The sequence below is a fragment of the Lithobates pipiens genome, unplaced genomic scaffold (genome assembly GCF_037356315.1).
Source record: "Lithobates pipiens isolate NorthernLeopardFrog02 unplaced genomic scaffold, aLitPip1_a1.2 Scaffold_16, whole genome shotgun sequence".
Taxonomy (NCBI): Eukaryota; Metazoa; Chordata; class Amphibia; order Anura; family Ranidae; genus Lithobates; species Lithobates pipiens.
The window spans coordinates 218,585,275-218,707,170 of NW_027507748.1; the positions used below are offsets into that span (position 1 = coordinate 218,585,275).

Below are 121,896 nucleotides of genomic sequence, written 5' to 3' on the forward strand. Positions count from 1 at the left end.
GCTGACCGCTGCTCTATACTGCAGCAGTCCTTCATCAGTATAGGGACTGACGTACAGTCTGCTAATCAGTCACACACAACCTACTTGTTCCACAAAGGTCCTTATAAGGACTAGTAACCTGGTGTAGGGTGCTACAGTACATAGGGTTGAGTGAGGTACAGTCTGCTATTCTATAAGGACTGGTATAGGTCCACAATACATAGGGTTGAGGTGCACTACTGCTGACCGCTGCCCTATACTGCAGCAGTCCTTCATCAGTATAGGGACTGACGTACAGTCTGCTAATCAGTCACACACAACCTACTTGTTCCACAAAGGTCCTTATAAGGACTGGTAAGCTGGTGTAGGGTGCTACAGTACATAGGGTTGAGTGAGGTACAGTCTGCTATTCCGTAAGGACTGGTATAGGTCCACAATACATAGGGTTGAGGTGCACTACTGCTGACCGCTGCCCTATACTGCAGCAGTCCTTCATCAGTATAGGGACTGACGTACAGTCTGCTAATCAGTCACACACAACCTACTTGTTCCACAAAGGTCCTTATAAGGACTGGTAACCTGGTGTAGGGTGCTACAGTACATAGGGTTGAGTGAGGTACAGTCTGCTATTCTATAAGGACTGGTATAGGTCCACAATACATAGGGTTGAGGTGCACTACTGCTGACCACTGCCCTATACTGCAGCAGTCCTTCATCAGTATAGGGACTGATGTACAGTCTGCTAATCAGTCACACACAACCTACTTGTTCCACAAAGGTCCTTATAAGGACTGATAACCTGGTGTAGGGTGATACAGTACATAGGGTTGAGTGAGGTACAGTCTGCTATTCTATAAGGACTGGTATAGGTCCACAATACATAGGGTTGAGGTGCACTACTGCTGACCGCTGCCCTATACTGCAGCAGTCCTTCATCAGTATAGGGACTGACGTACAGTCTGCTAATCAGTCACACACAACCTACTTGGTCCACAAAGGTCCTTATAAGGACTGGTAACCTGGTGTAGGGTGCTACAGTACATAGGGTTGAGTGAGGTACAGTCTGCTATTCCGTAAGGACTGGTATAGGTCCACAATACATAGGGTTGAGGTGCACAACTGCTGACCGCTGCCCTATACTGCAGCAGTCCTTCATCAGTATAGGGACTGACGTACAGTCTGCTAATCAGTCACACACAACCTACTTGTTCCACAAAGGTCCTTATAAGGACTGGTAACCTGGTGTAGGGTGCTACAGTACATAGGGTTGAGTGAGGTACAGTCTGCTAGTCCGTAAGGACTGGTATAGGTCCACAATACATAGGGTTGAGGTGCACTACTGCTGACCGTTGCCCTATACTGCAGCAGTCCTTCATCAGTATAGGGACTGACGTACAGTCTGCTAATCAGTCACACACAACCTACTTGTTCCACAAAGGTCCTTATAAGGACTGGTAACCTGGTGTAGGGTGCTACAGTACATAGGGTTGAGTGAGGTACAGTCTGCTATTCTATAAGGACTGGTATAGGTCCACAATGCATAGGGTTGAGCTGCACTACTGCTGACCGCTGCCCTATACTGCAGCAGTCCTTCATCAGTATAGGGGCTGACGTTCAGTCTGCTAATCAGTCACACACAACCTACTTGTTCCACAAAGGTCCTTATAAGGACTGGTAACCTGGTGTAGGGTGCTACAGTACATAGGGTTGAGTGAGGTACAGTCTCTTATTCCGTAAGGACTGGTATAGGTCCACAATACATAGGGTTGAGGTGCATTACTGCTAACCGCTGCCCTATACTGCAGCAGTCCTTCATCAGTATAGGGACTGACGTACAGTCTGCTAATCAGTCACACACAACCTACTTGTTCCACAAAGGTCCTTATAAGGACTGGTAAGCTGGTGTAGGGTGCTATAGTACATAGGGTTGAGTGAGGTACAGTCTGCTATTCTATAAGGACTGGTATAGGTCCACAATACATAGGGTTGAGGTGCACTACTGCTGACCACTGCCCTATACTGCAGCAGCCCTTCATCAGTATAGGGACTGATGTACAGTCTGCTAATCAGTCACACACAACCTACTTGTTCCACAAAGGTCCTTATAAGGACTGGTAACCTGGTGTAGGGTGCTACAGTACATAGGGTTGAGTGAGGTACAGTCTGCTATTTTATAAGGACTGGTATAGGTCCACAATACATAGGGTTGAGGTGCACTACTGCTGACCACTGCCCTATACTGCAGCAGTCCTTCATCAGTATAGGGACTGACGTACAGTCTGCTAATCAGTCACACACAACCTACTTGTTCCACAAAGGTCCTTATAAGGACTGGTAACCTGGTGTAGGGTGCTACAGTACATAGGGTTGAGTGAGGTACAGTCTGCTATTCTATAAGAACTGGTATAGGTCCACAATACATAGGGTTGAGGTGCACTACTGCTGACCGCTGCCCTTATACTGCAGCAGTCCTTCATCAGTATAGGGACTGACGTACAGTCTGCTAATCAGTCACACACAACCTACTTGTTCCACAAAGGTCCTTATAAGGACTGGTAACCTGGTGTAGGGTGCTACAATACATAGGGTTGAGTGAGGTACAGTCTGCTATTCTATAAGGACTGGTATAGGTCCACAATACATAGGGTTGAGGTGCACTACTGCTGACCGCTGCCCTATACTGCAGCAGTCCTTCATCAGTATAGGGACTGACGTACAGTCTGCTAATCAGTCACACACAACCTACTTGTTCCACAAAGGTCCTTATAAGGACTGGTAACCTGGTGTAGGGTGCTACAGTACATAGGGTTGAGTGAGGTACAGTCTGCTATTCCAAAAGGACTGGTATAGGTCCAGAAAACATAGGGTTGAGGTGCACTACTGCTGACCGCTGCCCTATACTGCAGCAGTCCTTCATCAGTATAGGGACTGACGTAAAGTCTGCTAATCAGTCACACACAACCTACTTGTTCCACAAAGGTCCTTATAAGGACTGGTAACCTGGTGTAGGGTGCTACAGTACATAGGGTTGAGTGAGGTACAGTCTACTATTCCGTAAGGACTGGTATAGGTCCACAATACTTAGGGTTGAGGTGCACTACTGCTGACCGCTGCTCTATACTGCAGCAGTCCTTCATCAGTATAGGGACTGACGTACAGTCTGCTAATCAGTCACACACAACCTACTTGTTCCACAAAGGTCCTTATAAGGACTGGTAACCTGGTGTAGGGTGCTACAGTACATAGGGTTGAGTGAGGTACAGTCTGCTATTCTATAAGGACTGGTATAGGTCCACAATACATAGGGTTGAGGTGCACTACTGCTGACCGTTGCCCTATACTGCAGCAGTCCGTCATCAGTATAGGGACTGACGTACAGTCTGCTAATCAGTCACACACAACCTACTTGTTCCACAAAGGTCCTTATAAGGACTGGTAACCTGGTGTAGGGTGCTACAGTACATAGGGTTGAGTGAGGTACAGTCTGCTGTTCTATAAGGACTGGTATAGGTCCACAATACATAGGGTTGAGGTGCACTACTGCTGACCACTGCCCTATACTGCAGCAGTCCTTCATCAGTATAGGGACTGACGTACAGTCTGCTAATCAGTCACACGCAACCTACTTGTTCCACAAAGGTCCTTATAAGGACTGGTAACCTGGTGTAGGGTGCTACAGTACATAGGGTTGAGTGAGGTACAGTCTGCTATTCCGTAAGGACTGGTATAGGTCCACAATACATAGGGTTGAGGTGCACTACTGCTGACCGCTGCTCTATACTGCAGCAGTCCTTCATCAGTATAGGGACTGACGTACAGTCTGCTAATCAGTCACACACAACCTACTTGTTCCACAAAGGTCCTTATAAGGACTAGTAACCTGGTGTAGGGTGCTACAGTACATAGGGTTGAGTGAGGTACAGTCTGCTATTCTATAAGGACTGGTATAGGTCCACAATACATAGGGTTGAGGTGCACTACTGCTGACCGCTGCCCTATACTGCAGCAGTCCTTCATCAGTATAGGGACTGACGTACAGTCTGCTAATCAGTCACACACAACCTACTTGTTCCACAAAGGTCCTTATAAGGACTGATAACCTGGTGTAGGGTGATACAGTACATAGGGTTGAGTGAGGTACAGTCTGCTATTCTATAAGGACTGGTATATGTCCACAATACATAGGGTTGAGGTGCACTACTGCTGACCGCTGCCCTATACTGCAGCAGTCCTTCATCAGTATAGGGACTGACGTACAGTCTGCTAATCAGTCACACACAACCTACTTGGTCCACAAAGGTCCTTATAAGGACTGGTAACCTGGTGTAGGGTGCTACAGTACATAGGGTTGAGTGAGGTACAGTCTGCTATTCCGTAAGGACTGGTATAGGTCCACAATACATAGGGTTGAGGTGCATTACTGCTAACCGCTGCCCTATACTGCAGCAGTCCTTCATCAGTATAGGGACTGACGTACAGTCTGCTAATCAGTCACACACAACCTACTTGTTCCACAAAGGTCCTTATAAGGACTGGTAAGCTGGTGTAGGGTGCTATAGTACATAGGGTTGAGTGAGGTACAGTCTGCTATTCTATAAGGACTGGTATAGGTCCACAATACATAGGGTTGAGGTGCACTACTGCTGACCACTGCCCTATACTGCAGCAGCCCTTCATCAGTATAGGGACTGATGTACAGTCTGCTAATCAGTCACACACAACCTACTTGTTCCACAAAGGTCCTTATAAGGACTGGTAACCTGGTGTAGGGTGCTACAGTACATAGGGTTGAGTGAGGTACAGTCTGCTATTTTATAAGGACTGGTATAGGTCCACAATACATAGGGTTGAGGTGCACTACTGCTGACCACTGCCCTATACTGCAGCAGTCCTTCATCAGTATAGGGACTGACGTACAGTCTGCTAATCAGTCACACACAACCTACTTGGTCCACAAAGGTCCTTATAAGGACTGGTAACCTGGTGTAGGGTGCTACAGTACATAGGGTTGAGTGAGGTACAGTCTGCTATTCTATAAGGACTGGTATAGGTCCACAATACATAGGGTTGAGGTGCACTACTGCTGACCGCTGCCCTATACTGCAGCAGTCCTTCATCAGTATAGGGACTGACGTACAGTCTGCTAATCAGTCACACACAACCTACTTGTTCCACAAAGGTCCTTATAAGGACTGGTAACCTGGTGTAGGGTGCTACAGTACATAGGGTTGAGTGAGGTACAGTCTGCTATTCCGTAAGGACTGGTATAGGTCCACAATACATAGGGTTGAGGTGCACTACTGCTGACCGCTGCCCTATACTGCAGCAGTCCTTCATCAGTATAGGGACTGACGTACAGTCTGCTAATCAGTCACACACAACCTACTTCTTCCACAAAAGTCCTTATAAGGACTGGTAACCTGGTGTAGGGTGCTACAGTACATAGGGTTGAGTGAGGTACAGTCTGCAATTCTATAAGGACTGGTATAGGTCCACAATACATAGGGTTGAGGTGCACTACTGCTGACCGCTGCCCTATACTGCAGCAGTCCTTCATCCAGGGGCGGGCTGGACCGGGGGGCAGGGTGGAAATTTCCCCCCAGGCCGCCTACCTTGACATTAAAAAACGGCCGCGGCGGTGTTCTGTCATAAATTCCAAGTTATCAAATTATGAACCTTATGACAGAACAGCGGCCGCCGATTGGCTGTATGGCATCTTCTGCACTGCACTCTGGGAGTTGTAGTCTGGCCGCGCTCGAGTTCCTGGTGGTGGGAGGAACTCGGCAATGCAGCAAACTACAACTCCCACCTCCCAGGAGTCTCAGAGGCAGTCGTCAGGGCATATGACATGCCAGGGGAGAAGGTGCGTCACGTCACACGTGACCTGATCGGTTATGGACTGGGGCCGAGCTCTGGATTGAGGAGTAGCAGAGAACAGGTGACATATTCTTCACCCCACCTCGAAGAGACTGTGCAAGGCAAGGACCTGGCTGTGAGATAGACCCAGACACACCCCCAACTGACCCCCCCCCCCCACATTCCATGGGCACTGATGATGGGCACTGCACTGTTGAGGCTGAATTGATGGGCACTTATCAGACTGCACTGATGATGGGCATTTAAATTGCACTGATGATGGGCACTTATCAAACTGCACTGATGATGGGCATTTAAACTGCACTGTTGATGGGCATTTAAACTGCACTGATGATGGGCACTTATCAAACTGCACTGATGATGGGCATTTAAATTGCACTGATGATGGGCACTTATCAAACTGCACTGATGATGGGCATTTAAACTGCACTGATGATGGGCACTGCACTGGTGATCCTGCTTTGATGGGCACTGATTCTGCCGCACTGATGCCTGGGCGCTGTCTGCACTGGTGAGGCTGCATTGATCAAGCTGCACTGATGATGGGCACTTCACTGGTGAGGCTGCATTGATCAGCACTGATCAGCCTGCACTGGTGCCTGGGCACTGTCTGCACTGATGAGGCGGCAATGATCAGGCTGCACTAATATGTACAGTCTGCAGCGGTGAGGCTACACTGATCAGGATGCACTGATGCCTGGTCACTGTCTGCACTGGTGAGGCTGCATTGATGGGCACTGATCAGGTTGCACTGATGCCTGGGCACTGTAAGCACTGGTGAGATAGCACTGATCAGGCTGTACTGACAGGCACAGTCCAGGCTGCACTGATGGGTACTAATCAAGCTGCACTGATGATGGGCACTGCACTGGTTAGGCTGCATTGATGGACACTGATCAAGCTGCACTAATGCCTGGGCACTGTCTGCACTGGTGAGTTAGCACTGATCAGGCTGCACTGATGCCTGGTCACTGTCTGCACTGGTGAGGTAGCACTGATGGGCACTGATCAGGCTGCACTGATGGGCACTGTCTTCACTGGTGAGGCTGCTTTGATTGGCACTGATTAGGCTGCACTGATGCCTGGGCACTGTCTGCACTGGTGAGACGGCACTGATCAGGCTTCACTGATGGGCACTGTCTGCACTGGTGAGATAGCACTGATCAGGCTGCACTGATGCCTGGTCACTGTCTGCACTGGTGAGGTAGCACTGATGGGCACTGATTAGGCTGCACTGATGGGCACTGTCTTCACTGGTGAGGCTGCATTGATTGGCACTGATCAGGCTGCACTGATGCCTGGGCACTGTCTGCACTGGTGAGACGGCACTGATCAGGCTTCACTGATGGGCACTGTCTGCACTGGTGAGATAGCACTGATCAGGCTGCACTGGTGAAAATGAATTGATGGGCACTGGTGATGGTGAGCTGATTCTGTGGTTTAACCACTTCAGCCCCTGAAGGATTTAGTAACTTCCCGACCAGGCCATTTTTTGCAATACAGCACTGCATCGCTTTAACTAACAATTGTGCGGTGGTGTGACACTGTACCCAAATAAAATGTATGCCTTTTTCCCCCACAAATAGAGCTTTCTTTTGTTGGTATTTGATCACCTCTGCGGTCTTTATTTTTTGTGCTATAAACAAAAAAAGAGCGACAATTTTGAAAAATAAATGTTTTTTTTATTACTTTTTGCTATAATAAATATCCCCAAAAAATAAATTTCTTCATCAGTTTTCTACTCACACTGACCGCCGTCCGGCCCCCCCTAATCCTGAAGGACAGTAAACTGGCCCTTTGTGTGAAAAGTTTTGAGACTCCTGTTTAGGCCAATATGTATTCTACACGTTTTTGGTAAAAAAATAAATTGCAATACGCATATATTGATTTATTTTCGAAAAAACTTATAGCATCTACAAAATAGGGGATATATTTATGGCATTTTTTTTTTTTCTAGTAATGGCTGTGATCAGCGGTATTTAGTGGGCAGATCGGACACTTTTGACACTTTTTTTTGGGACCATTGACATTTATACAGTGATCAGTGCTAAAAATAGCCACTGACTACTGTATAAATATAACTAGACGGGAAAGGGTTAACACTAGGGGGCGATCAAGGGGTCAATTGTGTTCCCTGGGAGGTGTTTCTAACTGTGGGGGGTGTACTGATTGGGAGTAGAGAGAGATCGCTGTTCCTGATCACTAGGAACAGCAGATCTCTCTCTAACTCCCCTGTCAGAACGGGGATCTGTCTGTTTACATTGACTGGCTCTCTCAGGAGCAATCACGAGTTGCCGGCGGATATCGCAGCCACATGCATCAGCTCCGGCATTGCCACGTAGCAGGGGAGCCAATCTGCCGCCGTATAAACGACAGCGGCTGGTTGGCAAGGTGTCAATGGGCCACTTGACTGGACTTGCCCCCCAAGCCTAGGGCTGCCAGCCCTCCCCTGCCTTCATCAGTATAGGGACTGACGTACAGTCTGCTAATCAGTCACACACAACCTACTTGTTCCACAAAGGTCCTTATAAGGACTGGTAACCTGGTGTAGGGTGCTACAGTACATAGGGTTGAGTGAGGTACAGTCTGCTATTCCATAAGGACTGGTATAGGTCCACAATACATAGGGTTGAGGTGCACTACTGCTGACCGCTGCCCTATACTGCAGCAGTCCTTCATCAGTATAGGGACTGACGTACAGTCTGCTAATCAGTCACACACAACCTACTTGGTCCACAAAGGTCCTTATAAGGACTGGTAACCTGGTGTAGGGTGCTACACTACATAGGGTTGAGTGAGGTACAGTCTGCTATTCCGTAAGGACTGGTATAGGTCCACAATACATAGGGTTGAGGTGCACAACTGCTGACCGCTGCCCTATACTGCAGCAGTCCTTCATCAGTATAGGGACTGACGTACAGTCTGCTAATCAGTCACACACAACCTTCTTGTTCCACAAAGGTCCTTATAAGGACTGGTAACCTGGTGTAGGGTGCTACAGTACATAGGGTTGAGTGAGGTACAGTCTGCTATTCCGTAAGGACTGGTATAGGTCCACAATACATAGGGTTGAGGTGCACTACTGCTGACCGCTGCCCTATACTGCAGCAGTCCTTCATCAGTATAGGGACTGACCTACAGTCTGCTAATCAGTCACACACAACCTACTTGTTCCACAAAGGTCCTTATAAGGACTGGTAACCTGGTGTAGGGTGCTACAGTACATAGGGTTGAGTGAGGTACAGTCTGCTATTCTATAAGGACTGGTATAGGTCCACAATGCATAGGGTTGAGGTGCACTACTGCTGACCGCTGCCCTATACTGCAGCAGTCCTTCATCAGTATAGGGGCTGACGTTCAGTCTGCTAATCAGTCACACACAACCTACTTGTTCCACAAAGGTCCTTATAAGGACTGGTAACCTGATGTAGGGTGCTACAGTACATAGGGTTGAGTGAGGTACAGTCTCTTATTCCGTAAGGACTGGTATAGGTCCACAATACATAGGGTTGAGGTGCATTACTGGTAACCGCTGCCCTATACTGCAGCAGTCCTTCATCAGTATAGGGACTGACGTACAGTCTGCTAATCAGTCACACACAACCTACTTGTTCCACAAAGGTCCTTATAAGGACTGGTAACCTGGTGTAGGGTGCTACAGTACATAGGGTTGAGTGAGGTACAGTCTGCTATTCTATAAGGACTGGTATAGGTCCACAATACATAGGGTTGAGGTGCACTACTGCTGACCACTGCCCTATACTGCAGCAGTCCTTCATCAGTATAGGGACTGATGTAAAGTCTGCTAATCAGTCACACACAACCTACTTGTTCCACAAAGGTCCTTATAAGGACTGGTAACCTGGTGTAGGGTGCTACAGTACATAGGGTTGAGTGAGGTACAGTCTGCTATTTTATAAGGACTGGTATAGGTCCACAATACATAGGGTTGAGGTGCACTACTGCTGACCACTGCCCTATACTGCAGCAGTCCTTCATCAGTATAGGGACTAACGTACAGTCTGCTAATCAGTCACACACAACCTACTTGTTCCACAAAGGTCCTTATAAGGACTGGTAACCTGGTGTAGGGTGCTACAGTACATAGGGTTGAGTGAGGTACAGTCTGCTATTCTATAAGGACTGGTATAGGTCCACAATACATAGGGTTGAGGTGCACTACTGCTGACCGCTGCCCTATACTGCAGCAGTCCTTCATCAGTATAGGGACTGACGTACAGTCTGCTAATCAGTCACACACAACCTACTTGTTCCACAAAGGTCCTTATAAGGACTGGTAACCTGGTGTAGGGTGCTACAGTACATAGGGTTGAGTGAGGTACAGTCTGCTATTCCGTAAGGACTGGTATAGGTCCACAATACATAGGGTTGAGGTGCACTACTGCTGACCGCTGCCCTATACTGCAGCAGTCCTTCATCAGTATAGGGACTGACGTACAGTCTGCTAATCAGTCACACACAACCTACTTGTTCCACAAAAGTCCTTATAAGGACTGGTAACCTGGTGTAGGGTGCTACAGTACATAGGGTTGAGTGAGGTACAGTCTGCAATTCTATAGGGACTGGTATAGGTCCACAATACATAGGGTTGAGGTGCACTACTGCTGACCGCTGACCTATACTGCAGCAGTCCTTCATCAGTATAGGGACTGACGTACAGTCTGCTAATCAGTCACACACAACCTACTTGTTCCACAAAGGTCCTTATAAGGACTGGTAACCTGGTGTAGGGTGCTACAGTACATAGGGTTGAGTGAGGTACAGTCTGCTATTCCATAAGGACTGGTATAGGTCCACAATACATAGGGTTGAGGTGCACTACTGCTGACCGCTGCCCTATACTGCTGCAGTCCTTCATCAGTATAGGGACTGATGTACAGTCTGCTAATCAGTCACACACAACCTACTTGTTCCACAAAGGTCCTTATAAGGACTGGTAACCTGGTGTAGGGTGCTACAGTACATAGGGTTGAGTGAGGTACAGTCTGCTATTCTATAAGGACTGGTATAGGTCCACAATACATAGGTTGAGGTGCACTACTGCTGACCGCTGCCCTGCACAGCAGCAGTCCTTCATCAGTATAGGGACTGACGTACAGTCTGCTAATCAGTCACACACAACCTACTTGTTCCACAAAGGTCCTTATAAGGACTGGTAACCTGGTGTAGGGTGATACAGTACATAGGGTTGAGTGAGGTACAGTCTGCTATTCTATAAGGACTGGTATAGGTCCACAATACATAGGGTTGAGGTGCACTACTGCTGACCGCTGCCCTATACTGCAGCAGTCCTTCATCAGTATAGGGACTGACGTACAGTCTGCTAATCAGTCACACACAACCTACTTGTTCCACAAAGGTCCTTATAAGGACTGGTAACCTGGTGTAGGGTGCTACAGTACATAGGGTTGAGTGAGGTACAGTCTGCTATTCCGTAAGGACTGGTATAGGTCCACAATACATAGGGTTGAGGTGCACTACTGCTGACCGCTGCCCTATACTGCAGCAGTCCTTCATCAGTATAGGGACTGACGTACAGTCTGCTAATCAGTCACACACAACCTACTTGTTCCACAAAGGTCCTTATAAGGACTGGTAAGCTGGTGTAGGGTGCTACAGTACATAGGGTTGAGTGAGGTACAGTCTGCTATTCTATAAGGACTGGTATAGGTCCACAATGCATAGGGTTGAGGTGCACTACTGCTGACCGCTGCCCTATACTGCAGCAGTCCTTCATCAGTATAGGGGCTGACGTTCAGTCTGCTAATCAGTCACACACAACCTACTTGTTCCACAAAGGTCCTTATAAGGACTGGTAACCTGGTGTAGGGTGCTACAGTACATAGGGTTGAGTGAGGTACAGTCTGTTATTTCGTAAGGACTGGTATAGGTCCACAATACATAGGGTTGAGGTGCATTACTGCTGACCGCTGCCCTATACTGCAGCAGTCCTTCATCAGTATAGGGACTGACGTACAGTCTGGTAATCAGTCACACACAACCTACTTGTTCCACAAAGGTCCTTATGAGGACTGGTAAGCTGGTGTAGGGTGCTACAGTACATAGGGTTGAGTAAGGTACAGTCTGCTATTCTATAAGGACTGGTATAGGTCCACAATACATAGGGTTGAGGTGCACTACTGCTGACCGCTGCCCTATACAGCAGCAGTCCTTCATCAGTATAGGGACTGACGTACAGTCTGCTAATCAGTCACACACAACCTACTTGTTCCACAAAGGTCCTTATAAGGACTAGTAACCTGGTGTAGGGTGCTACAGTACATAGGGTTGAGTGAGGTACAGTCTGCTATTCTATACGGACTGGTATAGGTCCACAATGCATAGGGTTGAGGTGCACTACTGCTGACCACTGCCCTATACTGCAGCAGTCCTTCATCAGTATAGGGACTGACGTACAGTCTGCTAATCAGTCACACACAACCTACTTGTTCCACAAAGGTCCTTATAAGGACTAGTAACCTGGTGTAGGGTGCTACAGTTCATAGGGTTGAGTGAGATACAGTCTGCTATTCTATAAGGACTGGTATAGGTCCACAATGCATAGGGTTGAGGTGCACTACTGCTGACCGCTGCCCTATACTGCAGCAATCCTTCATCAGTATAGGGGCTGACGTTCAGTCTGCTAATCAGTCACACACAACCTACTTGTTCCACAAAGGTCCTTATAAGGACTGGTAACCTGGTGTAGGGTGCTACAGTACATAGGGTTGAGTGAGGTACAGTCTGCTATTCTATAAGGACTGGTATAGGTCCACAATACATAGGGTTGAGGTGCACTACTGCTGACCGCTGCCCTATACTGCAGCAGTCCTTCATCAGTATAGGGACTGACGTACAGTCTGCTAATCAGTCACACACAACCTACTTGTTCCACAAAGGTCCTTATAAGGACTGGTAACCTGGTGTAGGGTGCTACAGTACATAGGGTTGAGTGAGGTACAGTCTGCTATTCCGTAAGGACTGGTATAGGTCCACAATACATAGGGTTGAGGTGCACTACTGCTGACCGCTGCCCTATACTGCAGCAGTCCTTCATCAGTATAGGGACTGACGTACAGTCTGCTAATCAGTCACACACAACCTACTTGTTCCACAAAAGTCCTTATAAGGACTGGTAACCTGGTGTAGGGTGCTACAGTACATAGGGTTGAGTGAGGTACAGTCTGCAATTCTATAGGGACTGGTATAGGTCCACAATACATAGGGTTGAGGTGCACTACTGCTGACCGCTGACCTATACTGCAGCAGTCCTTCATCAGTATAGGGACTGACGTACAGTCTGCTAATCAGTCACACACAACCTACTTGTTCCACAAAGGTCCTTATAAGGACTGGTAACCTGGTGTAGGGTGCTACAGTACATAGGGTTGAGTGAGGTACAGTCTGCTATTCTATAAGGACTGGTATAGGTCCACAATACATAGGGTTGAGGTGCACTACTGCTGACCACTGCCCTATACTGCAGCAGTCCTTCATCAGTATAGGGACTGATGTAAAGTCTGCTAATCAGTCACACACAACCTACTTGTTCCACAAAGGTCCTTATAAGGACTGGTAACCTGGTGTAGGGTGCTACAGTACATAGGGTTGAGTGAGGTACAGTCTGCTATTTTATAAGGACTGGTATAGGTCCACAATACATAGGGTTGAGGTGCACTACTGCTGACCACTGCCCTATACTGCAGCAGTCCTTCATCAGTATAGGGACTGACGTACAGTCTGCTAATCAGTCACACACAACCTACTTGTTCCACAAAGGTCCTTATAAGGACTGGTAACCTGGTGTAGGGTGCTACAGTACATAGGGTTGAGTGAGGTACAGTCTGCTATTCTATAAGGACTGGTATAGGTCCACAATACATAGGGTTGAGGTGCACTACTGCTGACCGCTGCCCTATACTGCAGCAGTCCTTCATCAGTATAGGGACTGACGTACAGTCTGCTAATCAGTCACACACAACCTACTTGTTCCACAAAGGTCCTTATAAGGACTGGTAACCTGGTGTAGGGTGCTACAGTACATAGGGTTGAGTGAGGTACAGTCTGCTATTCTGTAAGGACTGGTATAGGTCCACAATACATAGGGTTGAGGTGCACTACTGCTGACCGCTGCCCTATACTGCAGCAGTCCTTCATCAGTATAGGGACTGACGTACAGTCTGCTAATCAGTCACACACAACCTACTTGTTCCACAAAAGTCCTTATAAGGACTGGTAACCTGGTGTAGGGTGCTACAGTACATAGGGTTGAGTGAGGTACAGTCTGCAATTCTATAGGGACTGGTATAGGTCCACAATACATAGGGTTGAGGTGCACTACTGCTGACCGCTGACCTATACTGCAGCAGTCCTTCATCAGTATAGGGACTGACGTACAGTCTGCTAATCAGTCACACACAACCTACTTGTTCCACAAAGGTCCTTATAAGGACTGGTAACCTGGTGTAGGGTGCTACAGTACATAGGGTTGAGTGAGGTACAGTCTGCTATTCCATAAGGACTGGTATAGGTCCACAATACATAGGGTTGAGGAGCACTACTGCTGACCGCTGCCCTATACTGCTGCAGTCCTTCATCAGTATAGGGACTGATGTACAGTCTGCTAATCAGTCACACACAACCTACTTGTTCCACAAAGGTCCTTATAAGGACTGGTAACCTGGTGTAGGGTGCTACAGTACATAGGGTTGAGTGAGGTACAGTCTGCTATTCTATAAGGACTGGTATAGGTCCACAATACATAGGTTGAGGTGCACTACTGCTGACCGCTGCCCTGCACAGCAGCAGTCCTTCATCAGTATAGGGACTGACGTACAGTCTGCTAATCAGTCACACACAACCTACTTGTTCCACAAAGGTCCTTATAAGGACTGGTAACCTGGTGTAGGGTGATACAGTACATAGGGTTGAGTGAGGTACAGTCTGCTATTCTATAAGGACTGGTATAGGTCCACAATACATAGGGTTGAGGTGCACTACTGCTGACCGCTGCCCTATACTGCAGCAGTCCTTCATCAGTATAGGGACTGACGTACAGTCTGCTAATCAGTCACACACAACCTACTTGTTCCACAAAGGTCCTTATAAGGACTGGTAACCTGGTGTAGGGTGCTACAGTACATAGGGTTGAGTGAGGTACAGTCTGCTATTCCGTAAGGACTGGTATAGGTCCACAATACATAGGGTTGAGGTGCACTACTGCTGACCGCTGCCCTATACTGCAGCAGTCCTTCATCAGTATAGGGACTGACGTACAGTCTGCTAATCAGTCACACACAACCTACTTGTTCCACAAAGGTCCTTATAAGGACTGGTAACCTGGTGTAGGGTGCTACAGTACATAGGGTTGAGTGAGGTACAGTCTGCTATTCTATAAGGACTGGTATAGGTCCACAATGCATAGGGTTGAGGTGCACTACTGCTGACCGCTGCCCTATACTGCAGCAGTCCTTCATCAGTATAGGGGCTGACGTTCAGTCTGCTAATCAGTCACACACAACCTACTTGTTCCACAAAGGTCCTTATAAGGACTGGTAACCTGGTGTAGGGTGCTACAGTACATAGGGTTGAGTGAGGTACAGTCTGTTATTCCGTAAGGACTGGTATAGGTCCACAATACATAGGGTTGAGGTGCATTACTGCTGACCGCTGCCCTATACTGCAGCAGTCCTTCATCAGTATAGGGACTGACGTACAGTCTGGTAATCAGTCACACACAACCTACTTGTTCCACAAAGGTCCTTATGAGGACTGGTAAGCTGGTGTAGGGTGCTACAGTACATAGGGTTGAGTAAGGTACAGTCTGCTATTCTATAAGGACTGGTATAGGTCCACAATACATAGGGTTGAGGTGCACTACTGCTGACCGCTGCCCTATACAGCAGCAGTCCTTCATCAGTATAGGGACTGACGTACAGTCTGCTAATCAGTCACACACAACCTACTTGTTCCACAAAGGTCCTTATAAGGACTAGTAACCTGGTGTAGGGTGCTACAGTACATAGGGTTGAGTGAGGTACAGTCTGCTATTCTATACGGACTGGTATAGGTCCACAATGCATAGGGTTGAGGTGCACTACTGCTGACCACTGCCCTATACTGCAGCAGTCCTTCATCAGTATAGGGACTGACGTACAGTCTGCTAATCAGTCACACACAACCTACTTGTTCCACAAAGGTCCTTATAAGGACTAGTAACCTGGTGTAGGGTGCTACAGTTCATAGGGTTGAGTGAGGTACAGTCTGCTATTCTATAAGGACTGGTATAGGTCCACAATGCATAGGGTTGAGGTGCACTACTGCTGACCGCTGCCCTATACTGCAGCAATCCTTCATCAGTATAGGGGCTGACGTTCAGTCTGCTAATCAGTCACACACAACCTACTTGTTCCACAAAGGTCCTTATAAGGACTGGTAACCTGGTGTAGGGTGCTACAGTACATAGGGTTGAGTGAGGTACAGTCTGCTATTCTATAGGGACTGGTATAGGTCCACAATACATAGGGTTGAGGTGCACTACTGCTGACCGCTGCCCTATACTGCAGCAGTCCTTCATCAGTATAGGGACTGACGTACAGTCTGCTAATCAGTCACACACAACCTACTTGTTCCACAAAGGTCCTTATAAGGACTGGTAACCTGGTGTAGGGTGCTACAGTACATAGGGTTGAGTGAGGTACAGTCTGCTATTCCGTAAGGACTGGTATAGGTCCACAATACATAGGGTTGAGGTGCACTACTGCTGACCGCTGCCCTATACTGCTGCAGTCCTTCATCAGTATAGGGACTGACGTACAGTCTGCTAATCAGTCACACACAACCTACTTGTTCCACAAAGGTCCTTATAAGGACTGGTAACCTGGTGTAGGGTGCTACAGTACATAGGGTTGAGTGAGGTACAGTCTGCTATTCTATAAGGACTGGTACAGGTCCACAATACATAGGTTGAGGTGCACTACTGCTGACCGCTGCCCTATACTGCAGCAGTCCTTCATCAGTATAGGGACTGACGTACAGTCTGCTAATCAGTCACACACAACCTACTTGTTTCACAAAGGTCCTTATAAGGACTGGTAACCTGGTGTAGGGTGATACAGTACATAGGGTTGAGTGAGGTACAGTCTGCTATTCTATAAGGACTGGTATAGGTCCACAATACATAGGGTTGAGGTGCACTACTGCTGACCGCTGCCCTATACTGCAGCAGTCCTTCATCAGTATAGGGACTGACGTACAGTCTGCTAATCAGTCACACACAACCTACTTGGTCCACAAAGGTCCTTATAAGGACTGGTAACCTGGTGTAGGGTGCTACAGTACATAGGGTTGAGTGAGGTACAGTCTGCTATTCCGTAAGGACTGGTATAGGTCCACAATACATAGGGTTGAGGTGCACAACTGCTGACCGCTGCCCTATACTGCAGCAGTCCTTCATCAGTATAGGGACTGACGTACAGTCTGCTAATCAGTCACACACAACCTACTTGTTCCACAAAGGTCCTTATAAGGACTGGTAACCTGGTGTAGGGTGCTACAGTACATAGGGTTGAGTGAGGTACAGTCTGCTATTCTATAAGGACTGGTATAGGTCCACAATACATAGGGTTGAGGTGCACTACTGCTGACCGCTGCCCTATACTGCTGCAGTCCTTCATCAGTATAGGGACTGATGTACAGTCTGCTAATCAGTCACACACAACCTACTTGTTCCACAAAGGTCCTTATAAGGACTGGTAACCTGGTGTAGGGTGCTACAGTACATAGGGTTGAGTGAGGTACAGTCTGCTATTTTATAAGGACTGGTATAGGTCCACAATACATAGGGTTGAGGTGCACTACTGCTGACCACTGCCCTATACTGCAGCAGTCCTTCATCAGTATAGGGACTGACGTACAGTCTGCTAATCAGTCACACACAACCTACTTGTTCCACAAAGGTCCTTATAAGGACTGGTAACCTGGTGTAGGGTGCTACAGTACATAGGGTTGAGTGAGGTACAGTCTGCTATTCTATAAGGACTGGTATAGGTCCACAATACATAGGGTTGAGGTGCACTACTGCTGACCGCTGCCCTATACTGCAGCAGTCCTTCATCAGTATAGGGACTGACGTACAGTCTGCTAATCAGTCACACACAACCTACTTGTTCCACAAAGGTCCTTATAAGGACTGGTAACCTGGTGTAGGGTGCTACAGTACATAGGGTTGAGTGAGGTACAGTCTGCTATTCCGTAAGGACTGGTATAGGTCCACAATACATAGGGTTGAGGTGCACTACTGCTGACCGCTGCCCTATACTGCAGCAGTCCTTCATCAGTATAGGGACTGACGTACAGTCTGCTAATCAGTCACACACAACCTACTTGTTCCACAAAAGTCCTTATAAGGACTGGTAACCTGGTGTAGGGTGCTACAGTACATAGGGTTGAGTGAGGTACAGTCTGCAATTCTATAGGGACTGGTATAGGTCCACAATACATAGGGTTGAGGTGCACTACTGCTGACCGCTGACCTATACTGCAGCAGTCCTTCATCAGTATAGGGACTGACGTACAGTCTGCTAATCAGTCACACACAACCTACTTGTTCCACAAAGGTCCTTATAAGGACTGGTAACCTGGTGTAGGGTGCTACAGTACATAGGGTTGAGTGAGGTACAGTCTGCTATTCCATAAGGACTGGTATAGGTCCACAATACATAGGGTTGAGGTGCACTACTGCTGACCGCTGCCCTATACTGCTGCAGTCCTTCATCAGTATAGGGACTGATGTACAGTCTGCTAATCAGTCACACACAACCTACTTGTTCCACAAAGGTCCTTATAAGGACTGGTAACCTGGTGTAGGGTGCTACAGTACATAGGGTTGAGTGAGGTACAGTCTGCTATTCTATAAGGACTGGTATAGGTCCACAATACATAGGTTGAGGTGCACTACTGCTGACCGCTGCCCTGCACAGCAGCAGTCCTTCATCAGTATAGGGACTGACGTACAGTCTGCTAATCAGTCACACACAACCTACTTGTTCCACAAAGGTCCTTATAAGGACTGGTAACCTGGTGTAGGGTGATACAGTACATAGGGTTGAGTGAGGTACAGTCTGCTATTCTATAAGGACTGGTATAGGTCCACAATACATAGGGTTGAGGTGCACTACTGCTGACCGCTGCCCTATACTGCAGCAGTCCTTCATCAGTATAGGGACTGACGTACAGTCTGCTAATCAGTCACACACAACCTACTTGTTCCACAAAGGTCCTTATAAGGACTGGTAACCTGGTGTAGGGTGCTACAGTACATAGGGTTGAGTGAGGTACAGTCTGCTATTCCGTAAGGACTGGTATAGGTCCACAATACATAGGGTTGAGGTGCACTACTGCTGACCGCTGCCCTATACTGCAGCAGTCCTTCATCAGTATAGGGACTGACGTACAGTCTGCTAATCAGTCACACACAACCTACTTGTTCCACAAAGGTCCTTATAAGGACTGGTAACCTGGTGTAGGGTGCTACAGTACATAGGGTTGAGTGAGGTACAGTCTGCTATTCTATAAGGACTGGTATAGGTCCACAATGCATAGGGTTGAGGTGCACTACTGCTGACCGCTGCCCTATACTGCAGCAGTCCTTCATCAGTATAGGGGCTGACGTTCAGTCTGCTAATCAGTCACACACAACCTACTTGTTCCACAAAGGTCCTTATAAGGACTGGTAACCTGGTGTAGGGTGCTACAGTACATAGGGTTGAGTGAGGTACAGTCTGTTATTCCGTAAGGACTGGTATAGGTCCACAATACATAGGGTTGAGGTGCATTACTGCTGACCGCTGCCCTATACTGCAGCAGTCCTTCATCAGTATAGGGACTGACGTACAGTCTGGTAATCAGTCACACACAACCTACTTGTTCCACAAAGGTCCTTATGAGGACTGGTAAGCTGGTGTAGGGTGCTACAGTACATAGGGTTGAGTAAGGTACAGTCTGCTATTCTATAAGGACTGGTATAGGTCCACAATACATAGGGTTGAGGTGCACTACTGCTGACCGCTGCCCTATACAGCAGCAGTCCTTCATCAGTATAGGGACTGACGTACAGTCTGCTAATCAGTCACACACAACCTACTTGTTCCACAAAGGTCCTTATAAGGACTAGTAACCTGGTGTAGGGTGCTACAGTACATAGGGTTGAGTGAGGTACAGTCTGCTATTCTATACGGACTGGTATAGGTCCACAATGCATAGGGTTGAGGTGCACTACTGCTGACCACTGCCCTATACTGCAGCAGTCCTTCATCAGTATAGGGACTGACGTACAGTCTGCTAATCAGTCACACACAACCTACTTGTTCCACAAAGGTCCTTATAAGGACTAGTAACCTGGTGTAGGGTGCTACAGTTCATAGGGTTGAGTGAGGTACAGTCTGCTATTCTATAAGGACTGGTATAGGTCCACAATGCATAGGGTTGAGGTGCACTACTGCTGACCGCTGCCCTATACTGCAGCAATCCTTCATCAGTATAGGGGCTGACGTTCAGTCTGCTAATCAGTCACACACAACCTACTTGTTCCACAAAGGTCCTTATAAGGACTGGTAACCTGGTGTAGGGTGCTACAGTACATAGGGTTGTGTGAGGTACAGTCTGCTATTCTATAGGGACTGGTATAGGTCCACAATACATAGGGTTGAGGTGCACTACTGCTGACCGCTGCCCTATACTGCAGCAGTCCTTCATCAGTATAGGGACTGACGTACAGTCTGCTAATCAGTCACACACAACCTACTTGTTCCACAAAGGTCCTTATAAGGACTGGTAACCTGGTGTAGGGTGCTACAGTACATAGGGTTGAGTGAGGTACAGTCTGCTATTCCGTAAGGACTGGTATAGGTCCACAATACATAGGGTTGAGGTGCACTACTGCTGACCGCTGCCCTATACTGCTGCAGTCCTTCATCAGTATAGGGACTGACGTACAGTCTGCTAATCAGTCACACACAACCTACTTGTTCCACAAAGGTCCTTATAAGGACTGGTAACCTGGTGTAGGGTGCTACAGTACATAGGGTTGAGTGAGGTACAGTCTGCTATTCTATAAGGACTGGTACAGGTCCACAATACATAGGTTGAGGTGCACTACTGCTGACCGCTGCCCTATACTGCAGCAGTCCTTCATCAGTATAGGGACTGACGTACAGTCTGCTAATCAGTCACACACAACCTACTTGTTTCACAAAGGTCCTTATAAGGACTGGTAACCTGGTGTAGGGTGATACAGTACATAGGGTTGAGTGAGGTACAGTCTGCTATTCTATAAGGACTGGTATAGGTCCACAATACATAGGGTTGAGGTGCACTACTGCTGACCGCTGCCCTATACTGCAGCAGTCCTTCATCAGTATAGGGACTGACGTACAGTCTGCTAATCAGTCACACACAACCTACTTGGTCCACAAAGGTCCTTATAAGGACTGGTAACCTGGTGTAGGGTGCTACAGTACATAGGGTTGAGTGAGGTACAGTCTGCTATTCCGTAAGGACTGGTATAGGTCCACAATACATAGGGTTGAGGTGCACAACTGCTGACCGCTGCCCTATACTGCAGCAGTCCTTCATCAGTATAGGGACTGACGTACAGTCTGCTAATCAGTCACACACAACCTACTTGTTCCACAAAGGTCCTTATAAGGACTGGTAACCTGGTGTAGGGTGCTACAGTACATAGGGTTGAGTGAGGTACAGTCTGCTATTCTATAAGGACTGGTATAGGTCCACAATACATAGGGTTGAGGTGCACTACTGCTGACCGCTGCCCTATACTGCTGCAGTCCTTCATCAGTATAGGGACTGATGTACAGTCTGCTAATCAGTCACACACAACCTACTTGTTCCACAAAGGTCCTTATAAGGACTGGTAACCTGGTGTAGGGTGCTACAGTACATAGGGTTGAGTGAGGTACAGTCTGCTATTCTATAAGGACTGGTATAGGTCCACAATACATAGGTTGAGGTGCACTACTGCTGACCGCTGCCCTATACAGCAGCAGTCCTTCATCAGTATAGGGACTGACGTACAGTCTGCTAATCAGTCACACACAACCTACTTGTTCCACAAAGGTCCTTATAAGGACTGGTAACCTGGTGTAGGGTGCTACAGTACATAGGGTTGAGTGAGGTACAGTCTGCTATTCCGTAAGGACTGGTATAGGTCCACAATACATAGGGTTGAGGTGCACTACTGCTGACCACTGCCCTATACTGCAGCAGTCCTTCATCAGTATAGGGACTGACGTACAGTCTGCTAATCAGTCACACACAACCTACTTGTTCCACAAAGGTCCTTATAAGGACTAGTAACCTGGTGTAGGGTGCTACAGTACATAGGGTTGAGTGAGGTACAGTCTGCTATTCTATAAGGACTGGTATAGGTCCACAATGCATAGGGTTGAGGTGCACTACTGCTGACCGCTGCCCTATACTGCAGCAGTCCTTCATCAGTATAGGGGCTGACGTTCAGTCTGCTAATCAGTCACACACAACCTACTTGTTCCACAAAGGTCCTTATAAGGACTGGTAACCTGGTGTAGGGTGCTACAGTACATAGGGTTGAGTGAGGTACAGTCTGTTATTCCGTAAGGACTGGTATAGGTCCACAATACATAGGGTTGAGGTGCATTACTGCTGACCGCTGCCCTATACTGCAGCAGTCCTTCATCAGTATAGGGACTGACGTACAGTCTGCTAATCAGTCACACACAACCTACTTGTTCCACAAAGGTCCTTATAAGGACTGGTAAGCTGGTGTAGGGTGCTACAGTACATAGGGTTGAGTGAGGTACAGTCTGCTATTCTATAAGGACTGGTATAGGTCCACAATGCATAGGGTTGAGGTGCACTACTGCTGACCGCTGCCCTATACTGCAGCAGTCCTTCATCAGTATAGGGGCTGACGTTCAGTCTGCTAATCAGTCACACACAACCTACTTGTTCCACAAAGGTCCTTATAAGGACTGGTAACCTGGTGTAGGGTGCTACAGTACATAGGGTTGAGTGAGGTACAGTCTGCTATTCTATAAGGACTGGTATAGGTCCACAATACATAGGGTTGAGGTGCACTACTGCTGACCGCTGCCCTATACTGCAGCAGTCCTTCATCAGTATAGGGACTGACGTACAGTCTGCTAATCAGTCACACACAACCTACTTGTTCCACAAAGGTCCTTATAAGGACTGGTAACCTGGTGTAGGGTGCTACAGTACATAGGGTTGAGTGAGGTACAGTCTGCTATTCTATAAGGACTGGTATAGGTCCACAATACATAGGGTTGAGGTGCACTACTGCTGACCACTGCCCTATACTGCAGCAGTCCTTCATCAGTATAGGGACTGACGTACAGTCTGCTAATCAGTCACACACAACCTACTTGTTCCACAAAGGTCCTTATAAGGACTGGTAACCTGGTGTAGGGTGCTACAGTACATAGGGTTGAGTTAGGTACAGTCTGCTATTCTATAAGGACTGGTATAGGTCCACAATACATAGGGTTGAGGTGCACTACTGCTGACCGCTGCCCTATACTGCAGCAGTCCTTCATCTGTATAGGGACTGACGTACAGTCTGCTAATCAGTCACACACAACCTACTTGTTCCACAAAGGTCCTTAAAAGGACTGGTAACCTGGTGTAGGGTGCTACAGTACATAGGGTTGAGTGAGGTACAGTCTGCTATTCCGTAAGGACTGGTATAGGTCCACAATACATAGGGTTGAGGTGCACTACTGCTGACCGCTGCCCTATACTGCAGCAGTCCTTCATCAGTATAGGGACTGACGTACAGTCTGCTAATCAGTCACACACAACCTACTTGTTCCACAAAGGTCCTTATAAGGACTGGTAACCTGGTGTAGGGTGCTAAAGTACATAGGGTTGAGTGAGGTACAGTCTGCTATTCTATAAGGACTGGTATAGGTCCACAATACATAGGGTTGAGGTGCACTACTGCTGACCGCTGCCCTATACTGCAGCAGTCCTTCATCAGTATTGGGACTGACGTACAGTCTGCTAATCAGTCACACACAACCTACTTGTTCCACAAAGGTCCTTATAAGGACTGGTAACCTGGTGTAGGGTGCCTCAGTACATAGGATTGAGTGAGATACAGTCTGCTATTCCGTAAGGACTGGTATAGGTCCACAATACATAGGGTTTAGGTGCACTACTGCTGACCGCTGCCCTATACTGCAGCAGTCCTTCATCAGTATAGGGACTGACGTACAGTCTGCTAATCAGTCACACACAACCTACTTGTTCCACAAAGGTCCTTATAAGGACTGGTAACCTGGTGTAGGGTGCTACAGTACATAGGGTTGAGTGAGGTACAGTCTGCTATTCTATAAGGACTGGTATAGGTCCACAATACATAGGGTTGAGGTGCACTACTGCTGACCACTGCCCTATACTGCAGCAGTCCTTCATCAGTATAGGGACTGACGTACAGTCTGCTAATCAGTCACACACAACCTACTTGTTCCACAAAGGTCCTTATAAGGACTGGTAACCTGGTGTAAGGTGCTACAGTACATAGGGTTGAGTTAGGTACAGTCTGCTATTCTATAAGGACTGGTATAGGTCCACAATACATAGGGTTGAGGTGCACTACTGCTGACCGCTGCCCTATACTGCAGCAGTCCTTCATCAGTATAGGGACTGACGTACAGTCTGCTAATCAGTCACACACAACCTACTTGTTCCACAAAGGTCCTTAAAAGGACTGGTAACCTGGTGTAGGGTGCTACAGTACATAGGGTTGAGTGAGGTACAGTCTGCTATTCCGTAAGGACTGGTATAGGTCCACAATACATAGGGTTGAGGTGCACTACTGCTGACCGCTGCCCTATACTGCAGCAGTCCTTCATCAGTATAGGGACTGACGTACAGTCTGCTAATCAGTCACACACAACCTACTTGTTCCACAAAGGTCCTTATAAGGACTGGTAACCTGGTGTAGGGTGCTAAAGTACATAGGGTTGAGTGAGGTACAGTCTGCTATTCTATAAGGACTGGTATAGGTCCACAATACATAGGGTTGAGGTGCACTACTGCTGACCGCTGCCCTATACTGCAGCAGTCCTTCATCAGTATTGGGACTGACGTACAGTCTGCTAATCAGTCACACACAACCTACTTGTTCCACAAAGGTCCTTATAAGGACTGGTAACCTGGTGTAGGGTGCCTCAGTACATAGGATTGAGTGAGATACAGTCTGCTATTCCGTAAGGACTGGTATAGGTCCACAATACATAGGGTTTAGGTGCACTACTGCTGACCGCTGCCCTATACTGCAGCAGTCCTTCATCAGTATAGGGACTGACGTACAGTCTGCTAATCAGTCACACACAACCTACTTGTTCCACAAAGGTCCTTATAAGGAATGTTAACCTGGTGTAGGGTGCTACAGTACATAGGGTTGAGTGAGGTACAGTCTGCTATTCTATAAGGACTGGTATAGGTCCACAATGCATAGGGTTGAGGTGCACTACTGCTGACCGCTGCCCTATACTGCAGCAGTCCTTCATCAGTATAGGGACTGACGTACAGTCTGCTAATCAGTCACACACAACCTACTTGTTCCACAAAGGTCCTTATAAGGACTGGTAAGGTATAGGGTACTACAGTACATAGGGTTGAGTGAGGTACAGTCTGCTATTCCTTAAGGACTGGTATACGTCCACAATACATAGGGTTGAGGTGCACTACTGATGACCGCTGCCCTATACTGCAGCAGTCCTTTATCAGTATAGGGACTGACGTACAGTCTGCTAATCAGTCACACACAACCTACTTGTTCCACAAAGGTCCTTATAAGGACTGGTAACTTGGTCTAGGGTGCTACAGTACATAGGGTTGAGTGAGGTACAGTCTGCTATTCCTTAAGGACTGGTATAGGTCCACAATACATAGGGTTGAGGTGCACTACTGCTGACCGCTGCCCTATACTGCAGCAGTCCTTTATCAGTATAGGGACTGACGTACAGTCTGCTAATCAGTCACACACAACCTACTTGTTCCACAAAGGTCCTTATAAGGACTGGTAACTTGGTCTAGGGTGCTATAGTACATAGGGTTGAGGGAGGTACAGTCTGCTATTCCATAAGGACTGGTATAGGTCCACATTACATAGGGTTGAGGTGCACTACTGCTAACCGCTGCCCTATACTGCAGCAGTCCTTCATCAGTATAGGGACTGAGAGTTTTGTCACAGGGTCATTTAAAAAATGACAGGCAGAGGAAGAGGCAGGCCCTTCCACAGGGGTGGTAGGGGTAGGGCAGGAGCAACAGGCTTGAGCCAAAGTGGGAAGTTGCAGATGGTGCGTTCAATTACTTTAACCACTTGCTTACTGGGCACTTAAACCCCCCTCAGTCCCAGACCAATTTTCAGCTTTCAGCGCTGATGCACTTTGAATGACAATTGCGCGGGCATACAACACTGTACCCAAATGAAATTTTTATCATTTTTTTCCCACAAATAGAGCTTTCTTTTGGTGGTATTTAGTTACAGCTCGGAGTTTTATTTTTTGCTAAACAAACAAAAAAAGATGCAAAAAAAAAATTAAAAAAAATCATGTTTTAATAATTTGTTATAAAATTTTGCAAACGGGTCATTTTTCTCCTTCATTGAAGTGCGCTGATTAGGCGGCACTGATAGGCTGCACTGGTGGGCACTGATGGGCTGCATTGGTGGGCACTGATGGGCTGCACTGGTGGGCACTGATGGGCTGCACTGGTGGGCACTGATAGGCATAGTTAAGGCGGCACTAATAGGCACAGATAAGGCGGCACCGATGGGCACAGATAAGGCGGCACTGATGGGCAAAGATGGGCACAGATAAGATGGCACGGATGGGTGGCACGGATGGGTGGCACGGATGGGTGGCACGGATGGGTACGGATGGGCACCACTGATAGATAGAACTGATGGGCACTGATAGGTGGCACTGATAGGTGGCTCTGATAGGTGGCACTGCTGGGCACTGATGGGCGGCACTGCTGGGCACTGATGGGCGGCACTGCTGGGCACTGATGGGCGGCACTGGGGTGCAGCACCTTTGAGGCAGATTGTGGGCACTGCTGGGTGGCACTGTGGGTGGCACTGTGGGTGGCACTGTGGGTGGCACTGCTGGGTGGCACTGTGGGCACTGCTGGGTGGCACTATGGGCACTGCTGGGTGGCACTGACGGGGGGCACTTACTTTTATTAAGTGGGGCACTGCAGGGGGCAGGTGGTCGCTAGCAGGGCTGGCCGTGATCGAGACTGATGTCGGGATCGACCCCTTGCACTGATCGGTGATCAGGCGAGTCTCATGGACTCACCGATCACAGAGTGCGCCGCTCACTCAGCCTTACTCTTCTGCACCCTCCTCATCCTCTCGATGTGCACCCTCTTCTTCACTCTCTGCTATGTGCACCCCCAAAGACACTACCACCAACAACACCACCACCACTACATACCTTCCACTTGAGTCACAGGAATTATTTTCCGATCCATATCAAGACATTTCTGATGCGCAGCCACTCTTGGTATTGGATCAGGAAGAGGAGGTAGCAACAACTGCTACTCAGCAGTCTGACGACAGTACTCAGATCAGCCCAAGGAGGAGGTTGGTCCCCGGTGTTGCTGCCTACTCCGAGATCTCTACTTATAGCGGTGGGGAAGGTGACGCCGATGATGACGTGTCTAATGATGTCACGTGGGTGCCCACAAGAGAGGAAGAGGAGGGGAGTTCAGAGGGAGATATGGACCAGCAGATAGGGAGGAGAAGCAGGAATAACTTACATTGCACAGGAGGGACAAAGCAGACTGCAAATGTATCAGGAGCGAGTCATCGACCATGTACGGTCACATCTGGCGCTCCCAGGACGCCAGCACATGGCTCCGCAGTGTGGGCTTTTTTTAACGTGTCCGCTGCTGACAATAGCGTTGCCATCTGCAATCTTTGCAGTCAACGCATTAGTCACGGTAAGCCCAACACTCACCTAGGGACGACCGCCTTAAGAAGATACATGAACTGCCATCACCGAGCCCAGTGGGAGCAACGGAACACACAAAGCCACACTCCAGGCTCTCACCGTCCAGCCTCGTCTTCTACTTCTCCTTCTCCTCTCTCCTCACAATTGTCCTCCACTCCACCTTCCATCACGCCAAGCTCATGTTTTTCTGCAAAAAGGCAGGCTTCCGTGGGCCTAATGTTCGAGCGTAAAAAAATGATGACGCCGGATAACCCTCTTACTCAACGGTTGACGGCTGGCTTGTCAGAACTGATAGCCCGCCAACTACTGCCATATAAACTGGTGGACTCGGAGGCCTTTCGAAAATTTGTGGCCATTGGAACACCACAATGGAAGGTCCCAGGAAGGAAGTATTTCTCACAGAAGGGCATCCCAGAGCTATATGGCCATGTTCAGTGGCAAGTGAATGTATCTCTGGCACACAGTGTCGGTGCCAAGATACATCTGACCACAGACACGTGGTCTAGCAAACACGGGCAGGGAAGGTATATCACTTTTACTGCCCACTGGGTGAACCTTCTGACGGCCGTCAAGCATGTAACCCGTGGCACCCGTGTAGATTTGGTTTTACCGCCACGGATTGCATGCAGGCCTGGCTCTTCTTCTCCTCCTCCTCCTACTCCATCCTCCTCCCTCTCCTCCTCGGCTGACTCCTCCTTTTCCGCTGCTAGCGTCTCTTCCGCTGCGCCGTCCAAGCTCCCAGAACCTATTCGACATACCAGGTGAGACGTTGCCATGCCGTGCTGCGTCTGTTGTGCCTGGAAGCCAAGAGCCACACTGGCCCGGCACTCCTTTCAGCTTTGCGTTCACAGGCAGATCAGTGGCTTGAAGTGTTTGAAGTGTACTATCTTCCTTTATTTTGTAAAACGGTATGCAAACTGTTGTTGCCATATAAATACCCTATAATAAAAATAATAATTCAAATTAGAAACAGAAATAAAGTTCTTTATTTATTTCATAGGAAGGATTTATCCACAGGGTCATACCAAATTAGTTTTGTCAGTGGCGGAATTATCAGGGTCGCACCAGTCGCATTTGCCCATCTTCTCCGGCTCCGCCTGCAGTGCACTCACGGGCACAGTCCCCGCCCATCTTCTCCGTCTTCGCCTGCAGTGCACTCACGGGCACAGTCCCCGCCCATCTTCTCCGGCTCCGCCTGCAGTGCACTCACAGGCACAGTCCCCACCCATCTTCTCTGTCTTCGCCTGCAGTGCACTCACGGGCACAGTCCCCGCCCATCTTCTCAGACTCCACCTGCACTCTAGCGTACTCACAGGAAGGAGGGGGAACTCAGTGATCTGGAAGTGAGCAGCACCATCTCTCAATATCAACACTGCCACTGATTCCCCACACACACCACCACCACTGCACTGATGCCCCCACACCACCACCACTGATACCCCCACACCACCACTACTGCCACTGATACCCCCCACACCACCACTACTGCCACTGATACCCCCCTCACCACCTCTACTGCCACTGATACCCCCCACACCACCACTACTGCCACTGATACCCCCCACACCACCACTACTGCCACTGATACCCCCTCACCACCACCACTATTGCCACTGATACCCCCCACACCACCACTACTGCCACTGATACACCACCACCCCCACTACTGCCACTGATACCCCCCACACCACCACTACTGTCACTGATACCCCCACACTGCCACTGATAACCCCCTCACCACCACCACTGCCATTGATACTCCCCACACCACCGCCACTGATACTCCTCCACACCACCACTATTTCCACTGATACTCTTCCACACCATTACTACTGCCACTGATACCCCCCTTTGCCACCGCCACTGCCACTGATACCCCCCTTCGCCACTGCCACTGATACCCCCCTTCGCCACTGCCACTTATACTCCCCACACCACTGCCACTGAAACTCCTCCACACCACCACTATTGCCACTGATACTCTTCCACACCACCACTACTGCCACTGATACACCCCCACACCACCACTACTGCCACTGATACACCCCCCACACCACCACTACTGCCACTGATACTCCCCCACACCACCACTACTGCCACTGATACCCCCCTCACCACCACCACCGCTACTGCCACTGATACCCCCCACACCACCACCACTGCCACTGATACCCCCACACCACCACCACTGAAACCCCCACACCACTGCTGCCACTGATCCACCCCACCATGACCACTACTGCCACTGATACCATTCCCCTCCCCACCACTCATCTCATCCCACCCCCCAACTACCAGCCTTGCCATGGATACCATCCTCCAATCACTGCTGCCACTCATTTCATCCAATGCCCCCCACCGCTGCCACTTATCCCATCCCCCTCCAACCATCACCCTTGCCACTAATCTCATTCCCCCCACCACCTCTGCCACTCATCCCATTCAATCCCCCCTACCACTGATCCCACCCCCAACCACAACCCTTGCCACTGATCCAATCCCCCCTCACATCTGGCAATCATCTCACCCCCCACCACCACCACTGCCACTGATCCCATCCCCACCCAACCACCACTGCTGCCACTGATCCCACTGCCACTGATCCAATCTCTTCCTCACTGCTGCCACTCATACCATCCCACACCACCACCAATGCCACTGATCCCATCCCTCCCTGACCACCACTGATCCCATCCCCCACCGCTGCCACTCATCCCAGAGGCACAATTGCAATAGCGCACATGTTGCCCCTGAACCCCTGGATAGGGGGGCATTTAGAGGAAGAAATCCCCTTCATTTTTCTCTTGCAGCCACTAAAAGTCTGCTTCTCCTTCTCTCCCTCTGAGAATTCAGTGGCTGCAGGCATTCAGTGGCTGCAGGTGGAAAAATGGAGGGGATTTGTTCCCCCTCCTATCCAGGTCCTGCTGCCCCCGGGATCAGTGGAAAGGACCCTGGCCGGAGGTCAGAGGGGCCCTCCATGATTTCTTGCACCGGGGCCCTGAAGGTTCTAGTTACGCCTCTGAGTTTTGTATACAATCTTAATATTTTTGACAAAGGGAAATTAATCCAACCTTGAAGTATAGCAAGCGTGTTACGACTAGCTGTCTGGTGTTTTGCTTTATAACAGTACATGTTTTCCCGAGGTACGCATAACTCATCAGGCACAGAATCAGCCAAAAGGTATTTTGACTGTCAAATTTGAATTTTTCTCCCAACGCACAAGAATAAACATGTTTAAAAAAGTGCTGTTTCACAAAGTTTCATGTTTCCTAATGAATAAATATGCAGTGTAAACATTAACCACATACTCACAATATTTAGTTGTTATAATTTATTATAAATTGTATCCCCTTATGGGATCGATCTTCAGCAATGACTATGGCTTGCTTATCTAGCCATCTGAATACACAAAGCCATCTAAAGTGAACTTATATCATTTTAACTTGGCATTTGTTGTGGGCATATACGGTAGTTGTGATTTCAGTGTAAATCTGCACTTTATCGATGCTTGGAGTAGTAAAGCCCAACTTTAGACAATTGTTTTGGTAGACTTCCAATCACTTTTTGTTCCAGTGACACCCTGTCACAGCGTGACACAAGGGGTGTCAGCAGAATAGTAAGTGCAAGGAAATCTTCTTGGTGAGGACACATACAGCCATAAAAACCTGACCACTTCTAACCATTCCTAGAAATATCCCAAATTTAAACTTAGCTGGCTATGAGCCTAGATTTAGTCATGTTTCTGACTGAAGCTATGCACTACCGCAAAGTGAAATTGCCTTGTCATCAACCCAGGGCCAGATTAACGTAGGGGCTATTGGAGCTGTAGCTCCAGGCCCCTACCTTAACTACTTGCTTATTTAATACAAAGACATTATCGCTTTACATTATCAGATACAGCAATAACAGGGTAAATTAATTGCCTATTTTTAACCACTTGCTTACTGGGCACTTAAACCCCCCTCATGCCCAGACCAATTTTCAGCTTTCAGCGCTGATGCACTTTGAATGACATTTGCGCGGGCATACAACACTGTACCCAAATGAAATTTTTATCATTTTTTTCCTACAAATAGAGCTTTCTTTTGGTGGTATTTAATTACAGCTGGGAGTTTTATTTTTTGCTAAACAAACAAAAAAAGATGCAAAAAAATAAAATAAAAAATCATGTTTAATAGTTTGTTATAACATTTTGCAAACAGGTCATTTTTCTCCTTCATTGAAGTGCACTGATGAGGCGGCACTGATAGGCTGCACTGGTGGGCACTGATAGGCTGCACTGGTGGGCACTGATAGGCATAGTTAAGGTGGCACCAATAGGCACAGATAAGGTGGCACCAATAGGCACAGATAAGGTAGTACTGATGGGCACAGATGGGCACAGATAAGATGGCACAGATGGGTGGCACGAATGGGTGGCACGGATGGGTGGCACTAAGGGGCACTGATAGGTACCACTGATAGATGGGACTGATGGGCACTGATAGGTGGCACTGATAGGTGGCTCTGATAGGTGGCACTGCTGGGCACTGATGGGCGGCACTGATGGGCACTGATAGATGACACTGATGGGCACGGATATGTGGCACTGGGGTGCAGCACCGTTGTTGAGGCAGATTGCGGGCACTGATGGGTGGCACTGTGGGCACTGATGGGTGGCACTGTGGGCACTGCTGGGTGGCACTGTGGGCACTGCTGGGTGGCACTGGCGGGGGCACTTATATATTGATGAGGTGGCACTGGCAGGGGGCAGGTGGGCACTGGCAGGGCTGGCCGTGATCGGGACTGATGTCCAGAACCAAACACATAAGTTTTATTTTTTTTTACTTTTCTTTTTTTTCGTTTGACACCTTTAAAAAAAAAAATTTCATCACTTTTATTCCTGTTACAAGGAGTGTAAACAACCCTTGAAATAGCAATATGGCATGATCTGTCCTCTTTACAGAGAGATATGGGGTCAATAAGACCCCACATCTCACCTCTAGGCTGGGAAGCCTGAAATTAAAAAAAAAAGGTATCTCGGCTTCCCAGCCAAGGCAGCACCATTTGTTTGAATGCAGAGGTCAGGCGTGACATGATAACATCGCGCCCGGCCTCTGAACGATTATAGAGACTCTGGCGACCATCTGGTCCACCAGAAATCTCTATGGTCACCATCCGGGGCCAGCGGATCCTGTCTCCGGCTCACCGATGGAAGCAGTGAGTCAGTAGAAGCACTGGAGGGCAGCAGGAGGGGGGGCGCACCCTCTCGCTGCCCGTAAAAATGATCAATGGTGTAGGAAATCTCCGGCTGAAAAAGCTGATATCTGAATGATGCCTGTAGCTGCAGGCATCATTGAGATATCCCCGCACAAAGTCAAGGACGTCATATGATATAACTTGGGAAGGAAGAGGTGTAGTTATTACTGGAATTGGTACCCTTCAAGTTACAGGACCACCCTATGCCTCCAAAGGGGAGCGGGCAGAGGGACTGGGATGGTTCCATGGTTTTTTGATTTCGCTTTAAAGTTATTTATTATTATTATATAGGATTTATATAGCACCGACAGTTTACTCAGAGCTTTAAAACATTAGGGCAGACAGTACAATTACAATATAATTTCATGAGACACTTGAGTACATGAAAGGGGAAGAAGATCTTTATATACTGCAAAAAAAAAAAAATGGTACATGCAGAAGAATGCAAGTTATAGCCATACAAAATCCAATAGCAACAACTAATGCCCCATACATACGGTCGGACATTCTGACCACAATATCCATTGGATTTTTTCCGACGCATTTTGGACAAAACTTGTGTTGCATACACACGTTCGCACGAAGTTGTCAGAAAATACGATCGTTCAGATCGAGGTGGCTTACAAAACGTACGACGGGACTACGTAGAGGCCAGTAGCCAATAGCTTTCGTCTCCAAATTTTTTCTGAGCATGCGTGGCACTGTGTGCTTTGGAATTCTCTATACACGATCGGAAAAAGTCTGATCGGATTTTGTTCTCGGAAAATTTTAGATCCATCTCTCAAACTTTTCCATCGGAAATTCCGACGGAAAAAGTCCGATAGAGCCAACACACGATCAGATTTTCCGACAACATAATCCGATCAGACTTTTCCGTCGGAATTTCCAACCGTGTGTATGGAGCATAAGTCAATTTCTACACACTATACGTTTCTCATCAGTGAGTTTTGAGGTCTCAGCTACATCATCAATGTCATTTTGAGGAGGGCATGGTTTCTTTAGAACTGCATAATTTTCTTTAAAACTAAGGCTGGCCATACTTATACTATTCTCTTGTACAATTTTCCTTTAGATTTACCAGATCATATAATATGAGATTAACCCTAAACATTTGCAATTTGTATGCAATCAGGCGGACCCTTACATTATACTGTATAGTTGAAGGTAAATCTAAAAGAAATTGAATAAGAAAATTGTATAATGTATGGCCAGAAGTTAAACTTTAAGAAGTTTAACTTTAAGCTAAGCAATATCAGCCTTAGACAACTATTTCAGTTAGTGGTTTCCAAAGATTTTTTTGGCATGTCACTTTCTTTCATGTGATTAAACCATCTGGGGTCTAAATAGGACATATCATGGATCAATGTTTCATTTTTTTAAATATTTTTTCTTCCAGGCTGGTTGCAGCCTTATCCATTACTACATAGCAAACCTAATATTTAAAAGCTCCAGGAGGGGTTAGAATGGCATTTATTTTTTTCCTGGGGAGTCTTTTCCAAAATAAGTGCATTAAAAGAATAATCCAGACGGGCACTGATGATAGCCTTTGAGATAAATGATTCCACCACTGTAGTTGGGTTTGAAAATGTATCCTTGAGGATCATAATTTGATGTTTGGCAATTTTTACCATTTACCACGCCAGTAAAAATATCTAATGGACGTGTTTGCAGAAACTGAAGCTGGTCTAGCAATATCAAAGATTTGTATAAACAAGAATGAGATGAGCAAGGTTTCATATCAAGCCTAAGGATGAAGCAGATTTTTGCCTCAGAACAAGGAGATAAAAATCTCTGCCACCGCACGACATACAAGCCCAGCATGGTCTTGTATGGTGGCCCCTGACACGTCGATGCCCTTGATGCCCCCTGACTTGTTTCACCCTACCCATGGTCTCCAGAGCCTGGCCACAGACGTTGTTGTAGAACATGCAGGAAACTAAAACTTGTGGGACACTCGTGTGATACCTGGATCTTTCCGCCAGTTTGGCGATACCCACAAGACTGGATTCACTTAGGTACTTTAGCCCCACCAGGCTCTTGCTAAGAAGCCAACCCGTATGTGGCCTTCTTCTGAAGAGTCCTCCCCTGGATAGCTACAAAGTTACTGGGCTTCTCCAACTACCGGAGATGGCACCGGACCACCTCGGAATCCTTCTTTAGTTTCCTTGCCTCGGGCTAGCCAGCCCTGAGACAATAAGTCGGTGAATACACACCCCAGGCCATAGCCTTCCTGGGGGCTGGTCAGGAGGACCAGGACCATGGAGTCAGAACATCCTTCTGGACCGGAATCCTGAACCATGTGACATCCACATCTTAAGTACCCTCTCCCAGAAAGCACAACAAGAGTGGCACTCCCACTGGCGGGCTCTGAGAGAAGGTAACTTAAAAAGCACCCAACCAGACTGTGGTTCCATGCCTGCCAAAAGAGACAGTGCCCCCCTATGGCCAGGATGAACATCCTATCGTCCAGTCAGACTGATGCTGAGGTCCAAATTTAGAACAATTGTACCCAAACCAAACTGCAGTTCTGGTATAATCTTAAATTTCAAAAACATAGTGCGTGCTCTTCAGGAGCCGGTATATAAGTATATAGGATGGTGAGGGAGGGTGATACAATTACTTAGACATTTTTACTTTAATGTAGGGAATGCATTAAGTTAAAGTGATACTAAAGGATCCTTTCTTATTTTTTTTAAAAGAACAAATATGTCATACTTACCTTCACTGTGCAGCTCGTTTTGCACAGAGTGGCCCCGAACATCCATTTATGGGGTCCCTCAGCAGCTCTTTCGGCTCCTCCCTGCATTAGATAACCCCCTTGGAGAAGCGCTCTCCCGAGGGGGTTACCTTGCGGGTTCTCTCCTGAGTCCAGCATTCGGCGTCCATAGAAGCCAAATTTTTTTCTTTTGAAAAAGCCTATGGCGTGCAAAACACACCCAAAAAACGTCCACCCGGTGCACACACATAAAGAGTGACACACTAAAAAACGTGCAGCGGGTGTCTGATATCCTCCACTAGGAAGGACCTTACCCTGATCCCCTGGGGCGTTAGGTTCCAGACAGGGACTGAGGTACCAGACTCATGGTCATCCAGCCGAAGCCAGACGACTGCCTTTCTCCGGAAGGTCTGCCGAAACAGACCCACCCAGGTACTAGGGAATAGGGGCTCCCCTGAAGGGAGACCCCCCCAATGGAGGGCGAACCAAGCCAGAAGGCCTATGTCCACCCTCCCACAAGAATTTCGGGATAGGTCCGAGGACCGACACCCTACTCATCAAAACGTGAAGTGACAAACGTGACACACAACACAAATAAAAAAAATAAAAAGTGAGGAAAGGGATAGTGAAGAGGAATCAAAAATTCCTCTGGTCCTAGCCAAAAGGCCGGGCCCTAGAGGCAGGTATAAAAAAGCGTGTTATATAGTGACGTGACCAAGGTGCCAGACATCAAAGTGCGTAGCACAGTGAGTATAAGGCACCCCTGAACTGCCACTTCAGGGGCATATCACCATAGGCTTTTCAACAGAAGCATCCCCGACCCCCCCAGCCCAGACCACAGCAGCCCCCACCCCAGCCAGAAAGGCATGAAGATCCAGGAGCTTAGTGAGACCCTTTACCATCAAGTCTCACCCTCGCTCCCATCACTCCTACCTAATTACATTCGGGAAGTACAGGCCGTTCCCCCGGTGGGAGAAAGGGGAACAAACGTTCCCTCCTGAAAAACTAACCGGAGCTAAAGCTGCCATAATCCAAGCCAGAAGGCCAGGGTCCCCTCCCCTGGCGCCGACCAGTGGTTCTCCATCCCCATCAGAAGGCTTCCCTTTCGGCTACGAACCGCTCCGGGTCACCTTTACACCAGCAGGTTTTGCATAGAAACCACCACCCCTGCTCTACCTCGCCGTAGAACAGGGACGGAAGCAAGCGCCACCTCCTGGTAACTGATAAGAACAGATACTACACTTGATCTTAGCCAAAAGGCCGAGAAGTGATAGAAGCCGAATGCAGGACTCGGCCCCGCCCGCATCATTGGATTTGATTGTCAGCAGCGGGAGCCAATAACTGCACTGTTATCAATCAATCCAATCATGAACCCGTGGAGAGAGGGACGGCGGGGAAGCGCCGATGGAAATTCGGGGCTTAGGTAAGTAAAATGAGGGGGCAAGGGGACCGGTGACTGCATGGTGTTTTTTCACAAAACGTGAGCCTTTACAACCCCTTTAATAAATGTACTTCCTTTAGAACCACTTTAAGAATCACAAAGAAGAGCAACCACAGGATTAAAAAGAAAATTAAACATGCATATATGGTGCTGTGATCTGCAACCACTGCTTTTTTTTAGAGTTTAATAACACTTAAATTCTAGAGAATTTTTCATACCGTGACCCTAAGAGCACACCAAGTGTTCACAGGATTTCCGGGTGTTTTTTTAGAATACCAAAAATGGCTTTCCCCATTTTTGCTACTAACATTGATTAAAGAGAAAAGCATCTCCTGCTTCATTTCCTCTTTGACAAATAACAGAATTTTGCCTCATTGTTTTTTCACGAAAACATCCGTTTATCATTAATTTCCACACTGAATTTAATAGCTTTTCTGATAGCCTGACTTATTTGTTTCACCATTCTGGTGATCTATGATGGCAATCAAGCGATTGACTTATGTTTTGCTTAACAATGTCCCCAGACTACTTCTTCTATTAGGTTGATTTGACCTCTTTTAGTACTGATTTTCATCTTCTACATCCCTCAGCAGATTGTTATCATATTTGCAAAGAAGCAAGATAAGCTCTAGCAAATTACAATGCTTTATATCAGGACATGTACAAAGTATGAGAAGTTTCAATCTTTCTTCTGTAAGTAAGGTCTAGTTTGGCAGTGTACATAATAATATCAATACTTATATAAAATGATATATACACTTTTTACAGCATTTTTGGCCACTTATTCTAGGTCCACAGCAGGGGCGTCGGTAGGGGGTGGCTAGCAGTGGCTGAAGCCCCGAATGTGTTCCTGAAAAGCCCCGAGTCTGGTATATTTATTTTATAATTACTAGTCCCGAGTCCCCACGGCGCCGCACTGCGCATGAGCGAGGAGCGTCGGCGGCGCCGCACTGCGCATGACTGAGAAGAAGCGTCGGCGGCGCCGCACTGCGCATGAGCGAGAAGGAGCGAGCGTCGGCCGGCAGGACGTGTGACATCGATACCGCATGTGACTGTATCAACGTCACACGTCCCGCCGGTGTCCCATTATATAAGGTCCCCCATCTGATAGTGTCCGCTGTGTACTGCGCATGTGCAGTACACAGCAACACAGATTCCGAAAATAGCCGAGGATGAACGGCGCCTGTGCCGTGAGTCCAGGTTCTAGCCGCACGATCCAAGTGGAAATAGAGTAGGAATAAAAAAGAGCCGAGCGCAGCGAGGCCGAGCCCGAAGCGTGGCGAGCGAAGCTCGCCCGCGAGGGGCCCTCTAATTTTCACAACCCTATGTCCGCTTGGATGGTGGGGCTACCACCTCCACTCACGGCGCAGGCGCCGTTAAGCTTCGGAGATTTTCTGAAGCTTCTTCTGCCCCTATATGACGGACGCTATATGATGGCAGGACACTATCTGCCAGAACACCGGCCGCCGACGCTCCTTCTCGCTCATACGCAGTGCGGCACCACCGACGCTCATCGCTCATGCGCAGTGCGGCGCCACCGACGTTCCTTCTCGCTCATGCGCCATGGGGACTGGTGGGAGTTAAAATTTTAATTGTGAGAGAAGGAGCGCGAACGGCGGCAGGAGGGCTTGGTAAGCATGGAGGATTAGCTCTGATCCAACGTTAATCAAGGATCAGTAAAAGCCCAAAAATAGTGCAAATCAGTATTATATCTCTTGTGCCCATAAAGTGCAGAGTGCAAAAAAAAAATCCCAAAAATATGTAAAAATTGTGCAAAAAAAAATAAAATAAAAATTCTATATGCAAAAAACTGTGAAAAAAACTGAGCAAAGCAAAGCTGTTTTATATATGCCACATAAGGCTATATAAGTAATGCGCTCAGTCAATATGTATTAGTTCACAGGAACCATGAGGTAGATCAAAAACAGATTATAGGTGACTTACAGTTTTTTGCATATACCATTTTTTTTTTTGCACTATTTGCACATATTTTTTGGAATGTTTTTTTTTGCACTCTGCACTTTATGGACACAAGAGATATACAACTGCAGAAAGGACTAGATGGGCGCTTAAGGATTTTAAAGGCACCAGTAGTAAATATGAAAGAAATTTATTTCTAATCAATCCGTATTAGTTTTATATAAATTTATTCCAAAAATAGAAAGACATACAAATAGAAAAAGGGTTAAAAAAGACTCTTAGACATAAGAAATAGATCTACACGCATAGGGAGGCTGCATCAGTGTATATATCAAGGTTCAAACAATACATAGATTCCATATCTATACAGGGGAACTAGTCACCCAACGTGGAATAAAGATGGATCAGTAGGTAATATGATGGAAAACTGATGCAGGATCCTTAGGAAATGCCCGACATGTTTCGCGTTCTTTCGGACAACGCTTCTTCTGGGGCGTGATTAAAATTACTTAAATACTTCGAGAGACAAAAGGAAAAAAAAAAACAGGCATATCATATATAAATATATAAATACATGTGGCATACATTGTTATAAACAAAACCAATTATATACAGCATCTTCAATATTGTATAGAGAAAGCATATTATCTGTAGAATTGTATAAAAACACATTTGTCAAAAAAGGGGAGCCACGCAGAGGATTAGGGTGCTATAAACGCCGGGACGTATGAAGGACGCTGTGGGGGCATACACTTATAGATATATATATATGTACATAAAGTAGAGATAAGGTGCAAGGAGGAACGTTTTTTAATGTCTCATTTTATTGTTATATTATTATTTTATTTTGTTTTATTTTATTTTACAAGAGATATACAGTTTTGCACTATTTTTGGATTTTTTTGATCCTTGATTAACGGTGGATGTTATATACAATATAAGATATTTAAGACACTTTTATTCTAGTCCACATTAACCACTTACCACCCGCCCATTGTCAAATGACGGCGGCAAAGTGGTTTCAAAATCCTGACTGGACGTCGAAGACCGTCCTCAGGATTTTGAGCCGTTGCGCGCCCCCTGGGGTGCGCATCACGGCGATCATTGTTGCGGGGTGTCTGTCAGACGCGAGTAGAGGAGAGCCGATCGGCTGCTCCTCTGAGAGGGGGGGTCTGTGCTGTGCACTGGACCACCAGGGACTCCACCAGACCACCAGGGATGCCCAGCAGCAGGTATGCCACCCTAGATCACCAGGGATGCCAGTCAGTGCCCACGATGTATGGCAATCAGTGCCCACAATGGGCATCACTGATTGGCATGCATTATTGTTTGGCACTGATTGGCATCCATCAGTACAATACAATGCCGCCTATCAGTGCCCATCCATGCCACCTATCAGTGCCCATCCATGCCCATCCGTGCCGCCTATTCATGCCCATCCGTACCGCCTATCCGTGCCAATCCGTGCCAGCTATCCATGCCAATCCGTGCCAATTTGTGCCACCTATCAGTGTCCATCCGTGTCACCTATCAGTGACACATATCAGTGCCCATCAATGCCACCTCATCAGTGCCACTTCATTGGTGCCACCTCATCAGTGCCGCCTTATCAGTGCCCATCAGTGCCGCCCCACCAGTGCCCATCAGTGAAGGAGAAAACGTACTTATTTACAAAGTTTTGAAACTGAAACAAAAAAAATGTTTTTTCAAAATTTTCTGTCTTATTTTATTTGTTTAGCAAAAAATAAAAACCGCAGAGGTGATCAAATACCACCAAAAAGCTCTATTTGTGGGGAAAAAAATTTCATTTGGGTACAGTGTAGCATGACCACGCAATTGTCATTGAAATTGCGACAGCGCAGAAAGCTCAAAATTGGTCTGGGCGGGAAGGTGTTTAAGTGCCTGGTATTGATGTGGTTAATTTCTTATATTTTATGTATTATTATTTATATTATTATTTGTTGTTGTCCTTTACTTACCTTTGTGGATTTTGTAATTGCCTGATATAGTACGATCTAGCAGTGTGAGCACACAAGAGGGGATTCACTCTCAGACTTTTTAGAGTATATGGTGGGCATCAATACGGGGTAAACTTTCATGCACAGTGTTGGATATTATAATTTAATATACCTAATTCTGTGGGAGGGGATACTCTACTGTGTGTTTCTAGTTGTGTTTTTTAATATTAGAGGAGACATAGCGTGACTCTGTCTCTCTCCCACCCATATATTGGATGTTGATGACTTTGTGTTAAGTATAATAAAAATACAACTTATTAAGAAATTTTGTATGCATATTTTTTTGAGTCTAAGTTTACTCTTCTGCCAATGTGTTTTGGCGTGTGCATTGCACAAAAGGAATATGTGTGCGCAATGCCCATGCAAATATTCTATTTTTGCTCCCTGCATATGATTAATACTGACTTAAACATAGGTATATATAATACTCGTCATAGGTGAGCTCAGTGTATGTCAGTTAGCCAGGTCAGTGTAGTGTATGTATGTCAGGTAGCCGGTAAGGTGAGGTCAGTGTATGTATGTCTGTACTGTCCGTCAGTGTATGTATTTCAGGTAGGTGAGTCATACATTGATGCATCATTGAAGGGCAGCACTAGTAAGCCAGGCAGCAACCAGCAAGTTAGCTTACCCCCCGCCACACAACCCCATCTCTCTGCCAAACACACCCGCGACACGACCACCCCGGGTCCCCCCGCGGTGCCACTATCGGCCTTTGAGCTGAAGCACCTGGTCTTTTTGACACCTAGCAACGCCCCTGGTCCACAGGGTGACCCATTGCCTCCTGACTGGCCATTTAGTCCCTGTTGCTAGGGAAAGGACATTTTATTTTTGAGATACTGGGTGATGTAACATCTTGGATTAACAATGAAAAACATTTGTGATGGTTATTTACTGGACCAATTGTAAGTTTGGTGTTGCTAAGGTTACTTTGATACTGGGTTTGAGTTATTGTTATTTTCTGTTTTTAATATTTTTATGGAAGGTTTTCACAAAGAGTAGGAAAAAATAACAGTGAAGATATTTAAGTAATACACAGTTTACACAATCTGAAGTGCTTGCATATAAACCAAAGAAAGGGTTTGCATCATCAGTTAAAGGAAAAAATGGAGGCAACTGGGAAGGCCCCAGGTCCTGATGGTCTACCCGTCAAATTTTACCAGCTCCATGCTGATCTCCTAGCCCCCCTATTGCTGTATACCCAATACCTGGAGGAGAACATTATTCTAATCCTTAAGGCGGGAGTCCGCCGTTTTTTTTTTATTTTTTTTTTAAAGCCAGCAGCTACAAATACTACAGCTGCTGACTTTTAAAATAGTGACACTTACCCGCCCAGCGCGCCCGCGATGTCGGCACCCGAAGCCGATCTCTCGATCGTCTCTCGGGTGCTGCCGCCGCCATCTTGGGTATGGGAATCAGGAAGTGGAGCCTTTCGGCTTCATTTCCCGGTTCCCTACTGCGCATGCGCGAGTCGCGCTGCGCAATAAGGATGGTCCCCGCTGTCTCTGGGATCCGTGTGTTTCCCAGCAGGCAGCGGGGGACTTTCGGAAAGGGGCGTAGATTCTGCGGAAAGGGGCGTACCTTCTGCAGAATCTACGCCGGAAGTGGGTGCAGATACCTGTACTGTACAGGTACCTGCACCCCCCTCCCCCCTGAAAGGTGGCAATTGTGGCGCCGGAGGGGGGGAGGATTCCAATGAGCGGAAGGTCCACTTTAGGGTGGACCTCCGCTTTAAGCCCAACAAAGATCCCATTGCACTCCTTAACGTTGATTTCAAAATTATATCTTAACTAATCACCACTAGACTCAACCCACTTTTGCCCTCCATTTTAGACACGGACCAGACAGGGTTCATGGCCCATAAATCAACGGATAAACGGATATTAACCTACCCAGACTATTCACCAATATACATGCCAAACATGATAATGTGGGCAGTAGAACGGTTGCCTCCTTCAAAATCGAAAGGGCATTCGATTCAATCGAATGGCCATTTCTTTGGGAAAATCTAGAGAGGATGGGATTTCCATTGGCTTTTATTAAATGGCTGCAAACCCTGTACAAGTCAGCCATAAGACTGGGGAGTAATGTTTTCGTGATAGCCATGGAACCAGTGGCAGAGGCACTTCAAGTCTCACCTCATATAAAAGGACTTACACTGACATGGCTGGAGGAGAGGATAGCTCTGTATGCGGACGACCTCTTGATCTTTCTGAATGGTTGGACTCCTCTTTTAGGGAAGCGCTGCAAGTATTGACTGAATACTCAAGAGTAACAGGTCTACGAGTGAACTGGTTGAAGTCTCATTTGCTTGCTATTGACCCCTGGGCTAAAAGACTAGCCCTGTCTGATATTCAACTGCAATGGGTGGACAGATTGGTGTACTTGGGGGTCCGGGTCTCACGAGACGCATCCAACTTTATCCCCTTAAATATAGAACCGGAGGTTCACGGAGTCAAGGCCAAACTAAAAGCTTGGGAGAACCATCCTCTATCTCTATTAGGCCACATTAAAGGGGTTGTAAAGGAATTTTTTTTTTTTAAATAACAAACATGTTATACTTACCTCCACTGTGCAGCTCGTTTTGCACAGAGTGACCGTGAACCTGGTCTTCTGGGGTTCCTCGGCGGCTGTCTCGGCTCCCTCACGCAAGGACTCCACAACTTCACGTGAGCTCCCTCCCATGGTGTGGCGTGCTTGCGGGCGTGCTCCCGTGATACAGCTGGCAGCTATAGCCGCTCGCTGTATCACTCAGCCCGCCCCCCGGCGTGCCACGTCATTGGATGTGATTGACAGCAGCGCAGGCCAATGGCTGCGCTGCTTTCAATCCATCCACTGTAACCAATCAGCGGCCAGGCTGATCAGCGAAGAGGATGTCGGGGACGAGCGTGGGACTTTCGAGGGGTCAGGTAAGTATAACGGGGGGGCCAGTATTGTCTTGTCTGATGTTTTTTCACCTTAATGCATAGAATGCATTAAGGTGAAAAAACTTTTATCTTTACAACCCCTTTAACCTAATTAAAATGAAAATCATACCCAAATTTACATACCTATTTTGAAATTCTCCACAATGGATACCAAGTAAATTTTTCACGAAACTGAACCGAATATTCTCCTCCTTCCTCTGGGGCCCAAACCTCCCTAGATTTAAATTGTCCACACTGATGCATCCGCTGTCGCAAGGGGGGTTGGCGTTTCCGGACTTTCATAATTATTTTCTGGCAGCCCAGCTGGCCACAGCAGTTTGGTGGCTAGTACCGGATGCGTTCAACCCCGTTGCAGTTCTGGAGGCTGCAGTGGTCCGCTCTGTGGAGACCCTAACACATTTACCCCTTTGAGGACCCAAAGCTCCATACGCCTTAACCCCCTCCATGCTCATGACTCTAAAGGCCTGGAGCAGGACTGGGACATGAGAAGTTCCCACGGAATGCAGTCTCCCCAAATGCCCCCCTGTGAAACAATCCCAACTTACCCCATTTCTACACACTTCCCGACCCCAAAATATGGGCCAAATGCGGTATTAAACTAATATCTGATCTCACCACCGACACCGCCATACACCCCTTCAATCATCTGGTATCCCACAATAATGTACCTCCCTCATACCTATTCCACTATATGCAATTGTCCCATGTTTTTAAAGCCCAAATAAGACCCAATGACACACAAATAGTGCAACCTGATCTGGAAAGGTTCACACGATATGAATGCACTAGGAAACTGACCTCAGCCCTTTATGTGCATCTCCTCAGAGTTTCCTCCCCGGATCTGTCATTGCTCTGTCAACGATGGATGCAGGATATTTGGGACTAGACTCCGAGGACTGGGAGGACATTTGGGATTTCCCTTTCTAAATCCTGGTCTCACTTCGAGACCATCTCATACAATACAAAATTCTCCACCGGGCATATATTACCCCGTATAGATTGCATAAAATGAGAACCTCTCTGTCCTCGGAGTGTTAGAGATGTACTGGGGACCCGGGTGATTTTATAAATTTCTTCTGGTCCTGTCTAGCAATTAAAAACTACTGGTCACAAGTACTCTTGGTAATACAAGAAGTAGTGGGAATAGATATAGCCCCAACCCCTGCAGATTTGCCTACTAGGCTTAGTGGAGGAATTAGCCCCCAGGATGGTAGAGAGAACCCTGATAGGACTCCTGCTCTTCTATGCCAGAAATATGATCACCCTCTGCTGGAAAAAAACATGCTCCGCCATCTCTTTTGTTATGGAAAACCAGTCAATAACATTTTGTCACTCTACAAGGAAACCTACCAAAATAGGGGGTGCCCAAAAAAACATATGATAGAGTGTGGGCCAAATGGTTAGCTGAAGCCTCCACGGCAACCGCTGACTGACTGAACCCTTACAAATTACCACTCCACGGGTGAAAGTAATATGAATACTTTGGAAGTCATTATCACTGTAATTTCTGCTATGGGTTTGTTTGGTATCTTTTATTGTCCCTTGGGTCTCGACTGTTAGACTTGATCCTTAACTGCTCTAATTGAGCAAGAGCCAATGCAGCACTAAGATTTTTGACGTGCTACAGCTGTTTGACACTTATAATGGAAGTGGAACACTATGCCGGCTGGCACTGACCCCTGCGTAGGTCTAGTTTCAATGCTGTGGCAGGTTAACTGTTGTTTGTTTGTATGTCTTTATACTCAATAAAGAGATTTTCAACAAAAAATAAAAGGAAAAAATGGAAGAGAAGGTGCCCTCCTCCATGGGGAGCGGGACCCCTTATTTTCCATTACTAGAATTGTGTATTCAAAACCTTTCAAGCACACAATTCAGAAAAGATGGAGAAAAGTGAGGAAAAAGGAAAGAAAAGAAAGGGGGAGGGGGGAATGGGGAGACCCCGTGCTCCCCCATGCCACCCGATGGCATATTAGTCAGGTATAGTCCAGGGATTATTAGTCAAGTATCTGATCCACGGGCCCCAGACTTTTTCAAACACCTTGTCATTTAAAACTGCCAAGAGTCTGAGTTGTCTCAGCTGGTCCCTGCTGAATCGGCTGGGATTCGAACCGTCTATGGCCGGCTTAAGTGAAATTCAAACAAATCACTTAAAGTGATACTAAAGTCTAGATTTTTTTGTTTAAAAATAACAATGTTATGGGGGCATGGCCTGGAGTGCAATGGAGTAGGACGCCTGCAGTGAGTGCTCCGCTCGTCCATACTCCTGTTCTCACCATCCTGCACCATCCTTCTTCTGCATACCGCCTGGAGGACCCTGCCTTACCTCTTGCTCTTCCCCTGGAGCCATCTGCCCGTTTTGGAGGCCGCGCGGCGCCGCTCCGGTAAGCTGTGTATCCCCGGGGGCAGCCTGTAGGACAGACCGCGGCTTCGGCCTAGTCGGCGGCCATCTTGCTCCACCCGGTGGCGGCTTTCTCGGCCCTCCTCGGCCCTCCGAGCCTCTCCGGATTCGCCCCGCAACACCCCCGGCTACCGGATCGCCCTCGGCCGCGGGTGTGGTGCCTGTCACGCCGATAGCGACCGATGGGATAGTCCGCGGCGCCGGCCTGGTCCCCGAGCCGGCGGCCATCTTGCTCCACCCGCGGCAGCCTTTACAGGCCTCTTTAACTGTTTTTCTCCATCCATCCGCCTGCATGTGGCTGCCAAACCGCCCCTTGCCACCTGTGAAGTGCCCCTCTATCCTGCAGTAGCCGGCTAGATAGCCTGCGGGGCCGGCCTGGGCCCTGGAGAAGTGGCCATATTGCTACACCCACCGCAGGCCCTTGCAGAGTACTCTGCGTCCGCCTCCCTGCCTCTTCTCCTCTGCAGCAGCCACTGACCCTTGCAGGCACCAAGCCCCCATCTGCAAACCATACCTGCAGCACTTGGCGATTGTTCGAGAGGGGAGATTGAGGAGCTGGCCTAATATATAGCGGCCATCTTGGAACACCCCGGACCATCCTGGACCATGTCCCCACTGAAAAAGTCTACCGAGGCCGCTGACAAGCTTGCCAGATACCGCCGTCATGAAGAGGACCACCGGGCCAAAGATGGCGCTAGTGCTCCCTCTGACACAGACCACTCTACGTCGGCCACCACCCAAGTCCTGGACGCTATAGCCCTCTGTCAGAGCACGCTCACCTCCAAAATTGAGGAGGTCAAAATTGATGTGTCTCTCATCCGGCAAGATCTCTCTACCCTCCGGGATCGTGTGGCGGAGACGGATACCCGCATCAGTAGAGCTGAAGACATCTTACACCCCCTGCAACACACCACTGACGAGGTACGCCGTCAGCTGCAACAGCTTTGCGCGAAACAGGACGACATGGAAAACCGTCTCCGAAGATGTAATCTCCGCTTCATCGGCCTCCCTGAGACAGCTGAGGGCAACGATCCGGTGGGTTTCCTTGAAAGTCTCCCGACCTCCACCTTCGGAAGAGAGGCATTTTCGGTGATGTTCGCTGTGGAGAGAGCTCATCGAATTCCCGCTGTCCCCCTCCCCAGGGGGCCCCACCGCGTACTCTGATTGCGAAATTTCTTAACTTCAGAGACCGTGACAAAATTCTCCGCCTGACTAGAGAGAGGGGCAATATCCCCCATACCAATACTCATGTGGCAGTATTCCCAGACTTTTCCAGCTAGGTACAATGGCAGCGATCCAGGTTCCAGGATGTTAAGCGACGCCTTCGGGTCCTACACCTTAAATATGCAATGCTGTATCCTGCGAAGCTTCGCGTGGAATGCGAGGGTCGAACCCACTTTTTTGAAGACCCTGCCTCGGCATCCACCTGGATTGACCAGAGAGAACGCCGAGACTGAACATGTCACCCTACATATGCATTCTGGATGCTTTCCTTTTTTTTCCCCGCTCCCGTGGGTACCCACGATCTCTCCTCCTGCTACTTTGATGATTGAGTCGTCGCGATGAGCACACTATTGATCGACGCCCGTTGCAGGGCCAGGGGACTATCCCGGGAAGACTTTCTTTACATCTCGTACTGGATCTCACAGCATGCCTATTCTCTCTCGGTGTTCCGCTGATCTGAGCTCCCTACCTCCCCTGTGCCTGAGGAGCACCTGGGGCAGACCGAAGATTATACGACATCCAGGACTATTCTACTGTACTTTATTCATCATCCCTATGGGGGGCGGAGCTCCCCCCTGCTCGGCCATGATGGTATCACACCTTTGTGGCCCCTGCTCCCCATGCACCTTCCAGAGAAGAAGTCGCCCCCCTAGGTTTTTATGATTTTTGTGTACTTCTCCCTCCCCCATTTGTCTGATTTTTTTTTCTCCCCCCTTGTTTTTCTCTCTGTTACCTTGGGTATCTATGCTCCTCTGCAACTAAGTTCCTTGCCTCCAATGGGTTCTAAGCATTGGATGTCCCCTGTTGGTACCCAGTTTTGGGGTATGATGTCCAAGCCGTGTTGGGGTGGCACTGGACTGGGTGGGGGGTGGGATGTTGTGGTTTTTATTTTTCTTATACCATTATGTTTGCTAACGTTTGTTTCTACTAAAGGTACTGTGTTAAAGTCATACAAGCATTTTTGGAATTGGTTGCTATTGTGTTCTATGCGCACTAACTTGGCCATGACTGCCCTGCTGATTCTGGCCCACCTATGGTTTATCGTTTACGCCCTGCACCCACCATGAGCTCTTTAAAGTTCCTTACGTGGAATGTCAGAGGCATGCGGAACAAGATAAAAAGCACTGCCGCCCTGACATTCCTTAAGTCTCAGCGTGCTGACATTATCGCACTTGTTGAGACCCATGTTACTGGCCATCTCCAGTCCTCTCCTAAAAAAACGTGGATAGGTTGGGCGTACCATGCTACCCACACCTCATACTCCAGGGGTGTTTCGGTCCTCATTGCTAAAAGGGTGCCGTTTAAACTAGTGCTGCTCCAGACGGACCGGCAGGGCAGATATGTATTCCTGCATGCCACCATTAATGGATACCCTATTTTCATAATAGCCTGCTATGTCCCCCCTCCCTATAACTCAGTTGTACTTAAGGAGGGCCTTGAATTTATGGCACACTACCCCTCGGTGCCAGCAGTGTGGATGGGGGACTTTAATATGACCCTCATTCCCGCTCTGGACCGCATGGGCACCCCAGACTCCCCTGGTGACCCTCCAGCCCATACCAGACTACACCATATATTGACCGACTTTGCTCTTGTGGATACATGGCGCCACAAGCATCCCCATGCTAAAGCATACTCGTGCTTCTCAGCTAGCCATAACACAATGTCCCGAATCGACTTCATTCTCATTTCACAGACTCTGACACCCAGACTGGAAGATGTGGGCTTCGCTCCGAGAATCCTCTCGGATCACGCCCCCTACTGGATTACGATGCGGCTCCTGGGGGCCTCTCCCTCTCCTACTTGGCGGCTGAACCCATTTTGGCTGGCCGCCCTGCGGGAGCAGGAACACATCCCTACGGAGTTGCAGCACTATTTTGCAGTTAACGGGGACTCCACTACATACGACATAGTGTGGGACAAATTTAAGCTTTACGCCCGCTCCCTGCTCACCACGCGTATTAACAGACTTAAGCGGTCGTCCAAACTTGTTGTCCAACAGGCTACAGCACACCTACAGAGATTGGAGGAGGAGTTTCATCGAGACCCCTCGCCTGACGCAGCCACTAATCTTAAGCTCCAGCTACGACAGGTCTCCCAACTACATACGGAACAGGCCAAGCAGCGCATCTTTTTCTGTAGGCAAAGGGTATTTGAATATGGAGAAAGATCGGGCAAACTACTCGCTTACCTCGCTCACTTAGATTCCCATCCCCCGGTCGTGGTGTCGCTGCTGGACACCCAGGGGAATGGTATTACTGATCCACAACAGGTGGCGGAGGAATTTGCGAGATTTTATCGAGCACTCTACGCCACTCGGGTCACTCATACTCCCCAAGACACCAGAGACTACCTAGCGAGAATTACATTTCCCAAACTGACAGACGCCCAACGTGACCTTTTAGAGGCCCCCATTACTGAGGAGGATATTTCCAAGGCAATTTCCTCTCTGGCCACTTCTAAAGCACCAGGACTGGACGGTCTGCCGCTAGAATTTTATGCCACCTACTCTGAAATTTTGACCCCTAAACTCCATGACTTATATGAGTCCATATTTGACACGGGAATCCTACCCCCCTCCATGAGAGACGCACAAATAGTTGTGATTCCCAAGCCAGGGAAGGACCCACACTATCCGGAATCATATAGACCTATCTCTCTACTACAGGTCGACATTAAAATACTGGCTAAGATTCTTGCCTCCCGCCTTAATCAGGTTATCCTCTCACTGATCCACCCTGACCAGACTGGCTTTATGCCAGGAAAGAACACCGCCATGAATATCCGCCGCTTACTTATGAACATCCAGGGATCCCATGATGAAGTCGGCTCGCGGGTCGGGGTGGCTTTGGATGCTGCCAAGGCCTTCGACTCCGTGGAGTGGAACTACCTGTGGGAATGCCTCTCGGGATTTGGACTTGGCCCCAACTTTATCCGATGGGTCCAACTCCTATATCAATCCCCGAGGGCCAAGGTGTTTGTGAACAGCTGGCTCTCTGAGCAGTTCCCGCTGGAGAGAGGGACTCGACAGGGCTGCCCCCTTTCCCCCATGTTGTATGCGTTGGCTGTGGAGCCACTGGCTATTATGGTTCGCGCAGACGCCAGAATTCGTGGCCTTAGGATAGGAAACCTGGAGGAAAAGATCGGGATGTATGCTGACGATACACTCCTATACTTAGCCGACTCGGGTCCCTCCCTTCTTGCAGCCCTCCACACCATAGACTGTATCGGTAGTCATTCGGGTCTGAGCATCAACTGGTCCAAATCCCAGATCCTTCCGCTTGATCATTTCCCCCCTGTACCCACGTCCCCTCCTCTAGATCTCCCTAGGGTTTCCGCGATCAAGTATCTAGGAGTGCAGGTCACTAGATCGCTGATAGACTATGTACCCCTAAACATTGAACCCCTTTACGTCCTGATCAACAACAAGACACAAACCTGGGCCAGACTACCTCTGGGCGTTATGGGACGCATCAATCTGGTCAAAATGATACTTCTGCCCAAGATACTTTATTTGGTGTGGCATGCACCCCTGTATATACCACAAAAATTTTTCAAGATGATTGAATCAATTCTCAATTCATTTATATGGGGCCACAGCAGACACAAATTGTCTTGGAGACTTCTGAAGAATCCAGTGACAATGGGAGGGGCTGCCCTTCCAGATTTCCAGGATTACTATCTTGCCTCCCAATTGTCCCATTTTTATCACTTTGACAAGAGCGAGCTACCAAGATACCAGACATTACTTTGTAAACGCCCTGACGACCCTGCCCACACCCCACTTCAGTCAGTCCTTAGGGCTCCACTGTCAAGACGTTCCCCCTATCAAAAAGTAGACATGTTGACGCACCACCGGAGGATATGGCGGACAGCCCTTAACAAACTAGGGACCCCACAGGTTCATTCTTATACTCCTCTCTGGTTCAACACTCACTTGCCCGAACTGCTGTCCGTTCCGGACCCCGCAGCTTGGACACGGTATGGGCTATTGTACATGCACCAAGTTATGACTAGCACTGGGCTTAAATCCTTTCAAATGCTAAAGGAAGAATTCACACTGCCTAACCATCTCTTCTTCAGATATTTACAGCTCCGACATGCGCTACAGACTCAATTTGCCGGCTCCAACCCCCCTCTGACAGTCCCTCCTATAGTAGATATAATCACAGGGGCTGAGCCAACCAGGTTGATCTCCGCCCTCTACTCCGCCATCCGTCTCCCAGGTTCCGGGGCATTGGCTTATGCCGCCAAGGCCAGATGGGAAGTGGACGTTGGAATAATTGAGGATGAGGAGTGGGATGATGTATTGGGGGATGTGAAGAGAGTATCCCCCAGGCTTTCGGACCGCCTCACACAGCTGTACATCGTACATAGGACATACCTGACCCCCCAAAAGATAGCACGGTTCAAACCCGCGTATAATCCGGGATGCCGCTTATGCGACCACACTCCAGCCTCCTTCTATCACCTCATATGGTCCTGCCCGGTTATACAAACATACTGGATACAGGTAATTCGCTTTTTCCATGACCAGATGGGCTCTCCTGTTAGCCTCGACCCAAAGCTGTGCTTACTTGGTCTCTTGCCAGAATTTGATGCTGACAAGTCTCTTCGTACCTTTTTACATGAAACACTGTTCCTGGCGAGAAAAGTGATTGCTCACGGCTGGATGCAGGCCCTCCCCCCCACGGTCCAATACTGGAAGAAAGAGGTTAACGATACCCTCCCGTATAAGAAATTAATATATACGCATAGAGGATGTCCACTTAAATACGAGCAGATATGGGGCAGATGGTTGGGGGATGGGGAGACATGTACTTGATATGCTGTTATATTGATCCCTTGCCCCCCTCCCCCCTCTGTTTTTCCCTTTCTGTGCTTCCTCCACCTCATGGGCCTGCTCTTATTATGTCCCCCTCCCTCTCTTCCTTTTTTTCTTTCTTTCTCCACCTCCTGCCCCTTCCCCGGTTGACACGGATTGGTCTTATAATGACGCTACCCATGATGAGTATCTAAACCCTATGCAGCGCAACTATCCCAAAGCACTCATGTATGCAACACTGCCTTGGCCAGGTTGGCCCTTATTACCTGATGTACCTTATGTATGCTTACTATGTATTTTATCTTCTCTGTTTCCTTCTTTTTTTTTTTTTTTCCCTTTGTTTTTTCAATAAAGTTTGTTTTTCAATTTAAAAAAAAATAACAATGTTATACTTACCTGTTCTGTGCAGTGGTTTTGCACAAAGGATCCCAGATCCTCCTCTTCTAGGGTCCCTCACCGGTGTGCTTCTGGCCCCTCCCTCCTACTGAATGTGACAACACTGAAGAAATGACACTTTGCTACAATGTAAAGTAGTGAGTGTACAGCTTGCATAACAGTGTAAATTTGCTGTCTCCCCAAAATAACTCAACACACAGCCATTAATGTCTAATCCGCTGGCAACAAAAGTGAGTACACCCCTAAGTGAAAATGTTTAAATTGGGCCCAAATTGTCAATATTTTGTGTGGCCACCATTATTTTCCAGCACTGCCTTACCCTTCTTGGGCAAGGAGTTCACTAGAGCTTCACAGGTTGCCACCGGAGTCCTCTTCCACTCCTCCATGGTGACATCATGGAGCTGGTGGATGTTAGCGACCTTGCACTCCACCTTCCATTTGAGAATGCCCCACAGATGCTCAATAGGGTTTAGGTCTGGAGACATGCTTGGCCAGTCCATCATCTTTACCCCCAGCTTCTTTAGCAAGGCAGCGGTCATCTTGGAGGTGTGTTTGGGGTCGTTATCATGTTGGCATACTGCCCTGTGGCCCAGTCTCCGATGGGAGGGGATCATGCTCTACTTTAGTATGTCATAGTACATGTTGGCATTCATGGTTCCCTCAATGAACTGTAGCTCTCCAAAGTCTGGCAGGACTCATGTAGGCCCAGACCATGACACTCCCACCACCATGCTTGCTTGTAGGCACTTGTCTTTGTACTCCTCACCTGGTTGCCGCCACACGCGCTTGACACCATCTGAACCAAATAAGTTTATCTTGGTTTTGCCAGACCACAGGACATGGTTTCAGTAATCCATGTTCTTAGTCTACTTGTCTTCACCAAACTGCGGGCTTTTATGTGCATCATCTTTAGAAGAGGCTTCCTTCTGGGACAACAGCCATGCAGACCAATTTGATGAAGTGTGCAGCATATGGTCTGAGCACTGACAAGCTGACCTCTTCAACCTCTGCAGCAATGCTGGCAGCACTCACACGTCTAATTCCCAAAGACAACCTCTGGATATTATGCTGAGCATGTGCACTCAACTTCTTTGATTGATCATGGCAAGGCCTGTTCTGAGCAGAACCTGTTCTGTTATACAGCTGTATGGTCTTGGCCACCATGCTGCAGCTCCGTTTCAGGGTCTTAACAATCTTCTTATAGCCTAAGCCATCTTTATGTAGAGCAACAATTCTTTTTTTTCAGAACCTCCAGAGAGTTCTTTGCCATGAGGTGCCATGTTAAACTTCCAGTGACCAGTATGAGAGAGTGAGAGTGATAACACCAGATTTAACACACCTGCTCCCCATTCATACCTGAGACCTTGTAACACTAACGAGTCACATGACACCGGGGAGGGGAAATGGCTAATTGGGCCCAATTTGCACATTTTACATAGTTGCATAATAGGTGAGGTTGAAAAAAGACACAATTCCATTAAGTCCAACCTATGTATGTAATTATATGTCAGTATTACATTGTATATCCCTGTATGTTGCGGTCATTCAGGTGCTTAGCTAATGCTCCCCGCTGAGACCACCGCCTGTGGAAGGGAATTCCACATCCTTACCGCTCTTACAGTAAAGAAACCTCTACGTAGTTTAAAGAGGGACTTCACTGTGAAAAAAAATACTGCAGCTGCTGACTTTTAATAAATGGACACTCACCTGTCCCGGGGTCCAGCGATGTCGGCAGCCGAGGCCGATCGCCGCCATTCTGGGTGAGAGAATCAGGAAGTGAAGCATTACGGCTTCACTTCCCGGTTCCCTACTGCGCATGCGCGAGTCGCGCAGCGCAATAGGAATTGTCCGCGCTGTCTCTGGGACTCGTGTGTGTCCCAGCAGACAGCGCGTGGGGACAGGAAGAGGCATAGATTTCCGTGGGAGTCTATGCCCAGAAGTGGGTGCAAATGCCTGTCTTAGACAGGTATCTGCACCCCCCTCCCCCCTGAAAGGTGCCAATTGTGACACGGGAGGGGGGGAGGGTTCTGATGAGCAGAAGTCCCACTTTAGGGTGGAACCCCGCTTTAGGGTTAAACCTCTTTTCTTCTAATTTTAATGAGTAGCCACGAGTCTTGTTAAACTCCCTTCTGCAAAAAAGTTTTATTCCTATTGTGGGGTCACCAGTATGATATTTGTATATTGAAATCATATCCCCTCTCAAGCGTCTCTTCTCCAGAGAGAATAAGTTCAGTTCTCGCAACCTTTCCTCATAACTAATATCCTTCAGACCCTTTATTAGCTTTGTTGCCCTTCTTTGTACATGCTCCATGCAGATAGTATGGCTGAATTCACATCACATTCGGACCAAACTTGCACAGGACTCTTTTTTTGGTCCACACCAGATTTCATGTCCCAACTGTCAATTCACAATGCAATATGTCAGCTGAAATGGGGGTGTCATTAACATTGTATTGACACTCCCGTCAATTCGCATATGGCAGTGTGAGTTGAGTCCGATGCGGGAATCCGCAGTGGATTCACAGTGTTCCTGCATTACACTAGTGTGAACCAACACTAATAGTTAATATCTTAAAAATAAAAACCCTGGTAAACTTTGATCTCTTTCATGTTTTTCAGGTAGATGTCCATCTTTCAAAGATTGCCTATCCCTGCTCCAGGGTATTGAAAAGAATTAGAGAGGTATATCAAAACGTGGACCATTTCTCAAAAATCTTTAGAATTACCCTCTCAATATGTAAATAAAGATCTGGAATAACTTTTTAGCCACTTGGAGTATCTTGGCATGCATTGGTAGTGAGGGCCCTCAGGTCAACGTTTGCATCAGGGCTCACAAACTTCAAGCTACGCCTCTGCTTAAACCCATCACTTTAATGATCCTGATCATTTCAGCTCTCAATCGAACTGTCAAATCATCAAATGGCTTCTTTCAAAACTGATCACATGCGCAACACCATGGTAAATGCACATCAAACACAGGCCAAGATGGCATCCTCTTTGGCTGTAAAGGATGGGAGGGATTGGTTCCACTTTAAAGTGAAATTAAACGCTTCTATCCTTTTCAGCCAAAGAAGTTGCCATCTTAGCTTCTGTTGGATCTGTAACTGCCATGGTGCTGCATCAGAGGGATGGGATAGATTAGGATGTCTAATGTTTTAAAAGTGTAAAGTTGGGTTTATAGAATCATCTGCTTGATGAAAAACCAATCTTGTAAGTGAGAGGAACCTCCTAAAGTGCAATCTTGCACAAAAACAGTAGACTCGACCTGTAAAGGTCACACAGCATTGGACCCACACCTGGGGTACTGATCGTAACGATCCGGCCGATGGTCACATAGCACATATGGACAAACAAAGGAAACAATCTAGTGCTCTCCGTGTAAATATTTATTTAAATAGTAGTAAAGAGAAGCAGATTTACTCACAAACACAGCACTCCAGCAGAGTGCTAGCAAACAAGCATGTAAAACGTCTGGTTTCCAACCAGAAAGATGGCCGTGGGTGACCCCAGAGATAACTCCTCCCCCCATTGCGTTACATCCTGTGGGCGGGACTTCATCAGCATGGGGTCTGAGACACGTCAGCAGCCCGCTGCTATTTATGGAGACTAAACATGGAGACCAAACAAACCAATAGACTCCCACACACAGCGGCGCAATACGAACAGAGACACAAATAAAGAGACCTATGTCACTCAGCCATAATTAGAAGGTGGGTTAAAACCAACCTTAATTTTAACTAACATTAGACAGAGAAGACATTCTGGTTTTTAAATTTAAAGGGGAATACACCCTAAGAGGCCTTAATAGAAAGGACACTCATTAAATATAATATATTACAAAATAAAAACTTAAAATCCGTCTGACATCATCCACTGTCATCTTCAAGGTACACATAGCACTAACATGCATAAAAACAGAAATAAAAAAAAATATTATAATTTAGGATAAAAAAAAAAACTCCATCCTTATGATACATACAATCCTATCTCTTAGAAATAAAACAATTGAGGTTGAACTCAACATTTAAGCCAGCAGGCGTTAAAACCCTGGTCTCATATATCCAAAAAGACTCACTCCGACTAAGCTGGCGAATGAAGTTGCCACCTCACCAGTGTCTAGTGACTTTCTCTATTCCCCAAAATTTCAAATGTTTTGGGTCACACTGATGACATGCTTATAGTGTCTAGATACGCTGTGTGTTTTTAAACCCTTTTTAATATTATTTATATGCTCGCCTACTGGCACATGTAAGGCTCTAGAGGTCCTCCCTATATATTGCAGGCCACAGTTGCATCTGAGCATATAAACTATGCCTACTGTGGCGCAAGTAATAAGATCCTTAATCGGATACTGTTTTTTAGTAACTGATGAGTTAAAAACCTTTTGTTTTTTTATATTAAATTTAGCAATCCTGAAAGTCACACAACGACCACATGCGTAAAATCCCGATAGGAAGTTGAAAAGCTTATTCTCAATCATTCTAGGTGGATTGATGACTCCTGGAGCACGGTATATAAATTCAGGGTGATCAGGAAGTAATGGTCCTATAATACGATCAGATTTTAAAATGGGCCAATACCTAGCTACAATCCTTTTGAACTTTTTATGCTGTATACTGTAATCCATTACTATTTTTAATTGACTCAAGACCACAGTGTCACTATTGGGTTTAATCTTGTCTGCCACAATAGTACTTCTATCAAGAGCCCTGAGTCTCTTAATTTCTTTATTAATGGCAGAACGTGCATAACCCTTCTGTTTAAATCTAGTTGCTAAAACTTGGGACTGGGACAAATACTCGCCCTCTGGTGAATGATTACGTCAAAGCCTTATAAATTGCCCTCTTGGGATATTGCACAACCATCTTTGATGATGGCAACGATTCAGCGAGATATATGCATTACGGTCTGATTTAAAATGATTTATTGTGTGGAAGCTACTATCTTTCTAAAAAATCTCCAAATCCAAGAAGGTAATTTGCATATCCAGAGTCCAGGTTAGTTTTATATTCCTGGAATTCTTGTTTTATTATTTTGTGAATGTAGTTTGTTTCATTTTTTGATGTTTTTCTATAGAATATCTGTTCGTCAGAAAACAAAATTCAGTGGATAAAATACAGTAAAAAAAAAAGGAAAAGAAGTACAAAGACTTGGAAGCGATGGTATAGCTATTACAAAGCCTTGATTTCAACAATATTGAATCTGTCTGAGATTACATGAAGAGACAGAAGTAACTGAGAAATCCTGAAGCTGTTCTGGGAACCCAGTGTGCTCTCTATGATTAGTCTCCTCCAATGATTGGACACCTCCACGCCATCCCTTTGACTGGGAAGATCAGTATGTTGTATATACAGTATTAGAAATATCCTTTGCTTATTCCACCACCTCTCTGTAGGAGTTAATGTGATCAATTTGCAACTCTAGAGCAGTGACGGCTGAAGCGCCATCAGTCTGGGGGGGCAGCAAACAAACACCGCCATCCCACATCCAATGCCCCCCCAGGTCGCCAGCTCGCCTGCTCACCGATCAATCGGCACTTGTCCCATCCAGATCATGGCTGCGGTTTACCCCTTCCATCTCCTGGTGGTCGCTGCTTCTCCTCCCGGCCAATGGGGTCTTAGGACTCCCGGCCAATCAGGTCTCAGGACTCACTTCCTGATTGGCTGGGAGGAGAAACAGGAAGACATTAGCGAATATTAATTTGCTAAAGTCATACAAATGGGAGGGATCAGGGTGCAGAACCATCCTTTTTTTTCTAAAGCCTCAGGCTCTAATCACGTGCTTAAAAAATAAAATAAAACTCCATTGAAATCCTTGCGTCTGGCATCCTGCCTGTAGATTAGGGGCCGGGCACATGGATTAGGAGGGCGATGCCCATGCACCTCTTATGGACGGGCCGCCACAGGTTGCAATCCAGTTCGAACACAAGGCTCAACATAAGATAAAATAGATAAACTGGGGCACTCCTCTAATAAACCAATATGTGTATCAACAATAAATCAACAGTGTGTACAAATAAATAGTGACAATACATATAAAAAAAACACGATCCAAAAAAAATTTGAATGTTTGATACCTAAATAAAGTCCATTTTATGACAGTTCAGAGAAAAAATTCTTATGTGCAAACCAAAACAAAGGGTTAATTCTTAAAGTAAATATTTAGGGTTAAAACGTGTCTTGGACAGGACATGAAAGCGCTGCTATAGAACGGAATTTCCACCACATTAGACACACGCCTCTTACTGGACAGCTATGATCTCAATTTATAGAGATCTCACCCACTTGAGATGTATCAAGAAATCTCAGCAGCAGGAAGGAGACTCCCTCTGTTCCCCTCCTGAGTGTCAGATAAAAGGAACTCGCCCAGTCCTCATTCACAACATGTGTAAAGACAAATGGAGACTATGTAGTGTAATATGTTTAGAAAGATAATTTAATAAATGCTTGGATTACACTTACATTTTTTAAGTTAAAAATCAGTGGTAACAAACGTAATACTATGCACAGCGGCGGCCGGCACCAGCCTACTCATGCGGAATGACGTCACAGAATTGGCTCCATCCGACGTGTTTCCATGTAAGAGATGCCAACTGGGTAGGCTCCAGATCAAAAAAAAAAAAAAAAGTATTATATAATGTTTTTTTATATTTATACAAAAAATGTTTTGCCATTCATTCCTATTTTAAACTTAAGATACTTCTCAATAAGAAAATTATAGTTGCCTGGCTGTCAAGAGTTATTGACTTAGGACAAGTATGTTGATAAAGACTTTTCTCTGCTTTTTCTGATCTGCATACGTGTTCCAGGTCTGTGAATATTTGAAGCCAGTGAGTTAACATAACAGCCAGGCAATTGACTGTCAACTTAAAATACTTTAACTTCTCAATAAGAAAATGATAGTTGCCTGGCTGTCAAGAGTTATTGACTTAGGACAAGTATGTTGATAAGGACTTTTCTCTGCTTTTCTATATCTGCATACGTGTTCCAGGTCTGTGAATATTTGAAGCCAGTGGGTTAACATAACAACCAGTCAATTGGCTGTCATGGCATTTTCAGAAGGATGCCAGGAATGGCAACTACACTACAAGTGTACTTAGGCCACGCTCACACTGAGGCACTTTACAGGCGTTTTATCGCTAAAAATAGCGCCTGTAAAGCGCCTCTCCTGGCACTCTGGCTTTCACACTGGGGTGGTGCAGGATGCTAGAAAAAGTCCTGCAAGCAGCATCTTTGGGGCGGTTTAGGAGTGCTGCTAAACTGTCCCTGCCACTGCAATCAGTTGCCAGCGCTGCCGAAGTGTCTGCAAATTGCTTTGGCAGCGGAGCTTTGCGGGCGCTTTTTTAACCCTTTATCAGCAACTAGAAGGGGTTAAAAGCTCCCCGCCAGTGGCTGAAAAATCGCAGATAAAACTAGCGACACCCCCACCGCCTCAGTGTGAAAGTGCCCTTAAAAGTGTAAACATCTACAACTAACTAGCATTTCAGTTTTTGAATTTGTATGGCTCTCAGGGGTACCACTAGTGGCTGATTCCACTGTCTTTGGATTTCAGGTTTGGTTTACACTATGGAGAATATAACAGAACTGGTGAAACCTCTCTGTAGGAGTGAGACTCCAAAATGGTTATGGATTTTCCTGGTGGAGTTGCCAAGAGGCTAGTGTGGCTGACCCAGTATATCAGACCGCTTCTGTGGCTATGCAACATCTTCTTTGGCAGACCGTTGCCTCTTTATACCATTCAGACTGCAAAGGATAACCTGATACCTTAGGCCAGGGGTCTCCAAACTGCAGCCCGAGGGCCAGATCTGGATTTGCTTGCCTTGATCCGGCCCTTGGGGCACAGTTCCTCCCACTGACACCAACAATAGGGCACTATACCTTTCATCGATACCAATGACGGGATACTATTCCTCCTACTAATAGGGGGAATACTCCTCGTCCTATTGACCACCAATCCTAAAGCCATATTTGTTCTCACTGATGCTGGGCCCATGACATTTTCTGCCCCTGCAGGCCACAACCCGGCCCTCCTAAATTCTGAAGGACAATAAAGTGGCCCTTTGTTTGAAAAGTTTGGAGACCCCTGCCATAGGCTAACAGGAAAATATAGAAATAGCACTTATCACTTATTCAAACTCAAACCTGCCTTTCTGGAATGTCTATCGTATCAATATGGTTTGCTATGGAGGCTTTACAGTTAAAGTCTGCTAGTAAAGATAGAGTAGATAACGTTTTACCGACACTCCCCACCACTAATGTGCGAAGCATGATGCATTTAGTTCTTGAACACCTCCTTCTGGTAAACTGTAGTCTTGTTTTAAATTCTATTGTAAGGATCAGTTTCCAGGATGTGGTTACTTCCTGATTTTGTAAAAAAGCCATACTGTACGCTTTTACATCTTTGCGGAACAACTGTATTGTTTGTTTTACTGCCTCGTTATCTGAATCGGTTGATGGTATGTTATGTTGAACAGTTTGTAACGTATTACAAACCTCTTAGGTCTTAGCTTTGAAACAGAGAGCCCTAGTTAAAATTGGTAACCAAAAAAAAAAACTGGATGAGATTTTATGCCAGGCAACAAAATGTATGATCTGAGAACAAAGGCAATTAACAAAAAAATGTTTTGTTGTGTAATGGGGACGATAAACATGCAGTAGTAGACATACAAACCACTAGCTATCCAAAGTAGCTGGAAGGAGCTGATTAAAGTAGTATTAAACCCTCAGCGTTTTTCTTTTTTTGGTTTAGCACATTGGACACAATGAAATAAACCTTCCCCAGTAAGCTATTTCTTAAATTCTTACCCCAACCCTTGCAGTTTCTGGTCTTCACAAGAAAAAATTTAACAGTGGACAGTGCAGTCTGGAACCAGTCTTCACTTTGAGGAGGAGAAGGGGAGTGCCTTGTCATTCTAGGCTATGGGGCTGTGTGTTTCTATTGATGCACACAGTGTAGCGAGACACATTTCTAGTGCCTGAATGCAAAGGTGACCCCATAAAATGCTGCAAGAGAAAGGAGCCACCCTGAAAAAGGAAACCTGGGACAAGGATGATGATGCTAGCTTAAACTGGAACATGGGCAAGGTTTAAAGATGAAGAAGCTGTGTGCTTGCTTTAAAGGGGTTGTAAACCTACGTGTTTTTTAACCTTAATGCATCCTATGCCTTAAGGTAAAAAAAAAAAAACCTGGCAGTGACCAGCTCCCCAGCCACCCCGTTTTACATCCCTGAGCCCTGGAACTTGACCCACAGAGGTGTTCTATCAGGTTAAGGTCAGGACTCTGTGCAGGCCAGTCAAGTTCCTCCACCTCAAACTCGCTCATTCTTGTCTTTATCACCGCCAAACTAGTTGCAGTGGGGTCGATTTACTAAAATTGGAAAGTTTCAAAATATGGTGCAGCTCTACCACAGACTTGTGAGATACACTCGAGCTTTACTGAGGGATGTGGATAAATTTAACAAACTGACATACGGTACCAGTTTCTTTTAGCCGATCCTGCGATACCGTATGAGTGTTGATCCAGGTTGGGTCCTTCAACTAAGCCTCCAGGCTCCTTCAGAGAAACCAGCCTTTGCGCATGGTCTTCTCCTGAAAGAGTCCTCCCCTGGGATTCCTCAGTTGCTGGGCCTCTCCCTTCAGATGAGATGGCACCGGACCACCCGTGGATCAGTAGGCCCCTGAAATTCACTCAGGCCTGTCCCTGCAGTTGCGTCGCCTCGGGCCAGCCGCCCCCGGGACTCAGGATGCATGGGTCCGTACCCCAGGCCAGGAGGGCCATGGGGCTGGGTCAGGAGGACCACCAGAACCAAACAGACAGAAAATAATCCCCCGCCAACGTGGCATCAGTACCTTAAATACCACCCTCCAGAATGCACAGCAGGAAAATACTCCCAATGGGCTGGTTCCGAGAGAATAGTGGCATTCAATGCACCCAGCTAGACTGCATTTCTACTCTTGCCGGCGATGACAGCAACACCTGTGGTCAAGGAGAACCCAGTGCAACCCAGCTGGGCTAGTACTGAAGCCATAAATTTAGAGAATTAGTCCCAAAGCCCAACTGTGGCTTCAGGCAAATTAACTTTTCAAAAACCATAGTGCCTGCTCGTCAGGAGCTAGTGCTACATATGTATAGTTTATGCTATAAAAAAGAAAAATTGCTGTGCACCGCTAAAGTGTTCGGTAGGGATGAGCTCAGGCGTGTTCGCATGGAACACGTGAAGAGCCCACCAGAAAGTCGGAGCAGCGCTGCGCTAATCACAGGCAGTGAGACATTGCCCGATCTCTGCAGCTGCATATCGGGGAAATGTCTCACTGCCTGTGATTAGTGCAGCGCTGCGCCGACTTCCTGGTGGGCTCAGCACGTTTTCCATGCGAACACGCCTGAGCTCATCCCTAGTGTTCGGGTTTGATTTGAAGAAAACGTGGCAACCCTAGCACTACCCCTGTAGGAGTTTCTTATGTCAGGGTTCCCCACTGCTACATAGCTGGTCACACAGCATTTCCTTCTTGCATCAGACACACAATCAGTCCTTTGGCTTTTTTTTATTAGGGGATGATAACTTGCATGCGGTAAAGTATTATGGGATTCACAACTTGCAAATGTCCGTTAAACAGAACCAGGGACAACTTCCTCCCTAGTTACAGATTGCTCTTCTTCCTTACTCCTGCACAAACTTGGTTCCTTTGCACAGCTTCTGCTGAGTTCACTGCCTTGGGAACTAACAGCCTCTACTTAGCACAGCAACAGCCCATTACAGGCTAGGAACTAGCAGTCTCTTGGTAAAGTAGTACATGTGGAGTAAACAGTATCTCCCACCACCTTCTGCTTTCCCATAGACACTGATCCCAGTTCTACTGCTTGCAGAAATGCTAACCCGCCTGGCTGCCACCAGCACACCTGGCTGCTTTTTCTCCCTAGTCCTCCTGACTGGCACACACATGGAGACCCCCCAGGGTAAGTTTGGATGAACCCTTGGCACACTGCTGTCTTCAAGAGAGACCTGCTACAGCTGGCAGTCTCTCCCCTTGTGTTGTCCCTGCACTGTGCTTATTATATAGTAAAAAATATTGTTTTGTTTGCTTTTTCAATATTTTCGCTATTTTTGTTTATAGCGCAAAAAATAAAAACCGCACAGGTGATTAAATACCACCAAAAGAAAGCTCTATTAGTTGGGAAAAAAAGGACGTACGTTTTATTTGGGTACAGTATCAAACGACCGCACAATTGTTAAAGTAACGCAGCACCGTATCGCAAAAAATGACCTGGTCATTAAGGGGGCAAATCTTCTGGAGGGCAAGTGGGTAAAATGTTTGCCAGCTGGGGTTGAGCTGTGCTTGCCCTGTGTGAGTACACCCCCAATATATAGCACATGTGGTTTTCCAGCCTGCACATTGACAAGGTCACTTTAACGCACCCACGCCTGTCCATGGATAATGAGGGTAATTACAGCATCTTCTCATTGATAGCTGTGTGCTGTGTAAACCATTACTGGGAAAAGGTGAGGTCACACCAGCCAGGGACACGCACGCTGCCCTGTCACGTGTCAGGTGACCAGCCAATGCGTCACTTGTTGGAAGATTCGGTTGCCTGGAAACCGACTCCAAACAACATGGCGGCGCAGTGAGAGCAGCATGAGCGGTCCTTTGTTTACATTAGGGAAACCCCGAAGACTGAGGACCCTGCCGGGACAGGGCGGTCAGAGTGGGGAGCGGATGAGACACGAGGACGGAGGTGACATGTCCGGGAGGGTGGATGAGCTTTCCACCGATGCTGGACTCGCCAGAGCCGGGTAACGAGTGCCTTGTATATAAGGATGTGCGGGAAAGGTGCTGATGTATCTCTTCTCTGTGTTTACATTAATGGTGGTTGTATTTTCAGGAAAAGAGCAGCGCCATTTAAAGACCCTGCTGGTAACCTAGGTGAGTGGACTGCTTTATAGAAGTCATACAGAAGAACAACACAACTCCAACACACTTCAGCTTTGGAAGGTTTTACCCCCCTTCATGACCAGGCCCTTTTTATTGCGATACGGCACTGCGTTACGTTAACTGACAATTGCGCGGCCGTCTGACGATGTACCCAAATAAAATGTATGTCCTTTGTTCCCACAAATAGAGCTTTCTTTTGGTGGTATTTCATCACTTCTGCGTTTTTTATTTTTTGCGCTATGAACAAAAAAAAGTATGACTGGCAATTTTGAAAAAAAAAATTATATATATTTTTTACTTTCTGCTGTAAAACATTCACAATAAAAAAAGTAATAAAAAAAAAATTCTTTATCAATTTAGGCCAATATGTATTCTGCTACATATTTTTGGTAAAAAAAAATCCCAATAAGTGTATATTGATTTGTTTGCGCAAATGTTATAGAGGCTACAAACTATGGGATATTTTTATTTATTTATTCATTTTTACTAGTAATGGCAGTGATCAGCGATTTATAGCGGGACTGCGACATTGCAGCGGATAAATCAGACACTAAGTGACACTTTTGAAATTCTTTTGGGGACCAGTGACACTAATACAGTGAACAGTGGTAAAAAAAATATGCACTGTCACTTTACTAATAACACTGGCATTGGTGCGTTAATCACAGGCAGTGAGACATTGCCCCGATGTGCGGCTGCAGTGATCGGGCAATGTCTCAATGCCTGTGATTAGCGCAGCGCTGCGCCGACTTCCTGGCGGGCTCTGCACGTGTTCCATGCGAACACGCCTGAGCTCATCCCTACTGGCTGTGAATGGTTATCAGGGGCGATCAAGGGTTAAATGTTTTCCCTCGGAGTGCTTACTAACTGTGGGGGATGTGCTTTAACTGTGGCAAGACAGAGATCCGCGTTCCCGCTTAGCAGGAACACAAGATCTGCGTCTTCCCTACTAACAGAACGGCAATCTGTCTTGTTTACATAGGCAGACCACTGTTCTGCCTCTGTTGGGAACGTTTGCCGGGTGCCATTGGACATCGGGTCTGCTGGACCCGCTGATTGCCTTCCGTTGTATCCAATCACAGTGGAAGCGGGTCACCGGCGGGGAACGTGCACACTGCAGACTCAGAAGTGCAATATCATATACTTGTACATGATTTTGCACAGAGGAGCTGCCGCCCGGCAGTACATGTACAGTACATGTTATCTTGGGCAATTCTGATAGTTCTCACATATAAGGTAAAATTAGCATTGTTGGGCTAGAAAATGACTTGGAACCCCAAACGTTGTACATTTTATGAAAGCAAATGTCCTGGAGAATAAAATGTTAGCTGTTGCAATTTTTTTAATGTCAGATGATATTTCTACAGACCTTTATGAAACGCTAATTTTCAGGAAAAAATACACTTAAAGGATGAGTTCAGCTTTGGGAACATGTTACACCCATTTTTAGGGTGGAATATGTAGCATGTTCCCAATGCTGCAGCCGCTGTGTGACCCCCCCCTCCCCCCCGTGACAGCAGTTTAGGGAGAAGTTCCTTGTACTAGCTGTCACTTTTTGAAATAAGCACGTCTGTGCGGGGCTCTGTCATTCATTTACAGTCACACCTGAACGTAGCGTCTATTTGCATTTTCCAGCGTTTTTTGTGTGTTTTATGCACAATTTTGGTGCATTCTATACAGCGTTTTTGAGCTTTGCCAATTTTCTTTAACCACTATAGAAAACTCTGTTGCATCATTTGTTGCTAGGTATTTTAGCTTTTTGAAAAAAAAAAAAATTATTATTAACCACTTGCCGCCCGCCCTATTACAAATAGACGGCGGCAACTACGATCTCGGTAAAGAGTCTCTGACGGAGACTCTTTACCACGTGATCAGCCGTGTCCAATCACGGCTGATCACAGTGTAAATGGGAAGAGACGGTGATCGGCTTTTCCTCACTCGCGTCTGTCAGACGCGAGTAGAGGAGAGCCGATCGGCTGCTCCTCTGACAGGGGGGGTCTGTGCGGATCGTTTATCAGCACACCCCCCCCCCCCCCCCCCGAGGATGCCCACACTGGACCACCAGGGATGCCACCAGACCACCAGGAAACAGGTAATCCTCCCTAGACCACCAGGGATGTCAATGGTCAACACAATGGATGCCAATCAGTGCCCATAATGGATGCCAATCAGTGCCCACAATGGGCATCACTGATTGGCATGCATTATTGTTTGGCACTGATTGGCATCCATTAGTACAGTATAACACCAATGCCACCTATGAGTGCCCACCTGTGCCGCTTATGAGTGCCCACCTGTTGAGTGCCCACCTGTGCCGCCTATGAGTGCCCACCTGTGCCGCCTATGAGTGCCCACCTGTGCCGCCTATCAGTGCCCACCCATGCCGCCTATCCATGCCCATCTGTGCCGCCTATCCATGCCCATCTGTGCCGCCCATCCATGCCAATCCGTGCCAGCTATCAGTGCCAATTTGTGCCACCTATCAGTGTCCATCCGTGCCGCCCATCCGTGCCGCCCATCCGTGTCGCCCATCTGTGCCGCCTATCAGTGCCGCCTATCAGTGTCCATCAATGCCACCTCATCAGTGCCACTTCATTGGTGCCCATCAGTGCCGCCTTATCAGTGCCCATCAGTGTAGCCCCATCAGTGCCCATCAGTGAAGGAGAAAACGTACTTATTTACAAAGTTTTGAAACTGAAACAAAAAAAAAACATTTTTTTTTTCAAAATTTTCGGTATTTTTTTATTTGTAGGGAAAAAAATAAAAACCGTAGAGGTGATCAAATACCACCAAAAGAAAGCTCTATTTGTAGGAAAAAAATGATAAAAATTTCATTTGGGTACAGTGTAGCATGACCGCGCAATAGTCATTCAAAGTGCGACAGCGCTGAAAGCTCAAAATTGGTCTGGGCAGGAAGGTGTTTAAGTGCCCTGTATTGAAGTGGTTAATATTTTTTTTACGTTAGGGTAAGGGGTTAGTGTTAGGTTTAAGATTAGGAGTTGGGGTTCGGATTAGGGGTTAGGGTTATTTTATTAATTTTTCTGATTGGGGTACTACTACTACTGCTGCTGCTGCTGCTGCTGCTGCTACTACTACTACTACTACTACTACTACTACTACTACTACTAATTAAAAATAATCATAAATTAATACTAAGTAATAATAAATAATTAACCCTTAACCCCTAACTCTCTCTCTCTCTCTCTCTCTCTCTCTCTCTCTCTCTCTCTCTCTCTCTCTATATATATATATATATATATATATATATATATATATAATTTTTTTTATCAATAACTAAACATCCTAACACTAAATAAATAAATAAATAATTATTATTATTATTAGTATTTTTTTTTTTGTTCAGCTTTGGGTGTTTATGTATTATTATTATTATTATTGTGTGGTGCAAACACTGTTTATATATCCGTGTCAGACTTACATGTGCAATTGCATTTTCACGTGAACACAGGGGGATTTATTTAAAAAAATATAATAATTTTATTCAACTTTATTGCTGTCACAAGGGATGAATAACATCCCATGTGATAGCTTTGGCAGTGATATGTACTCTTTATGGTGAATCAAAGGTCTATTACACCACTGATCCCTCCTTGACCCTGCAATGCATCTGATCAGTCACCAAAACTGGAGGTGATGAAATCTTCATCGCTTTTTTCTTTCCTCTCTGTGGGCAGCGGTTCTGGGCTCCCTGGTGGAACAGGAGAGCCCAAGAAGAGTAGTGGCAGGAGTTGGAGAGCTTCCAAGCTCTATAAAATTGATTGTCTATGAAGCTGCTCATTCACTTTTACCTGAAAGCCGATCATTTGCTGTAAAAACTGTTACTAGGATCTTGACTGTTGTTGCAGCCATGATCCTGGTGTAACCACTTGCTGCCCAGGACATTTATATATGTATGCTGTCATATGCAGCAAGCAATTAACCACCTCAACTTTGGAAGGCTTTACCCCCTTCATGACCAGGCCATTTTTTTGATAGTGATCCCTGCTATACTTTAACTGGTAATTGTGCAGTCATGCAACACTGTACCCAAATTAAATTTATTTTAAAAATTCACACAAATAGAGCTTTCTTTTGGTGGTAGCTGATCACCACTGGGTTTTTTTATTTTTTGCTATATAAACGAAAAAAGATGGAAAATTTAAATAAAACAAAAAAAACAATAATTTTAATTTTCTGTTATAAAACATATCCAAAAAAATCGAATTTCTTCATAAGTTTAGGCCACAATGTATACTGCTACATGTCTATACTGACAGGACAAAATCCCAGAAAGTGTATATTTATAGGTTTGTGTGAGCGTTTTAGCAAACTATGGTGTGTATATACAGTATCTCACAAACGTGAGTACACCCCTCACATTTTTGTAAATATTTTATTATATCTTTTCATGTGACAACACTGAAGAAATCACACTTTGCTACAATATAAAGTAGTGAGTGTACAGCTTGTAAAATGGTGTAAATTTTCTGTCCCCTCAAAATAGCTCAACACACAGCCATTAATGTCTAAACTGCTGGCAACAAAAGTGAGTACACCACTAAGTGAAAATGTCCAAATTGGGCCCAATTGGCAATTTTCCCTCCCGGGTGTCATGTGACTCATTAGTGTTACAAGGTCTCAGGTGTGAATGGGGAGCACGTGTGTTAAATTTGATGTTATCACTCTCACTCTCTCATACTGGTCATTGGAAGTTCAACATGGCACCTCATGGCAAAGAACTCTCTGAGGATCTGGAAAAAAAAGAATTGTTCTACATAAAGATGGCATAGGCCAGTGATGGTGAACCTTGGCACCCCAGATGTTTTGGAACTACATTTCCCATGATGGTCATTCACTCTGCAGTGTAGTTGAGCATCATGGAAAATGTAGTTCCAAGACATCTGGGTTGCCAAGGTTCGCCATCACTGGCCTAGGCTATATGAAGATTGCCAAACTGAGCTGCAGCACAGTGGCCAAGACCATACAGCAGTTTAACAGGACAGGTTCCACTCTGAACAGGCCTTGCCATGGTCGACCAAAGAAATTGAGTGCACGTGCTCAGTATCATATCCAGAGGTTGTCTTTGGGAAATAGACGTATGAGTGCTGCCAGCATTGCTGCAGAGGTTGAAGGGGTGGGGGGTCAGCCTGTCAGTGCTTAGATCATACACCACACACTGCATCAAGTTTGTCTGCATGGCTGTCATCCCAGAAGTTAGCCTCTTCTGAAGTTGATGCACAAGAAAGCCCGAAAACAGTTTTTCTGAAGACATGCAGACTAAGGACATGTATTACTGGAACCGTGTCCTCTGGTCTGATGAGACCAAGATAAACTTATTTGGTTCAGATGGTGTCAAGCGTGTGTGGTAGTAACCAGGTGAGGAGTACAAAGACAAGTGTGTCTTGCCTACAATCAAGCATGGTGGTGGAAGTGTCATGATCTGGGGCTGCATGAGTGCTGCTGGCACTGGGGAGCTACAGTTCATTGTGGGAACCATGAATGCCAACAAGTACTGTGACATACTGAAGCAGAGCATGATCCCTTCCCTTCAGAGACTGGGCTGCAGAGCAGTATTCCAACATAATGACCCCAAACACACCTTTAAGACAACCACTGCCTTGCTAAAGAAGCTGAGGTTAAAGGTGATGGACTGGCCAAGCATGTCTCCAGACCTAAACCCTATTGAGTATCTGTGGAGCATCCTCAAACAGAAGGTGGAGGAGCGCAAGGTCTCTAACTTCCACCAGCTCCGTGATGTCATCATGGAGGAGTGGAAGAAGACTCCGGTGGCAACCTGTGAAGCTCTGGTGAACTCCATGCTCAAGAGGGTTAAGGCAGTGCTGGAAAATAATGCTGGCCACACAAAATATTGACACTTTGGGCCCAATTTGGACATTTTCACTTAGGGGTGTACTCACTTTGGTTGCCAGCGGGTTTAGACATTAATAGCTGTGCGTTGAGTTATTTTGAGGGGACAGTAAATGTACACTGTTATACAAGCTGTACACTCACTACTTTACATTGTAGCAAAGTGTAATTTCTTCAGTGTTGTCACATAAAAAGATATTAGGTGGTTAAAAAGCATGATGACTTTTTTTTTTTTCTGGTAATAATCTATCAGTAATAAGATCATGTACTTTCAATCTGTTTCCAATAAGGAATTCCATTGTACTACATAGTTGATAGTAACCAAAGGAGATTGTACAATCTGCTTGTATAGTATATGGTCACCTTTAGATAGCATGTGCCCCGATTCATGCTATGATTCCTTCTGTGAACTGCTTTCATGTCCTGTAGGGATGTAGCGGCCACTGTTGGAACCACAGCATGCAACAAGGGAAATGCAAATTTATATAGCAGCCATGACTCTAGGTCTGCAAGAGAGCCAAGGTTGGAGTTGCTGCCTTGCATAGAGATGAACATTAAAGCAAAACTAAACCCTCCTATCCTTTACAGCTGCCATATGACGTCCTGGGCTTTCAGTGGTGATACTAAATGATGCCTGCCTGCAGTTCACAATCGGTAAACCAGAGAAGGAATCCACCGCTGGTGGAAGTTAGCCATAGAGATTTCCGAGGGACAGATGGTACCCAGCAATCTATGACTCTTGGAGGCCAGGGTGTGAGGTTATCGCGTCCAGGCTGGCAGAAGTAAACAAAGCCAGGGACTCGGCAGGAAAGGCTGGGATCGTGAATTTTTAATTTTTTTTGATCTCAGCCTTTCCTGCCTCAAGAAGAGATCTTATAGACCCCACATCTCTCCATAAAGAGGACCTGTCACGCACCATTCCTATTACAAGGGATGTTTACATTCCTTGTAATAGGAACAAAAGTGATCAACATTTTGTTTTTTTAAGGGCAAGTGTAAAAAATAAAAAAAATAAACAATAATTTTTTTAAAATAAATTAAGCGCCCCCATCCCTGCGAGCTCGCACCCAGAAGCGAACGCTTACGTAGGTTGCGCCCGCATATGTAAACAACTTTCAAACCACACATGTGCGGTATCACCACTAACGTTAGAGTGAGAGCAATAATTCTAGCACTAGACCTCCTCTGTACCTGTGAACATCTAACCTGTAAAAAAAAAATTTAAGCTTCGCCTATGGAGATGTTTAAGTATTGAAGTTGATTGACGAAATCCACCACAAAGCACCAACAATTACCATACTCTTCTTACCAGATAGCTTGGACCATAAATTATAAAAGTCATAAAAGCACAAAATAGCCTGGCATCCAAGAAAGACTGTGGCTTCTCAGCAGCAGCTCCAAATGGATCAGGAATAAAAAAAATAAACAAGCATAGTAAAGCCTGCTAACATTTAAGTCCTTTTATTTAAAATATGTAAGAAGTACCTTCGATAGGTTGTAAACAGGCACAAACGGGTCAGCTCATGAGAAAGGAACCCTGTGGGTAATGGCTAAGCAAGCGAGACGTCTGCAGTAACAGCCACCACAACGCATTTCGTCATCAGTGACGTCTTCTCAGAGGCAGGCCAAACGTCAGATATCCCTGGATAGGGTATTGAAAGTCAGCAGCTACAGTATTTGTAGCTGCTAACTTTTATTTTTTTTCATGCAGCCTGAAGATCCTTTTTAAGTTCCTGAAGTCTCTTCTGATACGTTTTATCCCTCAGACCTTTCACCAATTCTGTTTCGGTCTCTGGATTAGTTCTATCTTGGTATCTTTTTTTGTATCTTTAGCTTATCATAGTACTGGCCAGTTGTACTGGCTTCTTATATATTTGAGGGACTCCATCGGTGAGATGTCTCCATTGGCAAGACCACATTTAGCATTTCTACCCAACGGCCATATTAATTACAAGCCAAAAGAAGGATTCATGCTTTCCCACTGGATTTGGACACCATGTTTATAGTCTTCTGGGAAGAGAAAGAGACACAAACTACTGCTCCTGTGTGACTTCCCATGACAGGAGTCTCTCATAGAAACCTACAAGTAATTCAGTACATGTGTTTACCCAAAACGGAAACACTTTCGTGTGAATGTGCCCTTATATCATCCTTTTATTGTAATCGGTTTTATAGATGACATGACGGTATGCTTGCTTTTTTTTCTTCTCAGTATCAAGTCCACGATTCTTGAATAAGTTCCCTCAGCTGAAAGAACACAATGCACTGGGGAAAGAGCAGGGTCAGTACCTAAGCGGGTTACAGCCTTGCACAGTAGATATGGGCAGTAGTTTAGAAAAAAAAATATTGACATTCTTTTTCTTTAGGTTCTGTTCCCAGTGATTTCGATCTGTTAAGCACCACGGTGAAGCGAGTAAGCGAGTTAGAGGCCAGAGTTCGTCTTCAAGCACGGGAGATCCAAATGAAGGTCAGCAACAAAAACTCCTATTTGGATGATGTATTTTAAAGGCTACGTTCACCTTTAATAACCTGTTGTATCCTTATTTACGGTATAATATGTAACATGTTACTATGCAGCATCCTCTCTCCACACCCACTTTCAGACTTTAAAGAAGGCACAGATTTTTTGAAGCTCCACCCACACAACTGCTTCTTTCATTTACAGCAATCCTGTAAATGAATAAACTACAAGTCCCATAGATGGATTGTAGTTCTCAATGGACTGTGAGGGCCCTGATATGAGTTCCTTCGTAGTCCATTCTCTCTACACTGTAACTAAAAGTCCGTATGGAGGTACGGGCACAAAGTTGTAAGGATAGTGTGCAGGAACCTGACATTGGATTGTGGGTGAAATCCTGGACAAGCGCTAATGCCGCATACACACGACCGGACTTTTCGAGGGACCAGGTCCGACAGACTTTCGGCGGAGTTCCGTCGGACTTTCTGAATGGACTTGGCCACACACAATCACACCAAAGTCCGATGGATTCGAACGTGATGACGTACGACTGGACTAGAATAAGGAAGTTCACAGCCAGTAGCCAATAGCTGCCCTAGCGTCCGTTTTTGTCCGTTGGACTAGCATACAGACGAATGGATTTCTTGGTCCGGCGGAGTTCCGGTGGAAAAATTTAAAACATGTTCTATTTCTAAAGTCCGCCAGATTTTTGGCAAGCAAAGGTCCGACGGAGCCCACACGCAATCGAATTGTCCGACAGACTCGTTCCGTCGGACCTTTGCTGTCCAAAAGTCCGGTCGTGTGTACGCGGCATAAGAAAACATAAATACGCATTTTATTCCTGCGCAAAAACATTGCATTTATTTATTTTTTTTACTTAACCTTTTAATGTTATAAAAATGTCACTTATGTATTTTTCAGGATCAAGAAATCGCCACACTAGAGCAGAAGCTCAAAAAGCTGCAAAAGCAGAAGACAGGTGGGCAGTAGGCCTGTTAATTTGAGAACTCCCAGCAATCTCTCACATCACAATAACCACATTTTCTGTTTAGGTCATTCTTCTTCAGAGCAGCACGTTCTGGAAGTGGAGACAAGATGCCAGGAACTACAGGCAAGAATTACTGATATGGAGGTCAGAACGAATATAAACTGTAAAGTATGAAAGTCTGTGTATATGAAATAAGACTCTCCAGAGCTAATAAAGTGTGTGTTCATACTGTATAAAGATTTTTTTTTTGATATCCTAAAGACTAAACACACTGGGCTCAATTTACTTGAAAGGGTAAGTTCACCTTTAGGGCTCTTTCACACTGGGCGGATCCCTGATGATCCGCCCCCTGGACATCCGCTTGCTCAGCGGGGATCGCTCCGTTGATCCCCGCTGAGCAGGAAGATGAGAGGTCCGTCTCTCAACACTGTGCAGGGACGGACCTGTCAGAGCGCTGCTCTCCCCTATGGGAGATTGGTGACGACGGACCGCAGAGTCCGTCGTCACCCGATCCGATGATGGGTGGAAAAGTAGGTTTTTCCTCCGTCACACTTTTTCTAATTGGAGCGGGTCGGATGTCAGCGGACTTGTCACCGCTGACATCCGACGCTCCATAGACCTCTATGGAGCATCCGTTCAGGTCCGCCTGAAAAACTGACAGGTGGACCTAAACGGATCGGCCGTGTGAAAGAGGCCTTACAGAAAATCTGTAAGGTGAACTTAAACTGCACCCCCTCTACACCCATCCCCCCCCCCGTCCCGCTGATCTTGAGTCCCACGATCCCCCTCTCCGACACATTGGATCGCCACTTTACCGGTCTAGGAATTTGAAATCCCTGTGGCTTAATCTCCTAAACCTACTTCGTGAAGGTACGAATAGGAGGCATTCTAATTGGACGGCGCCGACCAAGCAGAACCTGCGTAGCCTGTCCTGTCAGCTCTGGAAAAAAGGAGAGAAAGCCAATGGGAATTCAAATCCCCAGACCGGTAATGCGGCTATACGGTGTGTCACAGCGAGAAATCGCAGGACTGGAGGTCAGCAGGACCGGGAGGGGGTCCAGTTCACCTTACATATTTTCTGTAAAGGTGAACTTACACTATAATATCACATGAGATAATTGAATCACGTGACACATTTTTTTCCAGTAATCTCATACGATGCTGAAAATGTCAATTCACTATCACCTTATGCGGTATTTACCTCAAAAAGTAAAAACACTTCTTAAATACCTCCATAAAACAGCAATAAAATCAGTTCACTAAAATAAATTAATAATTTATTTATCGGTTTCTCAAAAGTAATGCACAGAAACCTAAATATGGAGAAACATAGAATCATCGGGGCTGATTTACTTAACCACTTGACCTGCAGAAGATTTGCCCCCCCTTCATGACCAGGCAATCTTTTGTGATATGACACTGCATTATTTTAACTGACAATTGCGTTGGAATTTGAACCCAAATGAAATGTATGTCCCTTTTCCCCACAAATAGAGCTATTTTACGACCACTGCATTCTTTGTTTTTTTGCGCTTTAAACAAAAAAAATGAAAATTCTGAAAAACTTTCTGCTATAAAGCATATCCGATAAAAAAAAAAAAGAAAAAAAAAAATCGGATTCAATGATAAATTTACACCAATATGTATTCTGCCACATATTTTTGGTAAATGAAAAATCCCAATAAGTGTATATTGATTGGTTTGTACAAAAGTTTCAGCATCTATAAACCATGTGATATTTTTTATTTATTTATCTAATCACGGCTTACCTGTACGGTTCAGGAGATATTCACCTTGCATGCAGCTGCTGACATCAGTGGCGCATGCACTCTGAAGGTCCTGCGGATGCTTCCGGAAAATCAGAGCTCCTTGCCTTACCTTTTTATTAGCACTGAAAACGAACAGGGGTTCTCAGGGCAGGCCCAAGACATTGTGCTGCCTGGGTCCAAGAATGAAATCCGGCCCAACCCCCCCCCCGAAAAAATAAAATAAATCACAACCACCAAAAGGCCCCCCACATCCATTATTTTATATCATGAGAGGGTGAGAGAGGTCTGAGTGACAGAGAAGGGGGGGGGGGGTGGTGAGAGGATGAGAGGGGGAAGTGAGAGAGAAGGGGGTGAGGGGGCTGAAAGAAGGGTGGAGTGTGAGAGAGAGAGGGGGGGCTGATAGAGAAGGGGTGAGTGTAAGAGAGAGGAAGTGAGAGGGACCACATAGCCCTGTCCCTATCTGCAGTCTCTCCTGTGCCCCCCCTCCCCCGTGCAGGCTCTGTGTGCGGGTAGGTGTGTGTAGGATCCCCGTTACCTGATGGCCAGCAGCGGGCAATGCCCAGTCTCCTTCTGGATCCGGAGGTGCTCTCACTGCTCTGCCCCTTCCAGTGGCTCCTTGGCAGCCTCCGTCTTCCGCTCATCCTCTGGGCACCCAGTCAGCCTGTCCTCTGGGTCTCACCGTTGAGCAGAGAGGAGGCTGGAGGAGTCCAGGTTCTGGGAGCACCGGGGAGGCTGCACCCACTCCTTCTTGCCTCTTTGGTGGTCATGGAGAGACTCTTCTCCCTCCTGGGCTCTCACAGGTCTTACTGCCCACCTCACTGGCCACCTTCCCCAAATTACCCCGGGCTTGGCGCTGTTTGCTGCTATCCACTCGCTGCCACCAAACTCTGCATGAAAACAAGTGACCTCAGGTTGCAGTGTGTTAGGCACTTTGCCGTCCCTCTCAACATTCCACTTGGGTCCAATGGACCCAGCGCGACCCATGGTAGGGCCGGCCTTGGGGGTTCTAATCCTTTTCTACTGTATCCATCCTACTGAATATCATCATGAGATAAAATACCAAATGGTTTCATGAGCTAAATACCACAAATTTCTATGAAATACCTCATGCTCTATTTTAGTAGCATTTTCTTGTAAATTGCAAAAAAAGTTTTGAAAAACGCTATGAGCTATTTTATCTCACATTTCAAAGAGGAAAATACCTCCTCGTGAATTGAGCCCTGTATATTGCAAAATTCAGTTTCAGTTTGGAATATGTATACCACTGGAAACGCATTGCATAAACCTTTCTGCAAGGCCTCCCAAAGATGTTTCATCCTCTGCTCCCTCTGCGAAGGCTGGATAAGTTCCGCAACCCTTTTAACCTGGATCAAAAAGGGTTGCCAGCCAGTACTGATCCCTCTCCTTGATACCATGAATCCGAGGGTCCTTTTGCAGGCTTTGCAGGATCAGGGAGGCCATGCAGCATAGGTTTGCTGAGGCATTTGGTCCGGAGTCCTCTGGGTCACTAAGGATTACATGATCCGCAGCCACCTCCTCCCAGCCACGTACAAGTCCATGGATTTCTGGAGAATGAAAATGATCCCTTGAAGACTGGCATTGATGCTGAGTGCCAGGCTCCATGCTGACACAATCCTCCTCCTCTTCCTGTGTGATAGGCGGGCCTGCAAGGATACTGTCTGGATAAAGGGGGCCTTGAGAGGTAAGGAAGTCCTCCTCTTCCTCCCTCTGTTCTGCCTCAAGTGCCCTGTCCATTATTCCACACAGCGTGTGCTCCAACAGGAAGACAAGAGGGACAGTATCACTGATGCATGCACTGTCAATGCTCACCATCATTGTGGCCTCCTCAAATGGTAACAGGACAGTGCATGCATCCTTGATCATTACCGCTGGTGTGGTGAAAAAAAAGACAAGCTCCCCCGACCCTGTCCTGGTGCCATACTCGCACAGGTACTCATTGATGGCCCTCTGCTGCATTTGCAGCCGCTGACGCATTGCCATTGTTGAGTTCTTGGGCAGGTTGCATTCATTTTGAAGGTCAGCCAGCCGAGCACTGGCATTATATGACCGGCGGAAATCCTACAGACTTTCCTGGCCTGCCTCAGGAGATCCTGTAAGCCTGGGTACCTGCACAAGAACCGCTGCACCACCAAATTTTTGGACATGCGCCAAACAAGGAACATGGGTCAAGTGTCCCTGTCGGAGGGTGGAGAGGAGGTTGGTGTCATTGTCGCAAACCACCATTCCTGCCTAAAGCTGGCGTGGTGTCAACCACCTCTGAACCTGCCCCTGCAGAGCTGCCAGAATCTCTGGCCCAGTGTGGCTCCTGTCCCCTAAGCAGACCAACTCAAGCACCGCATGGCATCTTTTTGCCTGAGTGCTTGCGTAGCCCCTAGAATGCCTACGGAGCACCGCTGGTTCAGAGAACAAATCCCCACAGGAAGAGGCCATAGAGGAAGAAGAAGAGGAGGGCATGGAGGAGAGAAATGTGTCAGAATCACCACTACCAGAATTTTGGAGGCGTGGTGGCGGAACAAGCGCTAACATTACTGCACCCTGTCTTGCATCCTTCCCAGCTGCCAGCAGGGTTACCCAGTGCGCCATGAAAGAAAGGTAACGTCCCTGTCCATGCCTGCTGGACCATGATTCAGTGTTCAGCCTTAATATGCATCTTACCGCTGACTGCCCTGTCCAGCGAGGCCAAGACATTGCCTTCCACATGCTGCTAGATAGCCGGAATGGCCTTCCGAGAATAAAATGGCGTTTGGGAACCTGCCACTGAGGTACTGCACATTCCACAAATTCTCGAAAGGGGGCAGAGTCTACCAGCTGAAAAGGCAGCAGTTGGAGTGCTAGCAATTTAGCCAAACTAGCATTCAGCCGCTGAGCATGTGGATGGCTGGGACCGAATTTCTTTAGATGGTTTAGCAACTGGGGTAGGGAAATTTGCCTGCTACAATTGGATTTAGATGTACTGCTAGCAGATTGCCCGCAAATGCTTGGGACACCTAATGCTACACCATTCCTCTCAGTGCAGGTCTCTGAGAGGACTGAAGGTATAGTGAGGTTGGAGATCCCAGCTGATGAAGAGCAAGGAGAGGTTGGCCTTGTTCTTTGGTGTGGGTCTTTTAAGTACTGTTACCAACGGACTGCATGGGAGCTCGACATATGTCTGGTCAAGCATGTGGTGCCCAAACGACTGCTGTTTTTGGCCACGCTTGATATGCTTCAGACATATGTTGCAAACAGCAATGGTGCAATCTGCTGCACGTCTCAAAAAAGGCCCACACCAAAGAACAAGAACTTTTGAAAAAACACGCTGAGTCAGCAGCGTCCCCGAACATGCAGAACACTGCGGTGTGATGCAGTCGGTTGGCTGTCCTTAAGCTGGCCCCTGGAGGGCACCCATGTAGAGTCAGTGACCTCATCATCCCCTCCCTCCTCACCACTGGGGCAAACCTGGCAGTATGCTGCAACTGAGGGAACATGACTGCCAGTTTCTTGTCCTTCTTGGGCAACCCCTCTCTCTGGGCTAACGTTACTGCCTTCATCCTCAACCTGGGTACCATCATCGGAGCCTTCACAATGCTGCGCATCCTCCTGCAGCATGTACCTGACACTGTGGTCGAACAGTTCGGGGGACTCCTCAGGACATTATGGTGGGGCTAGGGAAGGAGTGACTGATGCCATTGAGCCCATGGAACAGGTCGCTTTGGCAGCTGCATTGGTAGCCAAGCTTCTCTTAGCCTGGGGGACAGAGGTTGAGGGTGGCTTTGTCATCCACTCTACCAACTCTTCTGCATGTTGTGGCTCAACACAGCCAGCTGCCAAAAAAAGGACAAGCGTATCCCATGACCACATGTTGAGGATGCACCATATCCACGACCAGCAAAGTTGGCTGTAGACACAGAGCCTGCTTGCCCTCTTTTAGTGGCCTGTGAGCGTCTGCCTTTCCTTGATGGCCTTCCAGACATGCTGTAAAATTGGATTAGCAAAACACCGCCTGAAGTTTACTAGAAAAATTACACCAGGAATGGCCTGCAGTCAGGTATAGGCTTGGCTAGACTAGAATGCAGTGGATGTATATGTAGGAGACAGTATATATATTTAATGCACTACAGATCACTGAATCACCTGTCTGCCTGAAAGTGTATTTGAAAACATAAACCAGGAACTACCTGCAATCAGATATAGGCTTGGCTAGACTAGAATGCAGTGGATATATATGTAGGAGACATATATATATTTTATGCATTGCAGATCACTGAATCACTTGCCTACCTGCAAGTGTATTGGAAAACATACACCAGGAACTACCTGTAGTCAGGTATAGGCTTGGCTTGACTAGAATGCAGTGGATATATATGTAGGAGACAGTGTATATATATTTTATGCACTGCAGATCACTGAATCACCTGCCTGAATTTGAATACATACACCAGGAATGGCCTGCAGTAAGATCTAGCTACACAGGATTCTGCGGGGGTGTGTCTGTGTGTATATATGTGTATAATATATATAAATATAACATAATATACACAAAGCCTGGATGTGTATATATATGTATGTATGTGTATATATATATATATATATATATATATATATATATATATATATATATATATATATTTATGGTCCAGAGCCCTCTGACCGATACGGATAAGGATGACAAACAAGGTTAACATAAACTCGCTTACTTGAAATGGACCTGAAAGTGTGCCCTGGTCTAACGTACGGTATACCAAAATAAGGGGGCATACCCTAGATAGAGAAGTGGGTGATAAATGAAATGAATATGAAATGGAGTGAAATGAGTACTCTCATGAGGAGTATAATGCTTGAGAAATGCCCTGAAAAAGGGGATGGGTGGGTGGGTATCGCGCACCGGAACCGACGAGGAAGATAGGCGAACCGGGCTGGTTATATACCCCACCGGGCTCCTCCCATAATTCTAGGCCACCATACTGGCCTTTCTATTTATGGTCCAGAGCCCTCTGACCGATACGGATAAGGATGACAAACAAGGTTAACATAAACTCGCTTACTTGAAATGGACCTGAAAGTGTGCCCTGGTCTAACGTACGGTATACCAAAATAAGGGGGCAAAAACATTCAGGTAGGGGTTGCATTTTATTGTTTCAAGTTTGTTACTGGGTGAGCTTGACAAAGGCCTGGGCCATCTCTACTTGCGGATTGGGTATGTAACGGGCGAAACAGGTGGACTTCCATCTACCCAACTTCTTGATAACATGGTCCGGGACCCCTTGGCGGGAGGCTGTCGAAGCTGCTCCGATACGAAATGAATGTCCGGAGTAGTGAGCAGGATTGAGGTGAAGGATGCCCAGGAGTATCCTGACATGTTCCATAAACCGGGCAGCGTTCAGAGGTTTAGTGTGAAATGGCAGAAGCGGGCCAGTTCCTGGTTGATCGGCCAGAAGGGTCAACAAGCGGGTGAGAATGGCGACCGGGCACCAGCGGTTGTTGGTCTTATAGAAGTGTATGTCCGTACCTGAGCCAAGCTGCTGCGTCTTGGAGACTGCTAAGTGTAAGACGAAATGGTCTTCGTACCTGACCAGGTGGTGCTTGCACAGCATGCGTGCTATGGGGCTATTACAGGTAAACTCGCCTGGCCGTAAGAAGCCGTAGAAGGCCAGGTGTATGGCTGCTTGTAAGACTATACTAATGCGGAGACCGAAAGGTGAAGTGGCCAGAATATCTGACATGTTCCTAAAAACGTCTCCTGTGATAGGCAGCCGTTTGGTGCAGGCCATTGGCTGGCGCTTCTGAACGCCGCGCATAACAGCCCGAACGGCGTGGTAAGTGAATAAGGAGGGTTCGGTAGGGTCCTGGAGGGACGTGAAATGTTGTACCCCGGCCAGGTATAGCCGGATCGTATTAAAGGATAACGCCAACTCTGAGTGGCAGTAGGAAATGAAGGCCAGGACTTGCTTGACCAGGGAGGTCTCTGTGCTGTGATACGTCATGAAGCGGTTAAAGGCCCTCCAGGCCGATTGATAGGCCTTGCGGGTATTGCGTGAGAGGGAGTGATCGATGAGTTGGGTTGCTGCTAGGAGGTGTGGGGCTAATCCAGGGTCAGTTGAGACCAGTCCGGGATAGCTGCTGATGTTGGTCCGGCTCCGGGCACCTGATCGAAAAATGAAACAAAGTTAAAGCGGGAGAGGGCGTCCGCTGCCTGATTGAATTTACCGGGGATAAAGGAACAATGGACGTTGAACTGAAATAATAACGAGAGCTGGACCAGTCGACGTAGGAAGGACATAATCTCTAGAGACTTGGACCTGCCTTTATTAATGATCTCCGCAGTGGCCAGATTATCTGTTGAAAAGGTCACCGTTTGACCCGACCAACTGCGGCCCCATGTGTGTGCTGCAGCTACGATGGGGTATAACTCGAACAGGGAGGACGTCTCGGTGAAGCCAGGAATTGCCAGTATTTGGGGAGGCCAGGGAGCTGCGAGCCAGAGGTGGCCAAAAATTGCCGCAAAGCCCGTGGAGGCCGCTGCGTCGGTCACCACCTGGGGTGAAAGGGAGGACACGGAGGGAATGAACAGGGACACGCCATTCCAAGACGATAGGAATTCCTCCCACATAGCAAGGTCTGCTATCGCCGCAGGATCCAGGCTGAGGACTTGCTCCGGGTCCTGTGAGAGGGACAGTAAGACCAATAGGCGTGACACAAATGCGCGACCCTGAGGGATGATGCGCATGGCGAAATTTAACATGCCGAGTAGGGACTGTAGCTGTCTCTTGGTGCAAGTTCTGGCGTGGGTGAAGTCCCTCAGGACCGTCCTGATGCGGGTCAGTTTATCCGGGGGGAGGCTGGCCTGCATAGTGTTGGTGTCTAGGCTGACCCCGAGAAAGGTGATGGTCTGCGTTGGACCATCCACCTTGTGCTCGGCAATGGGGACGTTGAGGTTACTGAAGACCACCCTTAACTTATCCAGATCTCCTGGAGGAGAGCCGGGTGGCTCGATCAGCAGGAAGTCATCCAGATAGTGTATGACTCCCTGACACTGGGCTACGTGCAGCAAGATCCATGCGAGAGTCTGTGCGAAAGTGTCGAAGAGCCAGGGGCTGCTCTTGGACCCGAATGTTAGTTTGGTGGCAAAATAGTACAGCTCCCTCCATTTGATGCCATGCCAGCACCAGAGAAATGGATGGATGGGAAGGAGCTTGAAGGCGTCCGAGATGTCGGCCTTGGAGAGCCAGGTTCCTGTGCCTGTTTTGAGAATGGCCTGGATGGCCGTGTCTACGGATGCATACTTAAGGGAGAACTCCTCGGAGGGGATAAGGGAATTAAGACTGGGGACAGAAGAGGAATGAGGCGCTGACAAATCGTACACCAATCTGAGTTTATTAGAGAACTTGCCCTTGACAAGCCCAATAGGGCTGACTCGCCAGGTGTTGAATGGGGGCTGTGTGAAAGGGCCTATGATGAAGTCCCGGTCTAACTCTGACTGTAGTAGTTGGTCAATGGCTTGTTCATCCATAGCTGCTGACCGCAGGTTCTGGCATTCGTGCGTGAGGTGAGGGAGAGAGATAAGTCCAGTGTGAAAGCCTTGAGTGAAGCCCTGAACAAGGTAGACGGATAGTGAGGGGGTAGGATGACTGGTAAGGTAGACACTGAGCCACGAAACGTTGACCCGGCTTAGTCAAGATTTCTTAATCTGTTTGACCTCACACATAAGCCTGGGATGAGCCCTATGACACTGCGTGCATACGTGGAGCAGCCTGCACTGACTAAAATTGCATGACCCGCTATTATAATTGTTGCAGATTGCTGCACCTCCCATGGTCTTGACCGGGCGCCCAAATTTATCCGTCTGCGGCAGGCGTGCCGGCGCCTGTGGGCCCTGAGCAGTACCTGAGGTAGACGGACCATCTAAGGGCGGGGCTGCCACTGAGCTAGCGCACCAAGTCGCGGTATGAGTAGCCGACTGGCAAATCGCACAGAGAGGAGACCGTAGCCCCGCGAAGTGGCGGCAGAATAGCTCGGTATCCATGACGCTCCAGTCAGTAGGCGTCTGGAATTGGAAGAGCCTGGCGGCCGCCTTAGCGGAGAAGGAGCGGTGGTAGTCGTAAAATGAAAAACCGCCGTATTTATGACCCAGGTCTACTACCACATGGAGGTAGCGATCCAGCTCCTCCCTCCTGCCGGGGGAGGCTGAGCAGATGATGTCCCTCATCATGCCGAAGGCCAAGGTAAACTCGGTGACAGAAAGCTTCCTGTCCAGCCTGGGGTCTTTGGTTTTGAGGACCACTGACACGTCCCCCCATGTATAAGCCTTGTTCTCCACCAGCTCGTGAATGGAGATGAGAAGAGAAGCCAGATTGACGTCCTTGCCCTCTAGGATGTCCTTCCTGATGTTAGCTGATACCAGATGAGAAGGGTACACAATTGATGTACACCCGGTGATACCTGCGAGAGGGTTATTCACTGCCTGGGATGCTGGTACTAGAGGAGAAACAGATGGGCGGGTCTCGAGGAGGGCCACCCGATTCTGGACCTCTGACATTGAGGTCATCAGGGACGATACCAAGGTATGAAGCTGCGAGATTGAAGAAGCGATAGAGCCCAGGGAGGCCTGCTGGGTACTAGCCTCAACCGCGGCTGGGGGAGGAAAGAGGAGCCCGAAAAGCTCGGCCTTTCTGGCTGTTGCCGGAAAGGGTACACCTCTGCGCCTTAGCTCAGCTGTCAGCCTAGGAATGGTCCATGCTCTGAGGGACCGTTGGCTGCCACTCTCTGAGACAAGAGACGGAGATAATGGGGCCGTGAGGTCCTCGCTGCCAGCCCGGGACATGGTGGCGAAATCCAGGCCTGGCGAGCCTATTAGTCCTCAGGTTCGGGTTTTCTCCTAAACGGAACCTATGAGGGTGACATGGATTACAAGACTCGTTGGAGACTCCTGAAGAAAATACATGTTTTAACGAGAAGGATGCTTCCGCTCGTGAGCGTTTCCTCCCAGATGATTTTCTTTTTTTTTTTTTTTTTCTCTTACCTAAGGAGGCACCGTCCGACCAGGTGCAGGGTGGACCTACTGAAAACTCGACTGACCTGAGGAGATGAAGGTGAAGTTTGTTTGAAATTTCTATACCTGAACAGAGATGGCTAGCTAAATAGTGACTTTGTGGAGGTGAGATTTAGAAATGAGATGAAATGACATAAATGAAATGAAACAAACAAATGAAATGTTGCTCTTTTGAATAACATGCATATCATGACAGAGATGTGATTTGGTCGCGTCGCAGATGCAACTGACACCAAACTGAACTTTGGAGCAAGTATAAAATTTTGAAGCAATTTAATAGTGAAATGAGGCTGATGAGCAAGGCTCCCCGATAGGAATCCAAACATTGAAGAATCAACTGGACTCGAACCGGGAAGCGGTATGTGACTGTGAAATGAGTGAATCTGCCATGACAGAGGTCCGGATCGCCATGCCACAATCTTGCGACCGAGCACGAAACGGATTCTGGAGCATGTACTGAAATGAGGCCAGTCCTAGGGCACGCCGACACGAATTTGGTACACAGATGTGACTATTCGTACCGGAGCGTGATAGGTGAGATGAAATGAAAACCCATGACAAAGACAAGAATCAGAGGACGAGCCCATGAACGAAACAGATGAATCCTGTCTTTGGAGCATGTACAGAAATGAGGCGTGACAGCTGGGCACACCGGAACAAATCGGTGCATAAATAAATGCAACAGGATTCGAATTGGAGCGTGATAAGTGACAGAAATGATATGCCATGACAGAGACAAGACTCAACGACTGGACTGATGGTTACAACAAAGAATCCGTCTCTGGAGCATGTACTGAAATGAGGCGTAACAGCTGGGCACACCGGAACGAATCGGTGCATCAATGAATGCGACAGGATTCGAAACGGAGCGTAATAAGTGATAGAAATGGTATGCCATGACAGAGACTAGAATCAGGGACTGTGCCTGAACCTGCGAGTGACTCAGTCTCTGGAGCATGTACAGAAATGAGGCCGAACCCTGGGGCACTTCGAAGCGAATCGGTGCATCGGGGATGCGACAGGATTCGCACCGGAGCGCGGTAAGTGACAGAAATGATGAAATGATTAGAAATGGTAGAAATGATTCGATCTGACATAAAAGAGGCTGGAATGATTTGAAATGACATGAAATGATAGACATAATTCGAACGGCATGAAATGATTGAAATGGCTTAATTACATGAAATGATTCGAATTTGGAACGGTCCGACCGGTTTACAATGAAATTTGAAATGGTCCGGACTGCTTGATTTAACATAACGAGCAGTCGGCTGTGATTTCGAAATGATTCGATCGATTCGAATATTGAGAAATGATTGGGGAGTCGTTCGGCTTAGAAATGACGTGCCTACGAAACGAAGTGCCTGATGTGGCACGATCGACATGTCCCGAAAAGGTGATAACGACTTCCTTCGAAAGAAAGGGGTAGTGACATGAGGTAACGAGTACGAGTGCCACGGTTTAAAAATGTTCGTGAAATGAAAAGTGAGAGGTTCGTGAGTTCAGGATATCGCGTTTAAGGGACATTGTAACACATGAAATGAAAATTGGGTGCCGAAGCCCTACCTGCGACAGCCGGCCCAGACGCGTTGTACGACAACGGCAATTTCTTTGAGTATTGCGACACTCGGACGGGAAAACACACGAACGCTGACGAAAGACAAGACGACTGACAACACGGACACGATCGGGACAACACGGGAACTCACGAACACGACTCACTACGTTTGGTCTCGAGGATAGTCGGCCCTTGATCTCTGACGTATCAGATATCGCGCACCGGAACCGACGAGGAAGATAGGCGAACGGGCTGGTTATATACCCCACCGGGCTCCTCCCATAATTCCAGGCCACCATACTGGCCTTTCTATATATATACAAAATACGCTGCATCTAACTAAATCACCTGCCTGCCTGAAGTAGATTAGAAACAGTATAGCAGGAATGGTCTGCAGTGAGATCTAGCTAACTGAATAAACTGCCTGCTCAAAGTAAATGAAATGACACTTTCACTCTATCTCTCTCTCCGCCAGCAACACACTACACAAGGCTGACGTGCAGGCGGCCTTATATAGTGTGGGGTGTGGACTTAACCCCCGAGTCATAATTGGCCAAAGGCACCCTGCCTTTGGCCAATTATGGCTCTCTTTGCTTACCAGCACTGTGATTGGCCAAAGCATGTGAGTCATAGTACATGCTTGGCCAATCATCAGTCAGCAATGCACTGCGATGATGCAGTGCATTATGGGGCGTGACGCGCCGCTCAAATTTGTCGTGAACGCCGCATAATGTTCGATCTTCATCGAATGATTGAGCAGCCTCATGTTCGACTCAAACTTGAAGCTCATCCCTAGTAAACACTCCTAAGAGCTTAAGCATTTTTTTTATTTCAGTGGACAGAATAAAATTAATATTCTGGCCCATTAAATAAATGGTTACCTAAGAGCTTGATGTGCCTAAACGCTTTTGGAACAATACAGCTTAGGCGTGTGTTTTAAAGCTGTATTTCTCCAGCCAGGAGAAAAACAATTATAAATGCCTAAGTGTGCATGAAGCCCGTAGATTCTGGGGGTCAGTGAGAGGCATGTTAAATCTGGGCTTGCCTCTACAAGCTATGACATTCTGAGGGTTGGTATATGCCTTCTATATTTTTTCAAATTCCTCCAGCATGTGACTGTTGAAGGAAGATTGCCTCTACAAACATTAAAGTGGTTGTAAACCTCAGACATGAAATATGAACAAAGCGTATTGTACTTGTTTCAGTTAAGAGCACCAAGTGTCATTTCTGTCTGTTGCATTGTTCCTCTGCTATCAGCATGAATCACTTCTGAGAAGTTTTCCAGACACCAAAAAAGGCAACAAGGGAGGGACCTCCAGCAGATTGAAAGACTCAGCTCTGTTCCTGTGTGCTGTGTGAAGGGGGGTGTGTCCCTTCCCTCCAATCAGCTCTCAGATCTCTCCTCACTTAGCTCTGCAGAGTGTACCTTCATCTCTCCGCCCCTTATTTCTGAACTTAGACAAGCTTTTTAAATTCTGCACTTTGAACAGATGTAGAGAACAGAGGGCTGTAGATAAACTGGTACACCATATGTAGGGGGATTTGTTTCTTCTCTGTGTATCACCGGAGGCCCGGTCACTTAACTTCAATCCTCAATATGTAAGGGTTTACAGACACTTTAAGTGATATTTCACAGGAAGGGTTGATTTCTATTTATTTATTTATTGTTTTTTTTTTTTATTAGGCAACATAGCAAGTGACTCAGTAGTGGATTCCTCTGGGATTCTACAATGCTTCCTTGGGGTGATGCCGAGGAAAGTGCACAAGTGCTAAACGGGATCTTGGCTGTAAACTCCCATAAAAGTAGTTATTCATGAATTACATTTCATGCATTGCTAAGATAGAATGAATTGTTGTGTATGACACTGTCAACTGTTTCATCGCTAGTATTTGGCAAAATGCATTCTGCATGCAAACGTTATAAACCAGATCATTTTGTGTCCTTTCCCAGAATTTCCTGAGTGATTATGGTCTTGTATGGGTTGGAGATGATGATGACTCCGCTAGCACTGCAGAGAAGAAGACCACCAGCAACAGTTCAGGTGAGAAGACAATCAATGAAATCACATTTCTCAGCAAGTGACAGTTCTCAGCAATCCTAATTTGAATATTTTTACATATTACCAGGGCTCACTTCAAACACTTTCCAACCAGATTATGACCTGATTCTAGAGAATTTGAGAGACTTAAATCTTCTTGGTGGAGAAGGTGTTTCACAAATACATTACAGTGCTGGGGCAGCTCGTCTGAGACCTCCTGACCCCGTCCCGCTGACATTATATAAGAATGGGATCATTATGTTTCAGGGGCCATTTCGATCTCATCAGGAGCCATCAACTCAGGTAAGTTAACCAACTGGAATTAAGTGAAGATCAAGAAGAAACCATAAGTAAAACCTGATGTCAACACTAATGGGTTTGTTTTGCAGCAATGTCTCAAAGACATCATGGACGGATATTTCCCCTCTGAATTGCAGAAACGCTTTCCTGATGGTGTAGTATTTCAGGTGAGAGAGCTCAGATCCATGGATTAAAGTGACTGAAAGGTTGACAAAAGTTCCATTTGTTGGACATTATGCGAGGATCAGTAGTGCAAATAAATCTTATGAAATGTTGGTACATTTTTAGAGCACAAACAATTTAAAGTATACGTAAAGACAATTTTTTTTCCATGTTTTAGAGATGTTTTGGCAGGTTTTTAATGCTGTCCGTTCCCCCATTAGGGAGATTCACACTCCCTATTTGTCCTGTTCATCATTATCATTGAAAGTAAAACAAAAAATCCCAATTTTTTTGTCCCCAGAAAAGTAATAGAGGGAAAATCTTCCAATGGGGTTCTGTTGGGGGCCCAATGGATTCTATAATTTTCAGGGATTACAGTTCACCTCCTGTTTTGCATGTGGAATACAGATTGCAAAAAAACAACTGACAAGAGTGACTACCTTCCGAAATGGGAAAAAAAATATTAAAAAAATGTGCCTATAGTTCTACTTTAAACGTCCTATAGTAGGACTTTTTTGGATCGAAATCGTGTTCAAAACGAATCCGATGTGCAATTCAGATGTGTTCCCATAGAAGGCAATAATCCCCAAATTTGCATCTGAACTGTACTGCAGTGCTCAGAAAATGCACAGGACTGTTTTTAAATTTGCCGCAAATTTGCACTGCGTATATGTAGATTGGCTCTGTAGAAAGCTGGTTTAGTTCACATGTCATGCGCATCAGATGCGGTTCAAAGCGCATCCAATTTGCATATATGTTAAAGGAACCTTAAGGAGTATAATTTTGTAGCTTAAGACTGTAAAAACGCAGCTCAGCTGCCTGTTTTTACTGACCCCCCCCCCCCCCATCTTCACGCCAAGCTCAAGTGTAAACATGCCCTTAGACTGGCTAGTGCACTCAGCTGTTTGGGATGCATTTGCCATGTCACCACATTTATTATTTAGGAGGATTAGGAAAGCACAAACTGGTCGACGACTGAATTTACCCAAGGCAGAGATTTCCTCTTACTTCAGTTTTGACTATGGGACAGGAAGTGAAGGTAGATCAGAAGACAGTTGCCAGAAAAAATCTCCCTTACTTAAAAGTTTTCCCTATAGTTCTACTTCAAACATCAAAACAAAGCCTATAGTTCACATGGGGCGGATGTGAGAGAGGTGAGGGGAGGGGCCTGACTGCGGCGTCCTCGTGGGAGATGGTGGAGGCCCCGAGGAGAGAACCGGAGGCGAGCGCAGTGAGAGGGTGCTCTGCCCCGGCGTGAGAAACGACCGACCGCGCCGATTTCCAGCTTCGTCCCCCCCCCCCCCCCGAGATCGACTTCAGCGAACAGCGGCGAATGACGGATAAGGGGCTGCTCAGCTGCTCAGCCCGAACAACCTCCAGCGTTGGTGAGAGCAGGGCTGGAGAGCGGGAGGAGAGCAACCGAATGAGGGGTAAGATCGGAGACTCTCTCTTAGAGACAGCGGAGCTCGCGCCGGAATCCCGGTTAACCTGTAACGATCCCCGTTCTCCTCGATGAGGACACAGAGGAGGGGATGATAAGGTCAGACTGTTCCTTATTGCCTAATTTTTTATTGTGATGGAATACGTTTACAATTACAATGCAATATTGGATAGACTGTGATATGGCATAAGAGATAAGGTTCTGCTGAAGCCTTCAAAGAAAGAAGCAGTTAAATGGGTAATGCAGATCCCGTTCCCTGAAAATGGCAGGATAAATATATAAGGGTCTGACTGATGGTTCCTGTTTGAAAACTTGTTTGCACCTGTATGAAAATCTCGCTGCGTCTACCTGTCCCAACGGTGTGTAATGGTCCCAATATCCCCCCCTCTCTCCCTCTCTTATTCTCTTTCTTTTCTTCATGGTTTGCTGAAGTGATCTAAGGGGACGGTATCCTTTTGTACAGTGTATCTTCAACCAAGAGCACTAATAACTTTGGCAGACAACGTTTGCAAGTTTGAAGTTCAATAGTGTAATTACCGCAAGCTGACTCCAAAGTAGGAACGGTCAGAAGAAGGAAGGGGAAGAAAGAAAGAAAAAGAATAGGGGGGAAAAAAAAAAAAAAAAAAAAAAAAAAAAAAAAAAGGAAAAAAAGGAAAGATAAACAAATAAAAGCGTATTGAACTGGATATAGATAAGGAGACATATGACAAGCGAATAATAAAGTTGGGACTCAGGAATTTTTATTATTTTTTTTCCCCTGATTTTGGCCCAATTATATGGCAAAGAAGGAGCAAAAGTAGTTAAAAGGTCGGTGCCGGTTTTTAGGCAAGCCACCTCTATTACGAGCCTGGGAGGGTAAAATCTGAGGTAGCACGGTAATAAGACAAGAGTAATCCCTAAGAAGAGAACCACTGGGAAAGCGGTCCCGGAGAAATCCTGGGGAAAAGAAGGACGAAGGGAAACATGAAGGGAAAAAATACGAGAACGAATGAGCCTAAAAACTCAAGGGAGAGCTTGAATTCCAGTTCAATTCAAAAATATTTAAAAGAAACCAGCCAAAAAAGCCCAGGTCTGGAGGGACTTCAGAGAGGGGGGAGAGAACGGAGGAGGGAAGTTGGAAAACCGGAGGAGGCAAGAGGAGACTCTTCGGGAGAAGAGGGGGATCAGGAGAGTGGACGAAAGCAAGATGAGACCCCATCTCAGATACCCACAAAGGGAGAAATGCAGGAAATGTTCTTAAAATTAGAAAATACAATTAAAGCCGAGATCCTAACTGTAAGGAAGGACATGGGGTACTTATTGAAGCGAGTAGAAGAAATGGAGGACCAAACTGGAAGACAGGCCAGGGAAATAATGGAATTAAAAATACAAGTAAAGAAGTCGCAGGAAGCGCATAGAGAGACCCGGTATAAGTTAGAGGAACAGGAAAATCAAAGCAGAAGACAAAATCTGAGAATTAGATCATTGCCGGAAAAATCGGGAGAAGATCTGGGCATAAAAATGGGAAAGATATTTAACCCCTTATTGGGAAAAGAAGAAGGGTCAGAGTTAAAGTTAGAACGCGTACTTAGAATAAGGAAACCTCAAGGGCTGAGGGAAGAAACTCCTAGAGACGTAATAATAAAGTTTCAGCAATATGAAGATAAGGCGAAGATCTGGAGTAAGCTGAGAGGCCTGGCCCCAATTCAATATGATGGTGCAGCGTTACAGATTTTCCAGGACCTGGCTCCGGGAACCCTGGCTCGCAGAAGAAGATTAAAGCCCTTATTAGATCAACTGAGAAACGCAAATGTAAAATATAGCTGGGGTTTCCCAGCAGCCCTTGTAGTACAGAGGGAAGGGAGGACGCTTGAGCTCAAAACCCTAGATGAAACTGAGGATTTTTGCAATAAAATAGGAATCCCAATCCCACTGCTCCCATTAGATCCTTGGGAGGTGTATGGATGAAGATGCCCAGGAAGGGGGAACTGTAGGCAACTCAGTAGTGGTTCAATGGTCCTCTGCCTGTTTTTCCCAATGTTGTTTTTAGTGTTGTTGATCTTGGGGTGGGGGGGGGGGGGGGGTGCGGTGGAGGGGGAGGGAGGGGGACCGGGGTCTTTGGGGAGGTGGAAGGAGGAGGGACGCAGTCAAGGTCATACCCTAGGTGATTGGGCTTGCAAAGGGAGTAATACTCATTATGCAAAGCAGAAGCCCGGAATGGGCAGGGAGGGTGGGTAGGGAGGGGAGAGTGGGTTGGGGAGGGAGAGGGGTGAGGGGGGGGAATTGTTCCTGGGGGGGCATTAAGATTTACCAAAAGGCGTGGAGTAAGGGTTCCCAAAAAAGGCCCGGATGGCTGAGATAAAACTAGTGTCATACAATGTTAAGGGTCTGAATTCGCCAGATAAGAGGTTTAAGCTCTTAAAAGAATTACAACAACTTAATGCAGAAATAATTTTTCTTCAAGAGACGCACTTAACACAAGACACAAATGTAAAATTGTACTCCGCGAACTATCCAACCTGGATTTACGGAGATTCACCAATTAAGAGGGCTAAGGGAGTGGCGATTGGGTTTAAGAAGGGCATTAAATATGAGGTCTGTGACAGGCTGATTGACCCAGAGGGGCGATATCTATTTTTGAACGGGACAATAGGAGATAGAAAGATTACCCTAGCTAACTTATATTGCCCAAACAAAAACCCAGAGAGATATTTGATGCAAATGTTGGGGAGGCTTGCGGAGTTCAAGAAAGGAGAGGTAATAGTAGCAGGGGACCTTAACTTTTGCTTGGATCCAGCCGTTGATAGTACGTCCGGTGCAAGGGGGAGGAATGTGAAAAATATAAAAAAAGTAAAATCTCAGTTGAGGTGTAGTCAACTGATAGATGTATGGAGGATACAGCATGAAAAAACAAATGATTACACGTTTTTTTCCCCAGTGCACGGGACGTATACCAGGCTGGATTATTTCTTGGTCGATCATAGGTTACTGGAGTGGGTTTCAGAAACGAAAATAGAAATTGCAACTTTCTCAGATCATTCCCCAGTTGTTATGATGTTGAAGATACCTGGGACACAGAGACGCTCCTACTCTTGGAGGTTAAATGAGGAGCTCTTTTGTGATAAGAAAGTGGTGGATATCATACAGAAAGAGATTGAATTCTACTTTAGAACAAATAGTACAGAAGAGGTATCGGGAGCTGCCCTATGGGAGGGCCATAAGGCATATGTCAGGGGTATCCTTACAGCTATAGGGTCCAGAAAAAAAAAGGAAAAAAAAGAAGAAAAGGAGAAGTTAATGAGAGAGGTCTATAGTCTGGAGCAGAAGCATAAAATGCAAGGGGGCCAACAACAGGAGACCTTCCATAGACTGATCAATAAGAGAGAGGAACTAAAGGATATCTATGAGGAAGAAACTAGAAGGGCATTTTTAGGTAAAGCCAGAGAAAGGTACTACTGGGAAAATAAAATAGGAAAAAATTTAGCGAGACAAGTGAAAAGCCAAAGAGGGGTCAATTTCATCGACAAAATAAAGGATAAGAAGGGTAAAATGGTATACACGTCTGGGAAAATAGCTGAAGTATTCAAACAATATTATGAGGCCTTGTACAATGTAGAAAAGAGAGGAGAACAGGGAACAGGGCAAAAAGAGAAAACGAAAGAGTTTTTGAGGAAAGCCAAAATGCCCTGTTTAACAGATGGGGAGAGGGAGGATATGGAGAGTCCCATCATTGAAGAAGAAATTTATAAGGCCTTAAAAGAGACAGCCTCAGGGAAGAGCCCGGGTCCGGATGGGTTCGTAATTTCGTATTATAAAAAATTTAAGGAACTCTTAGTCCCCCACTTGTGTAAATATTTTAATGGATTAGGTACTGACTTCGATATAGGGAGGGAATCATTACGGGCAGCGATTACTTTAATTCCGAAAGAGGGGAAAGATCAGACTCTTTGCGGTAGTTACAGGCCTATTGCGCTCCTAAATACGGACGTAAAATTATACGCTAAAGTAATAGCCGCAAGATTAAAAAGAAACATGACAAAACTGATCCATCCGGACCAAGTCGGGTTTGTCCCTGAGAGAGAGGGCAGGGATAACGGAATAAGGGCCTTACTCCTTACCCAAGCTTTAAAAGATAGTGGGTCCCCAGGTCTATTCCTGTCAATTGATGCTGAAAAAGCATTTGACAGGGTAGACTGGGGACTCATGCTAGAAACACTAGAAGAGATGGGGGTGGGCCCGAGGATGATCTATTGGATCAAGGCATTATATAAGAACCCACAAGCGACGGTCAAGGTCAATGGAGAATCTTCGACTCTGCTGCAAATGAGCAATGGGACCAGACAAGGGTGTCCATTGTCGCCCTTATTGTTTGTGATCTCCCTTGAACCCCTGCTGGCTGCAATTCGTAATAACTCAGATATCACAGGGATTAGAATAGGGCAAGAGGAACACAAATTAGCTGCTTATGCGGACGATGTGCTCTTCTTTATCACAAATCCCAGGATTACGATCCCGAATCTGTTAAAAATACTGGAAGAGTTTGGACAGATTTCCAATTTAAAAATTAACCTCGGTAAATCAGAAGCTTTAAACATAAATATCTGCAAACAAGAAGAGGAGAGATTAAGAGCACAATTCTTCTTTCCCTGGCGTAAAGAAATTAAATATCTGGGGGTCCTCCTGTTGAATAATTTAAGAAAACTATACCTAAAAAACTATATCCCTTTATTAGACGAAATCAAGAGCGAAATAAAGAAAATCTCAGCTAGCCATCTTTCGTGGTTAGGCCGGATAAATGTGGTAAAAATGATCTTAGTTCCAAAGATAACATATAAATTTCAAATGATGCCCATTGCACTCCCTGCGACTTATTTTTCAGTTTTAAGGAAGATTATATCGAAGTTCATTTGGCAAAATAAAAAACCGAGAATTTCATACGCGGTATTAAGGAGAGGGAAAGATCAAGGGGGGGTGGCAGCCCCAGATTTAAAAAGATATTATAAGGCTATAGTTTTGTCACGGGTGGTAGATTGGGTGAAAGCGGCAAAGGATAAAAGGTGGGTAGGTATTGAAAATACACTTTCACAAACACTTTTAGGAAGAATAATTTGGAATCCGCCACGATATAGGATTTTAGGTTTAAACACTCACAAGATTACACGATTAGTTTTCAAACTATGGGACCAATTGTACACACAAAAAAAGTGGAATTATAATTCACCGTTGATCTATTTGAAAGACAATGTTTATTTTCCTCCAGGACAACGAGAGATAGGGGGAAATTGGATTTTAAAAGATAACGCACAATTAAAAGATATATTAGTTGATGATAATTTAATCACATTTCAAGCACTAAGAGAAGACACAGATTTAATGAGGTTGGATGAATGGCGGTACCTCCAGTTAAGAACATTTGTCTTAAAGCTTCCCCATCCTTTACGGAGTAAGGAAGAACTGGGACCCTTCGAACAACTATGTCAGCAGGACAAAACAACAAAAAAAAAAAGAAAAAATATTGGTTCGATTTATAAAATATTTTCAGAGGGGGATGAACTGGAGGAACCGGCATTCTTTAAAAAGTGGGAAAAGGATTTGGGGGTACAATGTAATACCCAAATTAGAAAGAAAATATTAACTTTAATTCACTTTGCGGGGGGAGGGAATAAATTAATAGAAACAAATTATAAATGTATAGCAAGGTGGTATGCCACCCCTGATAAACTCAGTAGGTTTAGAAACGATCAATCGCCGGAGTGCTGGCGAGGATGTAAGTCAATTGGGAGTATGGGCCATATATGGTGGGATTGCCCCAAAATACGAGATTATTGGAAAAAGATAATAGAACTAATAAAGGTGGTCACGGGAAAAACGATCAGAGAGGACCCATGGACTGTGTTATTTCATGGGACAGAGGACACAATTAACCAATACAAAACATCATTAGTTCCTATTTTACTAGACGTCGCAAAAAACCTTATCCCGAGAAAATGGAGAGAAAAAGAAAGCCCCAAAATCCAGGATTGGATTCGCCGGGTAACCGAAAGTCAATACATGGAAATTGATGAGGGCGGAGATGAGGTAGTAGCCATAAAGGAGGAGAGGGGCAGGAAATGGGATCTATGGGAAAAATTTAAAAAATCTTGGCGATACGTGGAGGAAATAACGCAGGTATAAATATGGGAAAGGTATAGTGGAAGTAAGGTTTAAAGTAGAACCCTGAAGGATAGAAACCAGGAACAGGGAGGGGGGAGGGAGGGGGTAAAAGAGAGTTTAGGGGTACAAGGAGAGGAGGAGATACGAACGAGATTTGGGTTTGATGTCTTGCCGTTGGTTGCGGGTCGTGTACCTCCTCTCTTTGTATCCATAATAAAGGTGGAAAAAGGGAGAGGGTTAGGGGGGACGGGAATAAATTTAAGTGAAGTTATATGTGAAGGAAGTTAAGGGGTATATTTTAAAGAGATATTATAGAATGACTTGGTTGTTGTCCCCTTCTTTTGGCTCTTTTAACGTATAAATGAATAAAGTTTTTGACTGAAAAGGTTTACTAAAAAGAAGAGTTCAAAAAAAAAAAAAAAAAAAAAAAAAAAAAAAAAAAAAAAAAAACAAAGCCTATAGTATAGAAGGACTAGAAAGGGTAAATAGGCTTTCATGGCTATATAAAAATGGCAGTTTTTTTTAATGTCTGTCTCTCTTCTACTAAAAAATAAAACTGTAGTCAAAGTCAGGGGCGGACTGACAACTCATGGGGCCCCTGGGCAATAGATTATGGGGCTGCCAGGCAATAGAATATTATGGGGCCCCCAGGCAATAGATTATGGGGCCACACAGTATATACACACACATACAGAATACACACACAGAATACACACATTGAAAAGGTACTGGAGAGGCGGGGCAGCTATAATCTTGGGATTTTTTTTTTAAAACACAGATTTTTACATACTGTCCCTGATTTTATTGAGGCTGGCAACCCTGATGGGGCCCCTTAGTGGTATGGGGCCCTCGGGCAGTGCCCGAGTGCTCGAATGGTCAGTCCGCCCCTGGTCAAAGTGACCGTGTCAATAGAAGAGGTTATACCCATTTCCCTGGTAGCCTGCATCTCCCGACTTCCCTCCCTTCTCCCTGTTGCAGAGTTACAGCCTCCCATCATATTTTACAGCATTCAACATATTGCATCCTAGAGTGTTGGATGCATGTGTCCCCTGCTGTGCATTAAGGTGGTTTCATCCATTACCCCTATGTCACATATAAGCCCTGTAGTGATATAGGGGTCCAAGGATGGAACCATGGTGGGAAGCAGGGGACACATGGATCTGACACTTCTGGAAGTGGGAGGTTGCAGCACTGGAACAGACGGAAGGTAGTTGACACAGCTTGCCAAAGAGATTGGTATAAACGTTTTTCTATTCAAGGAAAGAGCCATTTCAATATTTTATAAGCAACTGACAAGGATAAAGATAGTTCACTGAATACCAATTATTTTTTAGTGTACTTCATTGAACATCATCAGTGGTTTAGTCTAAACAGATTTCTTGTTCAGTCAGTTCTTCCATTGTGCTGCAGATGTGGTTGTAGGATGGTTTTTTATAATACAAAATGAGCACTGGATGTGGAGATAAATATTTCTGTGCAGGTTAAAGATTTGCGTGATGTGGTGTTTCGAGAAAGAAGGTCATGGGATGAATTCCCTGGTACTGGTCACACTATTGGAGGCGCAGAGGGAACTGAAAGAGAGACCAGTGAGTTACCAGGTAAGACCATACATAGAAGTTCACCTTTAAAGTGGTGGTAAAACTCAAACATGAAATATGAACAAAGCATATCCCTCTATGGTGTGCACTTGTCTCTATCCAAGGTACTTAATAGGATTTCTGGCTGCTGCCTCCTTTCTGTTATCTGAGTAATTTCTGACAGCTTTTCTTGACTTCAGGAGATAAAGAATGAGTGAGAGCAGAACTCCAGCACACAGCCTCTGATTGACAGTCTTAGCTGTGCATGTTTCCTGTGTACTGTGAGGAAGAGATGGTGTCCATTCCCTCCAATCAGGGCTCAGAGGCCTTCTCTCTGTGCCCTGCAGTGTCTGACTTTAGTTTCCGCCTCCTGCATTTGAGAGCTGAGAGATGTTGTGTAAAATCTCTGGTTTAGAAGGCTGTAAATACACAGGTATAACTTATTTAGGAGGATTTGTTTAATCTCTGTATCACCGGAGACTAGTCACTTCACTAAATCAAGGTTTTTCAACTACTTTAAAAAATACATATTTTTTCTGAAAAAAATGTGCATTTCTTATTTATTTTTCACAAGAGCCTGCAAAAGCATTGCACCAATGATCAGTGGATTGTGGGTGCAATGTCAGACTCCTATGTATTCTTCTTCCAGCTTTCTGCCCCTACCCCTTCAGTTTGAAATCTGGTTGAAGTGTGGGTGGACTATGAGTGCGCTCATCACTACACTAATCATCCATTTAGAACATGGATCTCAAACTGGTGGCCCTTCAGCTGTTGTAAAACTACAAGTCCCATCGTTCCTCTGCTTGTGGGAGTCATGTTTGCAACTGTCAGCCTTGCAATGCCTCATGGGAATTGTAGTTTCGCAACAGCTGGAGGGCCGCCAGTTTGAGACCCCTGATTTAGAATTACAAGTCTGTCTGCTGCAGTAACAGAAAGCACTTGTAATGTATTCATTCACAGGTCTCTGTGAATGAATGGCGTGGCTGTGTGGATGGAGCACAAATAGCATTGGAAGATACACATCAGAAGTGGGGAAGTCGCCTTTTGTGGTGAAATGTATAAGCAGACTGCACTGCAAGTTTGGAGCACACTGGTTTTCTGGCAGGATGAATATGTATATTTGTTATACTAACAGCATTTTTAAAGAAACATAACTTAGAGAAATGTGCAAGTACCAAAGATTTACAGTTTTTGTTTTTATATTTTACCCATGTACTGTATTTACTTTAGGTGGGCTTTCCATTTGATCTTTGTAAGGAAATTCAGTGAAACCAAATGTTTGCATCTCCCTCTTCTTAAAAAAAAAAAATATATTGGGATGTAGGCTTAGTATAATTAACGTCTTCATTTTTTTTGTACAGGTCGCCAGTTATCTGTTGATCAGTTTTTGAGCCGACTTCCAAAATCTGTTGTGCGTGGTGGCCGAGTCTTGGATATTCAGGGTCCAATAAGAGAAGCCCTCCAGGTACCCATAACTTCTTCATGCCAGTGCCACACTGGGAAATTCTATATAACCTTACCTTATATTCATAAGTCTTATTTTTAACAAAATATTACTGCACTGACCTTAAATCATGATAGAAGAGACCATAAGACATTTTTTTCCTTTCTGCTGTGGAACCTTTAAAGAATAACATATTTTTCTCATATTTTACAAGCATTGATAGACAGCTATACAATTCTAGACATTTAATTGGTATAGATCAGCTGTGGTCCTGTTTGAGAATAATGTTCCAATATTTTCTGTCTATGTCATAGGGATCTAAAGGAGAAAAAACACGAGAAATCTTAGTAGACTCTCCCCATGTGTTATTAATGGAGAAAAGGTAAGTCTAGTTTGAGAATAGATCTGTTTCCATAATAGGGTAATCTGTATGCTTTGCATGGCCCAACCAAAAAAAAAAGCCCCTGCAGTGGGCTTCCAGCCCCTAATCCTCACTCCCTTTAGGTTGACCCTATACTCAATAAATTACAGTTGGTAAGGACATGATTCAAGCTTTTTTATTTTTTACATAGAAGGCCATATGTTACTCAGGTGCCTTTGTGATCCACCACCGAGAGGTTTGTCTCTGTATTAATAGGGAGGCTGTTGGGTGATTATTTCCAACACACCGATACAGTTACTGTAGTTGACTGTTGTTTTTGATTGTGTTACTTTAAACAGACAAATATTTAGCAAGCATAATAAAATGACAAATATAGATGGCTGGTGTCTGTTTCTGAGGAGCCTATTTCGGTCTTTGAAAGGCAGAGATTTCCTATTAAAGAAGCTTTAAGCTACTACAATAAAATGCATGTGGGAACAAATTGCATTATAACATTTAGGAGGGGCTGGTAATATACCCACAAGCTGAACTCCATTTTATTTCCACCAAAGTAAAGTTAGACTGATGTGCGGCTTTGAAATCACACTGAAGTAGCGCAATTTCAAAGCCGCACAGGTGTGAACCGGTTATAAAAAGTTCTTTCTTAGGCTGGTTTCACATGGGCTGTCCTGATCAGGTGGACCTCATCGAGCGAAACGGACAGGCGGTTGGTTTCCATCGGACAGCCAAATAGAGAACAGCAGGGCCGTGTCTGTATCTGCTCTGCATAGTGGAGCAGATACAGTCCTGTCATCAGCCTGCTCAGCTGAGGGATCCCCTGTTGAGCGGGCAGATGCCCATTACAGTGACTGGCTGTGTGAAACCAGCCTTAAGCCTAGTACACACATGCTGAATATCAGGTGACATTCAGCCAATGGCTGAGAGTACTGTGCGGAGTGTTCTGGCGGGGGTGCCACCCCCCTATCAGAACACAATAGCTCAGCATACTAACATCTAATTGTCAGTTTTTTGTTTGTTTTTTCGTTCAACCTGCTGGGTTTGTTTAAAAAAAAAAAAAAAAAAAAAAAAAAAAAGTGTGTACTAGGCTTAAGGCTGGGTTCACATGCAGCTTACAGCAGGGGTCCGGTGCATTCCTGTTCTCCATTTCAGGCCCACATTTTTGCCTGAATTCGGACCTGAAACTGAGCCAAAGACACACAGGACTCCTGTGCAATCTGCTCCGCAGCCGCCACGCAGATGTGTGAATCGGCTCCATTGAGAGCTGGTCACAATCTCCTGTCATGTGAATTGGATGCGGTGGAAACCCACATCCAATTTGCACTAGTGTGAACCCAGTCTTAAACCATTCTATCAACTCAGATTGCCCATGCTAGATAGGATATCCCCCAGCACTGTCTTATTTTAGAGCCAATACAACAATCGGCTGAGAAAAACTACCTAGGCCAGTCAATTCTTCTGCATCTAGAGAATAGACTGTCACCCAGTTAGGTGGGTTAAATTTAGACGTGAAACACACAATTTGTAGTTCAGCTACATTTGACAAGAAAAACTGACCCACCAAGATGCCTGTCAGTTTTTCAGACAGTCCTGATTGGAAACGCCATGCAGGCACATGTAAACAGACTAGACAGTAGACAGTGAATCCAGCCTAAATAGACAGTGCCTATTTAGGCTGGATTCACACCTATGCATTTTTAGAGCTTTTTGTATTTTGCAGATTTGCACTACAGAACGTGTTCCATAGGAAACCATTGTAAATGGACTGTAGTGCAAATCTGCAAAATGCAAAAAGCACTAAAAATGCATAGGTGTGAATCCAGCCTTACAGACACCTTCTTCCAGCTAGGTCCAGAAAAAAAATAAAACAGAAACATGTCCGTTTACATCTGACCACCCATAGACCCACCACAATCTATCAAAATTTGGGCACAAACCGAGTGGACACAGATAAGTAAAAAAAAAAAAAAAAAAACTGACATCCATCTCAATCAACTCTGGTTCAGCAAGGGATCTGTTCATGAATCCCCTGCTGAACAAAGTGCAGTGCTGTATGTGAAAGGACCCTTACTCTAGAGATTGTTCACATGTGCATACTGGGCAAAGCATGACAGAAACTCACAATAATACAAATGTAAGTATAAAGCGCAAGTTGCACTATTACTATTGAGGTGCTTTAACGCTAAAAATAGCACCTCTCATATCTCCCCAGTGCGAATGCCTGAGTGCTTTCACACTGGGGCGGCACGTTCTGAAAAGTCCTGCAAGCAGCATCTTTGGGGCGATTTGGGAGTGGTGTATACACTACTCCTGACATATAACCTGAACCTTCTCCACCCTATACAAAACCCACTTGTGACTTGTATCATCTTTAAAGTCTAACTCCAGATATTTTATTTTCATTTTAATAAGAGTGAAAAAAAAAAAAAAAAAAAAAGTTAAAATGAGTGCCTTTTTGTTTGTCTGTTAGCTCATTGGATTGTATACACCACTCCCAAAATGCCCTGCCCATTGAAAATGAATGGGCAGCGCTGCCGTAACGCCTGCAAATCACTTTGGCAGTGCCGCAAGACAGGTGCTTGTAACCCTTTCTTCGGCCGCTAGTGGGGGGTTACAAGGCCAAAAAATGCTGCTAAAACTAGTGATGCTTTACCGCCGATGCCTTCAGTGTGAAAGTAGCCTAAGATTTTCAAAAGAAAATTCTTTCGAAATTTGGCTCATGTATGGCTGGCTTTAAAGGCGTTTCAAAATAATCAGAATGAATTTATAAAAGTTGGGAATAGAACATTATATTGCATTATTTTGAAGTAATTCTAGGTCCCAGACAGATGCGGTTGTCTGTACACTGCGAATCAAGTCTGAGAATGGAGAAGACACATACAAAGTACGAATGTTGTCCACAGAGACCCTTGGGGGTCTGCGGAACCACCTATCAAAACACAGGTGAATAGAAGTTTCATATACTCACCATGGAATGTGGCCCCAACATACTTAAAATAGTTTTTTCTTTACTCACAGAACTACTGAAGAGGACTTTGATATCATCAATCGATTGCCTTACCGAGTGTATGACAACAATGAATGTACTCTACAAGAAGCTGCCCTTGTACCCAATGCTTTTCTCCTTCTAAAAAGAAAAACTTTAAAATAACCCTGGTAAATGTATATCATATGGCAATTAACCCAAAAATGACTTAGGAATCTATTAGAATTACACACTTTGCAATTAGGTTTAATTATGTGTGTTTTTATGTAGCTTGTATGCAATTTATATTAAAAAAAGGGATTTTATATTTATACAATTAAAGTTTTTACATGTGCATTAAAGTATTTAAATAATATTGGAAATTTCATCTCTACTTTGATTATTGATAACAAAGCACCAGTTTTTGGGGGGGGGTTTTTAAGCGTAAACTCACACCTGTTCCTTCCCCAAAGATAACAACCACAGTATTAGAGACTTGTAGTTTTGGGTGGAGTGAGGACGGTCCCCCTCATTTCTTGTCCTGTTGACCAAAACCTCTACTGGCGACTAGGAGTTTCTAATAGAAGTGCACCGAATGGAAATTTTGGTTCCAAAACCAAAAATTCAGGATACACTTGGCCGAAACTAAGTATATTTTTATATATAACTTTATTATATTCGACTTAACATTGTCAATTTAAATAAATATGAATTTGTCAGCCATTATCGGCACCTTTAGCGCAAGAAAAATGCATCCCTTTAAATTCTATGTATGTCTTCACACTTCCTTTGTGGTGGTAAATAAATGCATCAAAAACACACCTCGTTGAAATGCATTGAAGATGAAGCCACACCGCATCAATGCCGCACCCGTGTCCTGTGCAAGTTCACCTTACAGATTTTTCTGTAAAAGTGAACCCTTTAAAGTGTTTTTTGAGTTACATTACCTATGAATATCACACCATAAACACAGTAGAATTGAGTTTTCAGCACCATTATCGCCACCTCTTTATCTGCAAAATGCAGAAAACACCATTTTCGGACACCAAAATTTGGCGCATCTTCTAATTTCTAACAATAAAAACCTGATATACAACCTGAACCTTCTCCATCCTATCCAAAACCCACCTGTGACCTTTATCTTTAAAGCCCAACTCCAGATATTTTATTTTCATTTTAATAAGAGTGAAGAAAAGTTAAAATTAGTGCCTTTTTGTTCTGTCTGTTAGCTCATTGGAGGACATGTCCCGCTCTTCCTATTTTTGTGACATCCAAGCAAGAATACTGTATTCTCAGGGACATGGAGACACAGTCAAAAAAAAATTGCATATCCCTGGTATAGAAGATGCTATGTGACTTGCCCATATCCTCCTTGGTAAATTACTGGAAAAAAAAAAAAAATAGCTTGCATCTGGTTTAGGGTTGTAAAAATTCAAACAAATGCGGAAAGTACCGAATTTATCGGCGTATAACACGCACTTTTCTCCCCTTAAAATCAGGGGAAAAATCGCGGGTGCGTGTTATACGCCGTTCCTCCGCGATTTCTGAGCAATTTTGAGCTTCTAGGCGGCTTTCGCCCGCCTTCCGGCCATTCTTGGCGAACCGGCAAGAATGCCCGGGAGCGGCCGAAAGCCACCAAGCACGGCAGAAAGCCGCGAGAAGAGCCGAAGAACTACCGGGCGCGGCCGAGATACACAGGACATGTCGGCGGTGCCATTTTTAAAAATAAAATCTGCAATTAACACAAGGGGACAACGATGCACAAGGCTGCAATGATGGACAGGCTGCAGGACAAGGCTGCAAATGACACTGACAACGCTTCAGATGGACACTGATAAGGCTGCATTGATGGGCATTTAAATGTACGTTTTTTCCCCTTAAATTTCCCTCCTAAACTTGGGGTGCGCGTTATTATACAACCGCGCGTGTTATATGCCGATAAATACGGTATATATTAGTAAAATGATCTGAAGAGACAGTTTTTACCTTGAAATATAAGAAAATTAGTATATAAACTAGCCAAAAGAAACTTTATAAACAAGCAAAATTACATTTCTTGAACAAAAAATAAAGTGTGATTTCAGTCTTTAAATATCAGCCCACAAATTGTTGTGTGCCAAATTTATTATGATCATTAGATACCAATTTACTTATCTAATCTTAAAAATTCAGCATGCAAATAACAAGAACCTTGATGATAAGAAACACATTTATTAATAGTCTGGAAGACTTGCTTCCTCTTTGGCAGGAAATATACATGTTGAATTCACAGTCTAGATGAGACAGATGACCGCTTAGCCGCCAGCAGAAATAAAGGGGTTCTGTAACATTGGAAGGCAGTCAATGGTCTCTTTTCTTACTTTCCAGTTTAACTGCACTACTCTGGGAATGGTGATCAATTTAGGAATGTTTTTTTTTTGCAAAACTGGAATGACAAAAGGTCTTAGCAATAAAAAAAAAAAAGAAAAAAAAAAAAGCTACACTACTTAAGTAGACTACAGAATACTAGGGAATGATATAAGGCGTGTTGGGAGCAAGCTCTGGAAGTATAGAATTGCCGATATTAATTCCACCTTTACTGCAGAGATAAAGTCCTAGTTTTCTCCTAGGAATTTCTTCAATTCACCATCTTCCACTGCAGCCATTACCTCATCATAGCCCTACAAATAAAATGGGGAAAAATAGGTTCAGTATATAAATAAAACATAAATGCAATAGACAATACATTTGAGAATCCCTTTTAAGATTTTTTTTTTTTTTCTTAGCACCTACAACGTAATTGGATTTACACAGCGAGGTCATCACAATTATGGGCCATCTGTGAGACATGGGCGTTCTAGTATTGTAGAACACCCCACATCAGCAATAAATCCTTTGTCGGTATTGCATGGAGACATCTGCACTGAAATTGACTGATCTGGGCCACTCCGAGATCCCTACAATGTCAATTATCTCACCACACTCCAACCATAACGAAAATAATTGTTTTGAAAAAATATCTAACCTGCTCCCACCCTCATTCTATGCCCCATACCAGTGATGGTGAACCTTGGCACCCCTGATGTTTTGGAACTACATTTCCCATGATGCTCATGCACTCTGCAGTGAAGTTGAGCAACATGGGAAATGTAGTTCTAAAACATCTGGGGTGCCAAGGTTTGCAATCGCTGCCCTATATTAACTACTCTGTACAGGAAAGAGGTGTATACATATCTATTCCCTGGGCACTCCGATCTGCCAGTGGCTGGCTTCAGTGAAGAGGCGAGGTTGCTGACAACGACTACAATGTCCTGGAGGTGATGTCACCCATAGTCTTTAGATGGGGTATTCGTTGAGCTGTTCCTCTGCTACCCTGAAGCCGGCGCTGGGAGCTGATCATATGACTGGATAGAGATCTGTGCCATGAGGGGCAGGGGACCAGATGCAGTTCTAGAATGAACCTGCTGGAGTAAGGTAAGGGGTTTGTATGGGTGGTGCATTGCCAGGGTGGCAGCCGTACGTAGGGTCTTCGTTGTCATTTCCGGTAGAGTGGTGATGTCACATTGTTGACCATCTTCGGCTGTTGGAACACAAGCTTGCCCCAGGGAGAGTAGAGGCGTTTTCAGCGTACTAAACTATATGGCTGCTGGCACATGTAAATGCTTTTTTGTGCCTATTGGCTGGGAGAGAGAGGGAAGAGAGAGGGGAAGAGAGAGGGGAAGAGAGAGAGAGAGGGGAAGAGAGAGGGGAAGAGAGAGGGGAAGAGAGAGAGAGAGGGGAAAGAGAGAGGGGAAGAGAGAGAGAGAGGGGAAAAGAGAGAGGGGGAAAGAGAGAGGGGGAAAGAGAGAGGGGGAAAGAGAGAGGGGGAAAGAGAGAGGGGAAAGAGAGAGGGGGAAAGAGAGAGGGGGAGAGAGAGAGGAGAGAGAGAGAGAGAGAGAGAGAGAGAGAGAGAGAGAGAGAGAGAGAGAGAGAGAGAGAGAGAGAGAGAGAGAGAGAGAGAGAGAGAGAGAGAGAGAGAGAGAGAGAGAGAGAAGAGAGAGAGAGAGAGAGAGAGAGAGAGAGAGAGAGAGAGAGAGAGAGAGAGAGAGAGAGAGAGAGAGAGAGAGAGAGAGAGAGAGAGAGAGAGAGAGAGAGAGAGAGAGAGAGAGAGAGATATATATATATATATATATATATATATATATATATATATATATATATATATATAAGTCTTTGGGTTCCAAACAGGCATCCTGGCAGACCACATGCCTGGTATAAAGAGGAAATCATAGTGCTTGAATCTAAATGAAGCGCATACTGACTTTTTTTTTTTTAATACCTTTTGGTGAGTGTGCATTGCTATTATGTGGTGAATTCACACTTCATCTTGCAGTGGCTTGCATAGTGGTGTGGAGGAGCACAAGCAAGAATAAAATATGTGGTATGGGAACACACTTTGTTTGATTTATGGAATGTGGTCAGATTTTTTTGAGAGTGTGGTATCCATTTCTTTACATGTTTAATTTAAAATGGTGTTTGAGTCTATAAAAGGTTGTATTAAGATTAAGCGCCTGCTTTTTACACATGGCATAACATCAGCATTGTAATAGCATTACAAACAACAGATATATTGGACAATCCAATATAAGCTACTAAATTTACGTTGGGAGTTCTGCTTGTCTGCTGACCATCTCTTTCTACCACATCAGCTTCTCCTCTTCTATTTCTAAAGACTACATATCCCATGGTACCTTGCTGCCTGCAAGCACTTATCCCTGTACCGACTCCACCTCATTTCAGCACCTCTGTAGTTCAGATGGCAGGCTCTGTGAGATATGTGACACAGCAGTGCCTACCCACAGGGCATAGTGAATACATGTCACAGAAATAAATGTGTGGGGATCGTCACAATGTTTGTAAACTCCAAGATTGATCAATTTAAGGAATACTCTAGAAATAATGTGGAAATACAGTAAAAACAAAATTTAAAATTCTGATCACAGGTACACTTTAAAATATGAGCTCACTAGAACTTCCCTTTTCGCTGCATTTAGCATCTGCTGACAGACACTATGTACTGTGTACATAACATTTGCATGTGCAAGTCAACATTGAACTTTATATTTGTAGACAAAGTGGGAAGGATGAAACCAGCGAAAATCAACACGTAGGTGAAGACATGTCAGTGATCAGGAGCCGATGAGGTCCTAGATCAAAATCTGGCAACCTATGTGAACTATATGTTGCAGTACCAATTAACCAATCACTAGAGAGATAAGGAGCCAATGGGTCACTTAGCCGACCAGCTTGCGTGTACAGTTGAACATAGAGAGAGAGAAAGAAGAAATGTCAGTGTTTTTGGAGACTTCTTTTAGCATCAGTGATCAGTCAGCTCTTGGAATAAAATTTCTGGGGCAGCAAGTTCGGCAAATTAGCAGTGGCTTGTATGCCGTTTGTAGATAATTTTTCTTACAGTGGACTGATTGATTTAAAAAAAAACGTAGCAATCTTTTTTAGATTTATTGCCAGACTCCTCAACAACCAGCTATCTTAAGAAAGTACGAGTTTACAAATAAATAAAAAAACATTTATACTCCCCTATGTAGATGCAGCATTGATCCCATGTGAGGACTGAGCAATCAAAGACCACTGATCTTTCGGGTTTGCTCTGAGGGTTAATCTCTACCCCTCCAATGCTCACTGGAGCGCTGGACTGTGCAGGGGCTGGAGTAGCTGGGTCAGTCACTCATTGGCATACTGAGAGGCTGAGGCATCTGTGTGGATCCTGACATTTTTGTTGGGATCCCCACAGGAGCCGAGACTGGATTTGACATCAGCAGACTTTAGCCTGCTGTCAACTGAAATCTGTATCACAGCTATGCAGAACTAAATGCACTGCTGTGACCAAAAAGGAGAAGTATGGCCAACTTCTCCTTTAAATCAGACCTTCACCCATGAAAAGCTTTTCTGTTGATCTGGCTTCTCAAAAAAATTTCTAACACTTTTTTTTTTTTTTTTCCCTTTCGCCTTGCAGTGTTCAATTTCCTGAATCCTTGATTAGACGACCCACTGCCTCCTGGGATGTCTACGTCACATCCCAAGTAGTATCATTTTAGCTCAAGATCTCATGCATGCACAGGCTGCTACATGTCTCTGCCAGTTTATGGGACGTGTGGGTCTCTAGGTTTTCTGGCAGGGGTGTCTAGATTTGAAAACTGGCTTCTCAGAATTACAAATTCTCTTTGCAGGTAAAACTGCTCCTATAAAAAAAAAAAAAAAAAAAAATCCCGCTATACATTTAGCTGTTTGGGGGGTGGGGCGTTTTTAACCTTTAAAAAGATATGCAACTGACAATATGAAACCTTCGACTCTATTTTATGAAGCATTACGGTGTTTTTTTCACTGCAACTCAGTGAATGTGAAATGTCTGTACTAAGGCTACTGGGTAAGAATGCATGCCTGTTAATCTGCTTTCCACATGTAAACAGAAAATTGGCAAGGGTGACGTGTTGGCAGTAGATAATAATCTTCATAAAAATAAAGGAGTGGAATGGCATTCAGTGCAATTGTGTGCTGTAGGCTCCTTCACGTAGCAAGCTAATCAACATGTTTTTTTTTTGTCACAGAATTCCCAGCGTCTTTAATGAATTCATTTTTAGTTAGCAGGTAAAATTATGTTTCTCATAATGCTAATGTGCACAAAAAAAAAAAAAAATTTACCAAATAATCCACAAAGTAACAAAAAGTATTCATAAAAAATTAATAATTATTTGTGTGCCTTCAGCAAAAGTGATTCAAAGTGGTTGATTTACTAAAATTGGGAGAGTGCAAAATCTGGTGCTTGGCTACTATGCTGAGCTGCATCACATTTTGTACTGTCCCGTTTTACTAAATCAACCAAAAAGTGTTTATTTAAAAAATCCAATGTGGAATTGTAGACTCTCACTTAAACTACAAATTCCTGCTCTGCAAGATGTTTCTCTGAACCAGTTCCACTTTGCCCTTCTTTCTAGTAAACACTATATACAATCCCCATGTCATACACAGCATTATTCTGATCAATATGACCTTCATGCTGAAGCTCTAAAAAACCATTTCCCCCACCCATACTCTGCTTTCAGGAAGCCAGCCCGCGCTTTAAATTTACTTCATCGTAAAAACACAGCATTCTGCATCTATTGACTAATGAGCTGCCAACAAATAGCCCATTGTAATCAATAGATGTTGCCAGTGCCTGCCCAGTAATGGGGCTAGAATGTAATCAAATCCAGTATAGAACGTATGCTGGCCATCTGAAAAGCAGCTCTGATCTGAGTTCTGAGGTTTCTGACTTTCTTCAACATGCATGTGTTGAAGAAAGAAACCCTAGGGCATGCATCAATGATTTTAACTGGAAACAGTTCTGATATCAATTAAAATTCAGTCACGTGTACTTGATCAGGACGGAATTTTTTTCCCCCGATGGAGCAATCTGGATCATGCTTTATTGGGGTCGTTTTGCCTTCCTCTGGATCAACTGTGGGTATAGGATAGTCTATATGGGAGGTATTCCATTTGTGCATCCCCCCCCCATGTTAGGTAAACTGGATGTACTAATGTCTGTTTTTCACCCAGATGTAAATTAAAAATAAAAAAAATAAAAACTATGTAAAAAAATAAAAAGAACTGCAGTTGACATCTTGAGCAGCTTGAAGGAGATTATGCATTCCTATAGACTTGTGTAGGACTGCAAAACCTGTTTGATGTGAACGAAAGCTCATCGATAAAGACCCTCAAGCCTGCCACAAATTGGTTGAATCTCAGCCAGTTCAACAGGGACCCATGTATAGGCTGGCTGATTGTACCATCAATTGACTTGGGTACACTCAGCATGCCAGATTTTTGCATACAATTACTGCAAGGGGATATAGACCCCCCCCCCCCCCCCCCACCAGGAGAAAAAAAAATAAAAAAATTGATCTGCAGGGGGATTCCCGCATCAACACATTCAGTGTTGATGGGGAAAGCAAAATTATTTTCTTACCTGCAACCTAAAGTTGCAGAAAAGAATTTGCAACATCTATGACCCGCCTTAGTGAGAGCTTCAGTAAAACACAATGCATAAAAGGTAATATTTTTTTTAATTACTTTGCTAAAAAAGGTTTCCTCTTTTGGCTGCCACAGGAGGCGACATGTCACCTCCTAACTGCCTGCTTTAACCCTAAACAGGCCAAACCACTATGCCGTAACCGTGTACATTGCATGCAATTGTGGTATGACCCCATTACCTTTAAAAGGCTACGTACTTCCCATCGAATGCATCTCAGCTGCGGTGGGGGTGGAACGCAACCGCCTGCTTTTACCACCTACCGTCTCTGCACATCTGATCTGAACAAGCCCTTAGCAAGGGAATATGAAAGATTCCATACTGACCGCTCTGAAAATGCTAGCCACTTGACTGTCATGCAACTTCAACAGCTTCAGTACTTTCTGACATGCTGCCCTTGAAGTGTGCATAGGCACTGTGACTTCACTCTGACTTTCTATTCTGCATGCTTGTTTTTTTAGGGCAGACTCAAAGTATTGAGCACAAAACACAGAAAGCTGACATTTGTGCAGTGTGCACGGAGTTGCTCTAAGACTCTTTTTACACCGGGGCATTTTTTAGGCAGTTTTCAGTTGCTTTAGCGTTAAAAAAGCACCTGTAAAGCGCTTGAAAGAAGCCTTATCTGCAATCCCAATGTGAAAGCCTGAGTGCTTTCCCACTGGAGGAGGAGGACTAGGCAGTGCATTTAGAAGGATTTGCCCTCATCAAACTTGACAGAGATTACACAGTGGTGGCAATAGCGGTCTCTTTGTGGCACCTAGAAAGGACATTTGGTGTAAATTGCATCAAGGAGGGGGACTAGGAAATGTATTTTGAACAATAGCGGTCTCTTTGTGGCACCTAGAAAGGACATTTGGTGTAAATTGCATCAAGGAGGGGGACTAGGAAATGTATTTTGAAGGATTTTCCTCTTTGTCAAGCCTGACAGATCAAAAAGTGGTGGCACTGGCTGTCTCTCAGTGCCACCTCTGAGGACACTGTGCAGACTGAATCAAGGAGTGGGACTAGGCACTGGCATACTCAATAGAAAGATTACATGATGGTGGAGATAGCCATCGCTTGGCAGCACTTCCAAGGACACAACGTGTAAACTGTATTGGGAAGTCGGACCAGGCAACACATTTGGAGGGATTTCCCTTTGTCAAGTTAAACAGTCAGATTACACTGTGGAGACGATAGTCGTCCCTGGCAGTGCCTCCAAGGACATGGGGATGCAAGCTATAGCAAAAAGGGGGACAAGGAAATTCAAGGGAATTCTCTCCTTGGTAAGCTTGAAAAAGGGAGAAATACCTCTAAATGTAATCCCTATTCCCCTTCCTTAATTCAGCTTGAACCCCAAGTCCCTGAAGGCACCACTGAGAGACAGCTATCGCTGCCACCTTCTAATCTCTGCAACCTGCATAATGTGCAGGTTGCATCTGACAGTTGGGAATTTGGGATTGGCCACTTTGTTAATAATAATAATAATTAATACTTAGAAATGTAGCTCCTTTTATTGCACGAGATCCATGTGCGCTTATCTTTTTGCTATTGCTGTACCTTTTCAATGTTTCATTATTATTTAATGAAAAACACAATCCTGGCATAGGCACCAGAACGATCTAGCCACTTCCTCTGGAATACCAGCAATGAACTATCACACAAAGTTTCTGAGCCAATACATCAGTGGAATTCATTACTAATCAAGGTTGCTTCTGGCTGAAATCCCCATGCCAGATTCTCTATACAAAATCTATTTTTAAAATCCAGCTTGCTTAAACATATAAAAATATGTCTAAACTTGAAACTTCAAGGTAATGAAGTAACACAATAATCAGAACTCTTACCCCAAGGTACTTGTCACCCAGGAACAACTGAGGAGGAAGTGCGTTGGGGTTGCCACATTTCTCTCTCATTTCTGTTCGTAAACTGTTGTCCGCGGCTATATCCACTGTTTCATAGGGCCGTCCAGAAGTGTCCAAAACCCGAACTATGTCTTGCTGCTGCGCCTTTGTCTAGATGATAAATAAGACATTTTATTCGATTATTATTTATTTAGTAGACCATGTAAAACCAGTGTGGAGAGGTTCCAATACGGTCAGGGAACTCTCCAAACGTGAAACTTACTGGTTATTAAATTGACTCTCTCACCACCAAATGGTTAAATGTGGAGTTGGCTATAAATTGCTTCATTAGCGACCATTGAAGCTATCCTGCCATATTTAATTATATTTCATGGCGTTTTTATATTTGTAATTTTATATGCATTTTTTTAAAATATAGTTTTGTATGGATTTTATATACCGTACATATGAGCTGTTAAACACACATAATAATAAATAATATATATATATATATATATATATATATATATATAAAATCATTGTTCATTTTAGTGTTTTTCACATCCTAGTAATTATGTGGTAGAGAAGTACAGGGGTGATAATACTGTTATAATAGTCCTGCAGTAAATGCACTAGAGAAGTACAGGGGTGATAATACTGTTATAATAGTCCTGCAGTAAATGCACTAGAAACCTAAATCACATGCTTATTTATTTTATTTACTATAATTTAGATGTATTGTATATGTACTTTTGATTGAGTAATATATCGGCCTGGGCTTAGATATGTCCCATGTTGAATTTAGGTATTCAAGTTATGTGAAGCTTTATGCGGATTACATATTGATCTCCAAAGTTAAGTGGTGATGGCCGCCTGTGTGCAATTTTGTAGATATGAGCGGTTTGGTACTTAAGAGGTTAATGCTAAGGCTGCAACTTGTTGATATATAAACCGGGATGCCATGCCATAAGGCCACTCCCTCAGAGGAAGTCATGATGACAAAACGCGTCAGCACGTGACCCTACGGCAACCGGAAGTGCCGTTTTGCATTCCACGGCCAGGAAGAGACAACCAGAAGCAAGCGGTGGACGCTGAATAAAACCTTCTAAATGCTGATGAGATAAGAACCATCTTACGGTTAGATTTTATGGAGCCTGTCATTTGAGATGAATAAAGGGATAAGAAAAACGGAATTATGCTATTGTGAACTTTTTTCTATCTGAGTACCTATGAGATATCCAGTACAGCTCTGACACCCTCCATGATGTGGATGACTTTCTTTGGTAACATATCAAGGCTTGATGTGTTCTTTCTGGTGACACACGTCTTAAGGACTCTGGTGTGAGGAGCACATCTTCAATATCACATTAGGATCACCATCTGTGTCTCTCTGGACTTTTATCACCATCTGTCATTCACTTTTTTCTCATGTGTGATTTATCGTATGAAAGCTGGTCATAATAAGTAATAGGGCTGGGGAAAAAATCTATTTAAATCTTGAATCGAGTTGGGAGGTCAAATCGATTAAAAATTTCAGCAAATCAATTTTTTTTTTTTCCCTTTCACCAGGACTGGCGCAGACACTGCGCCGGTCCTGAATAGCTGCAGACAGGAGTTTTTAGGCGAGGCCGGACGCCATGGACTAGGCCGAAGCCACAGCACTGCCTAAAAACTCCTGTCCGCAACTCCTCAGGACCGACACGGTGTCCATCAAAAAAATAAATAAAAACTCGGTTCGAAACGTGAATCTGGGTTTTTTTTTTTTAATCACAGATTTATTTATTTTTTCAGAAAACTGCCCAGCTCTAATAAGTAATGACAGTAGCGCTGCTTTAGTAATTAGGGATACTTGTTGAAGCACATTTTACTATATTGTATGGACTGCTTTTTTGGCAATTTATTGCATTTTAAGCGGCAGCTGACACTTTTGAATCGCTGCGGTTTACTGAATCACTGTGGTTATTGAATGGTTTATATTATTTTTAGACTTACTAGCTCCATAGCACTGAGGTATTGAAAGAAGGCCTGGGTTTTCACTGTATTTTGACAAGAAATTTTACTTACTCATTTACTTAATGACTATCCGTAATAAGCAAGCAGATTAGCAAACCGTGTGAACTGACAAATTGCACAATATTTGTTGAGCCGAAAATACACATTCAGAGCTGTCAAAACAACAAAATTAGGAATCGCCATTGGCTAGGTTTCTAAATTTCATGATTCTCTGCATATAGACCATAGAGTATTCAAAATGAATGAACTCCTTGGATGAGGTTCACTAACTGCAATCATCACTTATGTACTTGGGAGGCAGACTAGATTCAGGCCTCATGCACACTGGATGTTATATAGTAGCGTTAGCAGTAGAAAGCCATAGAATGAGTTTTTCAACTTTTTTTTAAGTTTTTTTTTTTAGTAAAACTATACTCCCACTCAGGCTGGGTTCACACCGCTGCGGCAGTGAGAACCGGATGCGATTCGCACCGCACTGCAAATCACATCCGATCTCTGTGCGATGCGAGTTCAGCCATACAGATAGTATGGCTGAATTCGCATCGCACCCGCCGCAAACTCGCACGGGACCCTTTTTTTGGTCCGCAGCAGAATCGGATCGCATGGGTGTTCACACCATGTGATCCGATTCCTGTCCGAGTTTGCAGATCGCACTGCGATATGCGAACTGATCTGGGGGTGTCATTAACATTTCACTGACACTCCCTGCAGTCCGCATAGGGCAGTGTGAACTGCCGGCGGGAGGCATGCGATGCGGGAAAACGCAGCGGATTCGCGGCGTTCCCGCATCGCTCCGGTGTGAACCCAGCCTTAAAGCGGTAGTAAATTCACAGATTTTTTTTTTAAACTTGTAAGGCAAAAGGCATAATGAGCTAGTATGCGCCGCATAATAGCTCATTATGAAATACTTACCTTAGAACGAGGCGTCAGCAGGTGATCTCGGTCCACGCCGAGGGATCTGACATTTTCTCTCAGCGCTTCTTCCTCCAACGCTGTGAATGGCTGAAGCTGTGATGTCGTCACTCCCGTGCATGAATGTGGGAGACCTCTATTCGGCATCCGCCAAACCTTTCAGCCGGGAAATTCGGAGTGCATGTGCCGCTGAAGTCAGAGGCAGCATGCAAGGGGAATATCTCCTAAACCGTATAGGTTTAGGACATATTCTTTTTACCTACAGGTAAGCCTTATTATAGGCTTACCTGTAGGTACAAGTAAAAAAAAAAAAAAAAAAAAAGACTTTACTACTGCTTTAAGCTTATGGCTCATAAACGCTAAATAGACACTTTTTTTGCAGCGTTACAGCTGAAAAACTATTTGTTTTTTTCCAGCTAGATAACGCTGATAAGAGCCTATGTGTGCATGGACACTAAGGATAACATTACTGGCTGGAGAGAAGAAAAAAAATAAAAAAAATAAAAAAAAATAAAAACCACGCCTGAAGCCAAAGACAGCAGCTATAAAAACATCCAGTGTGCATGAGGCCTTAGGCCCCCTTTTTACATGGGTTGTCCAATCAGGTCTGCCTGTCAGTTTTTTCAGCTCTCAGCAAACAGTCTCGGACTGGTTTGGATGCATTGAGGCCCACGTTTCCTGCTGAATATATAGGTATACATGCGCACACACTTGGTGGTCAGGAGAAGGTTTAAAAAAAAAAAAAAAAAAAAAAAAAAAAAAAAGAAGATCACAGGCAGCAGCAGACTGTACAGGTATTTGCTGGATTTTGGGATTGTTTTTAACCCTTTCACCACCCTCCTCATACATCTCCGCTCCATCCTGTCCCTGTACGTGACCATTAACTACCATATTTATCGGCATATAACACGCACCTTCATTTTAGGAGGGAAGTTTTGGAAAAAAATAAAAATTTAAATAAAGAACTTTGAAGCAAAAATAAGGGTCAGTGCCCATCAATGCAGCCTCACAATTGCCCATCAATGCAGCCTGATCAATGCCCACCTGCAGCCTTACAATTGTCATCAATGCAGGTTGACCGATGCCCACCTGCAACCTTACAATTGCCCATCAATGCAGCTTGATCAATGCCCACCTGCAGCCTTACAATTGTCATCAATGCAGCTTGATCAATGCTCACCTGCAGCCTCACAATTTCCCATCAATGCAGCTTGATCAGTGCCCATCTACAGCATCAGATTTCTGCTGCCTCAGAGGGGACAGGAGGGGGGCGAGATGAGCGCCGTCAGATTACATACAGAGAGAATCTCCTATTTACTTTAATACAAAGTTCTATGATGGACAGAACACCGGTCCAATGCTAGCCCAGGAGACAGGACTTCCTATTACAGAGGTCGCTGAGCAAACAGGAGATTCTCGCTGTATGTAATCTGATGGCGCTCGTCCGCTCCCCCTCCCCTCCTAGGCAGCCCAGATTGCAGTATCGGAGTATAACACACACACTATTTGCATCCTATTTTCAGGGTGAAAAAAGTGTGTGTTATACATCACTAAATACAGTATTTACCCTCCCTTATCTCGTACATCAATCCCCTTGTCCTGTTCCTCTCACTGTATGCAAACTGCCTATTGACTCCTCCACCTCCTGCTCCCTCTGTGTATTACCTAATATTAGGGACAACGGCTCTGTGCTGGGGCTCTAGCGCAGGGGGGGGACAACGGCTCTGTGTCGGGGCTCTAGCGCAGGGGGGACAACGGCTCTGTGCCGGGGCTCTAGCGCAGGGGGGGGGGGGGACAACGGCTCTGTGCCGGGGCTCTAGCGCAGGGGGGGGGGGACAACGGCTCTGTGCCGGGGCTCTAGCGCAGGGGGGGGGGGGACAACGGCTCTGTGCCGGGGCTCTAGCGCAGGGGGGGGACAACAGCTCTGTGCCGGAGCTCTAGCGCAGGGGGGGGCGACAATGGCTCTGTGCCGGGGCTCTAGCGCAGGGGGGGGCGACAACGGCTCTGTGCCGGGGCTCTAGCGCAGGGGGGGCGACAACGGCTCTGTGCCGGGGCTCTAGCGCAGGGGGGGCGACAACGGCTCTGTGCCGGGGCTCTAGCGCAGGGGGGGCGACAACGGCTCTGTGCCGGGGCTCTAGCGCAGGGGGGGCGACAACGGCTCTGTGCCGGGGCTCTAGCGCAGGGGGGGCGACAACGGCTCTGTGCCGGGGCTCTAGCGCAGGGGGGGCGACAACGGCTCTGTGCCGGGGCTCTAGCGCAAGGGGGGGGACAACGGCTCTGTGCCGGGGCTCTAGCGCAGGGGGGGGACAACGGCTCTGTGCCGGGGGTCTCTAGCGCAGGGGGGGGGGGGGGTCAACGGCTCTGTGCCGGGGCTCTTGCGCAGGGGGGACGGGGGCTTTGTGCCGGGGCTCTAGCGCGGGGGGGCACAACGGCTCTGTCCCGGGGCTCTAGCGCGGGGGGGCACAACGGCTCTGTGCCGGGGCTCTAGCGCGGGGGGGCACAACGGCTCTGTGCCGGGGCTCTAGCGCGGGGGGGCACAACGGCTCTGTGCCGGGGCTCTAGCGCGGGGGGGCACAACGGCTCTGTGCCGGGGCTCTAGCGCGGGGGGGCACAACGGCTCTGTGCCGGGGCTCTAGCGCGGGGGGGCACAACGGCTCTGTGCCGGGGCTCTAGCGCGGGGGGGGGGGGGGCACAACGGCTCTGTGTCGGGGCTCTAGCGCAGGGGGGGGACAACGGCTCTGTGCCGGGGCTCTAGCGCAGGGGGGGGGACAACGGCTCTGTGTCGGGGCTCTAGCGCAGGGGGGGGGACAACGGCTCTGTGCCAGGGCTCTAGCGCAGGGGGGGGGGGGGGGGACAACGGCTCTGTGCCGGGGCTCTAGCGCGGGGGGGGACAACAGCTCTGTGCCGGAGCTCTAGCGCAGGGGGGGGGGGGCGCGACAATGGCTCTGTGCCGGGGCTCTAGCGCAGGGGGGGCGACAACGGCTCTGTGCCGGGGCTCTAGCGCAAGGGGGGGGGGGACAACGGCTCTGTGCCGGGGCTCTAGCGCAAGGGGGGGGGACAACGGCTCTGTGCCGGGGCTCTAGCGCAAGGGGGGGGGACAACGGCTCTGTGCCGGGGCTCTAGCGCGGGGGGGGCACAACGGCTCTGCGCCGGGGGGCACAACGGCTCTGCGCTGGGGCTCTAGCGCGGGGGGGGGGGGGGGCACAACGGCTCTGCGCCGGGGCTCTAGCGCGGGGGGTGGGCACAACGGCTCTGCGCCGGGGCTCTAGCGCGGGGGGTGGGCACAACGGCTCTGCGCCGGGGCTCTAGCGCGGGGGGGGCACAACGGCTCTGCGCCGGGGCTCTAGCGCGGGGGGGGGGGGCACAACGGCTCTGCGCCGGGGCTCTAGCGCGGTGGGTGGGGGAGGGGCACAACGGCTCTGCGCCGGGGCTCTAGCGCAGGGGGGGGGGGCACAACGGCTCTGCGCCGGGGCTGTAGCGCGGGGGGGGGGCACAACGGCTCTGCGCCGGGGCTCTAGCGCGGGGGGGGCACAACGGCTCTGCGCCGGGGGGCACAACGGCTCTGCGCCGGGGCTCTAGCGCGGGGGGGGGGCACAACGGCTCTGCGCCGGGGCTCTAGCGCGGGGGGGGGGCACAACGGCTCTGCGCCGGGGCTCTAGCGCGGGGGGCACAACGGCTCTGCGCCGGGGCTCTAGCGCGGGGGGCACAACGGCTCTGCGCCGGGGCTCTAGCGCGGGGGGCACAACGGCTCTGCGCCGGGGCTCGGGGCACAACGGCTCTGCGCCGGGGCTCTAGCGCGGGGGGGCACAACGGCTCTGCGCCGGGGCTCTAGCGCGGGGGGGGGCACAACGGCTCTGCGCCGGGGCTCTAGCGCGGGGGGGGGGCACAACGGCTCTGCGCCGGGGCTCTAGCGCGGGGGGGGGGCACAACGGCTCTGCGCCGGGGCTCTAGCGCGGGGGGTGGGGGGCACAACGGCTCTGCGCCGGGGCTCTAGCGCGGGGGGGGGGGGGCACAACGGCTCTGCGCCGGGGCTCTAGCGCGGGGGGGGGGGCACAACGGCTCTGCGCCGGGGCTCTAGCGCGGTGGGTGGGGGAGGGGCACAACGGCTCTGCGCCGGGGCTCTAGCGCGGGGGGGGGGCACAACGGCTCTGCGCCGGGGCTCTAGCGCGGGGGGGGGCACAACGGCTCTGCGCCGGGGCTCTAGCGCGGGGGGGGCACAACGGCTCTGCGCCGGGGCTCTAGCGCGGGGGGGGCACAACGGCTCTGCGCCGGGGCTCTAGCGCGGGGGGCACAACGACTCTGCGCCGGGGCTCTAGCGCGGGGGGCACAACGGCTCTGCGCCGGGGCTCTAGCGCGGGGGGCACAACGGCTCTGCGCCGGGGCTCTAGCAAGGGGGGGGGGATGGGGGCTCTAGCGCGGGGGGGGGGGGGGTTGGGCGGGCTCGGCACCCGTCTGAACGAGTCTTTATAAAAGTAAGAGCCCAAAACAATTTTGGTTAAAAATACCGCCAAAAGAAAGCTGTTGCAATAAAACAATATAAAATGTATTTGGGTACTGTGCTGCTTGCCTGAAAAAAATGTCAAAAGTATCACAGGGCTGAAATGAAAAAAAAATGATGCGGTAACGAATACTGGCTGGTACTGGTATGGTTGCAGAAGAGGAAATGGCTGGGTAAATATGACAGAGCAAATATTGAACAAGGATGTCACCATTATGACCGCAGAGGACAGACATAGAAGAAGAGTCACCACATAATGTGGAAGTAAAAATATTCAGAGAAAAAGAAAAACGCTGCATATGTTGAGCATCTGTGCATGGCAACCAATCAGCTTCTAGTATTCATTTTCAATACTTGGCTCAACATGCTCAAGCTAGAAGCTGATTGGTTGTTCTGCACTGCTGCAGTTTTGGTATAATCAGAGATATGAGAATAGTGTTTGGAGGCGCCAATGGAGTCCGTTTCAAAATGTTTTCATTTCTCAGCGATCAGACAAATAAAACAAAAGCAGCTTGGCCCCATGAGTATGCTTTCTATGACCAACCCTTATGTTGTAATAAGGTGATTTCACAATTGCTGGCATCCAGGAATCAATACAGAACAAAGTACACCAAATAGGGCCAATGATGACAAGAATCAGAATGGAGTGTCCCAGCAGTGGCAATGGTGACAGATGACACATCGGCAGTGAAGTTGGAGGACTGCTGGTGCCTCTTTAGGAATCAATGTGATGAGGGATACACTGATGGACAGCTGAAGTCATTGGAAGCCAACAAGATGCTGCAGTAGGACTGAGCGCCCTGCCAGCGCCCAATGACGGCTATTTGCAGCACACCCAGTCTGCATCAGTACCAGGTGACCCCCATGGTGCCCCGTCCCGCCTCACCTCCCGGGAACTGGTCACCGTTGTCATATACATCCTCAGAGACATCTCGCAAGCTTGATCTTTTTCTGCCGTCTCGATTTCCGACCTCTCCCAACCACGTGTCAGCTCTCTAGCCTATCGCGGCGCTCCGCGTGACACGTGACTAGCAGCTGTGAACTACACTTCCCAGTGTGCACCGTGGAGAACTGTTATTTTTTTTTCTTTTTCTTTTAGTCCCGCTGTCTCCAGGGAATAAGACAGTGAGGTGGTATCAGCGGAGAGCAGGAAATGATTATAAAAAATAAACACACATAAAAAATAGTAATTTCTATTTAAAACCTTTGTTAACCACTTCCTGACCAGGCAATTTTTTTTACTTTAACCGACAACTGCGCAGTCGTGCGACGCTGTACCCAAATAAAACGTTTGTCCTTTTTTTTCTCCACAAATAAAGCTTTCTTTTGGTGAAATTTGATCACCTCTGCTGTTTTTATTTTTTGCGCTATAAACAAAAAAAAAAGACCAACAATTTTGGAAAAAAAAAACAAACAACATTTTTTACTTTCTGCTATAAAACATATTCAATAAAAAAAAATTGAATTTCTTCATCAATTTAGGCCGATATGTTTACTAAAGATATGTAGCAGAATACATACTGCCAATAA

At 46.2% G+C, this 121,896-nt stretch overlaps 2 protein-coding genes and 1 pseudogene across 3 annotated transcripts; 1 reads left to right on the forward strand and 2 right to left on the reverse strand.

The window, feature by feature from the left end:
• Positions 1-37,013: 37,013 nt before the first annotated feature.
• LOC143986352 (U2 spliceosomal RNA) lies at positions 37,014-37,146 on the reverse strand (annotated as a pseudogene).
• Positions 37,147-64,591: 27,445 nt separating this feature from the next.
• On the forward strand, positions 64,592-103,448 carry UBXN11 (UBX domain protein 11). 2 transcript variants are annotated; one of them, XM_077481050.1, is made up of 14 exons: positions 64,592-64,808; positions 64,898-64,938; positions 73,028-73,096; positions 73,182-73,282; positions 74,195-74,252; positions 74,326-74,405; positions 88,589-88,679; positions 88,765-88,979; positions 89,066-89,143; positions 98,192-98,309; positions 99,650-99,753; positions 100,047-100,114; positions 102,929-103,054; positions 103,130-103,448. In XM_077481050.1, the coding sequence occupies exons 1-14, from the start codon at positions 64,651-64,653 to the stop codon at positions 103,260-103,262; spliced, it is 1,440 nt and encodes a 479-aa protein (XP_077337176.1). In that variant the 5' UTR covers positions 64,592-64,650; the 3' UTR covers positions 103,263-103,448. The 2 variants fall into 2 exon arrangements, with proteins under 2 accessions (XP_077337176.1, XP_077337175.1); XM_077481049.1 differs by having other exon boundaries at positions 102,920-103,054; positions 103,130-103,447.
• A 1,819-nt stretch (positions 103,449-105,267) lies between these two features.
• On the reverse strand, positions 105,268-121,418 carry SH3BGRL3 (SH3 domain binding glutamate rich protein like 3). Its single transcript, XM_077481051.1, has 3 exons — positions 121,253-121,418; positions 112,947-113,114; positions 105,268-105,736 (listed from the first exon to the last, which is right to left on the reverse strand). The coding sequence occupies exons 1-3, from the start codon at positions 121,295-121,297 to the stop codon at positions 105,671-105,673; spliced, it is 279 nt and encodes a 92-aa protein (XP_077337177.1). The 5' UTR covers positions 121,298-121,418; the 3' UTR covers positions 105,268-105,670.
• Between the last annotated feature and the right edge of the window lie 478 nt (positions 121,419-121,896).

Bases quoted from the DNA above. Each gene is read 5' to 3' on its own strand.
- UBXN11 (XM_077481049.1), top strand. From the start codon at position 64,651: ATGAGCGGTCCTTTGTTTACATTAGGGAAACCCCGAAGACTGAGGACC. The intron at 64,809-64,897 runs GTAACGAGTGCC...TTGTATTTTCAG, and splicing joins GCTGGACTCGCCAGAGCCGG to GAAAAGAGCAGCGCCATTTA. The intron at 64,939-73,027 runs GTGAGTGGACTG...TTTTCTTCTCAG, and splicing joins AGACCCTGCTGGTAACCTAG to TATCAAGTCCACGATTCTTG.
- SH3BGRL3 (XM_077481051.1), bottom strand. From the start codon at position 121,297: ATGTCTCTGAGGATGTATATGACAACGGTGACCAGTTCCCGGGAG. The intron at 113,115-121,252 runs GTGAGGCGGGAC...TTTATCATCTAG, and splicing joins CGGTGACCAGTTCCCGGGAG to ACAAAGGCGCAGCAGCAAGA. The intron at 105,737-112,946 runs GTAAGAGTTCTG...TTTTATTTGTAG, and splicing joins TGGGTGACAAGTACCTTGGG to GGCTATGATGAGGTAATGGC.